At 40.9% G+C, this 144,179-nt stretch overlaps 1 protein-coding gene across 4 annotated transcripts; it reads left to right on the top strand.

Moving 5' to 3' along the window:
* Window positions 1-29,182: 29,182 nt before the first annotated feature.
* Window positions 29,183-98,856, top strand: LOC148843921 (P-loop containing nucleoside triphosphate hydrolases superfamily protein). Of its 4 annotated transcripts, none has more exons than XM_088958963.1 (9): window positions 29,183-29,744; window positions 32,933-33,256; window positions 33,467-33,571; window positions 33,970-34,047; window positions 39,669-39,810; window positions 39,935-40,005; window positions 78,769-78,865; window positions 84,162-84,379; window positions 98,380-98,856. In XM_088958963.1, exons 2-9 carry the CDS (start codon window positions 33,092-33,094, stop codon window positions 98,635-98,637), a joined length of 1,134 nt encoding a protein of 377 aa, XP_088815089.1. In that variant the 5' UTR covers window positions 29,183-29,744; window positions 32,933-33,091; the 3' UTR covers window positions 98,638-98,856. The 4 variants fall into 4 exon arrangements, with proteins under 4 accessions (XP_088815089.1, XP_088815092.1, XP_088815091.1 ...); XM_088958965.1 differs by having other exon boundaries at window positions 29,355-29,696; XM_088958964.1 differs by having other exon boundaries at window positions 29,377-29,744; window positions 32,866-33,256.
* Window positions 98,857-144,179: the final 45,323 nt, after the last annotated feature.

The following is a 144,179-nucleotide window of genomic DNA, read 5'->3' as shown; positions in this document are numbered from 1 at the left end:
TTTATTTTCTTGCTTTCTAATTCAAGTATTCATTGATTCTTGTGCATATTTTTATTGGATGTTAATGTTAATTAGTTTGACAAATTGAATTAATGTTGATGTTCCTACTGCTATCCATTGTTCGATGATCTATAATTGTCACGAATAGTGGTACAAGTAGCAATTAAGTTAATATCTTTTTGGGTCAATTGTTCGTGACAGCCTTTAACCAATGTATTGACATGTTTTAACCTAAAGGGAATCGATGGAACAAGATTCAATAATTGCAGCTATCTCAATTATTGTTATTTTGGTTCAACTGTTTTCACAAAACTTAATGCTATACTTAATTAATATGGAGCGCTATCGTACCCAGTTGATTAAAGATAAGTGTTGATCGAATGTTGGGTTTGGTCAATTGATTTAGGAAAACACAATGTTTATTTTGGCTATCCTAATAAATCTAAGGTTAAATGCTTGAATTGCAAGACTGTTGAATTTTACCTAGGATCAATGGCCAATCGATTCAACCCAAACCCTTGAACCAGAATTCGGTAAGACTGATTTCTTTTTGATTGTTTAGTTTGCTATTGCTTTCTTAATCTTTTAATTTTATTAAAACTTCCCACTCAATTATATTATCCATTTGGATAAGAGATTATTGTTTAGCTCCCAATGGGATTCGACCTAGTACCATTTTTGTTACAAATATTTTATTGTGGGACTAGTATTAATTTTGAGGGCTTTGACAAACCCGTCACTTGGTCACGAGAAATTTCCTCCCTAGCCTTCCTAGTATATCCTATTCTAATACAAAGTCACAAATTTGCATGTCGTTCTACTCTAACTAAAACTACAGAATGGACAACTATATCAAACTTGTTGGGATATGGAGGAGTAGAGTTGTTAGGACATGGGATGTGAGAAAGAATAGACTAGGTAAGATAGGATGGTAGAAAATGATAAAGGCTCAAGTTGTTGGGAAAATGGGAACTTGTATTGGCTTATTCTCAAATGTACAAACTTAGCACTATTTATAGTAGAGCCATGTAGGTGGAGCAAAGCCAACCAACATTCTAGCCATCTCTAGAATTTTACCTTTTCTAGAAATCATCAATTTCTAGACCCAAATACATTCTAGAAGTTAAAACTTCTAGAAAATGTACATTTCCTAGAGGCTTAGAGATTTAATTTCTAGGTGCTAATTAATTCTAGAAGTTTGAACTTCTAGAAAACTTCTAGAAAGTGGATTATTTTTTAGCTCTCCTCCTTAATACACTTTCTTGTAACTCCTAGTTTCTCTCATAACAACTCATACTTTCAATGCGGTAATGCCTTTGTGGAAATGTTTGCTAATTGTTCTTCGGACTTGCAGTGCTTAAGCTCAATTTCTCCTTTGCTAGTTGTCTCTCATAAAAAGTAGTACTTGATTGCAATGTGTTTCATCCTACTATGGTATACTGGATTTCTTCCATTGCTATAGAAAACTTATTGTCGGTTCCTTTTGCCGCTCACCCATGTCTTCAAGTATTCTTCTTAGCCATATAGCTTGCCTAGTTGTTGTTGCCACTGCCATGTACTCAGCTTCTACTGATGATTGTGCAAATTGGGCTTGCTTCTTTGATGCCCAAGAGAATACTCCAGGCATTGCTTGAGGTACTCTTCATGTCACTCACTGATCCTGCCCAATCACTGTTAATATAGTCAATCAATCTTAAGTTAGTTATGGACTTGTACTAAATTTTGTATTCTTTTGTGCCCTACAAGAATCTTAGTATCCTTTTCGTTGCTCCATAGTGAACTTGACTTGGGCTTTACATGAACCTCGAGAGTAAACTTGTTGCATACATAATGTTTGGCTGCATAGATATGAGATAGAGTAAACTCCCAATAAAGCTTTTGTAGATTAAGCCATCAGCCTTCTTTGAACCATCTTGTTTCTTGAACCTCTCGTTTGTAACGAGTGGTGTAGCGACGGTCTTGCATCCTTGCATCTTGAACTTCTTTAGTAGATGATTGATTGGATCAATTCTTTCATTTCATGTGATGTATGGATATTTGATGTGCTGCGACCATGGGCCATAAGCACTTGGCCCATGATGATACAATAGTGGCTCTTGCGCACACCATGGATGAATGCACATCATTGCCATGGTGTCCCTTGCAATCATTGGATGGCCCCTCCCTTCTCGGTGGGCCCCATAACCCTGAAAGGGGTCGCATGCTAAAACCCTACCCAAATTGGGCCACCAAAAATCTGACTTTATGAAAGTCAGTGGGAGCCACTTTGGTTTGACCTAAATCAACTAGGGTGTAATTTTTGTTCCCTCCAACAAATATGAGTGCATGTGATAGGGAGATTTGATGAACTCTCTAAAGGACTTTCGTCATTAGCACGATGATGGGTCCTTCAGTAATGAGGAAACGCACCATAAAATTGGGGTATCCATTTGCTATTGGATTTGTCAGAGTGTTTCATAAGATGATAGGGGCGTTATAGACCAATGTAGGAGGGGCTTCACCAGAAAATGGGAACTCTCTCACGATACCTTGGCGTAACTTGAATATGATGGGTGAGCACTTACTGAACAGAAAGGTTTATCCTAAAATGGCTTTGAACCTTGTCTGACAGAGGCCAAAGGGAAAACTCATACGATGAGTGGATGTGATCCTTCACAGAAAGGTGGTGGGGCTATGCGGCTGAAACAGTTGGATCTATGCACCCTATGTGAGTTCCAACATTTCTAGAGACATTTTTCCATCTCTGTCACTGAGATGGGAGGAAAATCTCAGAGATGAACAAATGGAAATGTTACATAGATTAAAAGCCATATCTATGTAGGTGACATGAATCAAACTAAGATTGTGGACTAACGTTTTGTTGTTTTACCAGACAATGGAAAATGGTCAATTTGCAAAGCTTCTCGACGATAATAAGCTTAAGGGCAAAGAATCCTGCATCGGAACGTCCGAAAGATAGGGCTTCAGAAGCCTGCAAGAGGGACTACCAAGAGTGGGAGGAGAAAAACTCCCTAGCCAGCTGCTATATCATAGCCTCACTAGATAATCCAATACAAAGGCAGTTCGATCAAATCGAACTTGCCAAACACATATTGGATAGTCAAAAGACTATGTACGAAGAGCATAACAGTTCTACTCGCCAAAAGGTCCTGAAGTAGTTCATGACCACATAGATGACCAAGGGGCAGCAAGTTCATGACCATTGTCTTCGAATGATGGGTTACATAAACGAGCTGGAGGCCCGTGGATCCAGGCTAGATCTAGTGACACAGATAGATATCATTCTTAACTTGCCTCCATCCTTCAATCCGTTCATTATGAACTATAATATGAATAAGTTGAATGTCAACGTTCAAGAGCTTAGCAATATGTTCTAACGAGCCGAAGAACTGATTAGGAAGGATGAGCCGATAGCCATGCTTGTTGAAGCTAAAAAATCTGGTAGGAAGAAGAGTTTAAAGAGGAAGCCCCAGAAAAAGGCCACCAAATCTAAGAAACAAAAGAAAGGCAAGGCATTCGATGCCTGTCACTTCTGCAAATAGGCCGGCCACTAGAAGAGGAACTATCCTACCTACTTGAAATCTAAGAAAGGTAATTCGAAACATGTGTCATGGAGACTAATCTGTTAGTTACTTCTGTGTCCTGGTGTGTTAACTCAGGGGCTTCAACTCATGTGTGTAATTCACTGCAGGGCTTCAAAGTAATCAAAAGGCTGAATGAATGAGAAATGACACTTTACTTGGGAAATTCTGCAAGTGTTGCAGCTACGGCGATAGGAACTGTAGAATTAGTCTTTAGAGAAAGAATACTTGTACTTAAGGATTGTCTTTATGTACAAAACTTAAGAAGAAATTTGGTTTCTATTTCTAAACTGTGTGCTGATGGATATACTATCTATTTTAGTAATATGATTACTATTAAAAGGAACAACAAATTCATTGCATGCGGGGAACTGGAGAATGGTCTCTATGTTCAACATCTTTCTCTATAAACTAATTTAACTGAAACTACATCGGTCAAAATCCCCAAGAAAAGGACTCGTGATATAGTTAGTCCCATGTGCCTGTGGCATTACCGACTTGGCCATATCGGTATTGACCGAATCACAAGGCTGGTAAATGATGGTCCTTAGGATTTTTTAACCATAGAAGATCTTCCCACTTGTGAGCCTTGTCTCTGAGGTAAGATGACAAAACGGCCATTTAACGGTAATCCTGAAAGATGTACAGGCATGCTTGACCTTATACATACTGATGTATGTAGTCCCCTAAATGTTAAGACTCGTAACCAACACATGTATTTCATCACCTTCACCGATGATTACTCACGATATGGTTACGTGTACCTAATGAGACAGACATCCAATCCTTTGAAAAGTTCAAAGAGTCCAGACAAGAAGTCAAAAACAGTTAGGGAGAGAAATTAAGGCCCTTCGATCAAATCAAGGTGACGAATATCTCTTTAACAAATTCAGGGAGTACTTGAAGGCCACTGGTGTTTCAGAGAGGAGGACTAGGACATTGTTAAACATGGTCCGGTCACTTCTCATACGCTCGAAATTACCCACATCCTTCTGGGGATATGCATTAGAGACTGCAATCTACGTGTTGAATTGGGTTCCAACTAAATCGGTTCCGAAAACTCCATATGAACTTTGGACCGGAAAAAAACCAAGTGTCAGACACTTGAAGATTTGGGGTTGTCCTGCGCACGTTAAAAGAACAAGTGCAGACAAGTTGGAATCCAAGACCAGTCGTTACCTATTTGTAGGCTACCCAAAGGACTTGGTGGGCTATCTATTCTATGACCCAAGTGAGCAGAAAGTGTTATATAGTCGAAATGCCTAGTTCTTAGAGACCGATTACATCCTAGACACCCATCATTAGGTAATAGTTCTTGATGATGAGAGCTCAGGAGCAGTGGGAGGTGTTCCACAAGTTCCAAGTAGTGACCAATCTAGAAGACCCTCCCGGGTATCCAGGCCACTAGTCCATTATGGTTATGACCAGGATAGTTACCTGGTGGAAAACTTGACTAGTGAGGAGAATCTTGTAACTTACTCGGAAGCTATGTTGGACATAGATTCCCAAAAGTGGGTGGAGGCCATGAGAGCCAAGATGGACTCGATGGAGGCCAATGGAATCTGGACACTAGTAGATCCGCCCTTCGAGTAAAAGCAATCAGTTACAAATGGATCTATAAGAGGAAGAAGGGCCTCGATGGCAAGATTGAGACCTACAAAGCTCGTTTGGTGGCGAAAGGGTATACTCAAAAAGAGGGCATCGACTATGAGGAAACCTTTTTGCCCATGGCCATGCTTAAATCCATTAGGATCCTGCTAGCTGTAACAGGTTATCATGACTATGAGATTTGGCAGATGAATGTCAAAACCACATTTCTGAATGGAGATCTTAGTAAAGATATCTACATGCAGCAGCCGCAAGGCTTCATTGCTGCTAGTCAGGAACACATGGTATGTAAACTTAATAGATCCATATATGGACTTAAGCAAGCTTCAAGGAGTTGGAACATCTGTTTTGACTCTGTCGTCAAATCGTTTGACTATGAGCAGAATCCGGATGAGCCCTGTGTTTACAGGAAGTCCAGTGGGGATAAGGTCATCTTCTTGGTATTGTATGTGGACGATATCCTACTCATTGGGAATGAGGTAGGAATGTTGACTTTGGTCAAAGTGTGGCTTTCGCAGCAAATCTCCATAAAAGATCTTAGAGAAGCCTCCTATATACTGGGTCTTCAACTCTATAGAGATAAATCAAAGCGAATAATTGGATTATCCCAGATTGCTTACATTGACAAAATTGTCAAAAGGTACAGTATGGAAAACTCCAATAAAAGAAACATTCCTTTCAGGCACAGAGTCACTCTCTCCAAGAAGATGTTTTCCAAAACTTCTGAGGAGATGGAGGGCATGAAAGCCATTCCCTATGCCTCAGCTGTAGGGAGCATCATGTATGACATGTTGTTCACTCGCCCTAACATCGCTCAGGCGATAGGCCAACCCAGGACAGAAGCATTGGATTGCTATGAAAAACATACTCAAATACCTTCGTAGGACAAAAGAGTTTTGGCTGGTATTCGATGGTAGTTCGCTACAAATTCTAGGGTATACTGATGTCGATTTCCAGTCGGATCCAAATGATAGAAAGTCTACATCTGGGTATGTTTTCACAACAGGATTGTGTGTTGGTTGCTGGAAAAGCAGTAAACAGGGGTCCATGGTTGATTCTACGACTGAAGCCGAGTATATTGCCGCAAGAGAAGCTGTGAAGGAAGTCGTGTGGATGAAAAAGTTCATTCACGAATTAGGAGTGGTTCCATCCAGCACATCACCCATCCCATTGTTGTGTGACAACAATGGAGAGATAGCACAGGCTAAGGAGCCTTGAGCCCACTCGCAATCAAAGCACATCGAGAAAAAGTACCATGTACTGCAAGAGATTGTTGGTAGAGGGGATGTCTTGATTCAAATGGTAGCATCAGCGGATAATGTGGCAGACCCATTGACTAAGCCACTCACACAGAAAGTGTTTGAGAAACACATGGAAAGCATGGGACTCTGGCTTATACCTGATAGGACCTAAGTGCAAGTGGGAGTTGTTAGACAGTTTTGTATGCCCTTAGCTACAATCAGTTTTGATGTACTTTTGACATTTAGTGTAAATGAATAAAGTGCATGTTTGATTCATGTTGTGTGGTATATTTCTGTGTAAGACCCTTAAACTGGATACTTAATGAGGCTCGTGTTAGTTTAGAATGTTCACAGCAATTGGATAAGTCTGGGAGATTTATCCGGCCAAGGCTAACACGCGTGTGCTGCCAAATGTTAAGGTGGCCTGTCTTAGCTGCCAGGGTGAGACCCAAAGCACATGCAGTGTAGGATTACTTGAATCTTTGCACTAGACCAGATTTCCAATATTGCCCTGGACCTTGGAGATCGATGGGCAAAACTAGAAACTTACACCTGACCCCTACACTCAATTATGATACTGCACTGGGTGTCGGATTGGGCTATCTTTGATATACCAGTCAGTGAGATCCTTAGTAGGGGTCAAAACCTGGGTATGTTGGGACAGTCTGAGAATTCATCTGAGTGGGTGATCAAAGTGACAGGATCAGCCCCTTTGTCGGACAATGGTAATGATCGGGGATGCACTCTCTTTGATGAAAACCAAACTATCGGTAGTTGATTTCAATCGTTGGAATTTTATTTTGCAAAATTTATATATATAAGATATATAGATATGTATGGTTTCAAAATGTTTGCAAATGGTTTTAATTTCCGGGATCCATGTGAGCAGAGAGTGCAACATTATTCCTTGCAGCTAAGGGAGATGTCCTCTCTTATCGCGTAGTGTTTGATCATTATGGGCTGAGAGGTTAAGTGTAAGGCCATTTAGGGTTATACCTGATGGGCTAATCTTGAATCTACCCATAGTCCCTGGGTTTTTATAAGATGACTTGACCCAAGGACCACTTAGCGTAAGTGTTGGGCCATAGAGTCCATGTGATGGGCTCAAGGGGTTCACTGTGCTTTCTAGTGAATTCGGCTAGGCCTTGTAATAGAGGTTGGGCCGAACCCATGTGGCTGATGTGTAGATCAATGCTTAGGTTCCACGCCATACAATGAAGCCCAACTGGGTAGCAGTTTGGAAGCCTGTTGAGCACTTAATACATATTGGGCCTAAATCCCATTTCGAACTGGGTTGATTTGATCAGTCACTTAACGGGCAGATCTGAGATTAGGTCAAGATAAAAAGGACTGGGTCTTAACCCTATCCACTCATGGAGACCAAATTCAAATAGGACTGGAATCTGGTAACCTCCTGATAAGATTAGGAGTGGGTTGATCTAATCTACAAACTGGATTAAGAAGACTCCTTATCCAAATATAGATTTGGAGCATAACTCCTAATGAGATTATGAGGTTTCTTAATCACAAAGAAAGAGAAGAAACCCTAATTCAAATTACAAGAATTCGAACCCTAAGGGAATTCGTAGATTACACTGCAACCAGAGATTGGATCTCAAAGAAACCCTAAAGAAAAGAAAAGCAGTTCGCCATTTTCTTCTCTAGCCTTCTCCTCCAGCAGTTATCGCCATCTACTGCCAGTTCAAGTTCTCTGTGAGAGAAGATCAAGAAAAGTTCTTGATTGTGTGTGGTGCTCACTGCTTCCATCGAGTTCTTCAGAAGAACCTAGTTCGTGGGATGAACACTGCTAGTTCTGCTCCATCATCACTGTGTCGTCTTTAGTGGGATCAGTTCTTGGGATTTTCTTTGGGCGTGAACACCGACATTGGGAGATACTACTTCTCTGGATCAGGTATATCCCTTCCCTTCTCTTTTGGTTCAGAATTGGTTCGGTTTTGGTTCAAGATAAATCCTAAAAAATTCAGGGAATATGATTCCCAATTGGAAGAATGGCAAGAAATTTTTAAAATCCACCCACCCATTCCGCAACCTTTTTGGTGTCCATATGATGGATCTTACCATTCTTTCAAACATCTTAGGCATGCCTTATTCCAATAGCATTGATCTTGCCATCTCCATCATTGTTCTATTCTTCCTTTCTGAAACTCCATTCTGATCTGACGCGTAGCCGAAAGTCAACTAATGCTCCAAGCCTTCATCTTTGCACAACTTGTCGAACTCATTTGAAGTATATTCTTTTCCTCTATCACTTCTGGTCACTTTTATGCTTTGGCTACTTTGTTTTTCAACGAAATTCTTAAATCTTTTAAAATCTTATAGACTCATGACCTCTCACGCATAAAATAAACCCAAGTCATTCTTGTAAAATCATCCATGAAGAGAATGAATTATCTACTTTATTCAAAGGATGTCATTCTCATTGGTCCACAAACATCTGTATGTATGAGCTCTAGGATTGCCTTAGTTCTCCATGCACTGCTTGATGGAAACGGTTTCCAATGTTTCTTACCAAGCAAGCATCCTTTGCATATGTCATTCATCACTTGAATGGATGGTTGATCCTTCATTATGTGTTTTTGATGGAATACTTTTAGCCCGTGCAAATTGAAGTGGCCAAATCTTCGATGCCAAATCCATGATTTATCTTCTTGAGCCTTCATCACTGTCTTGGTGTATTGCCATATGATTGGAAAATTCCTTTGGTATTGCATCTTTGCCTTAGCAATCTCCAAGCTTTTATTTTTATTGTCGTATATCGTGCATGAGTCTCCTTTGAAGAGTAGAGAATACCCTCTTTCCACCATTTGCCCAATACTTAATAGATTTGTCTCTAATCTTGCGACTAACAACACATCTTGTATGAGTTGTGTCTCATTCCTTGTCTTAATAGTGATAGTTCCTTTACTTTTGACCTCCACTAATTCTCTACTACCAAGCCTGACTTGTGACTTGACTAACTTGTCAATATCTTTAAAGACATCATGTGATTACTACAGTCGTTATCCAAATACCAAGTATCGCCCTTTACTTCTGAAGAAACATAGCAGGCATAGAATAGATAATTATTTTTATCCTTCTCTTCAGAGTAATTAGCTTGATGTCTTTCCTTAAGACGACAATCCTTCTCTACATGCCCAAGTTTTTTACAATTTTCACATTGTGGTTTTCCCCAAAACCAACAATCTTTCTCAAGATGACTGGTTTTCTACAACTTTCTTCTTTTCAAGAATCTCTAATAATAATCTAATCTATAATAAATACTAATTAATAAATTATAACGAAAATACATAACTACTGAAAAATAAATTTATAGCAAAATTAAAATAAACCCAATAAGCAATGTTTTAAAAATTGACCCAGAATCTAAACAGCTTTGCCTACCGGTTTTCAAGTCAACAATTCAACCATCTGATTCAAATGGATGACTTGTTACAATTTAAAAAAACAAAAATTAATTAAAATAAAAAATGGACAAAAACCATTGTCCAAGTTGAATGGATCAACGGTTTGATCGCTTAGGTCAATAGGTCGCTAACTAAAAAAATGGTTTTTGGCAAAAGATCAGGTCAAGGGTGAAATGGAACTAGTTGCCAAGATGATTTTTAGGCCGAACGGTCAAACTGTCTAAATCAACGGTAGTTCGAAAACCATGCTAATAAGTACTATAAACTAAATTTTAAAAACTTAAACAAAAATAGTTTAATCTCCAATAATTATTAAAAATTTACTATTAAATGAAAAAACAAAAATAGATTTATACATAATTATGAAAATATATTTATCATAAAAAACAACAAATAATTACTAAAAATGCAATAAATAATAATTCAAGTTTATATAAACATATAATAGATGTAGATAAAGATTTTAAAACTATTATTAGTAAATATTAGTTTTTCTAAAAAAAATTGTTTTCTACAATTATTAATTGATATAAGTGAAATAATGTTATAGTATTAGTACAATAATAATTTTAATTATTATTCCATTTTTTCATATCAATTAAAAATATTTTCTGAAAATTATTACATGTTTTTATTATTTTAAAGCTCCAATAACTTTAAATAATTATTTAACATATTTTCTTTATTGTAATGATATTTATAATTTTTAAAATTATTTATATTTTATATTCATATTATGAAATTTTATTAAATCTATAAATGGTATAGTAAGGCTAAGCGTGGTGGTCTCCTTGAAGGACAAAGAAAGGCTAGCAGCCTCAGAGTAGGCTAGGATCTTCTATTGACATAATTATGTGTTTGCTATGGTCTACACTCCTTTTTATAAGGGGAGATCTCGAAGCCCCAAAGGGAAGGAGCCAAAAGGGATTTTACTCATATTTGGAAAGGGGATCTTCAGTTCGATATCGCCATTAGGAGGGCGTTGTTGGGGGCTCGCCATGTGTCACACATGATCTTTCTAGGACTAAGTTTCCTTTCATCCAAGGATTCTCCTAGTACACGTGTACTACTTCCTTTCGCAGGTCCCCTCTATTAAAATGGCATGGGTGACCTCGGAGCTAGTCTGACGTGTTGGCATTCTTATTCTGTCATCGACTAGTTGTTCTATCGCAAAGAGTTTTGACTTATTGTAGATGCACTTCAATTATTAAATGTATCACAAGTTCACGATTCTTGAGCTCATCATAGGTCCATGATGAGTTATGCACTTGTCACGGATCCACGTCGGCCTGCATGTCGCCATGGGAGTTTTTGTGGTTTCGATTTGGTACCTTTATTGCCATCGTAACCATGGTGAACATGTACTTACCAACATGCTTGTTGGTAAGGGTAGGCTTATCAACAAGCATTTGTGTCATCGGCACGTTTTAAAAGGCAGTAATGTGGTGAGAATTTTGTTTTGAGTTCCGGGGGTTTTAATAAAATGTGATTGTGACTTTGTGGATTTTTAATATGATGTTATTAGTCTATTTTCGCTTTAAAGTCTAACTCAATTCTTGCATTATTAGTCCCCCTGTTTCTAGGCCAGAAGGCTTCTGTCAAAAGTTATAGGTGTCATTATTTCTAGTTGTACAGCCTCCCCAGGACTTTTGATAGAAGGTTTCCTAGAAAGAAACATGTCTTTACTTGGGCAAGTTGTGGAAATGTTCCAGTTTTCGAAAATGGTACGTTGCAGTGATGTTTTCTTTGATTGATGGGGCAACAACCCCCAATATTTTGGCAATGGGATGTCTGTGTCTATGTTATACTTAATGTAGTACCGGGGGTGTGAGCTATCTCCCATGTTTTGTTTACACTATGTATATTTGTAACTATTTTGTCGTGCATGGTGTTGAATTCTATTGTCAGTCTGAGTTCTGATAGTCAAATGCTGATGGTTGGTGGGTATGTCGGATGGTATAGTGTGTAGCCATCATTTAGGCTACAGGAACAAGCGTTCGGAAGTTACATTTGAATCATAGCAATTTTAACTCGATTCCTTTTTATTTGGGATGCTAATGTGATGGTACATCTCCCAATGAAAAGGTGATGGATAATCCGGGCAGCCGTCACTTTTCTGTAGTGTCATTTTGGTTGCTAGATAGTTTCGAATCATCTTTAAAAGCGGATTTGGGGTGGTCTACTCACATTCATTTTCTTCTAAGTTGTTATGCATCCATCGTTGTGACTGCTTTGTGACCCTCATTCCCTTCTGCTCTTTGTGTTTTCTGTTCAGGGTTACTGCATTTCTTGTGTTCGATGGCACCGCGTAAGCAATCTAAGGGTTCTCGCAAATGTGAGAAGTCCCTTGTACAAGAAAGAGTGATGAAGGAGGTGTGTCCATTCCTGGACTTTGTCCAGGAAGTAGATACAGCTGATTTTCTTTCCGAAAACGAGCCTGCAAGGGAAGCTGACTTAGGGAGGGGGTTCTACCCTCAGTACTTGTGGCGATGGATAAGGACAATACCTTTGACATCGTTGAAAGCAAGGAGCTCCTCTATTTGTATGGACGACAGACATGCAAAGTCACCTACCACTGCATAGAGCCTAGAACCATGGGCCCTGATGGCTCCACCAGCTATACTTCATGGGCGTTGTTTATCTTGGAGAGCCCCATGTGTTGCAGACTACTGTGTGATGTAGGTTTGTTGAGGTTCATCAATTGCTTCATGGGTCTTCGAGGGGGTGACGGTGTGGATTTCATTGAGCCATTGGTGACACATTGGTATTGTCGTACCCACACTTTTGTTTTTGTGTTTGGAGAGTTTAGTGTTACCATGGAAGATGTTGTGGCTTTACTAGCACTGCCTCTGGTCAGTACTGTATCAGTGTGTTATCTCCAACACCCGGAAAGTGTTGGAAGATGACGTTGGTGGCCAAGACAGACCATTTTAAGTTGAAAATAGACTCCACCTCTGCATGTTGCTAGATGACATTTGACAGGTGGATGAAGTACTGGTTCGAGTACCATGGTGGTAGTAACTTCATGGTGCGGAAGATGAACAATCAGTGTCACTTGGCTGCTTTCATTCTTTATATGGCTTGCAAATTCCTCTTCCCTAGTGCCCCTGACTATGGACTATGCACCCGACTCATGACATTGACAATTTTGGCTGTTGGTGGACGTCAGCTGTCGTTGCCATCGATGTTTGTCAGTTACTTGAACGAGTAGATGGAGGACAGTCCATCAGATTATGGGTCCTATATGTGCACGCCAATCTTTGTATGTATTTTTCCCATTCATATTCATGTTTCTTTGCAAGCATTTTGGCTTGGATGTTGTGCCTTGCGAGCTTTTCCCTTTCTGTGTGCATGTCATCTCGATAGATGAAGAAGAATCCGGCCAGGTTTCCTTTGACGTCTATCAAGGGAAATGATGGTTGAATGCGAAAAGGGGCAAGACTTTTGGTATCAACAGGATAGAAGCTTGGTTTGCTAGTTTGGACAGCTTCATGGCCCGCCCTTATGTTGATTATGTACCCTATTCAATGCCTTTTTGTGTGGGGATAGATGTTGCTAAGGGGGTGATCAGTAGTGTGTCATTGGTGTTTATAACCTTGTGGTCTGGGCCACTCGTCTGGGTCTATTGCCTAAAGTCCTCTTTTATTCGGATAGGTTAGAGGAGGCCCAATCCAAGGTTTACCATCCAAACTGCCTCTTGCAACAATTCAAATATGACAGCCTAGGCTCGCAGTTCCTCATATATGGGAGTGAGGATGTATTCTAGCAACGGCGCAATGGCCTTGAATTTGCCAGTGTTTCTTGTTTTTCATTGGCGGGGTACAAGCGCACTAGAGTTTGTAGCTCACTCCGCCATCGGTACCTTTATGCGTTGCTCGATGGCTTTCAGTTGTTCATGGTGGTGGATCCTCACCCGAGGTATGTAATGGCTCCCCCACTGGATAATGTTGTAGAGCAAGTGGAGGCAGGTTTTTCTAGTGTGTAGAGTCTGCTACGCACATCTGCTCAAATGGCCCCACTTGACATAGAAGTGTGATTGCACAAAGGGAAGCAAGTCATGGTCAAGGAAGGGGAGACTAGCCAGCCTCGTATCCCCAAGAAGCTTCATTCAGTTAGGTAGGCAGACCTATTCTGCTTTAGTATCAAGAGCGACGAACGTAAGTATTCTAGTGCTGGGCCCTCAACTTAGGGTACAGGACCCTATTCGTGGAGCCAGCACTAAGGGTATTCTGGTCCTGGTTCTGGTTGATCCACCCCGCAAAGATGATGCTCCAACCCAAGTTGAAGTGGGGTTTGGGCAGTCAACAAGGGATTCTTTGCCACCTGTTTCAAGTATATCAGTCCCGGTCATGGGTGGCCATGTGAAGAAGATAGCCCCTCGTCTCCGCAAAAAGGGTTTAAAATCATCTGCATTGGTACGCGTGCTAATAATTGAATTGACTCGATTTATCATTTAAATTTCTTTTTTTTTTTTTTTGTTTAGACTAAATGTATATTCACAGTCGTTTATTTTGAAACAGGTAGGGGTAAGAGAAGGCCATCCCGAGCCTATCGCCACACGATCACCACGTGAGGATGTTGTTAATGAAGAGGTATGCATTTCTGTTTCTAGTGGGCAGTATTCCCATGCTCTTTTATTTGTTGTCGGAGGGAGTGTCTAGTGTCATCCCTATCAGTGTGCCTATGACACCTATTATCAAGATTGATGGAAGATTTAAAATCTCTTCGCCCGGTGGTCCAGGAGGAAGAATCGTCAAGGGAGGACACTGGTGACATGAGTATTCCGATCGTTGGTTCAGATGGTTGTCAGGGGAATGAGGCTCCTGATGGATGGTGTTCTTGCTGACACCGATGTAATTGATGAGACCCCTGTTATAGAGTTGGAGCAGCCCCCATGGGCCTTGTTGCAGAAGAATGCACTCTCGCGCCCATTGTACATGACTTGGGGCATGAGCAGGAGCCTTCTCCCACTAAACATGTGATAACTGCCATTAGCGAGGATGTCTCAGGGGTTCAGCCTTCATCAGCGGATGTTCAAGTCGAGTTCCTAGATCATCCTGAAGTCATAGCCGAGCTAACACAAGTAAAGGTCGATGAGCTAGACTCATAGGCTGGTGACTTGGACATTACTACTAAACTTGAGATAGTGCGCCAAGAGATGACAAATTGTTACGAAAGGGAAGATATGGTGCCTATTGGGCTCATAGTGTTTAATCTTGTCGTGGTTCAAGAAGTTTGCAGACGGGAGCAATTCGTCATGTCCCGTAGCATTGCAAACACGGTGTCATTGGTTATTCAGAAGGGGTGCTTGCCTTCTACTAAATTTTCGCCTATGGTTATGAGTGCCTCCTTTAACACGGTGGCGGGTTTAATGAATGCTATTATGTCACAGTCAATCGAGTCACTATCATGATCTCTGTTCGTCCGGTGGTTGAAGACGTGTGTTTCGCTCACTGCAATGGGCTTTAGGATGGAATATATTGAGGAGTGGATAATTTGCATGGCTCACGTGTTCTGGAAGATCGATTATAAGAAATCCAACCAATTTCTTCCAAGGGCCTGGATGAACTTCACAGGCGATTAAAAGTTGTAGACACTTGTATTTTGAAGACAGAGGAGAAGATAGCGGCCCTTCTTTTGCGGTAAGAGCATTAGGAAATTGTCAGGATTCAAGAACAGAGGGCATGTTTAGAGAAGATCAATGAGATACGCAATGAGTGATTTAATGAATAGACAATTTGCATCTGGTAGTTTGTTGTTGCTATGTAAATGTTCAACTATTGATACCACTTAATGAAAGCAACCCTTTTCTTATGTGTACCATGTTTTGTTCTTGTTATTCTATGTTGTGTATATATTTTGTTACCTTCATTGGTCAGGTTTGTTATTTGCCAAAAACTTGTCATGAGTGAAAGAGTGGTCACAATTTTAGGCTATAACTTAGCCCCCCTGGTCAAGTCATGACTTGTATGCCATCATCGTTTACATTTTGTTATCTGTTTGCAATGAGTAATTCGCATAGGGTGGAACTCTACTTCTTGATATGTTGTGCCTATTTTAGATTTTAATGAATGCATGCCCCAATCACATGGATGTGTTTGGGTCTGGGTTGAGCATGTTTTTTTGAGAGGTATACACATAGAATCCTAGTCGCATGGATGCATGCCTAAAATTTCTTAGACGCCAAAATGACTACACAACGTTGTCAATAAGTATATGGTTTTTGTGCAACTATCTAATTATGACAAACCTTACGATCTGCTATTTCGTGTTTGTTTGACATAGACAAAGATAAGTTAGCTTACAAGTGTTTGGGACTAGTTATGCAAGCTTCATAAGTAGTGTGCCATGCCTGGAACTGCTAGGGTTTTGTAAGATCAATCATAGGGGCACCAAGTTAGACTTCTTGATTCTTAACAGATAGTCCATTATCTATAAGTATTATCATGGGGACCCCAAACCGATGGATTATGTTCTACCTTAAGAAGTTTGTTTTATTCTCTATGCAGATTCTTCTCAATGGTATGGCCTTTGCCCATTTCATGAAATCATTAAATCAGACACAACCATCAGATACAACCATCAGACCCAGAACCTCCAAAAACACCTATCCATGAAATTTGAACTCAAGATTCCTCCGTTCACCCATCTATCAAGCAAAGGTTCCATTTCGACCCCTCTCATTATCCTAAACACTCAGAACCCAAATTACCTTAATCTTGACATATTCAAACCAATCAGACCATGCCATTAAACTTCAGATACATCAAAACACTTATCCATAAAGTTTCAACCCAAATACCCCCATGTGCCCTTCCATAAAACCAAAACTTCATTCTAAAACATCCCGTTGACCCAAATTCCTATGATCGTGACCCTCTAAGACTGATCAGACCTCATCATCAGATCCTGGACACTCCAGATACAAACCCATGAAATCTCAACCCAAATACATCTGTTTACCCTTGAATCGCACCAAAATTCCATTTCAAGGTCCTAGATTGACCAGATTAGAAATTTGCCCAATTCAGGCTCAATTGGTTCAATCTAACCTTACCAATCACCTCAATCTACCCAAAAAACCTACTAATGCGGCACGATCCAGGCACTCCTACCTGGCTGCTGACTGGCTCCTTCCTGGCAACGGACAGCACCTGAGAAGAAGAAATGAAGGATTCCTGGGGATTTTACCCGGTGGAAATACTCCAATGCTTAAGTTAGAACGCAAGAAAGAAGGAAAAGAAGAGTCGGTAGCTAAGAGTGTACGTTGTGCTTTATCACTATACTCGAGAGAATAGAGGTCTCTAGAAGAAGCTTCTCTTCTGCCCTAAGTGCTTTTATAGGGGCGCTCTTGTGATATCGGGCATAACCGCTACTGGGCTCCTGTCGCAGCCATTACCAGCTAGGTCTGCATAGGTAATTGTTATAGTGTACTATCCGCTTGGCTGAGTGACTAGTCCCAAAGGGGTAGGCACGCCTCCATTTGTCGAGGGGCGTGGGTACAGACTATCGAAAGGACAAGGACTGCGCAGCCAGTCAAGAGACGTAGCGCAGTCTGTCCGGTATGGTCTTGTTAGATGGAAGCTTCCTGAGAGCGTCGCATCACTCAGCTGCAAGTTACCTGGTAGCAAGCTATCCTTGTCGTGAGCTACTTTGTAGCAAGCTCTTAGGGGTACTTCGAGGTGACCCTCATCAAGGTTGGTCTTTGAGTCAGTTCTTCGCCGAAGTGCTGGAGCAAGCTGGTTTCCCTGGCTCGCGAGCAGAAATAGTCTTGGAGTATTCCCTTCTTAGTAGCTTGGGGAACCTGGAGCTCGCGTTGTAGTGAGCTTCCCTTATAGCGAGCTATGATGTAGCGAGCTACTCTACAGGCTCGATACTTAGCTGTGGTCTGTCCATGATGCTGAGTTGTTGCTCGTGCTGAGTCAGATCCACGTGTCATCGTCTTAGTAGGTCAGGTCAAATCATCCTCCATCAATTGCCCCCCACTCCTCGGGCTAAGAGTGTTGCCTTAGCATGAGGAGTTCATGAAGTGTGACGGGTTGATTTGACCGAAATTCAAACTTGATTGACTGCTCATATTAAATGTGTGTGCGGGAATCAGGGGATTTCTGACTTTTCGAATATCGAAAATGCCCTAAAGCGGCTCTTAACTCCAGATGTCATGTACCTGCCATTACCTCAATCATGGGAGACGTGCAGCCAATCACATTCCAGTTTCAGAAAGCGTGCAGTCAGCTTGACTGCGAACCGTCAGATCAGCCTCAATCTAGGTTGTTGATTCGAAGGCGTAGTGGCTATAAATAGGAGGGCCCCCTAGGCCTCATTTCCTTTCATGCTATCTTGTTGTCTTCAGATTCTGAGGTCACGCATCCATCTAGTTTACCCGAGCTCTTCCGTTCACTTCGTTTCGTCTTTTCTAGTGAGTCTCAATCACTGTCAATCATGTCTAGGTATCCGTACCATACTTATTACCAGAATAGTAACCAGGACAATGACTCTCCCTCAAGCTCGGGGGGAGCTTGGGAGCAGGTTTCGGAGGCTCGAGAGACCTCCGGTGATGTGGCCTCTACTTCCTATGGGAGGGAGCTTGACACCTTCGGTCCCTCCTCTATGACGGCAGAGAGACTTAGGTCCCTAATCCGCTATTTTCACATTCCTAGGGATCTTGTCTACAGTCTCCCCACTGGTAACTTCCCTTCGGAGCATAGTCCCAATGATATAGTTATTTTCCATGAACAGCATCAGGCTGGCCTGCGTCTTCCCCTGCACCCCCTAATAGTGGAGGTGCTAAACCATTTTAATGTTACCATCGATCAGCTTCATCCCAACGCTATCCAAAACATGGTTGGGACCATTTCTTTGTGTTATGAGTACTACCTCCCCTTGGACCTTGACATTTTTACTTCTATTCTCTATATAAAAAATGTTGCTCCTGGGGTTCCTCCAGAGAGGCACTTTTATTACCTCTCTCCGCGCTGCGGCTATAAGCTCTTGTACGAACTATCGAATAAGAATCCCGCCTAGAAGCGGGATTACTTTGTGGTCCATAACCCCGAGGGGTGGCCCTTCCCCACTGCTTGGAGGGGCACCATCCAAGACCCTAGGGCCGAGCTGGACCCCGAAACTCGAAAAATGATGCTGTCCTGGGCATCGGTAGGCTTCCTTTGCTCAGACTACTTGACCGAGGAGAAGCTCGTGTAGGCAGGCTTGAGCCCGGGTAGGACAACCTTTTAGGTCGTGTAGTGCCTTGTGACAATATTGTGTACACATGTATTTTGCTTCTTGTTGAACTAATACATTGTGGTCTTTTGGCAGCCATCATGTCCAGTGCTGATTCGCGCCGCCTTCCTCGGGCAGCTAGAGATGCCATGCGAAGAGGACGTGCCCCGACCGGACCCCTTCTTCGGGAAGTACTGAGTTCGGATCTGCTACGGCGGTTCTACCCTCTCCTCCGCCCGAGGTTTTGATGCCCCCACCTAAGGGGGCTAGTGGGATTAACCCTGGGGGAAACGTGCTCCCTTAGTCGGGGGAGGCTCCCTATAATCCCCTTCAGCCCCATCCTTACCCCCGGTTCCCAGTGGGAAACTAGGAAGGGGTAAATGATTATCTGGTGGCTCGCCAGAGGAGCCGGAAGGCGATCACTAATGACGAGATCGCTCAGTGGGGAAAACATGGAGCTCAGGGACCTCTCCGCGTTCGCCTCTCCTCATTGCATGGTGGTAAGTGACCTTTTTCCCTTTTTTCTCCCATGTTTTGCCCTTTTCCACTGTCTTCTGATCTTCTTTTTTGTTGGCAGGTGAATTCCGCCATCCATTCCATGGCTCTCCAGATGCGCATCCATCGCGTCGACGCCCTCGACCAGCGGACTGCCAACCAGAAGCTTCAGGGTGAGCTCGACTGGATCCGGGGCGAGCTCTATCACACCCGCAAGGGGAGTGAGTCTTAGGAGCTGCTCGTCTACGACCAGGAGGCTCAAATCGCCCGACTTTCTGAAGAGAGCACACGTTACAGGGAGGAATCATCGAGGATGGCGGTAGAGAGGGAGCTCCTCAGACGGCAGGTGCGGGACTTGGACTCCACTCTTCTAAATCGGACTTGAAACTTTGATAAGATGGTGGAGGCTGAGTGAGAGAAAGTGGTCTGGGATTTTAAAGACTCCCAGGAATTTCAGGACCTCCAGGCGGAGTACAGTTCAGGTTTGTACCACTCGGGGTTTAAGCTTTGCCAGTGGCTGGTTCGGAAGAAGTTCTCTGGACTCAACCTCGATGGCATTACTATGAAGGGTTTGTCTCCTGAGACGGCGGACCAAGCGGAGGAAGAGGAGCCTGACTCTCTAGAGGATGAGGAGGCGGATCTTTGAGGCGCCATTTCTCTGGGCTTCTGGTGGCTTCTGGGTGCCGTAAGCCCAGTCTTTCACAAGTCTTTGGTTGGGCCATTGTGCCACGATCTTTCACAACTTTTCCCGAGTTGTTTGGCTCGGTTACTACACTTGTTATTTTTCTTCTTTCTTTTCTTTGTTCTTTTTTTTTTAAGTGACAATGAGAGTTCTTTCCTTCTCTTGATTATGATGAACTCCCTTTATTTTTGCTAAAGCGATCTCATCATTTGAGCTTTTAGGGCTACATGCCCGAAGTAGGACTTTCCGGTAGTCGCTTTCCCGATCTGTCCTTTAACGTTTAAGGCGTCTCTGTGGTATACCGCGAAGTGATTACCATGTATGCCCGAACTATGCATTTGTTGGTTACTCTTCAGTTCAACCAACGTATTGAGATGAATTGTGCTTCGTAAGGTTTAAACCCAGGCTGCTTACGCCTTTGATATTCCATACTTTGCCTTTGCCACTAAAGTGCCTAAGTCTTTCTTGATGTCGAGGTCTTTGTTAGCTCGGTGTTTTGGCCCTTAGGCTGAGGGGGTGACTTATAGTCTGCCCTTGAAATTAGCCCATGCCATGAAGGCGACTGGGTCTTATAGTGCCGAGGTCATGTTAGCTCGGCATTTTGGCCCTTAGGCTCTAGGAGCGGCCCGTGGCCTACTCGGTTGTTACAGGTAGTATTGTCTAAAGTTGACGATATTCCATGCCCAAGGTACTCGTTTCCCTTCAAGGGTCTTGAGCTCGTACATTCCTTCCCCGAGCACTCGCTTCACTCGGGAGGGGCCTTCCCAATTGGACTCGAGCTTGCCAGCGCCGGGTTCAGGTACCATAACTTTATGAAGGACTAGGTTGCCAACGCAGAGGTTCCACCTCTTGACCCTGGCGTTATAGTACCAAACTACTCTCTGCTGGTAGGCTACAGTTCTGATGTATGCGAGGTCCCTTACTTCATCGAGTAGATCGAGGTTGGTACGTAGCTCATCTTCATTCGTCTTATCACTGTATGCCTCTAATCGCAACGTGGGCACTTCGATCTCTGCAGGGGTTACTACTTCAGTGCCATAGGTGAGATTGAAGGAAGTTTCTCTGGTGGCGGTCTTCTCTGTGGTTCGGTATGCCCACAGAACACTAGGTAGTTCACCTGCCCACAATCCTTTGGCTCGGTCAAATCGTGCCTTTAATCCGCGGAGGATGGCTCTGTTCATTACTTCTGTTTGACCGTTAGCTTGAGGGTGTGCGACTAAAGTAAAGTTCTGTCGGATTCCCATGTCATGTCACCAGTCTTGGAATTTGATGTCTTCGAATTGTTTTCCATTGTCGGAAATCAGTACCCGAGGTAATCCAAAGCGGCATACAATGTTTTTCCAAAAGAAGTTTTGAACATTCCGGGTTGTAATCATTATGAGGGGTTCAGCTTCTACCCACTTGGTAAAATAGTCCACTGCTACCACTAAGAACTTCCCTTCCACCCATTGCTAGTGGAATGGCCCGAGTAAATCAATGCCCCATTGTGCAAAAGGCCAAGGACTGGTGAGATACTTGAGGTCGGCAGCGGGTTGGTGGTGGATACTGGCATGTCTCTGGCATTTGTCATATTTTCTACGAGTTCAATGGCATTTGTCATATTTTCTACGAGTTCAATGGCATCGGCCACCAATGACCTTGAAGGACACTATGGCAATGATGTGCATTCAGCCATGGTGTGCGCAAGAGCCACTAACGAGTCTTCATGGGCCAAGTACTTATGGCCCATGGTCGCAGCACATCAAACATCCAAACATCACATGTAAAGGAGGAATTGATCCAATCAATTAACTGCTGTAAAGCCCATTGAATAGCCCATTTAAAAACTAAGTCATTAACAATTAATGACTACTAGGTGTATGGACTGAATCGCAGATAGCAGTTTGGCCCATACAGCTTATCTCACAGTAATGGGCCTTTTGCAGTTTTAACCCTTTAAAACTGGGCTTTACAGGTGGGCCGAATTAATCATTGTAATTGAACATCAGATTTGGAACAGCAAGTGTGAGAAATACAGACTGAAAAACAGTCCCTATCGAACCCCAGATTCGGTCCAAACAGTTTTGGTCCAATCTAGTCCGAGAGGATCCAAAACTGATTTTCAATTCAAGAATTAATTCATGAAAGATCTAAAATTAATAATTTTGATTTCAAACAATCACAAATCAAACTATGGACTGTTCGCACCACCTGCAAAACAGAGGGTAATCACAAGGGTTGCAGTTTCACAAACTGCAAATCGCAGAAAGCGATTTCTCCAACTGCAAATCTCCAGCGCCGCCTTCTTTTTCCTTCTTCTTTAATCAAGAAAAAATAACATAAATCCTATTTCTATTAATTACATTCTTGATCAAATCCTATACATTCTTGATCAAATCCTATTTCTATTAATTACATTCTGGATCAGCTGATAGGATTTGGCCCAGACCCTATCCACTTAGAGAGTCCAAGATCTAAATAAGATTTAGATCTGGAAACTTCCTAATTAGATTAGGAGATGGCTGATCTAATATGTAGATAAGATAAGGGTCATCCCTTATCACTTAAAGGGACTTCCTATCCAGATATGATTTGGATTAGCAACTCCTAATAGAATTAGGAGCTGATCCCTTTAATTCTATAAAAGGAGGAGGGGGCGACAACCTTTAGATATGCAACACACAACTCCTATCTTCATAGCTAAAATCACAAGAAGAGAGACTTCTGCACCCTGCAAATACTCTCTTGCCGCCTCCTTCTTACAACCGCCGCCTCCAGTAGTTCGATCTCCAGTTCTTGGGAGAAATCAAGATTTGATCTTGATACCAATCTTTTGGAGAAAAGATTGGTTGGAGCTGTATTCACAAACCACCCAGTTGATTCTTGCGAAGGGTCAAGTTCTTTTGGAGGAACATTGCCGAGCTCAACGGCCTGGGAATTTCGGAGCTGAATGTGCATTCGACTATGAAATTTGCTAAGGCTTTGGCCTTAATGGCAGTTCCCGGCTTGTATTGGAGGTCCAATTCGTTGAGCTCAACGGCCCACTTCGTCAACCGACCAGAGACCTCGAGCTTAAGCAATACTTGCCTCAGAGGTTTGTCGGTGAGGACGATAACACTATGAGCTTGGAATTACGGGCAGAGCTTCTGAGCTGCGATTATCAGTGTGTATGCTAGCTTTTCCATCTCCGGGTATCTCGTTTTCGCTCCCTGCAATACTTTACTAACATAATACATGGATCATTGACCCGATCAACTTCATTTATTAGTACCGAACCGACCACTTCGTCGCTCACCGAGAGGTATAGTTCTAAGACATCGCCATCCTCGAGCCGAGTTAAGGTCGGCAAGTTAGACAATTTTGTATGCCCTTAGCTTCAATCCAATTCGATGTACTTTTGACATTTAGTGTAAATAAATAAAGTGCATGTTTGATTCATGTTGTTTGGTATATTTCTGTGTAAGACCCTAAAATTGGACACTTATAGAGACTAGTGTTAGTTTTAAATGTTCACAACCATTGGATAAGTCTGGGAGATTTATCCTACAAAAGTTGATACTGATGTGCCACTAAGTGTTGGGATGGCTTGTCTCAGATACCAGGGTAAGACCCATGGCACATGCAGTATGGGATTGCTTGAATCCTTGAACCAGACCAGATTTCCAGTATTGCCCTAGACATTGGAGATAAATGGGCAAAACTGGAAAGTTACACCTGACCCCTGGACTCGATTATGACACTTCACTAGGTGTCGGATTGGGCTGTCTTTGATATGTCAATCAGTGAGATCCTTAGTGGGGGTCAAAACCTGGACATGTTGGGGCAGTCTTTGATATGTCAACCAAATCGGTTCCGAAAACTCCATATGAATTATGGACTGGAAGGAAGCCAAGTGTGAGATACTTGAAGATTTGGGGTTGTCCTGCACACGTTAAAAGAACAAGTGCGGACAAGTTGGAATCCAAAACTAGTCGTTGCCTATTTATTGGCTACCCAAAAGATTCAGTGGGTTATCTATTCAGCAGGAGCGGATCTTAGTGTCTTCTTTGGGCATGAACACCAATTTTGAGAGATACTGTTTCTCCGGATCTGGTAATCCTCCCTATTTCTTTTGGTTCAGATCTAGTTCGATTATGGTTCAAGTAGAATCCTTGAATATTGTATTCTAAATTTAGGGAATATGATTCCCAGTTGGGAGAAGGTAGGAAAATTTTTGAAATTCGCCCACCCATTCTGCACCCTTCCTGACGTCCATTAGATGGATCCTACCATTCTTTCATGGCACACTAGCAAGGTATTTCTTGAGCTCGTCGAATGCAAGCTTGTAATCTTGGGTCCATTTGAACCCTTTGCTCTTAATTACCTTAAAGAATGGTAGACAACGGTCAGCCGATTTAGACATGAAGCAGCTTAGGGCGGCTATGCAGCCATTCAACCTCTAAACCTCCTTCAACTTCCGGGGCGGTCTCATATCTAAAATGACCTTAATCTTATTCGGGTTGGCCTCGATGCCACGCCGGTTAACGATGTATCCTAGGAACTTGCCCGAGGTCACATCGAACACATACTTGTTTGGGTTCAGTCTAATATTAAACTTACGCAGAATTTCAAAAACAGATTGCAAATCTTGTATTACTTCATGTGAGAATTGAGTTTTGATGATGATGTTGTCTACATAGCATTCTACTTTTCTGCCGATTAACGGGGCAAACAATTTATTTACAAGCCTTTGAAAGGTTTCCCCTGCGTTTTTCAACCCGAAGGGCATAACCTTATAACAGTATAGATCGAACTCCATGATGAAGGTAGTTTTTTCTTCGTCTGCCGGGTCCATCTTGATTTGGTTATAGCCTGAATAGGCGTCCAAGAAACTTAGCAACTCGTGCCCTGAGGTCATGTCCACTAAGCGGTCAATTCTGGGGAGTGGGAAGCAGTCTTTTGGGCAAGCTCGGTTTAGGTCTGTGTAGTCGACGCACATGCGCCACTTGCCGTTGGCCTTCTTTACCAGGACGGGGTTGGCTACCCAACTCGGGTAGTGGACTTCTCTTATGAAGTCAGCTGCGATGAGATTTTCGACCTCCTCATCGACCACTTTCCACCGCTCCGGGGCTAGGTTGCGTTTCTTCTGTCTAACGGACCTAACTACAGGATCAATGTTCAGCTTGTAAGTTATGAGTCCGGGGTCTATACTGGGCATCTCTGCCAAGGACAATGCAAAAATACTAAATTTTGAAGTAAGAAACTTACTAGTTTTGATCGTTGAAATTCCTGGACGGAAGTACCGATCTGAAACGTTCGAGCTGTGTCCATTGCTGAGGTCGGAACTGCGACTGTTTCTTCTATTGGCGCGGCTCGTTCTTCGCCTTGTTCCATAGGCCGCTCCAGCTCGAGATCGTCAGCTACCTTTGTTTTTCCCTTCAGGGTGGCGACGTAGCACTTACGAGACTCGAGCTAGTCGCCCCGCGCTACTCCCACACCAAAGTTAGTTGGGAACTTCATAGCCAAATGGTAAGTGGAGACCACCGCCCGTAGGACATGGATGATCGGTCGACCTACTATGACATTGTAGGGGGAGGGGGTCGCGACCACCAAGAAGTCGTGCTTAAATCTGACCACACAAGGCCACGTGTCGACTTCCACAGGTACTGTTATTTTCCCAAGGGGCCAGACTTTTTCTTCACAGAAGCCTACCAAAGGAGTGTCTGCGGGCTTCAGGTCGCTTTTCTGCAATTGGAGCTGGTCAAATGCAGCTTTGAAAATTGGCTCAAAGTCGTTGACTCTTAGTTTTATTACGAGCGCGTCGTCGTGGGGGTAGTGGATTTCTCGCGCATCATCTTCTGTTGTGAAGAAAATTGGCTCTTCTGTCCTCGGCCATTTTGGGGGGTTCTGCTCCTCCCAAGTGGCTTCACAAATCAAAGTCCGAGCTGCTACTGAAGTGCAACCCACGATGATAGAGCCTCCCACTATCATGTGGATGGTTCCCTGGACTGACCTCTCCTCTGGAGGCTGCCTCTGTGGTTGTTCGACCGGCCTGCTGCTGGACTCGGGAGCATCCTTACCACACTCCCCTTGCCGACCTATTTTATTACTATTATTATTATTCTGTACAAAGTTTCTCAGATACCCGCGATGGATGAGCTCATCTATCTCATCACGGAGGTTTTTACAACTCTCGGTACTGTGATCGTGATCTTTGTGAAAACTGCAATACATATTCTTATTCCTTTCATTGGGATTCCCCCTCAGACGGGGTGGCCACTTCACGTATGGGGCATCCTTGATCACCATTAGGATTTCAGCCCACTTCGCGTTCAGTGGTGTGTAATCGGCTCAATTCGCTATAGGAGGTCGGAATAATTGACCTGGCCTTGACCCCCGAGTTGTGTCCTTTTTCTTTCGGCTGTCTCCTTGACTGGAGAGCTCTCCTTCCCTCTTTCTTTTTTCGGGTATGCCCTCCCCCTTTTGGTTGATCTCCTCTTCGGTGGCTATGAACCTGTCCGCAAGCTTCAAGAACTCGGTTATGGTCGCCGACTGGTTGACGACCATGTGCCATTTAAACTCTTTGTGCGCCATGCCCTTCTTAGCTGTTGCAAGGCGTACGACGGGGTCCAGGTGCGGTATCTGCATACAAGCATCGTTGAACTGCTTGATATATATTCGGATGGATTCTCCCTCTCTCTGTACTATGCTGAGGAGACTTTCTTCAGTTCACGGACACCGCTTGCTAGTAACGAAGTGGGACGTTAATGTTTGTGCGAATTGCGCCCAACTTCTTATCGACCCGGGTGCCAAGTTCCGGTACCATGTATGGGTTGCTCCCCTAAAAGTAGTGGAGAAGGCCACGCACATGCATGACTCACTAGCTCGCGCCAAGTGCATCTATGACTTAAAGGCATCTACGTGATCATTTGGGTCAAACGACCTGTCATATTTGTCAAGAGGGGGGGAGCTTGAAGTCTTTGGGCATCGGGACTGCCAGGAGTTTGGGAGACAAGGGGGATGGAACCGAGAGGAAGGGGGATTTGACTTCGGTCGAGCTTACCTCTTCTTTGCCCATGAGCTTGGGCAAATCGCGGGTGACAGATCGGCAAGCTCGGCGGCGGCGTCTCTGCTTCTTGGTGGGCTCGGCGTTCGTCCGAAATGGTCTGCGCAGGGAGTATCCCGGTCTACTGGTGATGGCTGCGAACAAAGGGGTCCTGCTTGGAGTCTGTTGTCAGGACCTCGAACCGGTTCTCAAGGAGTGGGGCTTCAAACTTCGACTGCCGAGGTGACGTAGACCTGGTGAGATCGGGGTAGCCGATCTCTCTTGTCTATCACGAGGGGAGGCATGGTTTTTTGGGAGGTTTTGGGGGACCTCTCCTTGGCCAGAGGGGCACTCATCCTGGCGGTGATACTTAGCTTGCTGAGAGGCTGGGTGCCGAGGCAAGAACTGTGGTTGCTAAAGTTGAGGTTGAGGCAGCTGGGGGAATTGCTGCTGATACTGATACTGGGAGACCTAGTGCAGTACGTGTTGTTGATAGAGCTGAAGTTGCTGGAACTGTTGCATTTGTGCCTGCATGACTCGCATGCACTGCATCAAGTCCTCTAGTTGGTTTGAGCAGGCCGCTGGGGGCACGACCAAGGGTTCGGTGAACGCTGCTCCGGCTGTAGCGGGGAGTGGGGCGACGACAGGTGCCATTGTGAGAGGCACATTCAAACTGGGGATTCCGTCCGCAGAGAGGGGGACGGTGAATTGTCCGATATAGATAGTAGGAAGCTGGGGTTGTTCTTTGGAAGTTGTCCATTTCCGTGCTTTGTTTGACGTTGCTAGAGGAAGCCATGAGCATTAGATTGTTTCAAGGAAGATAAGAACTGAGAAGGTTTAGAGAGAAAGGCCTTTCGAAGCGTTTCCCACAGACGGCGCCAAATGATGCGGCACATTCCTGGCACTCCTAGTTGGCTGCTGACTGGCTCCTTCCTGGCAACGGACAATACCTAAGAAGATGAAAGGAAGGATTCCCGGGGATTTTACCCGGTGGGAATACTCTAATGCTTAAGTTAGAACGCAAGAAAGAAGGAAAATAAGAGTTGGTAGCTAAGAGTGTACGTCACGCTTTATCACTATACTCGAGAGATTAGAGGTCTCCAGAAGAAGCTTCTCTTCTGCCCTGAGGGCTTTTATAGGGGCGCTCTTGTGAGATCGAGCATAACTGCTACTGGGCTCCTGTCACAGCCGTTACTTGCCAAGTCTGCGCAGGTGATCGTTATAGTGTACTATTCACTTGGCTAAGTGACACATCCCAAAGGGGCAGGCACGCCTCCATCTGTCAAGGGACGTGGGTACAGACTGTTGAAAGGACAAGGACTGCACAGCCAGTCAGGAGACGTAGCGCAGTTTGTACGGTACAGTCTTGTTAGATGGAAGCTTCCTAAGAGCGTCGCATCACTCAGTTGCAAGTTACCTCATAGTGAGCTATCCTTGCCGTGAGCTACCTTTGAGTCAGTAGTTCTTCTGTCCAGGTGCTGGAGCGAGTTGGTTTCCCTGGCTCGCGAGCTGAAATAGTCTTAGAGTATTCCCTTCTCGGTAGCTCGGGGACAACGTGAGCTCCTCTTATAGCAAGCTATGTAGCGAGCTGTTCTACAAGCTCGATACTTAACTGTGGTCAGGCCATGATGCTGAGTTGTTGCTCGTGCTGCGTCAGATCCACATGTCATCATGTCAGTCGGTTGGGTTAAATCATCCTCCATTACCTACCTTTGTGAATTTTCACCCGAAGTAGACGTTGTTTACCCTTCGATCACACAAAAATTCCATTATGAGGTTCTAGATTAACTGAATCGGGCCCTTGCGAGATCGCCCATTTGGGCCGATCCAACCCTACCAATCAAACTTAGATTGTCTCAAAACCCCACTTTCCAAATTTCAATCAAACATACCATCATTTACCCCTTTCATCTAAAAATATTCCGTTCCAACCAACCTCGCTGGCCCACTCTTACAACCCCCTTTTTGTGGTCGGACCAGTTTCAACCCTCTATTCTTTAACCCGGAACCACCATCATCGATCCAAACCCCGGTCTGACTCAATAAGCCCTCTTTGACCCGTGTGAGCAAAGCTGCCTGACTCAATAAGCGCTCTATTTCGGGCAGAGAGCAGAAAGAAAGGGGAGAGGGGAGGAGCGGAGAGAAGAGTTCTGTGAGGGAGCGAAGACGAAGGTCGGAGAAGAGAGCTCTGGGAGAGAGCGAGGAAAAGGGAGACAGAGCGAATCAGAGAGGGGGGAGAAGAAGAAGAATTGGGAGGAGAACTCTGGGAGGGAGAGAAAGCTTTTCATCCCCTGTGCCACAGTGGCGGTGAACGAAGAGTAACTCGCCGCAGTGAATGGTTTTGGTCGCCCATCGGATTCCGGCGACTCACTATCACCTCCGTGTACCACGTTCTAAGGTTTCTCACCAGTCTCTGTCTTCATTCACCATTAGCAGCACCAGGCAAGTTCAGGCCAAGATACCGAACCAGTTGAAGCTCAACTTCATCTGGTAATCTTTTTTTTTTTTTTTTTTCGTTTCTTTGTTGTGTTTTCGACTGATATCTTTCCCTCTCCATAGACCACATTCGATCATCAATCAGGGGAGACAGCAGGGAAAATTGGTTGAGCTGTCTCTATGATTTCTAAGGTTGATGGCAAGTGTTAGGACGGGAGATGTGTTTTTTTTTTTTTTTTTTTGATTTACATGTCATTATTTACGCTGAATGCTTCTCTAGTATTCTGATATATTTCAAGTTACCCTGTTTTTTATTTTTTTATTTTTTTTCTCTTTCCTTCTTTCCCTTCTCTTTCCTTCAATCCTTAATCACCTAGTTTCTCGTTGTTATTTTTACTAGTAGTTTTTTTTTCCTGCCTTATCCTTTCGATATGAATGTTGCTGTCTTTTTTAGTTGATGCTTGGTTTAAACTTAAAATCCTCCACTACTATTCAGATTAATCGTACGGTGTGCTAATGCTTCAAACCGATTAAATGGATTGTTTTAAATAAGCAAGGTGTGCCGGTTTTCTTTCTTTGTTACCCAAGATAATGGCGGATGAACTCAGATGTTCTACCCCCTCTGTAATTAGAAAGGATTATCAGCAGGACTCTTTTGAATTGCCGATACAATGAAGGCTTAGCAACCATAATTAAAGAAGAGTATGATAAAATAAAAAAATAAAAAAAAGAGAGGAGGAAAATAATGGAAGCCGGAAGGAATAAAGATCTGTTGGTGAGATCTCACCAAATCGACTCTTGTAGAGTCCCTGAAACCCTTTGGACCTGCCGTTTTACCGTATTTTTGTCTTGAATCATTATGTTCTCATAATCGAGTAAGCTTGGAGCATTGCTTTCTTTTCTTTTTCGTTCTCTTTTCTTTTCTTTGTCTCGCTCATACGATGGCTCTTTTTTTTTCACTATTAGTTTTAATTGTTAATTTTAGTTTATGTTTTTCATCAGCACTGCATTCCCTTCTTAAAGTTGTTAGCATTTTTCTTTATTTCTTTCCGTCGGATCTGTTTCATTCTTTGTTTGAAAAACGATTTCTAATTGGTGACAGACTGAAAGTTTCTGTATCATATTTAGTAATTTCTTCCCCATATCCCTTGGCCCGTTACAAGAAACATGTGCTTGAACTTTGGTTTTTGTTTTCAAAGGGAAAAATAAGTTGATTTTGTTTCAAAAAACAATACATGTTTTTTTGAACCATCAAAATAATGGTTTTTTAAACAAAAACAAACTTTCTAATATAGAACTTATATGATTTATGGATCATAATATCAAATAACTATATGAAAACATACTTTTGAAACTAGAAATTCAAGAATATGTTTTTGGTTTTAGTCTTGGAAACAAATACATAACAAAGAATATGTTTTTTTTTTTTTTTGTATTTTTGTTTTGAGAAATAATTTGTTTTCAAACCAAAAGGTTTTGATTTCTTTTTGGAATTGACAATAAGAAAAAACAATTCATGTTGTAAAGTGCTCCCTTAATGGTCTAGAATAACTTGCAAAGGTGGAAGAAGATGGAGTCCAATAACCAAGATCAAATATAGTGATAATGGAATCTTTCTAGGGATGAAAAATTGGGAGTTTTGAAATGGTCAACAAAACAATTGGCTATCCTAGTAGAGGCTTCCAGAAGAGAGTAGAAGCTGCTAGAAAGGAATTTTGAGGAGGAAGAAATAAGAAAAGCTGTCTTCTCCATGAACAGATCTAAAGCACTAGGGTCGGACGGTTTCACAATGGCTTTCTTTCAAGATTGTTGGGACATAAACAAGGAAGACTTGATTGAGGTCTTCAAGGAATTCAAGGATAATTCAGTGATTAGTCGTGGAGTTAATGCTACTTTTTTAGCCTTAATTCCCAGGAAGAAAGAGGCCAGGCATCCAAAGGACTTTCGACTTATTAGTTTGGTGACTAGTGTATACAAGATTGTGGCTAAGGTCTTATGTTTGAGGATTGAAAAGGTTCTTCCTTGTCTTATCAGCCAAACCCAAGGAGCTTTTGTTCAGGGGAGACAACATTCATTTAATTAGAATACTCATTTTTAAATTGAGTCTATATTTAATTGTGAGGTTTAAATTGTAAATTGAATTACTACTTTTCACATTATTCAATTCCCTCTATTTAAATCTTACATTTTTTTTTGGTAAATGAACAAAAAAAAAACATTACAAAAAGAAGAGTCTAGCCAAGCTCATAAGATTGTCAATGATACTTAAAACTTCACAACTTTATCCGATTATTACATATTTGGATGAGGTGTTTATCATCATTATCATCATCATCTAGAATTGCCATGTGCAAAGAACATGCACACTTACTAGTCAAGTAAAAGAGCCTAATAATATCTAACACGAGGAATTGGGAAATGACAGACACACATTCCGGGAAGGGAACCGAGTTGTTGATTGGCTTGCTAATTGTGCTCATTCAAATCTTAGTTCAATTTCTTATTTGCCTTACTTTCTTAAGTGTCTTTCTTGTGCTGACATTTGGGGATGGGCTACCCCCCATTGTGTGTAGCTCCTGTTTTGGATCTCTGGTTTACATAAAAAAAAGAGCCCAATGCTACACTCTGTTTAATGGTGGAACTTCCGAAAAAAAACTTTACAAATAATTTTCCAAAATAAACATTTTACTTATATACAATATTTATTTTGCAAACCAATTTTAAAACAACTTAAAATCTACTTCCAGCAGTTTTGCAGTTTTCATCAGAGTATGTTAGGAATATTCTCTTTGTCTCATAAAGCATTAGATCCTATCATAATGATTGCTAGCTTAGATATCATTCTGATAATGCTTTAACACACCCACTTATTGATCTCACAAGGACCTCAATGGTTAGTATATTAAAAGTAGACCAATGTTATAATTGACATATTACCATTATCGTATTACTTGAATTATAAAAAAATAGTACCATTATCATGTATGTAACTACAAACAACAATCCAATTACTCTACTAATATAAAAACAAGGTACAAGAGCAAAGTGGAAATGGTTTGGCTTAATGTTTCATAAACACTCATACCATGGGGATTTAACTCTAGCATTTGAAAGAAATGCTCCACCATTAACGAGTAGTAGTTTTGTTAGTTGAACCATAATTTGCTCCTAACAGCACATCCCCCAGTCTGTTGGGAACATCACCCATGAATAACAACGAGCCTGGATCTGCTCCTAAACAGGCGCTCCTCACACCAACCTCACAAGACGTCTCAGCCGCACTTCAAGCTACTGGGCTACCAAACAACAATACCCTTCCCTACTGCATCTTCCCCGTACAGAGCGAGCGCGGGAGTGAGAATTTGCGAACGGAGCGAGCAAGCTAGTAAGAGAAAGAAGAGATGGGTGCATTGGGGAAAGTAATGAAGAAGGCGTTGGGAGATATGGGGTTCAACAGGGGTGGTGGAATCATCAACTGGTTCCCTGGTCACATGGCTGCAGCTACTCGAGCCATTTGCGACCGTCTCAAGCTCGCAGACCTTGTTATTGAAGTCCGTGATGCTCGTGTTAGTTCTCTTTCTCTCTCTGTTTATCTGGTTTAGTTCTTGCTCAATGATGTTAATCGTGTCTTCTGTAAAAAGAAAATATCTTCTCTCCACCTCAAACTATTTCAGGCGATTTCATCACTGATAGTTTTTTTTTTCTTCTAGTAAAATTACTCTTAATCCAAGTATTTTATTTGTGATTATTTTGTTGTTTTTCCTTGTGGAAAACAGATTCCTTTATCTTCCGTGAATGAAGATCTCCAACCTGTTCTTTCCAGCAAAAGGCGTGTAATTGCTCTCAATAAGAAGGATTTGGCCAATCCCAATATAATGCAAGTAAGCAGATTTTTTCTACTCATGATCGTTTGATAATGACAGAAGTGATCAACCCAACTTTAGCTTCAGCCATTATGGAGCTTTCTAAAAAGAAAAAGTAATAAATCATTCAGTTCAGTCACTTCATTTGTTATCAAACGAGCCTTTAGTAGTTGAGAAGATAAAATCAAGCTTTTTCAGTGAAAATTACCTAGTAGTTTTCCTAATCAGCAAATTTAATTGTTGAGCATATAGAGAACCTTGAATGTGGCAAATGTAAGGAGTTTCTTGAAGTTGCGTTTTGCAACTTACCCCTTAAGGATTTGTGCAGTTAAAGCCATTTTTGTCTCCACTATGACAATATGTTCTCAAATTTGTTGCTTCTTCAGTGAATATTACCTGTGCTGTGCTTTTTGCAGAAATGGATTCAATGTTTTGATTCACACAAGCAAGATTGTCTTTCAATAAATGCACACAGCAAGACTTCTGTCAAGAAGGTTAGTTGATCTTTAATATGGTTCTGTTATACTAATCTTTTGGCTTATTATTTTATTTATTTTTAACATGGCACGAGACACATGCAAGATGTTATTTTTTTTTTTCTTTGCTGCTTTTCTTTTTCTTATTGTGACCCCCAACAAAGAAATGGCTATCCATGGGCAGCTCTCTCCTTTTAGTTCTTAATATGGTAAGTAGGATCGCAAAATGTGTAAAGTATATGCTGTTTGAATTCACAAATCTTCTGCTCCTGTTTCTGTGTCATTTATACATACTGATTTAGTGTTGCATTGTAATTGACAACAAGCACCACTTGCTATCTCAGGCAGTTTGTCTATCAACCTAGAATTTTGAGAATGATTTCACTAAAGTCACCTTGAATGAGGACAAATGCCCTTCGTTCTTTTACTTTACTTTCTAAGAATATCTAAGTTTATTCAGATTTGAGATGATGTTCTTTGAAGTCCCTAGTTTCTGTTAAAAGGTTAAGGATTGGTGGGTAAGTGTAGATGCTTCAGCCACTTTTGTTCCGAAGGTAAAATTTGTCAAGTTAAGAATAAAGGAGTGGAATGATATTGACTTTGGGAGTCTGTAGTCGCACAAGGAAAGGGCCCTAACTATAATCTCAAAGTTGGATGTGAAGGAAGCTTGCAGTAGTCTTTTGCATGTTGTGCCACATGGAAGAAGTGTCTTGGCATTAGATCTAGGGTGTAATGGTTGAAAGAGGGGGATAAAAACACCAAGTTCTTCCACTAGATGGTTCGTGGCAGAGCACTATCACTACAATCAAGGTGAATGAGAGGCTATTGGAATCTCAAGAGGAAGTGAGAAATGGGATTGTAGCTTTTAACAAAATTCCCATGCGGAAGGAGATGTAATTAGGCCACAGTTAGATGGTGTTATTTTTTATTAGCTTGGAGACTTGGACAGGGATTGGATTGAACGGGATTTTTGGGAGGGTATGGACTGCACTTTAGGAGCTCAATGGGGACAAAGCCCTGAGCCCCAATGGCTTTCCAATAGGTTTCTACACTAAGTGTTTGGATTTTTTGAAGGCAGACCTGCTGCTGGCAGCGGAATATTTTTAGAGAAATGATTTATCAAAAAAAATATTTTTAGAGAAATGCTAAGCTGTTTCAAGGTGCAAAATCTAACTTCATCTGCTGACTAGGGGTGATCATGGGCCGGGTCAGGCTGGGCCTGGGCTGGGCTTTGCACCTATGATAAGGGCTATACCCGGGGTCTTTGCACCTATGATAAGGGCTATACCCGGGGTCCAGGTCTGGCTTGACCCAGGTTCCAGACCTGAAACATAAGCCCAAAGGCCTGGGTTGGGCTGGGCCTGATTCTGGGCCTATGTTTTTATGTATAAAATATTACATATGCATAATATTTTACATTATATATATAGTATGCACACAAAATTTATTTTATATATTATATAATGTAAAATATTGTATAAAACATATGTTGTAAATGGTACATTATAATATTTATATATAAATAATACAATGTGGCATCAAATACCTTGTGTGCATATATATATATATATATAAAATATATATAAAATACATATATTTAAATATATGTGGGCTTGAAGTATTAGGCCCAGGCTGCGCTTGGGCCTGAACAAAAACCTAGGCCCAAACTCAGAATTTCTGAGCTGGGCCGGGCTGAAAATGATCACCCCTGCTGCTGATCTCAAAGATTTCTGTCCAGTCATTCTCACTAGAAGTTTCTACAAGATTATCTCTAAGCTGTTGGCAAACCATTTGAGGATAGTTCCTCAGACTTTCCTGTGGCTGATTTATTAAGAAATTGGAAAGAGATAGCTACCTCTGCTTTGTGTAAGAGGACTCCTAGTCCCTCATGGTCCCCTCCTCCCTCTGGATTTATAAAACTGAATTTTGATGGCAGTAGTTTGAGGAATCCAGGGCCTTCTGGGATTGGGGGAGTTTTCAGGAATGAGGAAGGGGATGTTATTTGCATTGTTCTCAGGCCCCATAGGGGAAGGAGAATCTATTAGGGCTGAGATCCTTGCAGCTCTGTAAGGAATTCAAAGAGCAAGGGAACTAAATATCAGATGTTTGGGGTGGTGATTAGCTGGCTGAAGGAAGAGGACAGTGGCTTGTGGAAGCTATAACAATGAAAAGAAAATATTCTGTTGGTTGGGCCGAGACATTGAGATACAATATAGCTGGGCGAAGAGGACTGCTAACTCATTTGCAGATGGGCTGGCCAAGCAGGGGGTGAATTGGGAGGTTATCTTTTGGGCTAATTTTTAATTTTATGTCATTGCTTTCTGTTGATGGGGAGTTAAGACTTTTTACCTCCCCTATTGTATCTAAAGCTTCATAAATATTCACATCATTAATAAAGTTTTTTGTTGCCGATAAAAAAAAAACCATTTGAGCATAGTCTTAGGGAAATTGGTTCTACCCTCTCAAGGAGCTTTTGTGGATGGGAGGCAAATCCTCGGTGGGCTTCTTATTGCAAATGAATGCATTAATTCCCACTTATGGCAAAGTATGCCAGGTCTCCTCTGCAAACTTGACTTAGAAAAAGCCTATGATCATGTTCATTGGCAATTTGTTGACTATATTTTGAGGAGAATGAGCTTTGAGTGCTCTGGAGGTGTTGGATCTTTTGCTGCATTTATGATCCTATGTTTTCAATCATCACCAATGGAGCTTCAGAGGGGTATTTTAAGGGTCAGCAAGGACTTGGGCAATGCGACCCGCTTTTTCCCTACTTTTCTCACTTATAGTGGATCCGTTGGGGAGACTGATTAACAAGGCAGTTGAAGTAAGATAGCTTTAAGGGGTCTCAGTAGGGTTGGGGGAGGGGCGTCAGTGACTTTATTACAATATGCTGATGACACACTTTTGATATGTATTGAGGCTGCTTCAGGCTTGAAAGTGAATTTAAGATAGAGCCATATTATTCCCGCGGGAGAAGAGAAGATTCTTGTCCGCTAACCCAGAGTGTTTTGTCCAGCTTGCCAACCTACTATCTTTCTTTGTTTTCTTTGCTGGCATCAGTGGCCAAAGTGCTGGAGAAGTTGCAGAGGGATTTTTTGTGGGAGGGGGTTAACGAAGAAATGAAAGTTCATTTGATTTCTTGGGATATGGTTTTTGAACCCAAGGAGAAAGGTGGGACTGGTACGAGACTTGAGAGTTGAGACTTATGAATGATTCTCTTCTTTGTAAATGGCTGTAGAGATATGGGCAAGAAAGGTCTCATCTGTGGTGGTAAGTGATTGAAAGCAAGTGTGGAAGAGTACCAATGGATTGGATTTCTCTTGAGCCTCAACAGTCTTATGGCACTAGTGTGTGGAAAGGAATCATGGCTAGCCTGCCCAAGTTTCAAAAGAACATCAAATTCAAGCCTGGAACAGGGGATGCTGTTTCCTTTTGGAGATACTCTCGGTGTTCCGGTCAACCTTTTTGTTATTTATTCCTTCTTTTGTAATCACTTTTACCAAGGAAGGTGTGGTTTGCAATTATGTGGATTTAATCAATGAACAGGTGGTCTGGTCTCCTACTTTCTGAAGGAATTTGAATGATTGTGAGGTCCTCTCTCTTTTGGATTTGATGCCAAGCTGCAAGGTTGAGATTGTTCCAGGATCATGAGATGTTCAGCTTTGTGCTGGAGATGAGAATGGGTTGTTTTCTACTAAATCTTGTTATCATGTTTTGCTGGGTCCTTGGATTTGGGAGTCTGAGGTGCCTACAAATGTTTTTTTTTTTTTTGTGTGTGTGTGTGTTTGTGGCTAGCTGGAAGAGATAGGATTCAAATGGTCGAGGCTTTAGTGAGATGGGGCATGCAGTTGAACGGCATCTGTTGCCTTTGGGGTGTGGGCTCAGAATCTGTTCACCATCTGCTACTCCACTCCTTTACCTATCGACCTTGGTGTCACTTCTTTCAGCTGTTCCGTGTGCAGTGGGTTCTTCCTACTTTGATTGAGTTGTTATCTTCTTGAGGATGTGGACCTTTCTTGGCGAGGGGGATTCTTTGGAATTGCTTGCCATTTGCAATCTGTTGGACCACTTCGAAGGGAATTGCAGAGTTTTTTTAGTCCAAATTGGCTCCAGTTGAAGCTGTCATTAGCAAGGTGGAATGGACCTTGATGAGACGGGCTAGTGTTTCAAGGCTTTTTGAGGGAACTTCAGCCGATTCTTTCACTGACAATTGGATCTCTGTCATTTTTTGATTTATTGTATAAATGTATAGTGATCTGCATTTAAATGCTTCTGTGCATATTATAAGCACTCTTTTTGTATATGCTGAGGGCTTCTTGCTTTCTTATGGTTGTTTTAATACAATCATCTTAATCACTTATAAGAAAAGAATATCTAATGGCTTGATGTGACTATTTGCATAGGTTTTGTTTATGGATACTTATGGTCAGGAGAAGTTCATCCTTTTACGATCTATACTCTGTATTCCTAAATTAGTCTCTAAGAAAGGAACGGGCAGCTTTTCCATCTTCTATCTTGTTGAAATAAAGCCTTGACCTTGGTTTTGGATTTTGAAGGGATAGAAGAATGATATAATTGTATTGATCCAACTGAGTATTGTATTAATATATGTGGAAAAATTACAATGCTCTGCACAATGAGCCAATGTGCCGGACCTACTCCAATCTGAAGGGACATTTTTAAATCTGCCATGACGTGCATACCTAGAATGAATTCTTCCCCATGCATATCTTGTTCTCCAAAATTCTTTATTTTCTTTCAGTCCATAAGGACTAAAATACAGATGAAAAAAGTACACAACCTGAGGATGCAAAATTGCTCTTCTAGTGATGGAAACTAACTACTAGTTTTCTGTTGTCAAGATCGTATTCAAGTGCCCCCAAACAAATGACTATGTTATACTTCGTCAATCTAGCACTCTGAAGTGTGCCAATTACTATTATGTGATTGAGGAACTTCATATAATTGTTGTCACACAGTAAATTGATTAAGACAACCCCTCAAGGATGGACCAGAATGAGGAGTGCCGAGTCCCATCTTGATAGGCCCTCAACTACCCATTCGGGCCCATGCCAGGAGACCCAGGCCCAAGACACTCAGCAACCAGGCCCTGCACGAGAGAAGCACCTGATCACCCATGTGCAGCCTCCACTGAGGTTCGTTTACGTGAGAGGCATGTCCTTCCAGTTAGTTACCAGTCGCAGTCAAATCCATGTGCAGGAGAGGGGAGAGCATAAATAATTGTAAACCTCATTTGTTCGGCAAGAAAGAAAACCTACTATTCTCCTCCCTTCTTCCTCTTCTCCTTCTTCCATCCTCTTCTTCCTCTCTTCTACTCTGTTTCAGGAAGGTGAGCTCCCTCGAACCAGCTCCGAGTTCTAGAATTCTAAACGGATCTATCACATCCCCTAACCCTTTCTGATTTAAAGAATCATCTGAATAATACATAACTAGAATTCAGAAGTGGGAAAATAAAATGAAGCCCCATATGGTCTTATCTACTATCTCCATCTAGTCTCAAACCTGAATCCTCAATAACAAGATTTATGTTTTCTAGTTTCTGGAATTGCTTTTAAACCAATATTATATCGTTCTATGCTAGCTGTATATTCTTCTGAATTGTGGCTTATTTGTGAAAGCTACTTGAACTTGTGGAGCTGAAATTGAAGGAAGTGATTTCAAGGGAACCCACTCTCCTTGTTATGGTGGTCGGTGTGCCTAATGTAGGGAAATCAGCTCTTATTAATTCCATCCACCAAATTGCTTCTGCTTGTTTTCCTGGTAATATTTTGTTGGGCTTCTCAATACTGGTAACCATTATTAGGAGGTTGTATAAGCAATATGTCAGTATTTTCTATTGTGAAACAGCACATCAAGCATGATTGGTTGGAGAATTTTTGTATAGTGCAGGAGAAGATCAAGCGAGCTACCGTGGGACCCTTGCCGGGTGTAACTCAAGATATTGCAGGATATAAGGTAAATTTCATCATGTTTTACTTTTTAATTTGATCCACAGCAACCTACTTCTGGCTTTCCTTCTTTCCTTCTTGTTATTTCTTTTTTTTTTTTTTCAATCTTTTGTTTTATAGTTTACAGTCATTAGCTTTATATCATAATAAATATTGAGTCATGAGCATAGCATCGTAGTTTCTGCAGATACTGTTAATCCTTTGTTTTGAAGATCAATAAAAAAGAAAATTTATTAAGAAAAAGAGGGAAGAATACAAATAGGTGATACGGCATCACCTCCCAAGAGAAACAAAAACAGGCACCCTCTCTCCCACTAATCCCACAAACTACAATTCAAAACCCAAACGAGAGACATCAAAATTACCCACAAAAAACCAAAGGGAAACAAAGCAAAACAAAACTCACCATAACCCCATCTCTCCATTCCAACAACCAAACCTAGAGGCTCCACCCACTAAACTGAAAAGCCCCCCCCCCCCAACAAATATGCAAAAAAACAAATCGTGCTAAATCTTTATAGATTGAAACAGGAATCTCTTTGATTTTCTTTATAATTCTTTTTGTCTTTTTCACCCTCTTGTTCACAAATGATCCCCCCTTCAATCTAGACAAAACTTTTGACACCAGAATAGTCCAATTATTTCTTTGATGCCTGAATCTTCTTACTGCATTTGGATGAACCTCAATATTTTCTATCATCTTAATGTTAGCATTGATCCTATCTAACTCAAATACAGCGTTCTTCTTAAACACTTGCTCTGCTGCCACCTCAGCACCCTTCTTCAAAACAGCCCTTGCAACTTTCATTGAAATACATCTATCTTCCTCCACAATGTTTCTTACAATTGAAACATCCCCTTCGGGTGTCAAATTATTCTTCTTTCTACCTTTTGAAGGCCCACCGGGCATTTATTCCACCTCCTTAAAAGACTTCCTTGTGATTTCCTCTCACCCAAGAAAGAACAAACCTAGGGTTTTGCTTTTTTTCTGATCAATGACTTCAAATTTCATTAACACAGAAAAACATATTACAAAGAGGGAAAAATAAAGGCCCTGTTTGGCGCATCTTTTCGCGTGGGCTGTTGGCTTTTTAGAAGCCCGACAGCCCACACTTTCATCTTTTCCTTTTTGGTTGGGAAAAGATCTAGCCGCCAAAAGCCGCAGCCCCGAAAAGACGTGGGAAACCTGTTTTGGGCTATTTTTGGGAAGCTCCAAATGGAGGTTTTTGTTTTTTTTTTCAACTCTTCTTCACAAATAAAGATGCGCAAAGAGCCATGCCTTAACCAAATGGTCTTCAAGCTGCTAAGATCTTAATGCAAAAGCTCACATCGTCTTTTGACTGTTAGTTCTGCCAGAAGATCTTCTAAAGAAGACTTGCCAAACGGCCCCAAAATCTCTTTACTATCCCCAAATTTTATGAATAAAGTTACAATTGAGCCCAAAACAACTGATTTCTTCCCACCCTTGTTTTGCCAAAGCATCATCAAAACCATTAGCTTTCTTTTAACCCAATTAACTCTCACATCCATGCCTCATGTCAACCATTTAAATTTCTTCCTTTCATTTGCTGTAGTTTCTGTTGAGACACAAATAAAGGGAATATAAGTGTACAAGAAAAGGCCACATCAGCCTTTAAAGAATATAACTAACAGCCAACCACTAGAACAAACTGAATAACAAACTAGACAAGTGGACTGGACAAGTGGAGAGGCTGGTACAACAAAATGAACAGCCAACCACTAGAACAAACTAAATAACAAACTAGACAAGTGGACTGGACAAGTGGAGAGGCTGGTATAACAGAATTGTAACAGCAGTTTAACAACAGTGTATAAATAACAGCAGTGTTATAACAGAATGATTTTATTGAATTGGGAATACAACCTCTCTTCCTTTCTATCTCTCTCTCTCTCTCTCTCTCTCTCTCATTCTGGAGGCAGGCTCCCTCGAAAGAGTCCTTGAGTTAGGCAGTTCCTAACAAGTTGGTATTAGAGCCAATTCCGAGCCAAGATGCCAAGCACAAGATCATCAACAATGGAGAACAGAGTTGATTACATGGAAGGAGAAATGCAAAGAATATCAGCCGATGTCAAAGAAATCAAAGAAAGCTTTGCATCCTTGCTGGAAAGACTGGCATAGGCACCACCTGCGCAAATAACGCAGTGACACCAGTCATCGAAGTGGATCAAGAACTGCAAGAATCGAGTTTCCCATCTTCACAGGAGGAGATCCCACTTCCTGGCTTTTGCGAACAGAAAGATACTTCGATTACCATGACACACAAGGCCCTGATCGTGTTCCCCTAGCCTCTACACACCTGGAAGGAGAGGTGATCGTTTGGTACCAATGGTATCGGCGACGACACCCAAGGGCCACATGGGCCGACTTCACCAACGCCTTAACCATGCGATTTGGGGTCTCAGCCTTTGAGAATTATGACGAAAGCCTCGCTAAGCTACAACAGACTGGCTCCATCCAAGATTATCAGATGGCGTTTGAAAGATTGGCAGTGCGCGTGCAAGGTTGGCCAGAAAACGTGCTTGTTGGCAGTTTTGTTGGAGGACTTAAGAAGGAATTGCGGCTGGAGGTAAAAGCCATGCTGCCCACCTCCGTTCTTGAAGCAGTATCAATAGCCCGATTACATGAAGACAAAATAAACCGGGCAAGAAGGATCAGCCGACCCCTGGGAGATGCGATCAGATTGGGTGTAACCAACCAAGAACCTGGAATCTTGGGTAAACCAGAGCCCATATCAGGAATAGGAATCACAGGCAAGGATGCTAGCTCTGGTTCAGGTCCCGGCTCAGCCAAGAGGTTAACCTGGGCTGAGATGCAAGCCCGACGAGAAAAGGGCCTTTGCTATGCATGTGGAGACAAGTTTGGGCCGGGCCATCGCTGTAAGGTCCCGCAAGTTTTCTTCCTGCAACCTGAAACTGAATATGTCGAGCAATCAGCCGACATTGAGGAGCCAAGGGATGACCAAGAATGGGTACCAAGGACAAAGGAATACCTAGAAGTATCCCTGCAAGCCTTGATCGTCTTGCTTCTTCTCAAACGATGCGAGTAACCATACTGATACAGGGGCGCCATGTATCGGTTCTGATAGACAGTGGCAGCACCCTCAATTTCATCACCCAAACCTTGGTCAGGCAACTAGGGGTTCCAGTCCAACCATGTGCAGCCTTTTGGGTGCACGTAGCTAATGGGAGCAGCCTGGTATGTGACAGTACGTGCACAGAATTAAAGATGATGATACAAAGACATGAGTTCGAGGTGGATCTGCACCCCCTGGAAATCAGTGGAGCAGATGTAGCTCTCGGAGTCCAATGGTTAAGGCAACTAGGGCCGGTGATATGTGATTGGACCCGCCTCACCATGGATTTCCAAATGGGCAGCTCACAGATGCATATTCAAGGGCAGCTGTCCAAGGGTCCAGGACCTATTAGCCTTGCCTCCCTAAGGAAACAAGCAGCAGACCCAGTGCACATCGTTTTCATGCAGATAGACTCCCACAAGAACAGCCCCATTCTAGCCCAAGAAAGCAGATCCGAAGAGGGCCGCACACAACTACAGCAGCTACTTCAGAAGTTCTCAGGGATCTTCCAAGAACCTAAGGAACAGATTTCAGGTGGATACGCAAAGGGAATCACATCGAACCAGAGGCATCGGTGGTATGGTCAGGTCTTCCGATTGAGGATCCAACTTGGGAACCTTACTTGGATTTACAGAATAGATTTCCACATCTAGACCTTGAGGGCAAGGTCACTTTCAAGGGAGGAGGGACTGTTGAGACACAAATAAAGGGAATATAAGTGTACAAGAAAAGGCCACATCAGCCTTTAAAGAATATAACTAACTGCCAATCACTAGAACAAACTGAATAACAAACTAGAGAAGTGGACTGGACAAGTGGAGAGGCTGGTACAACAGAATTAACAGCCAACCACTAGAACAAACTAAATAACAAACTAAACAAGTGGACTGGACAAGTGGAGAGGCTGGTATAACAGAATTGTAACAGCAGTGTATAAATAACAGCAGTGTTATAACAGAATGATTTTATTGAATTGGGAATACAACCTCTCTCTCTCTCTCTCATTCTGGAGGCAGGCTCCCTCGAAAGAGTCCCTGAGTTAGGCAGTTCCTAACAGTTTCACATTGTGGCTCTTTCCTTTTGCAACCAACCCACCAGTAACTTTGAGTCTCCTTCTATAATCAACTTATTGATGTTCATCTCCTTTGCTTTTTGCACTCCTTCCATCAGAGCCAACATCTTATCCCTTAGTGAATCCCTTACACCTATTGGTTCAGAGAATATACCAATAATGCTGCCCTCCTTGTTTCTAAAAACACCACCAGTACCTGAGGGACCTGGATTCCTTGCACTACTCCCATCAAAGTTCAGCTTAGTGAAGCCATCCTTCCATCAAAGCCATCTTAGCACTCAGTGAAACTCCTACACCCATTGGTCTAGAGAATATGCCAATAATGCTGTCCTCATTTCTAAAAACACCACCAATACCTGAGGGACCTGGATTCCCTGCACTACTCCTATCAAAGTTCAACTTAGTGAAGCCATATGTTGGTGGGGACCAACCAAGACTTAATACAAGCTTATGACTATCTGAACTTGCCACCTCCTTCCAATTTCTCATAATATTTTTTTTTGATAAATGAATGGTAATTTTATTAAGAAGAGAAGAAAGTGTACAATCACCCTAAGAGGAGGTACGGTATATTACCTCCCCTTAGAAATGAGAATATGATCACACTCTTACAGAAATACAATTATAAGGTAGCCCAGAACAATTCACCCCTTGGTACCCCCTTGTTTAACCAAACAATCATCCATGGCATTTGCTGATTTGCTAACGCATTGAATCTAATTGTCATGTTCCTTGTAAGCCAATTAACTTTCTTGAGAAGATCCCTGTAGTCCCCCTTTACTATCAAGTGCTCCACTCCAAGTTGGTTTTTAATCTGTATTCCTTGCACTGTAGCCAGTATCTCAGCCCTTGTAGAGTCCACAACTCACACTGGTCCTCAAAATAAGGATAATCCTTATCTCTCAGAATCCCTCCTATACCTGAGAGCCCTGGATTACCTTTACTACCGTCAAAGTTCAACTTCACCACTCCTTTTGAGGAGGTATCCATTCTGCTTTGTAATCTATTAATTTTAGAGGATGTGGATCCCACTTCTGCCCAACTTTTCTGAAAATCATTAGAGGAAAAATTCGCAAAAAGATATGAAGCTTTCAACCAAAGAATTGCCTTTGTCAATAACCAATGTGCACTCCTGTACTTCAGCTAGGCTTCTTTCCTTTTCTTGGAATATTCTGGCATTCCTCTCCTTGCAAATAGTCCACAAAATAGCTGCTCTGACACACTTCCACATTAGTTCTCCATGGAACTATCCTAACAGTGAAGGAGCCACTCGGAGTCATAATATCACTGAAAAATTAGCAAATAACTAAGGATTTTGCCCATTGGACTATCCTAACAGTGATGGTCTCAACAATGGCCTCTTTTCTTCTTTCTTTTTCTGTAAATACCCTTGCATTCCTTTTCTCCGAAATGGTCCAGACTATGGAAGCTCCTACACAACTCCAAAACAATCATCCCTTCTTTGCCAACTAAAGAATGCCATGGCAAACAAACTTTGCACATTTGGTAGAGTGAAGAGGAAGGGTGATAGTGTCCTTTTGTCTAATTCCTCTCAAAGTTGAAAGAAATCCACCACATTTCCATTCACAAATAGAGAACGATGATAAGTCTGAATACATCCCTTTATCCGCTTGCACCATCTCTCCTCAAAACCAAAGCTTCTCATCACTTTTAATAGAAAGGACCAATCCACTATATCATAAGCTTTCTCCTAATCCAATTTAAATAAAAAACCTATTTTTTCCTTTCCTTTTCTACTCCTCCACGCTTTCACTTGCAATTAAAATTTTATTAGTGATTTGTTTATTCTTTATCCCTTTATCCACTTGCACCATTTCTCCTGAAAACCAAAGCTTCTCATCACTTTTAATAGAAAGGACCAATCCACTATATCATAAGCTTTCTCCAAATCCAATTTAAACAAAAAACCTATTTTTTCCTTTCCTTTTCTACTCCTCCACGCTTTCACTTGCAATTAAAATTTTATCAGTGATTTGTTTATTCTTCACGAAGGCCCCTTGATTTAGTGAAATAATACTGGGAAGAGCAGCTCTAGTCCTTAGAGATAGAACCTTAGCCATATATAAGCTATTTACCAAGCTAATGGGCCTAATCTCTAGCATGCAAAGCATCAGACTTTTTAGGCTCCTGAGCAATGAAGGTTGAATTCAATCTTGGATTTATTATTCCTTTCCTAAAGAATTGATTGAAAACTTCTTGCAAGTCCTCTTTCAAGATTTCCCAATATTCTTAGTAGAATGCCATTGTGAACCTATTTGGCCCAAGAGCTTTACAACTTTCCATGGAAAACACTACCTCTTTTATTTCCCCCAGCTAAAACTTCCTCTCCAACTAAGCTTTAACCTCATTTGTTAACCATGACCAATCTAACCCTATCAACCAAATCCTATTGTGCAAAGGTCTTCTGAAAATAGATTTGAAGTGTTCTTTAGAAGCCATATCTATCTCATTTTACTGCTTAACTGTTACACCATCCACTACTAAAGCAGATATATGATTTTTCCTCCTTTTGTCATTAGTTATTACATGAAAGAACTTTGTATTTTTACCGCCCTCTTTTACCCATTTATATTTTAATTTTTGCCTCCAGCTAGTTTTCTCTTTATAAAGTATATCCTCTGATCGTTTCCTCAACTCCCATCTAGCTTCTTTCTCCCTTTCCTCAAAATTCTCCCAAACTTCCTTGTCATCCAACTCCTCTATTTGATTGATCACCGATTGCTTCCTTTCTTCTAATCTCCTAAAGTGTTGAATATTCCACTGATCCACTTTAATTTTAGCCTTTAGATCTTGCAATTTCATTGCATTCCACTTTATCCTTGGATTACTTTCTCCCACTACTCCTTAATCTTTTGCCCAGATTCTGGATGATTGGTACTCTCCTTGTTCTTCCTTAAAGATGAAAATTGGCCAATGACCAGATGTTACCCTTGGCAGAATTCTTGAAACTAAACCTCTCAATGCTCTTCCCAATCCATTGAGAATAAAAATTTATCCAATGCTGAATAAATCGGGTTGGCTTGGAGGGGACCAGGTAAAACTACTATGTGGGAGAGGCAATTCCTTAAGTTAAAATGCTTTTATAAACTGATTAAACCTGCTCATACTAGTAGTGATACCTTGTTTATTGTTATTTGTATGCTCTAAGAATCTAATGACATTGAAATCCCCTCCTATACACCAAAATCCCTCCCACAATCCTCTAGTATCTCCCAACTCTTCCAACAATTCATTTCTCTCCCTATACCCATTAGGTCCATAAATATTTGTTAACATCCATTCAAAACCATCTTCCACTTGTTTGAATTTTATAGAAACTGGAAAATTTCCCACTAACTCTTCTATTCCAACCACCACCTTATCTCCTGATAATGTCACTATGCCTCTTGAGGACCCCCAAGATGGATCCATTGCCCAACTTATGCCCATAGCCCTCCACAAACTTCTGGCCCATCTTCTGTCAAACTCTAGCAACTTGGATTCTTGAAGCACTCCCTATGATTGATCTTTTCTTATTACCTCTTTTATGATTGATCTTTTCCTAGCACTCCCTAATCCTCTAACATTCTAGTTGATTATCTTCATTTCACTACTTTGTTTTACCTATTGTTCCTTTTTTACCTACTTCCCTTTTATCCTATCCCTTCCCCCACTAAATTCCTTGTCCCCTTTACATCCAAACTTAATCTCTCTACTTCACTCAATTTATTCTTCATCTTAATCTCTCTACTTCACTCAATTTTCTCTTCTTAACCTTTCCTTCCTCCTTATTCTTTCTCAAGTAAGTCCTCAAGTCATTCGGGTCCTTCACCTTATACCCAAGTTTCCCAACAAAATTTTTCATTGTTTCCTCATTATTGTTATCTCCATCTTCCTTCTTTGTCACTTTTAATCTGTTTTCCCCCTTATCCTCCTTCTCTCTCATATCGTTTTCTTCCTCCTTTTCTTTTAAACAAGTATCTCCTTCAGTTTCTTTCCTTTTCAACTCCTTAAAAAAACCTTCCATTAACTGCCAAGTTCTTAATCCTTCCTTCTCTTCTACCATTATTTTCTTCCCTTTTCCATCCTCAATTCCTTCCCTCCTATAGGTGATATAGGCAGTGTTTTTAGGGGCTTGCAACCCAACAACTGTTTGGGAACCCGGTGAAGGACTAGTAGACACAAAGCAGGAGTTAGTATCTGAAATCGAAAGGACAATAGTACCTGAGACTGAGTGAAAAGAGGAGGTAGCAGCTAGAACTGAAGGTGCTATTGTTCTTCCCTGCACGCTTGGTTGGACAAAACTGTCCCCACTAGTGAGGTCTTTGTAGTGAGAATGGGCCGAATGGGCCTTAGTGTTTTTTTTTTCAGTAGCATTTAAGGTTATGTTTGTTGGTTATGGGTCTTAGTTATGGGCTTTCTTTTTGTTTTCTTTAATTATTTCTTTAGTGCTGGCCACCCCATTAAGGGCATCCAAGTAATTGTACTAAGGGTCTGTTTGTTTGCTTTGAAGTCAAACATCTGAAAGTGCAATAATTATATTAAGAGGTATATTGGTATTGGTGAATTTTTCTTCCCTCTGAACTCTGAATGCAGAGAATGTTGTTCCGAATTCTGAATTCTAAATTCTGAAAATGATCAAATATCCATTTTGACCCTATATATGAGAGTTTTTGTTTGTCTTTTTGGGGATATCATTGGAAAACAAAAAGTTGTATGGTTGCACTTTAAGAAATAAGAGATAAGAGGAAACAAACACCCAATTTTCTCTTAAAATTAAAAGATTCATCTTAAGAGATAAGAGTTAAGAGGAAACAAAGTCCCTTAGTTTTAGAATTAAATTAATAAAAGAGATCAAGGGGGCTAGAGAGAGAGAGGTTCGAACTCTTCTTTTCTCTCTTTCCTTCTCTTCTTCCACGACCTACTGCTGAAACCACTTTCTTCTCTCTTCCTTTCTTTCTTTTCCTATATTTTTTGAATTACTACAAGTGTATTTCTCAACTTGGTATCAGAGTAGGTTCTCACTTTCAACTTCTTTCTATTTTCTTTGCCCATACACAGTGTGTATGGAGAATTGACTGGTTGATCAATCAGCAACTTATGCAGCCAGTTAGGAGGGCTTTTAGAGAGTTTTTGTCGAGGTTTTCATCCTTAATTGAAGCCCAAAGCAGGCTCTTGGAGATTTTTCTTGAAAACCCTAAATAACTAGAGAAATCTTGTTACAGGCCATAGAGATAGTTTGAACTAGGTGCTTGGGGATTAGAGGTAAGCCTTTTGATTTCTATCGAGGGTGGTTTTGGTTGGATTGAGTCCTAGAACCTTTGGTAGGAGCGGTTGAAGTTTCTTTCTTTCTCGCCATCTTGCTGAGTCTTGTGAAACCCTATTTTTGGGAGGTTGAAGGGTTGTTCTTTGCTTAGAATAGTAAATCTATCCTAGTAAAACCGTAATTTGATTTTCGTTTGCATCCATTCACTCAATGGAGCAAACTAGAGGAGAGACCAAATATTCCACATATTCTGGGTTTGGACATGGGGGGTTAGTAGAGAATCTTTTTGGGGCTTTGACTATTGTGAAGTTAGATGGGATCAATTATTTAGCTTGGTCTCAATCTATTAAGATACATGTGTGTAGTAGAGGAAAATGGAGTTACATTACCCGGAGCAAGAAGAAACCAGAGGAGGATGATCCTACCTATGAAAGGTGGATGCAGTAAAACAGGAAAACTACACAGTAGTGGGTTGGTTAGTGAATTCTATGCAACCACACGTTAGTTAGCATTACTTGTGGATGATGTGAATAATCTAAGATAGGGGGAGAAGCCCTTAGCTGTTTACTTTTCTATGCTGAAATCTCTTTGGCAAGAGATTGATCTGATGGAGACTGTTGTTTGGGGTTGCACAAAGGATGCGGAAACATATAGGAAGTTGGTGGAAAGAAATCGGGTCTTTGAGTTCCTCATCAGACTCAACTGAGAGTATGATATTGTGAGGTAGTATGTTTTAGTAAAGGATGAGGTGACTTTGTCTCAAGCGTATGCTATGGTGAGCGGTGAGGATAGTGGAAGACATGTTTAGTTTGTCGAGCAACAAGTTGATCACTATGCCAATGCCAGGATGAAGCCGAAGGTTAACACTAGGAAGAAATATATTATCTGTGAATACTGCAAGAAACCTAAACACAGTAAAGACACCTGTTGGAAGTTGCATCTAGAGCTCATTCCTGGCAGACTCAAGAAAGAAAATGGTGGAAAAAGGTGGAAATGCAAATGTAGCCACTTCTTCACAAGGTGAACAGGGATAAGGTGGAGAGAAGTCAGTGGGAGAATAGTTTGCAGTCGCCAGTGTTGAATATAAGAAGTATGGCCGAATAACTAGTCATTTGGAGTCCATTGCTACATCTCCTTCAGAGATTGTTCCTTCCTCTGCATATGCTTACTCAGGTATTCGTGCCACTACACATCATGTTTCTATCTCATGTACTCATAAAATCCCTTGGTAAATTGATTATGGTGCTTTTGACCATATGATTAGTGTTTCACAGTTATTCACCTCTTACCAACTCCTTTCTGGCCAAGATAAGATATTCCTTGCTGATGGCTCTTGATGTAGGGCAATCCGGCTGCTCCTTGCAGGAGATGATCTGGCTACCAGCGACGACGGGCTCGATGAACCAAAGAACCCGGGGTTGTTTACCCGGCGGGGTCGCTCCGATGCTTAAGTTAGCACTTGGTTGCGAGCTGAAAATGGTATTAGATTGTGAGAGGTCTAGAGAGCAGAGATTATGCCTCTCTTCATCCCCGGGGGGTGAAGCCTTTATATATTGGAATCCTTGCGGGTTCGGTAGAGTAGTTCCGGAATTCTCGCTGCGACAGGATCCATTTCTGTGTTAGTTGGGGAAAATGCTACCAATTGGTAAGGCTGACCATTTCCGCTTGAATCAGGGAGGGGGGAGATAATATTAGCCGTTACAAGGTATGATCCCGTAAGACATGGAGTACGGTGGCGAGATCCCTGGGGTTTCCATGCGGTGGTCGGTCAGCATTGCTTGAGCTCGTGCTCTTTAGATCCGACCTGATATGAATGCCGAAGTGCCTTGGGACCGAGGTGGTCTGGTTATCCGAGCTCAACCATTGTGGACTTGGCAGGTCAGGCTGAGCTGTTATCCTAGTAGGTCACTAGTTCGGCATAAAGGCTGGTCGCCAGGTCGGTGTCAGTGCCAGGTCGCCAGGTCGGCGCTTGTGCTAGGTCGCCAGTTTGGGACACCATCATCTTGGCTAAGTTGTTGCCTAAGTGGTTCCGGGTGTCACCCAGTTGTTTCAAGGTGCCATGTGTCACAATATCATTGGAGGGCCAAATCCGCCCTCATCATTTTCCCCCCACTCCCGAGCTGAAAGTAACTCGGCGAAGGGAGTAGATTTCTCCTTTTGGCCTGGAATGAATAATTCGAGGAGCTCATAAGCGTCAATTCAATTCCTTAGGCTCTGGGAGCGACTCGCAATCCGCTCCTTGATTTTGCCCATGCCGAAGAGGTGACTGGGTCTTATGTGGTGAGGAGGTCTTCGCTAGTTCGGTATTTTGGCCCTTAGGCTCTGGGAGCGACTTGTAGTCCACTCTCCTTGATCTTGCCCATGCCGAAGAGGCGACTGGGTCTTATGTGGTATTTTAACCCTTAGGCTCTAGGAGCAACTCGTAGTCCACTCTCCTTGATTTTGCCTCGCCCATGCCGAAAAGGTGATTGGGTCTTATGTGGTGAGGAAGTCTTTGCTAGTTCGGTATTTTGGCCCTTAGGCTCTAGGAGTGACTCGCAGTCCGCTCCTTGATTTTGCCTACGTCGAAGAGGCGACTGGGTCTTTTGTGGTGAGGAGGTTTTCGCTAGTTCGGTATTTTGGCCCTTAGGCTCTGGGAGCGACTCGCAGTTTACTCTCCTTGATCTTGCCCATGCCGAAGAGGCGACTGAGTCTTATGTGGTGAGGAGGTTTTCGCTAGAACTACATTTGTTTCAAAGTCCAATAGTCGTATTATGTTATGTTATAGCTGTTTGGGTCATTTGTCTCTTTTTTCATTGAGTCAATTGTTTCTAGAGTTATTTAAAGGAATTAATCTATATCGAGTCTACATTGCGAGTCTTGTGAGTTCTCAAAGCATTGTAAGAACATTTATCCTTCAAGTAATAAAAGATCGACTATTCCTTTTAATATTGTTCACTTTGATGTTTGGGGGCCTTACCATTTATTGTGTATGCATGGCTATAGATATTTCATCCTGTTTATTGATGATTTTTCGCGATATACTTGGATTTACCTTATGCCCTCTAGTGCTGAAGTGCCTAAACTTGTGCAACAGTTCCATGAACACAGTTGGTTTAACGCGTGCAACAAAATATTCCGATTGTACAATGCTAAGGAATATTTTAAGGACCTTACCTCCTATCTTGAGAAGTTTAGGGTTGTTCATTAGAGTTCTTGTGCTCGCACTCCACAATAAAATGTAGTGGAGAGGAAAAACAAACATATTATGGAAGTTGCAGGGAGCATTCTTTTTGCTACCCATGTTCCTATGAAGTTTTAGGGTGATGCAGTTTTATCATCTACCTACCTTATTAACCGCATGACTTCTTGAGTCTTGGGGTTAAAATCTCCTTTTGGAGTCCTCTCTCCTGGTGTTGAGATTTTATCCATTCCTCTACGGGTCTTTGGTTGCAATTGTTATATCCACATTCCCAGTTCTAAGAGACATAAGTTTGACCCCAAGACTTAGAAGTGTATCTTCCTTGGTTATGCCTCCACATAAAAAGGGTACTATTGTTTCGATCTCATTAGCGGCACCCGGTTTGTTTCCATGGATGTCACCTTTTTAGAGCCAGTTCCTTTTTATAATTGTCCTTTTGTGGGAGAGGGATCCTCTCCTTGAGTTGTTTTCTTCATCCCTTCCTTTGCCAACTCTAGTTGAGTTTGTATCGAGCCCTCCATAGTTACTCCCATTCTTGTGGAGGGATCCTCTCCTTTGAGGTCTTCTCCCCCTCCTCCTGCTAGTCCTCCGGTTTTTACCACTCATCCTATTCTCTAGAGGTGGTATTAGCGACAAAGGCCAAGGCAAACACAGGTTGATTCCACAACTCTAGTTGAGTCTCAAGCGCTTCTAATTACTGAAGAGAGGACATGTCCATCACCTCCTCTACTAGCACCATCGTTTTTAGACCTTGACCTTCCCATTGCTTTGAGAAAAGGTAAGAGGAAATGTACAACTCATTGTATTTCCATAGCTTCCATTTCCTCTCAACCCATCCCTAAGTCTTTTTCAAAAGCCTTAGCCACACCAGAATGGAGGGATGCCATGAGGATTGAAATAGAAGCCCTTCATAAAAATAATACCTGGGATATTGTTGACTTGCTAGCTGGGAAGGAACTTGTTGGGTGAAAGTGGGTTTTCACTATCAAGTATCGTGTAGATGGGTCAATTGAGAGGTATAAGGTTTATCTTGTTGCTAAGGGATATACCTAGGTATATGGGATAGATTATGTTGAGACCTTTTCTCCAATTGCTAAAATGACTTAGGTGAGAGTTATTTTATCCTTAGCAGTGAGCTATAATTGGCCTCTGTATCAGTTTGATGTCAAAAATGCATTCCTGAATGGTGTTATCTCATTGAAGAGGTATATATGTCCCTTCCTCCTGGTATATAACTATATATGGCAAGGATATGTAAGGTAAGGTGTGCAGATTGAAGAAATCACTTTATGGCCTAAAACAATATACACATGCTTGGTTTGACAGGTTTAGGGCTGCTCTTGTTCAGTTCGGCTATACTCAGACTCGATCACATCATACCCTCTTTGTTAAGAGAAGAAGCACATTGGTGACATTTCTTATTGTTTATGTAGATGATATTGTGTTTATTGGCACTGATATAGAAGAAGTTAGTGCTCTCAAGAAGTTTCTTAGTTCTGAATTTGAGATCAAAGACTTATGGGAGTTGCGGTATTTTCTTGGCATTGAGGTTTCCCCTACCCAAAGGTCTTTCCAGAAACGAACTTTAGTAATTTGACACACATTGAATTAGGTGGAATTGAGGAAAATAGGATAGATTTCATGAATTGCTTTCCACGGAGAAGCTGAAGTACTACGAGGGGCGACTTTTGCCTCCCAACCATTTCCATCCACCCCATGAATGCTCTCAATCACTTTGTGCTATAGTCTATCATTCTCAAAGGGAAATCTCCAAAGCCACTTACCTAGTAGGGCTGTGTTCCTTATCAAGAAGTTCCCAATTCCTAAACCTCATTGTTCCTTAGGTTTGCTAACCTGCTCCCACTTGATCAAATGGCCATTTCTTTCCTCTCTGGATCCCAAAGGAAATTTCTCATGTATTTCTCTAACCACCTTGCTACCCTAGCAGGGATTCTAAAGGTTGATAGGAAATAGGTGGGGAGGTTTGCTTGTGTGGTTCTAATCAAGGTTATTCTTCCACCCAACGAGAAACAATTCCTCTTCCACAGGGCTAGTTTCCTAGCAAACCTTTCTATGACGAGTTTCCAAAAGCCAACAGACCTAGGGTTTCCTCCTAAAGGTAGTCCTAGGTAACTGATCGATCAGCTTCTAGTCTCACACCCCAATATCTTAGCAAATCTTAATTGTTCTCCTTCCTCCAAATTGACCCCTACAATACCACTTTTAATCCAATTTATCCTCAGCCCGGTCACTTCCACAAAACTATTCAATAGCACCTTCAAGTTTGCCACCACTTCCTCATTATTTCCTTCACAAAAAAAGATGGTGTTGTTTGCGAATTAGAGATGTGTAACAACCACCTTGTTTCTACCTACCCTCCAACCTCTAATAAGGCCTTGAAGATCAGCTTTTGTCACCATTCTGTTTAGTACTTCTACCCTCCAACCTCTTTCTTTTTTCAATGACGCATTCATTGGCCACCATGATTTGATCCACACTTTGCCTTTCTTTCACAAAAGCACCTTGGAAAGAAATGATCAAAGGTAACACCTTTTTTAATCTTTTTGATAAGACCTTTGAAATAATTTTGTAAACACTCCCAATAAGGCTTATCGGCCTAAAATCATTAGGAGTTTTGGTCTCCCTCTTCATTGGGATCAAAGTGATAAATGTTGCATTTACTCCCGGTGAAACCTAGAGGTATAAATTAGGTCGTACTGCCCGTTGACACGATTTTGGACCGGCTCGACACAACCTACAATGACGGCACGTAGGTCGTGCCAGGCTGTTAGACAGTTTTGTATGCCCTTAGATTCAATCAAAATAGTCATCACACTTAAGCAAGTACGAACTTCTCATCTACATAAAAACACCTTGTTCTGTATGATTTACGCTTATTATATAAAATCATGTAATTTTCTTACTAAAAGATCCTTATAGAGGATGATATTGTAGCTCAAAAGTGTACATAATCTTGCAATCAATCTTATTAGTTAAATGTACTTCTTTTTCACTGGATCTTTCCCATTGAAAGTATTAAGAGGCTGATTCTTGATTTTTATGTCAATGTATCAGTGAAAATGAATCTAATATTTTCAAAGAATATGGTCATAGACCACACTAAAAATTTTGAAAGAGGAAATTAAATTTAGAAAAATGTAATAATATAATATTATTTAAAAATGTTTAACTTATTAACATAAAAATAAATTAGTATTATTTTGACTATTGTTTTCAATATAATGAAGTCTATGATTTGATCCCAATTAAAGAATCAGTTCAAGACTGGTTCTACATGGTTCTTTATTATTCATAATAATATAGTTATAGTTATTTTATTTAAAAAAATATAACCTAATTTATTATTGTATCTCCCATGGTTTTTAAACCGATGTTGACCTGGACAGTCGGACCTTTCGACCCAGGAGCTGTTCATGCAATCGGTTCCATTTTACCCCAAACCTGGTTCCTGGCCAAAAACCATTGAATCAGTCAATGACCCGTTGACCCAGGTGGTCGAATCATCGATCTATCGATCTGTTCAACGATTTTTGGTCATTTTTATTTTTAATTATTTTTTTTTGTCAAAATAGGCCATCCATTCAAACCAGAAGGTCGAACCGTGTTGACCTGTTCAACAGTTTTTGGTTGTTTTTTATTGTTAATTTTTTTATCAAAATGGGCCATCCATTCAAACCGGATGATTAAACTATCGACCCAAAAACCGATGGCCAGATTGGTTCCATTTCTGAGTCATTTTTTAAAACCATGGTATCTCTTCAAATAGGTGTAAAAAAATTATATCTCCAAATGTCATTTTTAAATTTTGCCCATGCAAAGTAGGGGCTTCCCTGCTAGTATATTTATAAATTGCATGCAATCAAAGGCAACTTAAAGCAATGCCATCTAGAGGTTGAATTTTACCACCAATGCACTAAATAATAGATACTATGATGAGTTCTATCAGAACCCTTTCTTTTAGGTAGTGTGAGGTTAACAGAAATTAAAAAAGAAAAAGAAAGTTGAGGCAAATTTCTTAAGGCTATGTTTGGTTTGAAGTAAAAAGTAGGGAAAGGTAAGGAAACCTTTAGTCTCCATTTGGTTTGTGGAAAGATTTGGGTGGAATGGGAAAAGATGGGATAGGATGGGAAAGTGTAAGAATTTGCTCTTTCATTGTTTGGTTTTATACATGAGAAAATAATAAGAAAACACTATTTTGAGGGAGAAGAGAGAAGAAGGTGGGAGAGAAGAGAGAAGAGGAAAATGGAGGGAGAGACAAAGAACTCCATTACTGAAGCTCCGATTTGTGTCTGTGATCCCAGATCTAAGTTTTACCATGGCAGAACTTAGATCTGTGTCTACGAACCCAGATCTCTATCTGTTAACCCAGAAGAAGAAAGAGAAGAAGAGAGGAGAGAGGGAGGAAGAGAGTGGCTAAGAGGGGGTGCTACCGCCGCTGTTCTATTTCTGGGATCAAATGGGGAGGGGTGCTGTTGTCACTGGTTTCACCAAAGGAGAGAGGGAACTGTGGTTTCTCACATTTTTCCATCGGGGTCGCACGGTTTTAGTGCGACCCTAAATCCACGATTTTGGGATCTGACATCCCACATTTTTCTCATCCCATTCCTCTATTTCCCTCAAAACAAATGAGAGAAAAAGGAATATTTTTGGAATATTCCTCTTTTTTTATCCCCATCCCACAAACCAATAGGAGCCTTACAAAACTTTTGTAGACTTCTTTACCTTTCCCTTGCTTTCCCTACTTTTTCTTTCAAACCAAACACGGCTTGACGAATCTTTCAAAATTCCTTAAGAACTTATCCTCAACTTTCTATATCTCTCTTATATCAAACCAATCATAGCCTTACAGTCCGTTTGGTTGCTGAGAAGGGATGAGATGAGAAGGGATGGGATGGGAAATGATGGGATGAGAAGGGAAAATTTATTCTCATTTTGGCATTCTGGTGTTGATTGCTAAGAAGGAAAAATTACAGTTCATCATCTTCCTTCGAATTCAAACCAGTGGCATGGACGAGGCTCAGCTATTGTTTGGCAAAGGGTTTCGCGTAAGCATGGACCGTTGTGAGCAGAAAAAGCTTGCTGCGAAGAACGAGAAAGAAATGCAAGAGGAAATGCGAAGAAATGAGGGTCTAGAGGAGAAACCGGAGGAGGCCATGCGCGTGTGGTTTCCTTTCTCACTGGGGTTGCACCATTTCAATACGACCCCGCGTTCCAAGCTTTGAGAAATGGCGTCTCACTATTTCTCGGTCCATCCCACAAAACAAACAAATGAAAATAGGAATCTAAGGAGAATATTTCCATTTTCTCTTCTCGGTCGCACCAATCAAACAGACTGTTAAGGTTTACCTTTTTGGCATTGCCGTGTTTTCTGTTTAGGGTTCGCTAGCTAAGATAACTGCTAAAATTTTTGTCAACGTGTTTTTTCTGAGTGGTACTGCGTTCTTTGTCTTGAATGGGCACTTAAGCGAGCCATGCCAGGCCATTTGAGGAAGCGGCCATCATCTTTATTGGTTTTAGGTTAGTCTTAAAGATAATGATGTATATAATCCAAATATCCCAAAGCAATAAGTAGCATGTGCATTTATGGTTGTTGAACATGGGTTTTGACGTTCTTCATCAGTTTTTGGGCTCGGCATGACTCAAATTACGTTGCTCAATTTGCTTGTTTTAAGCTTGGAACTGGGGTTCATTTCCCTCAGTTTTCGGACCGTTTTTTATGTATATAGTACCAACCATACAAGGGTTTCTAAATTCTAATTGCTTGTCTTCAGAATCAGAAATTAGAAACCCAGTTTCTTTTCTTTGCGTGACACCAAAACTTTAGAAATTTCCTGCAACTTCCCTCCAAAACCTGCTTTTTAAGTTATAATCCTCGCAGAAACTAATCAACATTATTATTGCATAGGAAGAAAGCACGTTTTCTCAAGTTGGGCATTGGGGTCTTTGACTTTGAACAGGTTTATAGAATCCATATTATGTGTCCAGAATCAGATTCCGTCATTCTAGTGAGAGAATAACGTACCTATTTCTCTTTTTCTTTGCTCTTTTCGTTGCTTTGCAACAAAGTGGCAAGTAGGAGTAGCATAGCTTCTTCATTATGTAACGAACAAACGGTAAGAAAGAACTCACCCAGTCTTGACTCTTGACTCTTGGGCAACGCAACGATAGCATTCAACAGCTATTACCAATTACCAACTACCAATCTGGTCCACAAGAAATGGAAAATAAATAAATTATAATTCAAACATTAGAAGGAGAAAAAAATCCCACGTTGTTTGAGTGTCGTTAGACTTGAACATTGAGTTCAATGCTTAGGCCTTCAACAAATTACTCGGGGGCCAGGGCTTCCCAGTTCCCATCACGGACAAGCTGTAGGGCCCTGAGCCACTAACAACAGGAACGCCCAGCCCATCCTCAAGGCCTAAGCCCACCATTGGTGTGGTGTTTTGCTATGGTAAGTTACTGTCTTCGTTGGAAGAATGTGCTGGCTGCACCGATTAGACCCCATCCGGGTTTGAGCAATGTGAAATTAGAGCATACCTACATGGGCTGCATAGCCCAGCCCATTTTGGTTATTAGAGTCACTTTTATAGAGACCTTAACCTTATCATGTGCATGAGTGGCCCATTTTCATTAGTACTCGCTCAACACCTTTTGCAAATTGTAGAGTTTTGGTTTTGGGTTTCAGACTTGTGTAAAGAATGTTGGTGGAAAAATGGAACATTGCTAGCCTGTTTGCCAGGTGTCATACTGTCATGTCATGGAATAGGAATGTGGTGGAGAGGAAACGAACCATGTACAGGAAAGCTTTGGTGACATTTTGCATATATGGAGCTTCTTCTGTCAATTATCTCCGCAAGCGATGGAGGAGAAGGTAACATGCCCTAACCCCACATACAAGACCCCTGTGCCAACTGCCAAGCACATGAATCATGGCCCAATTACTTGTTCATCTTCATCAATCACAATCAAACTAGGGCGTAATTATTTGTTCCCTCCAGCTAATATGAGTGCAAGTGATAGAGAGATTCATATGATGAACTCTTTAAAGGCCTTCCATCATTAGCATGAGGATGGGTCCTTTAGTAATGAGGAAACACATCAAAAAATGGGCTATCCATTTGCTGTTGGGCTTGTCTAAGTGTTTCATAAAATGATAGGGGCGTCATAGACCGATGTGGGAGGGGCTTCACCAGAAAATGCGAACTCTCTCACGGTACCTTGGCGTTTACGAATATGATGGGTAAGCACTCACTGGACAGAAATGTTTACTTTAAAACGGCTTTGAACCTTATCTAACAGAGGCCAAAGGGAAAACTCATATGATGAGTGGATATGATCCTTCACAGAAAGGTGGTAGGGTTATGTAGTTGAAACAGTTGGCTCCATGCATCCTATGTGATTTCCCACATTTGCAGAGACAACCCGTAGTCTCCGTCACTGAGAAAGGAGGGAAATCTCAGAGATGACTGAATGGAAATGGATCGTAGATTAAAATCCATATATATGAAATGTACATGAATCAAATTAGGTTGTGGACTGATGTTTGCTCTTTTATCAGAAAATGGCAAATGGATCTTTTGCAAAGCTTCTTGATGACAACAAGCTTAAGGGCCCAAACTATGCCGACTGGTACAGGAACCTTATACTGGTCCTAGCTTCTGAGAAGCTAGACAAAGTGGCAAAGAATCTTGCCCCGGAGCGTCCGGGTGATAGGGCTTCTGAGGCCCGAAGGAGAGACTATCAGGAATGGGAGGAGAAAAACTCCCTTGCCTAGTGTTAGATCATTGCCTCATTGGACAACCCAATATAGAGGCAGTTTGATCAGATCGAACTTGCTAAGGACATATTGAATAGTCTCAGGACGATGTATGAAGAGCATAATCGTTCTACTCGACAAAAGGTCTTGAAATAGTTTATGACCACACAAATGTCCAAGGGCCAACAAGTTCACGACCATTGTCTTCGGATGATGGGTTACATCAACGAACTGGAGGCTCTTGGATCCGGGCTGGACCTTGCTACCCAGATAGATGCTATCCTTAATTCTTTGCCTCTTTCCTTTAATCCGTTCATTATGAACTATAACATGAACAAGCTGAATGTCAGTTTGCAAGAGCTCAGCAATATGTTGCAAAGAGCCGAAGAACTGATTAGAAAGGATGAGCTTGTAGCTATGCTTGTTGAAACTAGCAAGACGAGCAAGAGAAAGAGGAAGGCAAAGAAGCGTCAGAAGAAAGACAAAGCATCGGATGCCTGTCACTTCTGCAAGAAGACCAGCCACTAGCTATGCTTGTTGAAACTAGCAAAACGGGCAAGAGAAAGAGGAATGCAGAAAAGCCTAAGAAAGCCACTAAGGGTAAGAAGTAGAAAAAAGACAAAGCATCGGATGCCTATCACTTCTGCAAGAAGACCAGCCACTGGAAAAGGAATTGTCTTGCCTACCTGGAATCCAAGAATGGTAATTTTGAAACTTGTGTTATAGAAACCAATTTATTGGTAGCTTTTGCGTCCTGGTGTATTGACTCCGGGGCTTCAACTCATGCGTGTAACTCACTGCAGGGGTTCAAGTAAGCAGGAGGCTGAGTGAAGGAGAAGTCACTCTCTATTTGGGGACTACTGCAACTGTTGCAGCCGTGGCAATAGGAACCGTGGAGTTATTTTTTAGAGAAGGAAAAATTGTACTGAAAGATTGTCTTTATGTACAAAATTTAAGAAGAAATTTGATTTCTGTTTCAAAACTGTGCAGATGGTTATTCTGTTTTCTTTAGTAATAGGATTACTATTAAAAGAAATAACAGATTCATTGCATACGGGGAACTGGAGAACGGTTTCTATGTTCTACATCCTTCTCTAGAAACCAACATAATCGAAACTACGTCGGCTGAAATCCTCAAGAAGAGAGCTCGTGATACATTTAATCCCATGTGTCTGTGGCATCACCGACTTGGCCACATCGGTGTTGATCGAATCACAAGGTTGGTAAAGGATGGTCCTTTGAATTTTCTAACTGTAGAAGATCTTCCCACCTGTGAGCTTTGCCTACAAGGCAAGATGACGAAACGACCATTTGACGGTAAGCCTGAAAGATGTATAGGCACACTTGACCTAATACATACGGATGTATGTGGTCTCCTGAGTGTTAGGACACGGAATCAACACGTGTATTTCATCACATTCACAGATGATTTTCACGATATGGTTACGTGTACCTAATGAGACACAAGTATGAATCATTTGAAAAGTTCAAAAAGTTTAGACAAGAGGTCGAGAAACAGTTAGGGAGAGAAATTAAAGCCATTCGATCTGATCGAAGTGGTGAGTATATTTCTGAAGAATTCAAGGACTATTTAAAGGACAATGGGATAGTATCACAATTAGTTCCTCCTGCTACACCACAAATCAATGGTGTTTCAGAGAGGAATATGATCTTATTGGATATGGTCCGGTCATTTTTCATACACTTAGAGTTGCCCACATCCTTTTGGAGTTGCGCATTAGGGACTGCGATTTACGTGCTGAATCGGGTTCCAACCAAATCGGTTCCGAACACTCCATATGAACTTTGGACCGGAAAGAAACCAAGTGTCAGATATTTGAAGGTTTGGGGTTGTCTAGCACACATTAAAAGAACGATCGCAGACAAGTTGGAATCCAAGACCAGCCGTTGCCTATTTGTAGGCTATTTGAAAGGGTCTATAGGTTACTTATTCTATGACCCGAGTGAGCAGAAAGTGTTCTGCAGTCGAAATGCCCAATTCTTGGAGACCGATTACATCCTGCACACCCATCATCAGGAAATTGTTTTTGATGAGGAGAGCTCAGGAGCAGTGGGCAATGTCCCACAAGTTCTAGGTAGTGACCAACCTAGAAGATCCGCTCGGGTATCCAGGCCACCAGTCCGTTATGGTTATTAGCAAGATAGTTACCTGGTGGAAACCTTGACTAGTGAGGAGGATCCCGTGACTTACGCGGAAGCTTTGTTGGACATAGATTCCCAGAAGTGGGTGGAGGCCATGAGAGCAGAGATGGAATCAATGGAGACCAATGGAGTATGGACTCTAGTAGATCCGCCCTCCGGGGTAAAAGCAATTGGTTGCAAATGGATTTACAAGAGGAAGAAGGGCCCCAATGGTAGGGTTGAGACCTTCAAAGCTCGTCTGGTGGAGAAAGGGTACACTCAGAAAGAGGGCATCGATTATGAGGAAACCTTTTCTCCTGTGGCCATGCTTAAATCCATTAGGATCCATTAGCTGTAGCAGCATACCATGATTATTAGATTTGGCAAATAGATGTCAAAAATGCATTCCTGAATGGAGATCTTACTAAAGATATCTATATGCAGCAGCCGCAAGTCTTTATAGTTGCGGGTCAGGAAAACATGGTATGTAAACTCAATAGATCCATTTATGGACTTAAGCAAGTTTCTAGAAGTTGGAACATCCGTTTTGACTCTGCTGTCAAATCGTTTGACTTAGAGCAGAATCCGGATGAACCCTGTGTTTACAGGAAGTACAGTGGAGATAAGGTTACCTTGGTTCTGTATGTAGACGTCATTCTACTCATTGGGAATGATGTAGGAATGTTGACTACGGTGAAAGTATGGCTTTCACAGCAAATCTCCATGAAAGATTTTGGAGAAGCCTCTTATATACTAGGTCTTCGACTTTATAGAGATAGATCTGTTAGACAGTTTTGTATGCCCTTAGCTTCAATCTGATTTGATGTACTTTTGTTATTTAGTGGAAATAAATAAAGTGCATGTTTGATTCATGTTGTTTGGTTTAATTCTGTGTAAAACCCTAAAACTAGACATTTATAGAGACTCATGTTAGTTTTAAATGTTCACAGCCGTTGGATAAGTCTGGGGAGATTTATCCTGCCAAGGCTGATACTGGTGTGCCACCAAGTGTTGGGATGGCCTGTCTCAGCCATCAGGGTAAGTCCCGAGGCACATGCAGTATGGGATTACTTGAATCCTTGAACCGGACCAGATTTCCAGTATTGCCCTGGACCTTGGAGATAGATGGGCAAAACTGGAAAGTTACACCTGACCCCTAGACTCGATTATGACATTTCACTAGGTGTTGGATCAGGCTGCCTTTGATATGCCATTCAGTGAGATCCTTAGCGGGGATCAAAACCTGGGTATGTTGGGGCAGTTTGAGAATTCATCTGAGTGGGTGATCATAGTGACAGAATCAGCCACTTTGTCGGACAAAGGGTAATGATCGGGAATGCACTCTCTCTGATGGAAACCAAACTGCCGGCAGTTGATTTCAATCGTTGGAATTTTGTTTTGCAAAATTAATATATTTATATATGTATGGTTTCGAATTGTTTGCAAATGGTTTTAATTCCCGGGATCCATGTGAGAGGAGAGTGCGGCACTGTTCCTTGCAGCCGAGGGAGAGGTCCTCTCTTGTCGGGCAGTGCTTGAATATTAAGGGCTGAGAGGTTAAGTGTAAGACCATTGAGGATAATACCTGATGGGCTAATCTTGCACCTGCCCACAGTCCCTGGGTTTTTATAAGATGGCTTGGCCCAGGGACCACATAATGTAAGTGTTGGGCCCATAGGGTCCATATGATGGATTCAAGGGGTTCATTGAGTTTTTCAGTGAATTCGGCTGGGCCTTGTATTAAAGGCTGGGCCGAACCCATGTGGCTGGTGTGTAGATCAATGCTTGGGTCCCACGCCATACAAAGAAACCCAACTGGGCAGCAGATTGGAAAGTAATTAGACACTGAACACTTAATGGGCCAAAAGCCCATTTTGAGGTGGGCTGATATGATCACCCATCCATGGGGCGAATTTGAGATTAAAGTTAGTAAAAGGATTGGGCCTCTTAGCTTTATCCACTCTAAGAGACCAAATTCAAATTAGATTTGAATCTGGTAACCTCCTGATAAGATCAGGAGTAAGCTAACTCTATCTGCAGAAAGGATTAAGATTATCCCCTATCCAAATACTGATTTGGATTGGGATAACTCCTAAAAAGGAGGTTTCTTAATCAAGAAGAAAGGAGGAGATTTCGAACCACCTTGAAGAGGTATAGGATACCTCCTGCGAATTCAGATATGATCTGATTCATACTCTCCAGAAAAACAGAAAAACAGTTCAGCCTTTTTGTTTTGGAAATCTCCTCCTGCCGCCGCCATCTGCCTTTGGAAGATTAGATCTTTGCAGAGAAGAAAGTCAAGAAATCTGTTCTTGACATCAGTCTTGCAAGAAAGACTGAAAAGGATTCAGTGTTTAGTACTTCCAGAGGATTCTTGTGAAGGATCCAGTGTGTAGGACGCACCCTGCTAGTTTTTTTCCATTCACAGCTGTGTCATCTTCAGCAGGAACGGATCTTGGAGCATTCTTTGGGCGTGAACACCAACTTTGGGAGATACTGCTTCTCCGGATCAGGTATATTCCTCCCATTTATCTTTTGGTACAGATCTGGTTTGATTATGGTTCAAGTAGGATCCTTGAATATTGTATTCTAAATTTAGGGAATATGATTCCCAATTGGGAGAAGGTAGGAAATTTTTGAAATTCGCCCACCCATTCCGCAACCTTTATGGCGTCCATTTGATGGATCCTACCATTCTTTCAAGATCGAAGCGGATAATAGGATTATCCCAATCTGCCTGCATTGACAAAATAGTTAAAAGATACAGCATGGAAAATTCCAAGAACGGAAATGTTCTTTTCAGGTACGGAGTTACTCTCTCCAAGAAGATGTCTCCCAAGACTTCTGAGGAGATTGATGGCATGAAAGACGTTCCCTATGCCTCTGCCGTACGGAGCATCATGTATGCCATGCTGTGCACTCGTCCTGACATTGCTCAGGCAGTGAGTGTAGCAAGTAGATTTCAAGCTAACCCAGGGTAGGAGCACTGGACTGTTGTGAAAAACATACTTAAGTACTTTCGAAGGACAAAAGAGTTTTGTCTAATATTTGATGGTAATTCACCACAGATCCAAGGGTATACGGATGCCGATTTCCAGTCGGATCCAGATGATAATGAGTCTACATCTGGATATGTTTTCACGATAGGATCGTGTGCTGTTTCCTGAGTGTTAGCGAACAGGGGTCCTGAGTAGCAAATTAATAGTCCACAACCCAGGCCGAACGCATTCAACTGTTGTATGACAACATTGGACCTACGGGAGGATGATAGTAAGAGGTAGCATCAGCGGAGAATCTGGTAGACCCATTGACTAAGCCACTGTCACAGAAAGTGTATGAGAAACACGTGGAAAGCATGAGACTCCGGTTAGTACCTGATTGGACCTAAGTGCAAGTGGGAGCTGTTAGACAGTTCTGTATGCCCTTAGATTCAATCAAAATGATGTACTTTATGAGTTTATTGTAAATGAATAAAAGTGCATATTTGATTCATGTTTCCTTGGTATGTTTCTGTGTAATACCCTTAAACTGGACACTTAATGAGACTCGTGTTAGTTTAGAATGTTCACAGCCAGTGGGTCGGTCTGGGGAGACCTATGCTGACAAGGCTGACACTGTGGTGCCACCAAGTCGGTTGAGGTGGCTTGTCTCAGCTACCGGGGTGAGACCCTAGGCACATACAGTGTAGGATTAATTGAATCTTTGAACTGGACCAGATTTTCAGGATTAATTGAATCTTTGAATCTCAGCTACCGGGTTACACCCGACCCCTAGACTCGATTATGATACTGCACTAGGCGTCGGATTAGGCTGTCTTTGATGTACCAATCAGTGAGATCTTTAGCGGGGGTCAAAACCTGGGTATGTTGGGGCAGTCTGAGAATTCATCTGAGTGGGTGATTATAGTGACAGGATCAGCCCCTTTGTCGGACAAAGGTAATGATTGGGGATGCACTTTCACTGATGGAAACCAAGACTGCCGGCAGCAGATTTCAATCGTTGAGATTTGTTTTGCAAAATATATTTTATATGAGATATAAAAGTATATACATTATGGTTTCGAAATGATTTGCAAAAGGTTTTAATTCCCGTGATCCATATGTAGAGAGAGTGCAACACTGTTACTTGCAGCTGAGGGAGAGGTCCTCTTTTGTCGAGCAGTGTATGATCATTATGGGTTGAGAGGTTAAGTGTAAGACCATTGAGGATAATACCTGATGGACTAATCTTGCATCTGCCCACAGTCCCTGGGTGTTACAAGGTGGTTTGGCCCAGGGACCACTTAGGGTAAGTGTTGAGCCCATAGAGCCCATCTGATGGGTTTCAGGGGGTGCACTGTCCATAACAGTGTATTCGGCCAGGCTTTGTAACAAAGGTTGGCTGAACGCATGTGGCTGATGTGTAGATCAATGTTTGGGTCCCACGCCATACAAGGAAGCCCAACTGGGCAGTAGTTTGGAAGGCTAAAGGAATACATAACCTTAAATGAGCCTTAAGCCCATTTCGAACTGGGCTAATTTGATTAGTCACTTATGAGGCGAATTCTGAGATGGATCAGCTGATAGGATTGGGCCCACACCCTATCCATTTAGAGAGTCCAAAATCTAAATAAGATTTAGATCTAGAAATTTTCTAATTAGATTAGGAGATGGTTGATCTAATCTGTAGATAAGATAAGGGTTATCCCTTATCTTAAAGGGACTTTAATTCAGATATGATTTGGGTTATAAAAGGAAGAGGGGGCGACAGCCTTTAGACACATCACAAGCAAGCAACAGATAGTCTTGTCTTCAGAGCTGAAATCATAGAAGAAAGAACTCTGCACCTTGCAAATACTCTCTTGCCTCCTCCTTCCTGCAGCCGCCGCCTACGGCAGTTCGATCTCCAGTTTTTGGGACAAATCAAGATTGAATCTTGATTCCAATCTTTTGGAGAAAAGATTGGTGGGAGTTGTATTCACTAGCCGTCTAGGTGATTTTTGAGAAGGATCAAGTTCTTTTGGAAGAACATTGTTGATTCCACTCTGCACTGCGCATTTTCAGTGGGAGCAGATTTTGGATTCTACCTTGGGCGTGAACACCTCCATTGAGAGATATTATTTCTCTGTATCAGGTATTATCTCTCCCTACTCCTTTTGGTTCAGATTTGGTTCAGTTTATGGATCAAGAATGATCCTTGAAAATATGATTTTCTAAATAGGGAATTCAATTCCCAGTTGAATGGAGAGAAAAATTTTTGAAATTTGCCTCCTTATTCCGTGATCTTTGGGCGTCCATGTGATTGATTTCCTATCCCTTCACAGGCATGACATGATTGTGGGGCTTTGCTGGGCTGGGGGTTTCAAGTCCATGGGCTGGCGCGACACGACATGGCTGTGCGTGCCGTGTCGCCTGCAGCCACTTGCTGGCCTGATCCAACACGTGGCACGACACACGGCACAACACGACCCGTGGGCCTACAACGGGTTGAGGCAGCCCGTTAAACAAAACTACTCATTGGGGCCCTTGGTTGGGGGACCCCCCAAATGGCTAGTTTCAGCTTTTTTAGGGCTTTTTTATAGAAATACCCCATCAATCAATAGCTATAAGCTAATAAGTCTATAAATAGCTATATAGGGGGGTATTTATGTATTTTGGCTTTTCAGTGACCAAAAGACCGCTCCCAACAACTACAACATGGCTAATTTTTAGGGTATTTTAGGCAATTGAATTATTTTCAATTCCTATAAATAACCCTATCCTCGACACCAGCCCACCATTCTCATCACACTAATTCAACAATTCTCTTCTGAATTCTTGTACTCTCTTAGTCTCTCTTCTCATTTCTCATACAATCTCATATTGTCATACTGTTATACACTTGGGCAGTTAGGCACTTAGCAATTTAGCTAGGAGGTTTTGAGAGGCTTCAATCGTTGAAATCAAGTTGAGATTCTGAATCGGTAATCTTGACCATTTGGTTAAGTGCAATTAAATTAATTTTTATTTTTAGAATTAAAAAAATGGCTGGCTCCTCCCAAAACCAATTTTGCAACGTTAAGTTAATTAACTCGATCTAGAAAATATTTAAAATAGAGGAGGTTGAGGGGAAGGGAAAAAGAGCCATTTGCCAAAAAATTAGGATTGACTTTAGCTTTATTAGCAAGGGTGGTATTGGCCACTTGGCCAGACATTTGCTCTTCCATGAGAAATAGGAAAAAGACATCTACTTTAAAGATTTGTTAGATGCTGAGGATACATTACAAGACAAAGAAGGGCATAACACTACTAAACCTGATGAAGTGGATGATTAATGTCAAGGAGATGGAGTAATTTTTTCAATTTTACTTAAATTATTTGTTAGTTTTTTCAACAACATAAGTATGTAACTTTTTATTTTCAGTTTGTAATTTTTTATATTTTAAATGAAATAAAATTACAATTTTTTTTCCAATTTGTTGTCCATTTTGTATGTTGGTAAGTATTTTTTTTTTCATTTCTTTGTTAGATTTTTTATTTTTTAAATTTGTTCCCAAAGTGGGTAAAGGCCAATGAGAAGTTAGCAAAAAAAAAAAAAAGGTCAGTCTAGGCCTTTCTGGTCTGGTTCGGCCTAGGATCGGCAGGGCCCAGGCTCACAGCACGGCACGACAAGCTCGGGCCGTGAGCCTTGCTAGGCCGACCCCCCAATCTATACCAGGGGAGGGAAGCATGGCCCGACCCAGAACAGCCCGCGTGTCGACACAACACGACCCACTCTTTGCACAGGCTGTAGGCTGGTTGGGTTGTGTCGGCCCAGCATGGCTCGGTTTACACCTCTAGTGAAACCTTCCCTTTGGAAAAAAATTCGTTAGATTTCCAAGATGTTTGATTTCAGCATATCCCAACACTCTTGGTAGAAGGCCATTGAGAATCTATCCGGCCCAAGGGCTTTAGACCTATCCATTGAAAAAATTGCTTAATTTCATCCATGGAGAACCTCCTTTCTAGAGAGAGAGATTGCTCCTCTGAAAGCACATCCCTTTCAGCTCTGGCAAGTTTGACACCACTTCATTTGGGCTTGAGAAGATTACCTTAAAGTGATACAAAAATCCTTGAAATCTCCTGATTCTCTCTTACCATTTGACCCTCCTCCAACTGAGGATTAAATTCTTCTTTCTCCTTCCTTTTGCAAGAGAGTGAAAAAACTGCTTCCAACAAATTTCCTCCTTTCGTAAAATCTCTTCCAATTTTTGCTTTTGATTCCATCTTTCCTCTCTTTCTTTTGAAATAGTTATAAGGGCCTCTTTCCTATCAAGATACCTTGATTTCTGCATCCGCAAACTGCCACTTGTTCTATATTTTCAAATAATTTTGAATCAACTTCTTTATTAGGAAATACCATTCCTTCAATGCAAGACTTTTCAATTTCCTTAGAGGCTTGGCCAACAAGCTTCTTCCCTTTATCTAGATAATCTCTCACCTCCACGTGTCACCTTATCTTTGAATATTCCATCGTCTTCAACCTTTGAAGACTTCCTTCCATAGAGACGCTTCAGCTTCCAGCAGAATCCTGACCTTGAACCAGACACCATCTGCAAGCAAGTTTAAGGGTCTCAGCACATATTCTGGCTTAATCCCCCCAGTTGAGTCTCGCAGCATAGAGATCATGAATGTTATAATCTACCAGAACTCCACCTAGAAATTGGATTAATCTATTGAGAATCTTCTTGTTCCAGAGATTGAACGGAAGTCCCACTAATTGTAGCACAAGGCTTCCCTCAAAAATAAACCTCTGGTTACACAACATATGCTATCTGCCATTACCCTAGCTTCTGCAGTCTCCACCATTTCAATGGTAGAGATATCAATATTTCCATCTTCGATATACACGCTTGCCTTCGTATCATTGAAAGGCTTAATGCTAACACGAGCCTTTAACTTGAAATTGTCCACAATCACCTCCAAGATCTCCCAGTCTATAATTTTTTTTTCTTGCTGTTAATACCAATTTCTTCGTCCAAACTCCTTTCTCCATGTCTAGAAGCATCTTCTGGCTCCTGGTAAAGCTAATCACAGTTATTTGCAGATTTAAATCTTCTGGTTTTTGTTCCTTCAAATCCCTGTTCTGATTTGCGCTTATCTCTGGATCAATGTTCTGTCTTTGTATTGGTCTTTCTTCCATCTTCATCAACAACTCCTGTAACCCAGCCACAAACATTATCCACCCTCTTCTTTTCCTACCCTCTGACACCGATATCATCTGTCTCCTGTTATTACCAAAGGTTTCCATTATCACTACATACCATCCTTTCACATTTATCCTCATTTCAACTTCATACTTCTTACCTTCAAATCCCACTGAACTCTTCTATCCCTGTTTTCTAATGGAGTAAATTGTCCCATCCATGAACCCCTTAAGCCATCCAATCATTTCCACAACTACAAAAGTGGTGGTTCTTTTCTCTTCTCTGATTATAACTGCCCATTTTCCATTGTTTTTTTCTTCTTCAAATCTAATTTTCTTAGCTTCTACTTCCATTTCTCTCCATCTTGCCACCGGTGAGAAACCTTCACTCTTTTCCATCTACTCTAACTACTTCTAAAGTTCTGCTATATTCTATCCTTACTGCAAAGGATATCCACCACACACCACTGCTTGTCTGTCAACTCTTTCACAAACTAATGAATCAGCAAGTGTTCAGCAGAGCAAGGTATCCGTGAGAAAGATTTAACCATGTGGACAATTTTCCATTTACCTAAAATACCAATCAGTGCTAAGGCATCATCTATTTTTATATAGCAGGCATTGGTAGAGAGAACACGGAGTTTTGCTCACCTCCACCTCATTGTTAATCACTGTTTCCATACCGATAGAACCTTCAAAGTTTCATCTATCATAATTTCATCTTCAATTGAATCCAAATCTTTCTCCTCTTCATTTTCTTCTCCGAGTGGTTTTGTTCTATAAATTCATCTATCATAATTTCCTTCCTCTCTTAAATCAGTACTGTCTTTTTCCTTCTCCAGGAACACCTTTCTTACTCTCTCTCTCCTCCTTCCACTTCAACTTATTCTTCTTCAGCTCCGTCCTTGCAGACCCTTTCATCTTCTTTTTGCACTCTATCATCTTTCTAAGGTTGATCTCTCTTCTCAACAATCTGCTCCACATCTTCAACCATCTCCACTGCTGTCACACCACCATCACTGCTCAGATGGACCTCTCCTTCTTTCCCCTTTTCCACCTTCAAACCCACTCATCAAAAGACTGTTCTTCTGGTAATCTCCCATTTAGGCGCAGCTGGATCCCTTTATTCTTCTCATTAAGGGTTGCCTTTTTCTCTCTGTAAAAGTATTTTGTTGTTCACTACACAAAACTGTCTTTATTCTGCACTGAGGACTGAAAAACTTGTGACATAAGACTGTTTCCTTCTTTCCGGTTTTCAATTTGCTTGGTAACCTTGAATGAAGATGATGATAGACCCAGTTTAAGGTCTATCACACTCCCTGTTGGACTCAAAAGTTAATTGTTGGTGTTACAAGCCTTGGATTTCATCCCTTGCTTCTGATACTTCGACGTGATTATTTAAAAAGTCAAATGACATGTCTTGAACTGCTGGTTCAATTGGTTCACTTCAGATAAGCCAAATCTCTTCCCAGACCCTTCGTGCTCCCCCATTGATCCCCATTCTTCTTATATTTTATTAACCTTCTCAACATGTTGTCTCCACCTAGGATCTGATGTGTCCCCTCTTAAAACTTCTGCAAATGTTTTAAAGCTTGCCCCTTTATTGCTGAGTTTAAAAACTTTTCAATTAATTTCCGTATTCGATGGGTCCATCGGTGAGGTCTTGATTTGAGGCTTTTCAGTTTCCTTTCCAATTTTCCAACTCGTCTTTTTTCCTCCCCCAACCCCCTTCTTTCACGTGTCAACTAGTCCTCCAAGATTCTGTCGTCTTCAAACTTGGAGCAGCTACTCCATAGAGATGCCTCACCTTCCATCAGCACCCAAACCTTACACCACAGGCCATCTGAGAGAAGATTAATGGCTCAAGTGACGTTGTTTGCCTTCATCCCCACAACCTGAAGCCTTGCATTGTGTAGATCTAGGATATTGTATGCTATGAGAACTCCCAAAGTTCTAACAATCCTGTCCAATAAGTCTTCATTCCATAAAATAAGAGGAAGATCCACCAGTTTTAGTAACAAACTTCCTTTTGAAATAGTCTTTTGGTTACAGGACATGCCAGCTCTCCATGTTGACCACACCATCCATTGTCTCCACCATCTCAGTTGTCAAAGGAATTACTTCATCTTCTCCAATCTCTAGCACTATCTTTCTATTGTCAAAGTCCTAAGGATCGGAAAGGCCTGCAACTTAAGTTTTTCAACTAATTGTGCCTGATAATATCCTCCAGTCCTTTATGTTTCATCGTGTTGCTATTAATACATATCTTTGTCCCCTAACTCCTTTCTTCACATCCAATTACAGCTTCTGGCTTTTGGTCAAGGTTTAAAATGTCGATGTCAATGGAAATGTTGTTTACCAAAATATAGGACATATGTCGGAAATGTCAGAAATGTGGAGAAGTGTTGTAAAAATTAGAGACATTGTGGAAATATTATTAAATATGTGGAAATATGCAATGATATTTTGTAAAATGACAAAAGAAGCATTAATACATATTTCTAGACTATTATCTTATTCCCAACATTTTATAAAGCTAGGAAACTAAAATCAATAACAAATTAGTAAATGACGATTTACTGATTTATTATGCATTTTGATGTTTTTACAAGGTTATCTGATATTTTATTTTCTTATTTTTAATTCTGATTTATTATAAATTCTAATATATTAATTTCACGCTAGTAAATAGAAATACATTTATTCTGATTTTTTAAATATTAAAGTTATAATAAATTATGTTTTATTATAAATTTAATAAACTGATTCTCCTTTTTGTAGTATTAAGTTTATGATAGATTCTGATTTCGTATAAAACTTGATGATATTATTATGATTTTTAATACTAAACTTATAATAAATTATGATTTAGTATAAAATTTAATAAATTTATTCTGATTTTTTATATTAAATGTAGAATATGATTTATTATAAAATTTAACAAATATTTTCTGATTTTAATAAATATTTTAAATAATACTAACTAGTTAATATTTTATTACTTGAAAAATATTTTATGTTTTATATTATAAAGTAATTAATTTATTCTTTTGTTTTTATATTTTGTTAATTATTTTTTATAAATATTTTATTTGAAATATTAAATAGAAATTATTAATGGAATAGTTTATATTAATATACTGTATTATAATAATGTAATATACTAATATAATATATTTTTAAAGTACATTAGTCGACATCCTGTCGACATTATCGACATCCTATTGACATAATAGGAAAAACTATCTTTTGTTTTGGTTATTTGGACCGATTTGGTCGACATTTATGAAATATAGGAAATGTTGATCGAAATAATGTAATTTTTATATTACCATCCATTTTCATGTCGGTGAGCCACGACATCGACATATGTCGGGTGACAATAGCGACATTTCGCGACATTTGAAACCATGCTTTTGGTTAAACTTGCTGCCATTACTTGTGGAGCTATGCTTTCACTGTCTCCTTTCTTCATATCGCTCTTGTTTGAACTCATGATGGTCAAGCTTTTCTCATTGCTAGTGCCTTACTCTGCTACTAATCTGCTCTATTTTTTTACCGTGATCCTCTTCCATCTTAACTAAGATCTCCTATAACTTATTTGAGAGTAGCTTCCATCCTTTTCTCTCCCTACCCTTTGGCACACAAAGCATCTGTTTCCTGTTATCGAAGGTTTAAAATTTTGACACTATACACCAAATACAGGGCATATCATATCATATCTTTGGAAATTCAATATGGGATATGGTGGAAAATAGGTGGTTGTCTTTTTTTCCACCGTATCGGACCCATATTGAACCATAGCGGACATGATTCAGTAGCGTATTAGGTGTCGGTATGCTATGAAGAAGATATAGACAAAAAATGAAAAAAAAAATAAAGGGGGAAAGAAGGTTTCTTTCCCTTGAAATAAGCCTTCTTTCACCCCCAAACGACTTTAAAACTCCAAACTTCGTTCCTAGAGTGCTAGATTTGCAAAAAAAGAAACACAAGGAGCAAGTGTGAATCATCAAAGATTTTGAAGATTTTCAAGTTTTGAAAAATGTTGCAAAAATAGGTAAGGTTTTGTTTATAATTTTTTTCATAATATCTTGTGATTTTATTTTTAAATCTATGTTTAAAGGAAGGTAAAATCCATCATATGGATGGCCGAACCATGCTAGATGGTCAGGCAAAATTTCAAAAATTTCTTGCAACCTTCTGGGAATCATATTCCTAGTTTTAGAAAAATTGCATTTTTCAAGGATCGTTCTTGCACCGAAATCAGACCAGATCTGAAACCAAAAGGGAGAAGAATACCTGATACAGATTCCACAAATGTAGGTCCCAAAGTGGTAGTTCATGCCCAAACTGAATCCCAAAACCAACTTCCACTGAAGATGGCGCAACTTGAATTGAAGCCGGTTCAGCAAAACTACAATCCAACTCCTTGGATCGAACAAGGGAGGTGGGCATGAATTCTCTGTATTTTTCTTGCAAAAATCAGGCTATGAATTGATCAATATCAGTCCAAGAAGTGTAGGTTGAATTAGGGTTTCTGGGGCAGCAAGAACAAAGAGAGAACTGAGAGCAAATGTGTAATTGGAGAAGTTCGATCTTTTTTTATAAGCCTTAAGTAGCACCTCTGCTAATCGAATTAGGAGCTTCCTAATCCACATCTTTATTTGGATTTGGATTCTCTAAGTGGACAACACTTATCCTCTTATCTTAATGGGTGCTCCATACCCTTATCCATACCCAAATTCGCCCAAGGCACATTACTGCTTAAGCTGTCATGTGACACCCTGATTAATCCAATTAATCATGGGCTTTAGGCTCATTAAGCAAGTAGCTCACGTTCTTATGTAGTTGTTGGCCCATTTAGGTTCATTTTGTATGGCGTGAGACCCCAACAATGATCTTACATAAGCCCATATGGGTTCGACCCAGCCTTGGTGAAAAGGCTTGGCCAAATTCACTATCAAGCACAGTGAACCCCTGAATCAATCAGTATGGGCTCTTAATGGGCTCAACATTAACATTAAATGATCATTGAGTCTAGCCATCATATGAAGCCCAAGGATAATGAACTTAAGATATAGCCCATCAGGTAAAACAACCCTCAATGGTCTCTTACACTTAACCTCTCAGCCCTTAATGATCAAACACTGCCTGACAGGGAAGGACCTCTCCTCTGGTTGCAAGGTGTAGTGTTGCATTCTCTGCTCGGATGGATCCTGGGAATTAAAACCTTTTGCAAACTCTTTTTCATAAAACATAGTATATATATTATGATATAAATATATTTTGCAAAACAAATCTCAAACACAGTTGAAATCGGCTGTCGACAATTTTGGTTTCCATCAAAGAGAGTGCAGTCCCAATCGTTCACTTTGTCCGACAAAAGGGCTGATCCTGCCGCTATGATCACCCACTCGAGTGAATTATCAGATTGCCCCAACATACCTAGGTTTTGACCCCCGAAGGATCTCATTGATTGGCATATCAAAGACAACCCAATTCGACACCCAGTGCAGTACCATAATTGAGTCTAGGGGTTATGTGTAACTTTCCAGTTTTGCCCACCAGTCTCCAAGGTTCAGGGCATAACTAGAAAATGGTCCGGGTTCATTGTTTCAAACAAACACACACTTCATGTGCTTCGGGCCTTACCCTAGCAACTGAGAACATTTTAAACTAACACAAGTCTCATAAGTGTCCAGTTTAAGGGGTAATTACACAAAAAAACACCAATTATAATATAAAACAATTATGTACTTTTATTCATTTACAATAAATGGATATGTACATCAATCTAATTGGAGCTAAGGGTTTTTATTAAATTATAGTTAAACAATAGGGTTTTTAATAAAAATTATAATTGATTACAATGTCTTTCTTCATAAACCCATTAAAATATATTAATTTAATGTATACATTACCTCATTAAGGCCTTATATTTAGTGTTGTTGTTGTATTTTTATGAGTTATTGAAGTATTTATAGTGTTTCCATGCGTATCCATGTGTATGTTAATTTTTCTATTATACACATGCATATCCATGGCATATCACAATACGTCTCTTAATATATATACTCTATTATATGTATTATAACATATAATATATTATATACTATAAAATATATACTATGAAATCAAATTTCAGTATATTATATATTAATATATAAATATGTGAGATATTATATATAATATGTTACATATTATAAATTACATATAATAATAAAAAGCTTGGTTAATTCAGTTAACCGAAATTCTAATTCTAAAAACTGAAACCGAAAACCGAATTAACTGAACCGATTTAACAAAAAAACTGAAAAAACCGAACCTAACAAACCGAAACCGAAATTTTTGGTTTGGTTTTACGGTTTTAACTGAATCGTCAGCACTACAAGCAATCCTTTTCCATCCTCTTAATCTTTGCTTATTTACTGAGCATCCCCAATGAGCTTCTCTAGCTCTGTTTATTGATAGAATAAACCACCCCATCAATGAAACCTTTCATCCATGTGATGGCTTCTCCAACTATAAATACCATAGCTTTTTTCTCTTCTCTGATCTTCACTGAATAGCTTCCCCTGTTTCTCCATTTTTTGAACACAGATTTCTTTTCCTCAATTGTCATTCTTCTTTTTAAGTTTAGTGATAAGTTTGGTTCTGCTGAGGTCCAATCCTATTAGCCCCTTGTATTGCAAATGACTGAACTATTTTCCAATCTCAATTAGACACCAAACAATTGATAATTTGGAATGGGGCGAGGGGATTGGTTATCTTTGAATTGATGAAGCACTTCTTGGTTGTTTATTATTTTATTTTAATTTGAATATCTTGTTTGTTTACCACTAAGGTGTTGGCTGACTTCCAAATCCATCTGAATGAGCCTTTTGTTCCAGTTGCTAGTGACCTTGCCCCTTCTGTAATATCTTGGACCCTATTGGTCAATCTAACTAAGGTCTCATGCATTCAAATCACTACCATCAAGTGGAGATTTTGCCTTTACTACAAGGTTTGAAAGTAGGGTAGTTGTTGCTCTTGGGATTCTAGAAGTGGAAGGATTGTGATGTCATGCAATCTGGAAGCTCCCTCATGTCTAATGACTCGGACTTTGATTCAGATATTCCCTAGTCAGGGCCGAGCTGAAAGATGGTCGAGCTGAACTGTGCTGCTAGAGAAGGAGAATTAGAGTGCCCATGTGTCTTTTACCTGGGGAGGGCACTCCGATGCTTAAGTCAAGAGTTGTTTGAGGATTCTTTGAGAGATTGAGAGAGCTAGATAGTATTTAGTCGTGCGTACCTTTTCAGGTAGAAGTGAGTGCCTTATATATAGGTACCAATGGTCAGAGCCCTCTTGTGACGGGCTTGAGTTTCTTGCAGAACTGTTTCCGCTTGGTTAAACGCGTTAATGTGCCGGTTGCGAGATCTGCACGGGGGTTATGATCTACCCGAGTAACTCCGAGGCGTGCGATGCGGTAGGCCGGTCTAACTGTTGAGATATCAATGCTTCGGGGATCTCGGCTTGGTAGCGTATTGCAAGGAGTGGCTAGCGAGCTCTTCCTTGTAGGTCGCCTTGGACTCCTACAGCTCAACAGGCTCCTAGGACAGGTCGCCATAATCTTACGGGGCCTACTAGTTTGGCCTTGCCGAGGTGGAAGTCGGCTTGGATGAGGTGCTTTGAGCTAACTTGCCGAGCTGATTCACTTACTCAGCACCGAGGTGTCATCCGAAGGCCACATGTCGCTATATGATTGGGAGGACCAAATTACCCCTCATCAGGTTGCGTCAAAGAGCTGCAAACATGGTAGTTTCAAAATCATCTCCTTTTTTTGTTGCATTAGGTATGCCAACATGCCAGTGGTAGATTGGACCAGTTATAGTGCTTTCTGATTCTATGGTATATTGTCCTTTGCCCCAACTGAGTACATACCAGTGGCACTTGGCAAAATAACAATGTGGAGCAACTGGAACTTATATCTGTTGAACTTAGTTTCTTCCTTTGTGGTTCATTGTCAATTTGTTAGCTTCTTTTTCTTTTGAGGCTACGTTTAGTATATTATGCTTCTTTCCTTCATGTGTAACTTTGAACAATTAATTTTCAGATTGCACACCAACCGAGCATATATGTTCTGGATACACCTGGTATATTAGTCCCAAGTATCCCAGATATAGAGACAGGCTTAAAGCTAGCTTTGACAGGTATAGTAATCCTCTTTCAATGTAATTTATTCCTTCATCTACTTGCTAGCATATTTCTATAGTCTGTATTAACATGTGTTTCTTCTGAAATGAGTTTCACTTGTATGACTCTTTGAGGAAATGCATTTTGTTTCCACAAGAAGATTGCCTCTCAAGTTAAAGATACTCGTTGTTTTTCTTTCTGACCATGTTTAACTTATAGTTGTGTTTACTGCATTCGTTGCTGTCCTTGTTTGGGCTATAGTTTGGAGCATGCACAGCAGGTGGATTGGGTTGGGTCCTATCAGAATATATCTGAAAATTGAAATTCTTTTAATTACTCATTAGATAGTAACTAGAACATCTTCTGGTGAATCAGACCTCATGGGTTATGCCAAATAAATAAACTTTCTTCATCTTCTGGTGAATCAGACCTCATGCATGCTCTTTGTGTTTTGATTAGCCTTGATAAGTTTGGATAACTGGCTCCTAGGGGTGGGGTGGGGGACAGTACTTCATTACTAATATGTTGCAATATGAAATGACTGAACAAATAAAAAAACCATTATCTAGTCTTAATATGGAATGATGTCTGCACTTTGGAGAAGAGTTGGAATTTCAGATGCCATTGCACTCCCTGCTTTAGAAAGGTTATTATTGAGTGTCCTTGGAGTGAATGGTAGAAGTTATATTATTAACTTGGGCTGCTAAACCTCATAAGCATAAGAATGCAGGTCCTAGTCTGAGAGAGGCCACTTTGTGCATAAGAAAAAAAAAAAAAAAGAAAAGAAAAACAAGTCAAAGGTTAAAACCATATCCAGTCCACCCTCCTATGACTCCCCAGTAGCTGGGACCAACATTAGGTAATGGCTTCTTTATATATATCTACATCTATATCTATCTATCTTTATTTATGTATATATGTATGTATATATGTAACGCATTCTGCTGGATTTTCCTCAGCAATCCTGGAGCTGTTGGATTCAGTAGAAACTTTATTGGGTTCAATTTCAAGGTATTCTCCAGTTTGTTTTGACATCAAATGCCAGCAAACCTGAAGCACTTGCTTCTCTGGCCACCTCACAGGCTGAAGAGTTTTCTGAATTGTTTCTTGGTAGTCCTGTCATTGTTGAAGATCTTATACTGTTATTTTCTTCTGTCTACAATTGCATCTATTCATGGCTCCTTGCCAGTTGACCATGTTTGGGATGTAGAAGACATTTTATAGAATCTATAGTACCATACTTAAAAATACCTTGACTTTTTTATAGGTAACAAAGAGAATATATTAAAAAAGAGTATGCAACAATCCATAAAAAAAAGTACATAACAGAATATATGCGGTGGTTCTCCCAGCTGAAGATATCAGATGCTGCAATGGATCTTGTGACAGAAGTTTTTCATTTTAATATGATTTTCTCCTAACTATTAATAATATTCTATATGCTTTGTCAATAGATATAAATGACATATTTATATAAAAAAATAGATATAAATGACAGATTTCAATAAGTTTCACTGTAAGAAATTTCATAAAATGTTATAATATCATTGAATGTATCAGTCATAGTTTCAAGGTGCCAAGGCAAAGCTAGGTGATAGGGGAGCGCCTTGTTGCCTAGTTGCCTAGGCAATGAGTTTTTTGAAATTAAAAAATATAAATCATAGGGTAGTTCCCTAGGTTTCATACTTTCATAGTAATAAGTAGTGATCTTTAACTAATATTTACCATGATGCTCATGTTATAAACCCCATATCAAAAGATAGAGAACCAACATATTTATGCGAAGAAAAATAAGAAATGAAAGAAAACATAGAAAACATAAGGGTTGATCCCTTGTTTTGGTCCTAGGAAGAAGAAGAATAAGAATAAGAAGAAGAATAAGAAGTCCTTTTAATTGTTCTTTTGTGTCAATTGGATGGGGGGCTGATTCTCTCGAGTAGCCATGTTGGCCATAGTGTGTTTCTTTGTACCTTGCTGTCCTGACCTTTTATTCACATCTGAACTTTGTTTCTTATTCAGATCTTGAGCTCATTTCGGCTTTCCATGAAGATCCCAGCATGTATTTCGGGTGTGTCGGGGCTTCTGGCAATGAGTACACCACAATTTATCTTTGTCATCCATTTTTTTCTGAAGATCTCCTTTCTTGGAAGAATTTCCTCCACTAGTAGTAACACTCCCTTTCGCGGCCAACACAATTGCATCTCCACCAGAACTGTTCATCAAATTCCTTCTGCTTTCTTCAGATTGTACAAGAGCATAAACTTCTTGAATTGATGGAAGATCCTTAGAACCGAGGATCTGGACCCTGATAGACTCATATGTAGGGTTCAAACCATGTAAGAAAGCAAACACTCTCTGTTGCGAGACAAGTTTTTTGTACAGTTTTGCATCTTCATCACACTTCCATTCCACACTCTGATAATGATCCAACTCCTTCCAGACAGAAGTCAAGTCAGAGTAATATACAGATAGACACCTCTCTCCCTGTTTACAAGTAGATGATTCTGCCTGTAGTTGGTAGATTTTTGCATAGTATCGCAGTTCGGAATATGTTGATTTTGCTTGTTCCCATATCTCATTTTCCGTTTCAGCCCACATGAAATTCCTCTTTATTTGAGGTTGCATAGAGACTAAAAGCCAAGACATAACCATGTTGTTTTCCTGATTCCATCTATCATATTCAACACTCCTAGAATGTGGTTCTTTTATTCTCCCATTAATATAACCTATCTTCCCCCTTGCAGTGATATACAACTTGATCCCTCTTAACCACTCTAAATAATTCAAACCATCAAGAGGGACAACAACCATGGGAAAGGATAGGTCCACACCCTCACTCATTCCATTCAGCGTTGAGGAAACTCCGGATGTAGCAGAATCTTCACCACTCATGATTTCAGATTCAAAAAACAACACCCAAAAGAGGAACACTGCCTTAAAAAAGTTGTTACAGAAGGTACCAGCCACTTCCAGACCTTTAGTCCACCAAAAAATCTGTTGTAGCACATAAACAAGGTCCTTACGACCTACAGTTTCACAGGAATCAAACGACCCCACAAAAAAGGAAAAGAAAGAGGTGCAGCTCACCTCACATCCAATCGGCAGACCTAGTGCAGGTCCAGCGCAGGCACACGACCAGAAAAGAGAAGAGAGTAAAAAAAAAATACGTCAGTCGAACATCAGGACAGCTGAACAGCAGATGAACAACAGATGATAACTTCTGAAAGTCTGTCACCCTCGAACAAAGTCTTCTGCATGCTGGAAGAGGAAAAGACAGACTGTACGACTTCACCCTTCAGACCTGGATGTCCTGCTTTGATACCATGTTGTACAGGAAGAAGAGAGAAAGGGAGAGAGGAGAGGAGAGACGAGAGGACTGAGAGCCCAAAAAGATACTGCAGGCGGCACAGTATGTTATATTTATACTAGGGCGACAACAACTAAACATAAAGAAAAGGAAAAGTACAATAGTACCCCTGCGGTACTATACATATATAAAATAACATCTGTTAACAATTTTCAAGTTAGTTTTTACTTACAATTCGGGTTTTAAAGTCCTAAAGGGTTCAAGACTATGTCACTAACTTGTGTGTAGATTGAACCCAAACAAATAAGAAAATAATAAAAAGAAACTAGAATAAGAATACTAATATTAATACTATAAACCCACAATATAAATAACTTAGTCTTTTAATATCTATTGTACTACTAATAATAAAATAAAATAAAAAAAAATAAAATATGAAAATATTGTGTGGTGTATTACATATAAATATGTAGGCGTTTAGGCAAGGCAACCCTCCAAGAATGCCTTATTGTAGGCATCTGAGAAATGAGGTTGCATAACTCATTTCCAATATCGATGTCTATCAGTGCTTTGAAAATCATAACTGTATTGTAGATCATAGAGAGTGCTGAGTCAAATCAAATTGGGAATCTTATTGTTAATAATAAGATTATTTTTGTTTTTTATAAATTTGTCAAAAAAAATAAAAAACAGACATACTAAAATCTTAAATATATAGAAAAGTCATTTTAACATAATACAATTGAGTTTACCACTTGCAAACTAAAAGTGCAAGATGATATGATTGATTTTAGCTTGAAAGTCAACTAATGAGCATGCTGTGGCTCTTTAATGGTTTAACCCACATATGATGGAAAATAAACTCAACAAGGCTTTTCAAATAGGTCTTAAATAATCTAAATAAATGAGATTCTAGTAAGGTTTTTAAAACAAGAGCCCTTTAAAATTTTAGAAGAAAGAAATGAATGACAAAATATAAAACTAGGTCTCAAACAAATTGATCTAAATCATAAGTTTCAAAAAAATTATGGGATTAAAAACGTAATATTTTTTTGGTTAGGTAATGTAAAGTATATTGTATTAATATAAAAAAAGTCATATTAGAGTTGACTCAAATATAAAAAGTATCAGAAATCATAAAATTTTGGTAACTGTAATGTCCATGTGCTTACCTGTAAGTGGGCACTTGGTATAAAACTACATATGAGAATATGAAAACCCCAGCAGATGAGGCAGCTTATTTTTTATTTGGCAGCTTTATTTTGGGGCCGTTTGGCAAGTCTTTTTGAGAAGATCTTCTTGTAGCTCTGACAGTTAAAAGATGCATTGAGCTTTTGACATAAGATTTGTGCAGCCTGAAGACCGTTTGACAGATGCGTGTCTTTCTGTGTGTCGTTTCAGGTCTTTCTGCATGAGATTAAAACGCGAAAGACGCGGGAAGCTTCCTTTGGAGCTTCCTGAAATCAGCCCAAAATGGGCTTTGCACGTCTTTTCGGCGTCCTGTCTTTTGGCGGCTAGATCATCCACATGCCAAATGGAAATAGACCGATTTTCGGTGTTCCCGGCTTGTAAACAGCTGAAAGGTCGTGCTGAAAGACGTGCCAAACGGGCCCTTTCTCTTCTTTTTCTGTTACCTAAGCTCTCTCTTTTTCTCTCTCTCTCACACAGTAATGTCCATAACTAGGCATCTTAAAGTTATTCCAGATAAAATGAAAAGTATTAAATTCTATATTAAAAATGTAGCAGAAAATAAAATAATATCTGAGAGGACAAACCAATGACTGTTCTATACACATCTCAACTATGCATTGAAAGCAAGTTCTTTGAGTATATGGAGTTTCTTAATTGCAGGTTGTGGAGTTCAATAATTCTCTTTATTTGTTAGAAGTTTCATTTTGGTCAATTAAATACCAGCAGCATTTTGTTAAAACTTGTTTATGTAACTTGTGGTGTTACAGTTCAGGGAATCATATTCAATGGAACATAATGCTAAACATTACTTGCAGGGGCTGTGAAAGATTCAGTTGTAGGTGAGGAACGTCTTGCTCAGTACTTGCTAGCTGTTCTAAACAGTCGAGGTACACCTCTACATTGGAGGAACTTGAATAATAGAAGACTGGAAGGGCTTCGTGCTGAATTCAAGGAAGCAAAGGAGAAAACTCTTAGAGACCTGCTCCCGAAAAGGAGGAAACTACCAACTGAATCAGATATTTGGTATATTGCGGTAAGAGCTATCTGTTTAGGGATGCAAGTGGATCGGATTGGATTCGAATTGGGGTATATCCAAATCTGATCTGATCCAGTTATCCAATCGGTCTTACAACGATTAATCTGAATTTGAATTTGTCAAGGGTGGTGGATATCTGAATCTGATCCTATCAAATTTTTAAATGGATCTTTTTTTTTTTTCAATCCAATCCAATTCAAATTGGATTCGATTTTGAATCAGATCATGATCCGGTCCGTTTGCTCTCCTTTATCTATTATTTCATCAAGGGGAGTGGGGATAACCTTTGACAATTGATTTGATAATTGCAATGCGTAAAACACCTCCCTTTTTGGGTTTGATCTCTGTGTAATAATAGATTTAATGCTTGTTCTTGTTACTTAAGATTCTACCGTGCTAATCCATCATTAATAATGATCTTCATGTTTGTAGAAAAATTGTACCGGAAAGTATGAGGCCAAAATGAAGGGATATCTCATCTTTTAACATATCTTTTTAGCAATATATGGATGGAATTATATTATATTTAGTAGACTATGCATACATTTACATGTCGTGTGGTTAACTGAGAAAAGAAGTTTAGTGCTGATTTTTGGTGTTCTCCAAATTCATAAAAGGAGTTCTGATGTCTATGTATTTGTTTCTATGAAGTTTAGCTTGTTTTTTGTGGTTTTTGTTTTGCTTCATTTGTAGTTTGGTGGGGGTGACCTTGTCACCTAGATATGCTGTACTTATTTTTTTAGCAATAGAATTTTCTTCCTTGTATATCTTAAAAATAAAAAAGTTAAGTGAGCAGAGAACAAACTACTGAGGTGGTGTCTAGTTTTCCTCAACTCCATCTAGTGGTGACAAGAGAAAATGATATTAAGCCAGGAGCAGTGTTTTAAAAGGCATGGGAGGCGTGCCTCCAGGCGAGGTGCCCCCAAAATGCCCTGAGGCGTATGCCAGAGGCGCTAACACCTCTGAGGTGTACACCTTAGGTGCAAGAGGCGTATGCCTCATGCACACCTCATGTAAAAAGATAGGAAAAAAAGAAAAAAATGGAAAGGAAAGGAAAGGAAAATAAAGGGAAGGGAAAGATAAAGAAAGAAAGAGAAGGAAAAAAATTAGAAAAAGAAAGGCAAGGGAAGAAAAGATAAGGGGAAAGATATTTATTAAAAGTATAAAAGATTTTATATAAAATTTTTATGTTTATTAAAAATAAAGAAAAATGAGACTCTTCCTCCTTTTTCCTTCTCAATCCCCCCTCCTCTTAAGGAGGATTATGCCTCTTACGTTTTGAACTACACCTCATGCTTCTAGGTAGTGGAATGCCTCGCGTCACGCCATCGTGTTTTAAAACATTGGCCAGGAGGTAGGCCCCAGTTCCCTTGACCAGTATTTGCAGGACTGCAACTGGGATAGTTGGCCAGTTATGGTATCAGAAGAAAAGGATGGTGTGATCTATGATGCCTCTAATTCCAAAAGATAAGCATAAAGACAAACAAGCATTAGTGGTGGTGGATTCAGAGAAGGCGGAAGAAGTGATGTCGGTTTTGCAGCTTTCACCTGTAGATGTAGTGGTGGGAGTTGATGGTGAAAATGTCCAGATTGACTACAAAAGTTGGCAAATTAGGAGCTCTTGTTCAAGAACTTCTCTGATTGTATTGGGCAGATGAGATTGGGGAACATGAGAAAATGAATCAGTGGAAGGTAGGGGGTTATTTCAGACTGGGTGAGATCCAACATTTATAAGCAAATTTTTAGGAGTGCCCTCTGATGGCCACGAGGAAGATGTGATTGCTTTATTTGATGCAATAAGTAGTCGTACAAGACTACATATATATCTTTAGAGTTTGAACAGAAAATAAAAGAAAGGAAGTGAAGAGGAGAAGAGAGATAGAGAGGGAGAACTCGTGGAAGGACTTTTGAGAGAAGAGAGTGGTTGGTGTGTTCGCAGGCTTAACTCCCAACTTTCTTGTTTGTTTTAGTACATCAAGGACATATTTTCGTTGAAAGACAAAAATCCCATGCTTGGACCTAACTACCTCAATGCCCAAGAAGTATCGTAGTTCCCCCATATCTTTCACCTCAAACACTTGATGAAGAAGTTGCTTAAGAGACTCAATTTCACTAGTATCACTCCCTGCTACTACAATATCGTCCACATACACAACAAGCAAAGTTATGGAAGAATCTACTCTCTTAATAAACAAGGTGTGGTCTGACTGGGCCTACACATATCCGAACCTATCAAGGGCTCGTCTGAATCTGTCAAACCAAGCTTTGGGGGACTGTTTTAGTCCATATAAAGATTTGTTCAACCGGGAAGCCTTTTTTCTTCTCTCCGTACCATAAAATCCAGGAGGCAATTGCATGTAAGCTTCTTCCTACAAGTCTCCATTGAGAAATAGGACTCTAATAGTGGTTATCTTGCTATTGGTGTAAAAGTTTCTAAGTAGTCAATACCATATGTCTGAATAAATCCTTTTGCAACTAACCGGGCCTTATACCTTTCAATAGAACCATCAACATTATGTTTCACAGTGAATACCCATCTACATCCAACCAGTTTCTTTCCTTTAGGCTGGTCAACTATCTCCCAGGTATTGTTTCTGATGAGGGCATCCATTTCTACTTTTATTTCATCTTTCCATTCTAGTACATCCAATGCTTCTTGTATTGTTCTGGGAATGAGAATATCGACAACGGATGCGAGAAAAGACTTATAGGAGGGAGACAAATGATCATAGGACAAGAATTGAGAAATGTTGTGAGTTGTGGATGTGGTGCAACGACGCTTGCCCTTACAAACTGCTATGAGAACGTCAAGATCTAGTGAAGGTGAATGCTCCATGGTGGGATGTCTCTCATTTGTAGTATTTGTGGTACCTGGATCTGGATCTGTAGAAGGAATTGGGGCTACTATGGTATCGAGATCTGGATATGCAGAGGGGGATGGGATTGGTCTGCACTACTGATGTCCGAAATCAACCTGTCTCCATCGTCTGTGATACTCTCACATCCTTGCACCTTTGTCAACCTTCCCCATTACACCCTTCTTCACTTAATGGGATTAGTAAAGGAACTTCTAATGAGTTGCTCCCAGCCTTACTATTCTCCCCCTGAGAAGAAACCTTTGGATAATAGGGTTTATCCTCAAAGGTGACATCCATTGAGACAATTTTTTTTTTCCAGAAATGGGTTCATAACAACAAATTTTTGGGTATGGGCATAACAACAATATCCCTTTTGAGTTTGGAACGATGAGGGCCAAGGATTTGAACGAAGCAAGTACACCCAAAGGTTTTGAGTGGAATGGTAAACAATTCTTTTTTAGGGTATAAAAGGGTAAATGGAGGTTTCATGTCAATAACTCATAAGGGAATCTGATTGATGAGATAAACTGTTGTAAGAACAACATCCCCCCACAAACGTATAGGCACATTTGAGGTAAACATAATGCCTCTGGCTACCTCCAATATGTGTCTATTATTTCTTTCAACAACCCCATTCTGCTGTGGTGTATGTGGGCAGGTACTTTGATGGATAATCCTATGGTCAAGCATTTAGGAGGCTAATGGGTTTGCAAAATATTCTTTTGCATTATTGGATCTAAAAATTTTAATTTTAACCCCAAATTGGGTTAAAATTATTTGATGAAAGATCCAGGTTAATGCAGGGACCTCATCTCGAGAATGCACAAGGTAAACCCAAGAAAACCGAGTATAATCAGCAACAAACAACAGGAAATATCTGTAGCCCCCATGGTTGTGGTATGATAGGGTCCTCAAACATCAGTATGCACAATTTCAAAAGGAATATTGCTTCTGTTATTACTTAATGTTATCCTGCAATGTTTTGCAAACTCACAACTTTCACACTTCAAATTAGACATCTGAACAAATTCAAATAAACTAGGAAACAGACTCTTCAAAGCCTGAAAGGATAAATGACCCATCCTATTATGCCAAAGCATCACCTGATCAACAGACTAAGAAACAAAGGATTTTTTAGTTTCACTATCTTCCTGATGAGCACTTCCTCCAAGTAGGTAGATTCCATTTGTCTCACGGCCAGTCCCAATCACCTTCCTTGTCTCCAGATCTTGAAAAGCACATTGATCCGGAAAAAAGGTTACTGAACAATTCTTTTTTTTTGTAATGCTACTAACTGAGAGCAAGTTAGTATTAAGCTTAGGAACATGCAGGACGGAGGATAGGGAAATGGCATCAGACAACTTGATGTCTCCTTTGCCAGAAATAGGAACAAGGGATCCATCAGCAATGGACACTTTGTCTTTACCAGAAGATAAATGATAGGTAGGGAAAAGTGATGGCAAGCCAGTCATATGGTCAGATGCTCCTGAATCTATTATCCAAGAATGTTCTGTATTACTTAGAGCTGAAGCATGATAAGCTGAGGCCCGATTACCTGATTGAGCAAAGGAGGAGGTTGAAGGAGCTGATGGTGGTTGAGGAGATGAGACTGAGTTACTAACTTCACTTTCCAATTGTGTCAGAGTAGCTCGGACAACAGTTAGGGTGTCTAGAGGAGTGCCTCTTGAGGCTGTTGAGGCTGCACTATCAGTGTTGACATCCATATTGGTATTCCCCTTTTTGTTTCTGAGCTTTGTTGGAACTAGATGTTGATGCAACTTCCAACAAGTGTCTTTAGTGTGTTTAGATTTCCTGTAATGTTCACAAACTAGGTCCTTTTTAGACTCTTTCTTCATATCCCTTTCCTTATCACCAGACTTGGGTTTAACTGCTACCAGGGCAGATTCGAAAGGCTGCTGCTGTAACATAACCTTTCTCCTAGTCTGTTCACTGTGCACTAGGGAATATGCTTGAGACAAAGTCACACTTTCTCTTGTCAATAGCTGCTGTCTTACAATATCATAGTCAGAATTTAGACCAGCCAGGAACTCAAATACTTTGTTAGTTTCAACTTGCCTTCTGTAAGTTTGTGCATCTTTTTGACTTTCCCATTCAATTGTCTCAAGGTGGTCAATCTCATGCCACAGAGATTTTAGGGTTGAAAAATAAACAGACCTGTTTCTCTCCTTGTCTGAGATTTTTAACCTCACATTTCAGCTCATAAGCCCTAGTAACATTAAGGGGCTGAGAGTAGGTTTCTTTCACAACTTCCCATATTTCTTTAGCCGTTTTTGCCCATAAATAATTTTGGCTGATGTGTGGCTGCATAGAGTTGCATAGCCATGTCATCACCAAATAATTTTCCTGAATCCATTTAGCATAAGTGGGATCTTCCTTGGTTGGTTCCTTTACATCTCCAACAAATAGTTCAGCTTTCCTCTTCCCCCAATGGCCATCATGGCTGATTGGGCCCACTCTAAGTAGTTTGAACCATCAAACTTTACGGTTGTAATCTGGAAGGTGTTTTCAGCCATGCTACCTGAACCAGCCCTAAAAACACCCTCCCCTTGGCTTTTAAACTCCATTATTAATCAGAATACTTCCTAATTGCTGTACCAATTGGCCTACTGGGTTTGTAACAGATAATAGTGGGTCTAGATGGAGGGTTCTGATTCAGAAACCCTAGTCGGCCTATTGAGACTGATAGCAGTAAACAACTGTAACAGTCCTAGCTCTTCTGGATCTTCCAAAGAGCAAAGAAATCGGGGGAGACAAATCTGATTACCTCCCTGAAGTAATACCAGGCCTGAAACTTGGGGGTTTTCTCTTAAACCCTAAAAGGAATACAAAAAGGAAGGAATTTTTCTTAACCGTACCTCTTATATCAAGGTATTCTTTCTGCCGATTTCAAGAAAAGCTTGAAAGCTTACCAGAAAAATTGTGAGAAACTCTGATCTTGATAATCAGCTTCAGTCTTGAAGAGAAAGTCTGATCTTGAACCTCTGAAATTCTGATCGCCACTTCTAGTACTGATCAAGGACTGATCTTGATCCTTTTCTCTTCCTCTGATTCTTCCTGGTTATCAAAGATTCGATCCAATCTTTGGACTGCTGCTGTAGATAACCTCTAAGAATCAGCCGAAGAGAGATTTTTCTCTATTCTTCCAGCCCTAGGCAATTCTCATGTGGTCAGCTGGATCAAAATTCACATGAGAAGCCCTAATCTTGGCTTTGATACCAAGTAGTCATACAAGACTACAGATATTCTTTAGATTTTGAACAGAAAATATAAGAAAGGAAGAAAAGAGGAGAAGAGAGATAGAGAGGGAGAACTCGTGGAAGGACTTTTGAGAGAAGAGAGTGGTTGGTGTGAGGACTTTTGAGAGAAGAGAGTGGTTGGTGTGATAAAACATTCGCCCCACCCTTTGAATTTATATACATAGTTTCCTAATTGTAAAAGAACTAAATGCTTACATGGCAAGATAAGATAATTAAAAACTAATCCTAGATAAGATAGAATAAGATTAAAACTAATCCTAATAGGAAAGCTAATCCTAATCAATGACTTAATTAAATCTAAGTACACCTCAGGCTGTCACACGAGTACACTAATGTGGGGTCCACAGTTTCCTACACAATAGAAAAGAGAAATTCCAGGCAATGGGAGGAAGCCTTGAATGAGTTGATCAAGAAGGAGCCACATTTTCAGAGGGAAAAGAAGAGATTTAGCTGGACCTTGAATGAAGGGGTAACCTTGACAATTAAGCCAAATGTGCCTTCGTCGAGTACCCAAGGTCAATTTGGTAATAGGGGCAAGAGGAGCTTGCATGGAGGAAGGACTTTCAGTTTTGATCATGAATTTTTTAATTCTCTTATTGAATGTCTGGGGCCTGAGGGACCCAGGGAAGAGAGGATCAAAAAAGTTGATTGAGAATTGCAGGCTGAGTATCATTTTATTGCAGGAATCTAAAAAGGAAGCATAGGATAGAAGGTTAATGTATGAAGTTTGGTCTCTTAGAGGGTGTGAGTGGATATTACTTCCTTGAAAGGAGCTTCTAGCGGAATTCTAATGGCATGGGACAGAGAAATATTTGGTAGTTTGGACCATTGGATCTGTGAGTTTTTGATCTCTGTATTACTTCAGAATAAGAGTGATACCAAGTCTTGGGTTCTAACAGAAGTGTATGGACCAATCTCTGTGGACCTCAATGAAATTTTCTTAAATAAGCTCGACTTGCTGTCCTTCAGTGGGGGCTCCTTGATGCTTATCTGGAGATTTTGACATAATTCACTTCTTCTATGAAGTAATCAAAAGCTGAATTTATTGGACCTACCTTTACAAGGTGCAAAGTACACTTGGATTAATTTAAGATCTAATCCTGCAATGTCTAAGCTTGATTGATTTCTTATTGACAGCAGGTGGGAAGATAAATTTGGAGAAATCAGCCAGCAGGCTCTTCCTAGGCCATCCTCTGGTCATAGACCCACTATCCTGATTCCTGAAGATGGGTTTCACTCAAAAAAAGGGATCCCCTTTTCATTTATATCTTATGTCATTCGAGCTTCTAGGCTTTGAGGATAAGTTGGAGTGGTGGAGCGAAGTTGAAGCTGCAGCTGAAGACACCCCTTGTTTTGATTTCTGGTTTGAGTAAAAACCCTAAAGCAAAAGATCAAGTTTGGTGCATACAGGAGCTGGGCTGTATCCAGAATAGAAAACAACGGTGGTTAGAAAATCTAAAAGCCTTTGATGCTAAGGAAGAAGAAACCTTTATATTAGATGAAAAAAGAAGACTTAAGGACCTAGCCAGAGAAGAGTTCTGTTGTCTTTTTAGTATGGAAGAGATCGCATGGAGGCAAAGGTCACAGGTGCAATGGTTAGAGGGGGATAACAACACATCAATCTTTCTTAAGATAGCAAATGTGAGAAGAAGAAGAAGTAACACAATGAGCCAGATTGAATTTGCAGGTTCACACTTCGAAGGAGATAAGGAACTAGTAGAGGCTATAGTTAAATTCTGCACAGTTATTCCAGTAAAGGAGGTGTCCAGATGACAGTTGGAGGGCCTCAATTTCTCTCAAATTTCACACCTAAGAGAATGATGTTTTGGAAAAAGCCTTTTCAAGAGGATGAAATCTTGCAAGCTAGAAATGATTTAGTGGGTGATAAGGGCCCAGACCAGATGGTTTTCCTATTGCTTTCTAGAAGAAGTGCTGGTCTTTTATTAAGCAAGATTTGTTGGCTGTCTTTGCTGATTTTTATGCCAATTCTGAATTGGTGGACACTGTAAAAGCTACTTTCATTTCCTTGATTTCGAAGAAGTGAGGTGGATTACAGACCCATCGACTGTATTGGCAGAGGTGTATGTTGGGTCCCATCATCTCCCCATCTCAATGTGCCTTTATTGATGGAAGACAAATTTAGATGGAGCTCTAGTAGCGAATGAATGCATAGACTTAAGGCTCAAAGCTGAAGATGCGGGAAGCAACATGCAAATTAGATATGCAAAATGGCACCTGACAATGTGCAGTGGGGCTTCGTTGATTACCTTCTTTTTCTTGATAAATGAGTGGTAATTTTATTTAGAAGAGAAGAAAGTGTACAATCACCCTAAGAGGAGGCACAAGATGTTACCTCCCCTTAGGAATGAGGAAATGATCACACTCCTAACAGAAGAACAATTATAAAGTAGCCCAGAACAATTCGCCACTTGAACCCCTTATTTAGCCAAAGAGTCGGCCATAGCATTTGCTGATGTGCTAACCCACTGAAATCATACCGACATGTTTTGTGTAAGCCACTTAACTTTCTTGAGAAGATCCCTGTAGCCCCAGAAAACTGTTTCTGGATCCGGCAGCGAGCCCCAGAAAATCATTGTTTACCTTCTTAAGGGATGGGTTTCAAGCTGCAATGGAGAAAATGGATGGGTGGTTGTCTTGCTGCAGCTAAAATTTCAATTATGGTTAATGGCAGGCCAAGAGGTTTCTTTGCAGTAAAGATGGGTCTTCGCCAAGGTGATCCCTTATCCCCATTCCTATTTATTATTGATGTGAAGGTGTAATCACCATGGACTCCCAGCGGTTGGTCAATTCTCCGAAGGTCCAGAGAGACGACGGGAAAGAGAGAGAATGTGGGGAGGAGAAGGGAGAGTCCTCCTCTGAGAAGCCCTAGGTCAAGGTTATATGATATCTAAAAGGAGACATTTCCTATTAGGAAAGGGGATCTTTATATTTATGTTGGCTATTAAGGGAGTACCATTAGGGTTCTGCCACATGTCCATCGAGATCCTTCAAAGACAAAGTTTACTTTCTCTTAAGGATTCTCACGTGGCACGTGTAGGCTATGCCCCCTTATGGGTTTCCCAGTAGCAACATGTTAAAGGACAACATTTGACTTGCGATAACATTGCAAGTTGACGCCTATTGTTCATTGTGGGACCCAAGAGGTGTTTTATACTCATCACAAGTTTTGGATGGCCTTTCGTGCTTATATCTTGGGTAGCTTTTAAGCTCATCGCAAGCTAGTGTAGGCTTTGAGCTCATCGCAAACCTGCACTGAGTCATGAACTCGCCGCGGGTGTCTCTGTAGTATTGGTTTAGCACCTTCTGTGCTATTGCAATTGTGGTGATCAACATGTACCTACAGAAGGCATTAAGTAGAATGATTGATAGAGCTGTCTCAGGTGGCTACTTAGAATTTAAAGTTTCATCTGACAGTGGCCCAATCACCTTGCTTCAGTTTGTGGATGAATTCATTGATTTTCTCTAGACCTTGTAGCCAAGACTTTGTTTTTCTCCAGTGCCTTCTTTTCTGTTTTGAGGAGGCCTCAGGTTTAAAGATAAATTTGCAGAAAGGTGCACTCATTCCAGTTGATGAGGTCCGAATATTGTTGACCTGGCTGATGTCTTGGGCTGCAGGGTAGGATCCCGAACAATTTGTGGCATTGCCGCTGAGAGCTCATTGTAAGTCAGAGTGTTATCTCAAACAGTTCTACCTATTTTATGTTCCTTTTTAGAGCCCCAACTTCGGTTTTGAGTACCATTAAAAAGCTGAGAAGGGACTTCTTGTAGGATGGTATAGAGGAAGAAAAGAAATGCACTTAGTGGCCTGATATGTAAGCCAAAACATCAACGAGGATTTGGTATCCAATCATTAAAAGAGATTAATAAGACTCTCCTTTCCAAACGGCTTTGAAAGTTTGGACAGAGAAAATGAACTTTTGAGGAAAGTAGTAAAATAGAAATATAGGGAGGCTGAGCTGGGAGTCATGCCCTGTTAATGAATCCCATGGTTTTTTTTTTTTTTGAGAAAATGGTGCCATGTCAGAGCCACATCAGATTTTGAGAAAATGGCAAAAAAATGCATCAGCATATTCTGTTTGGTTAGCCGTTTCTCAATAAACAGAAACACATTTTGCCGTTTTTTCAAATAAAAAAAAAACTGCCCATCTTAGAAAACACCATTTTTGGTGTTTTTTTCTTTCCACAGTGTTTTCTGGTATGATGGCTGATGTGGTGTGTACGTAAAGCAGGAAAACGCGAGAACAGTTTCTTCTGGAAAGAATTACCTATGTAACACCGTTTTCTCAGAAAACAGCAACGGAACCAAACAGCACCATGGTTTGTGGAAGGAAATCATGAATAACAGAACCATCAGCTGATATTAAAATGGTGAGAACATTTTGTTCTGGAAAGATTGGTGGTGTGGAAATGATCCTCTTAGTTGTACTTTCTCCAACATCTTTGCCTTGGCACATGAAGCAGCTCCTATCAGCTATTATGAGGAGACTGCATATCAGATTGTTTGGTGCCCCAGTTTGAGAAGAAATGTTAATGATTGGGATATGGAGGCCCTTCTATCCTTGATGCAGATCATTGAACAGGTGAAACCACAGCCTATGCACAAAGATTGTTTTTGGTGGCCATCTGAAGAATCGGACCGGGCATCGACCCGGAAAAGGAAGAGGTTCACTGTATGTATGTATGTATCTTTGCGTGTGTAATAATTATAATTTATCTCTATATATAATATATTATAAATTATTTATTATATTATAATATATTAACAATATATAATTATATTCTTCTATAACATATATTTTTTATTTCAGTTTCATTTTTTTTTATATTAAAAATTAATATTTGAGGCCAAAAAAGGCGTTTTTTGGCAAAACTAGTGGGGCAAGACATTTTTGGTGACTTGGGAACACGTAGATCTCAAAAAGTTACCCAAAATAAAAAATAAAAGATCACCTCAATCAGACATCTGAGCACAAAGTTATGGCCATTGGAAGTTTGCATTATGTACTAAAAAATTGCACAAAAAAATGGCTGGTTTGACCATTTGGGTCGATGGTTTTGGCTGGTTTTTTCTCTAATATGGTTTTGGGGGTATGATCGAGCTGGCCAGGGGCTGGGTCATGGTTTAACTGGTTCAACCGGCTGGTCTGGTTTTCTAAACACTGGGAAAGCCCTCTTGGGTGTGGATCTGGAAGCAGAAGGTACCCTCAAAGATGACTTTGTTTGGGCTGTGGGCTTCCATCAAGGGTAAAATACCAACTATAGATGTGCTGAGAAGAAAAGGAATGCACATCATCAATTGGTGTTGCCTATGTGGTCAGGCTGAAGAAAATATACGTTTATTAGTAACCTGTATCTCCTCCTACTCTATTTGGGCTAATGCTTTGCAGCTTCTGGAGTATATTGGGCTCTTCCCCCTGATATTGAATCACCTGTCTCTTCTTGGAGATCCCAAGAGTTCGGCAAGAGGGGTAAAGTACTGTGGAATGTGATTCTTCTTGTGATCTGCTGATGTATTTGGAAGGAGAGGCACAACAGAACTTTTGAAGATCAGTCTCTCCCCATCGAGAAATTCTGTGCCGAGGTAGAAAGAATTCTTCTGAAATGGGTATCTCTTTATTTCTTGTTCAGGGGCTTGAATTCCAACCAGTTTAAGCAGTCCTGGGGAAGAATTTTGTGGGATGACAACTTTTCTGTGTAACGGCCTTATTAAAGTTTTAAAAATGTTATAGTTGTACTAGGCTATGGAGGAAAGCTCTCCCTCTTCAGCCTTTTATCTCTTCTGTTTTATTAATGGAAATTTCATTCACACCATGTTTCAAAAAAATGTCAAATTTTTCATTTCATATTTTTAGAAAGTATATCGAACACGCTTCTTCATTTTTACCAAATTCTTTTACCACGGCATGTATGCTTAACCAACTTTTTGACCATTCTTTTATTCTTGGAACCAAACTATATGCAAAATTTTTCCATGCTGTATTTATTCTTTGTACATATTTCCTTTGCTTTAGCCTAACCCAATTTCTTGATTATTTGATTCAATAATCTGTGCTTGATTTCTTAGTTAAATGGTGGTATGAAGATTGATTTTGCAGACAATCCTCTTGCATATAGTTCCTAGTTCATTACATTGCCTAGAGATTTTTGTTAGTCATGGATCTTCACCAATAACATCTTAGCATAAGTTTATTTGTCTTTTCCTTCTGTTTATTCTGTACTCTTTTCTTTTAGCTGAATAAAGTGATGGATATTTTGGGCTTTAAGAACATGTGCATGCAATGTTTTTCTAATTTTTACAGTTGGGCTCTAACTCATGTACCATTTCATGAAATGCATTGTTAATGTGACGGATGATTGTGGATTGAGGCATAGTATTGAAGGGATGAGAGATTTATCATATGGATGGCCGAACCCTATAGAAAGGTTGGGCGAATTTTCAAAATTTCTCTCCCATATGGGAATCACATTCCCTATTTTAGAAAATTGCATTTTCAAGGATCAATCTTGAACCAAACCGGATCAAATCTGAAACCAAAAGGGAGGAGAGGGATATACCTGATACGGAGTAGCAGTAACTCCCAATGAAGGTGTTTATGCCCAAGGAGAAAACCAAAACCTGCTTCCACTGAAGATGACACAGTGTGAGGATCAGTAGGATCAGTAGGACGACTCTTCAACAAGAACCAAATTCTTCAACAAGAATGGAGTAGAGGGCTGGTGAGCACAACTTCAGATTGCTTCGTCTACCAAGAAGCAATATCAAGAACAATTATTTATCACTCCCACAAGTGGATATCGAACAGGGTAGGGGCGGCAAGAACAGGGAAGAACTCTGCAGTTTGTTGTGTGTGGTCTGGTATTATTTGCATGTCCGCCCTACTCTCTTATTTATAGCCTTAAAGAGACAACCTCCTAATCTGATAAGGAGTTTCCTGATTCAAACCTTTATTTGGATTTGGACTCTTTAAGTGATAAGGATAATCCCGTATCTCCAGTTTAAGATTAGTTTAATCCTAATCAAACTTGGAGTTTCCTGATCCAATCTTTATTTGGATTTGGGCTCTTTAAGTGGATAAGACTTATCCTTTTATCCTTATCTGCTGATCCAATCCCAGATTTGCCCCTATTTAATTAATCTAATTAACCCAGTTAGAATTGAGCTTTAGGCTCATTAAGTTTATGTGTTCATTTAACCTCTTAACTTGTTGCCCAATCGTATTTCTTTGTATGGCGTGGGACCCAAACATTGATCTATACATCAGCCACATGGGTTCAGCCCAACCTTTCTTACAAGGCTTGACCGAATTCACTGTATGAGATAATGAACCCCTGAGTCCATCACTATGGACTCTTAATGGGCCCAACATTTACACTAAATGGTCATTGAGCAGAAGTGTTAATAGTTGAATATGAGTTTTTAGTAACAGATTTGACCATTTTGTGTGGTGTTGCTCCCCTAAAAGAAACTCTCCATTTTAATGTTGGTTTGTTATATCTTAGTCTTCCCATGAGAAACAACTGTCATATGGATGATCCAGCACTTGCTCAAGGAATGGTGCTTCCGCGCGCAACCATGAGGCTTCATGTTTGATGCCAACTTGTACTAAAAACCTGATATGTATACAAGGAGAAATATCAGGGCTATCTTGAGAAGTGATCCATGATGTGCTGTGCAACACTTAGTACTAGCTAGCTTCTAGCTTCTGTATCATCCCATTTCATTGAAGTTGTTATAGCATGTGTTTTTATGAATAGCAGAATTGAAAAATCTGTACTGTACAGTGTACACTTAGTAGACTGTAGACCAACCTTAAACTAATTTTGAATTTGTTTCATGCAGGATCTAGTGACACAAGTCCAGTGTGCACTCTATATCACATTCGCAGAATTTGAAGGTAATTTGGAGGATGAAAGTGACTTGGAGAGTCTCATAGAGGAACAGTTTGTGGCACTGCAGAAGGCAATGAAGATACCCCATAAAGCCTCTGACGAGGCTCGTATGATGGTGGCCAAGAAATTTCTTACTTTGTTCAGGATGGGCAAACTTGGCCCTTTCACACTAGATGATGTTCCGGATTCTCACAATCCTGTAGCTTAAATGTGCCTTTTTAATTTTAATTTATTGCTTACATGTAAATATAATTTTCGATTTTGATTTTCTTTCGCGTTGAGTCTTCTTGTTGTGCTGGCCAAGAAATTTCTTACTTTGTTCAGGATGGGCAAACTTGGCCCTTTCACACTAGATGATGTTCCGGATTCTCACAATCCTGTAGCTTAAATGTGCCTTTTTAATTTTAATTTATTGCTTACATGTAAATATAACTTTCGATTTTGATTTTCTTCTGCGTTGAGTCTTCTTGTTGGGGGGGGGAGCTCAGAGGTAGCATAAAATTCCATGGAGCAAGAGTATGTGCAAATCCGTCCATTGAAACTTTATTTGGATGGAATTCTGACTTGATGTTCAGTTAACCATAAATTTTGTGGGAAGCTTTGGATAGCCTTCTCAGTTACAGAACCATAAAAGCAGGACTTTTGTTCCAACCTCCAAGTATGGCCATCAACAAAATTGCTGTAATTTCTAGAATTTGTGAATGTGCGTGTCATTAGACTTGGTTCGCACAATTGCTGACAGATGATCATTAGCTTTTACTGTTGCATAATAATTGACCATAGAGTTTTGGTGAAATTGTACTTCACACCAAGGTTCAAAATATCGATGTGCCTGATATGTCGGTAGGAGTGTTTCGGGCGATATCGATAGTGTATTTTTTTTTTTTCAAAATCAGTTTAAGGGGGCTGGTTCAGGGGTGTATCGGAAAGCCACTGGCATGATATGTATCGGCGGATACGGGCTGATAAGTATGGACAATTTGAACCTTGGTTCACACTTCACACCTAGGAGGGGATGCTTTGGAAGATATAATAATCAAAATAGCGTTCTTAAGAAAAAAATAATAATAAGAATAACAATGCAAAAGTTTTTATTCTTTTCTTTTATAGTTCAATGCTAGAGGTTATGGGCCCAACATTTCAGGCCCAACCTTTAATATAATATAATATATATTTTTAAATATATAATTTATGATATATATTTATATTTATATAAATGTTTATTACTTATAAAGGGACCATGGCCAATCAATCTATATGCATATACATGTCTGATCATCGGTCTGGCCGGGCCTTGGGTTGGGTTTTGCATCTATGATAAATGCTATAGCTTAGGATGGCCCAACCTAGGTTCCATGCATGAAGCATAAGTTCTGGGCCTACATCTTTTGTTTTCAAACTCACCATTCATACCATAATTTGTTGTTTGTTACAATTTCAAAGTGTTATGAACAAAACTTTGATTGACCGACCAATTTTTTATGGGGCATTTGGCAATAAGGAATGTAGATATAATGACCAATTCTCCAAGAGATTCTCCCTGTATCCAGTAACCCTGCTTGGTCCATACTGCATCTGAATCCAATTACTTTGTCTTTATCCATCTCCTTAGGCTAGTTTTTACACCTCAACACCACCTTGCTCAAAAAAGAAAAGAAAGGCCAATTTGGGAGGGCTGGAGCATTGTACTCTGAAGAAGCCACTAAGGCTATAGTTGGTTTGAAGGAAAAAGTAGGGAAAGGAAGGGAATAATGGTTTTCCTACATTTTCCTACTTTTTCCTTCAAACCAAACACAGCCTAAAAGAAGTTCTAGTGGAAACTGGAAAGCCATGTTTTTTGGCTTTTTAGACATTTTTGCTATCCATTTCACCAAACATGGCTTATAGGATGTGTTAGACAGTTTTGTATGCCCTTAGCTTCAATCAAAATTGATGTACTTTATGAGTTTATTATAAATGAATAAAAGTACATACTTGATTCATGTTCCCTTGGTATGTTTCTGTGTAATATCCTTAAACTGGACACTTATTGAGACTCGTGTTAGTTTAGAATGTTCACAACCAGTGGGTCGATCTGGGGAGACCTATCCTGACAAGGCTGACACTATGGTGCCACCAAATCGGTTGGGGTGGCTTGTCTCAGCTACCGAGGTGAGACCCTAGGCGCATACATTGTGGGATTAATTGAATCTTTGAACTGGACCAGATTTCCAGTATTGCCCTGGACCTTGGAGATTGATGGGCAAAACTGGAAAGTTACACCCGACCCCTAGACTTGATTATGATACTGCACTAGGTGTCGGATCGGTCTGTCTTTGATGTACCAATCAGTGAGATCCTTAGCGGGGGTCAAAACCTGAGTATGTTGGGACAATCCGAGAATTCATCTGAGTGGGTGATCATAGTGACAGGATCAGCCCCTTTGTCGGACAAAGGTAATGATCGGGGATGCGCTCTCACTGTTGGAAACCAAGACTACCGGCAGTCGATTTCAACTAATGAAATTTATTTTGCAAAGTATATTTTATATGAGATATAAAAGTATATATATATTATGGTTTCTAAAATGTTTGCAAAAAGGTTTTAATTCTCGGGATCCATATAAGTGGAGAGTGCAACACTGTTCCTTGCAGCCGAGGGAGAGGTCCTCTCTTGTCGGGCAGTGTAAAATCATTATGAGCTGAGAGGTTAAGTGTAAGACCATTGAGGATAATACCTGATGGGATAATCTTGCATCTGCCCACAGTCCCTGTGTGTTACAAGGTGGCTTAGCCCAGGGACCACTTAGGGTAAGTGTTGGGCCCATAGAGCCCATTTGATGGATTTCAGGGGGTGCACTGTCTTAACAGTGTATTCGACCAGGTCTTGTAACAAAGGCTGGGCCGAACCCATGTGGCTGATGTGTAGATCAATGCTTGGGTCCCACGCCATATAGGGAAGCCCAACTGGGCAGCAGTTAGGAAGGTTAAGTGAGCATAAGCTTAATGGGCCTAAAGCCCATTTCGAACTGGGCTATTTATTTAGTTAATTAAAGGGGCGAATTCTGAGATAATGGGATTAGGATAAAGCTAATCTAATCTGCAGATAAGATAAGGGTTTATCCTTATCACTAGAAGAGAAGGCTGATCCAAATATGATTTGGATAAGCACCTCCTAATGGGATTAGGAGCTGATCTTTTCAAGTTAACAAAAAGAAGGAGGGGGCGACAGCCTTGAGAGAGAGAACAAGAAACACATCAGATCCTCTTTAGTGCTGAAATCAAGAAGAGAGAATTCTGCACCCTGCGAATACTCTCTTGCCGCCTCCCTGCTCTAGCCGCCCTATTTGCCAGTTCGATCTCCAGCTGCGGGAGAAGTCAAGATTGGATCTTGACATCAGTTCTTTGAGAAATGATTGAAAAGGAAGCTGTGCTCACGTTCTATCCTACTGTTTTCTTGTGAAGGACAGAGTTCTTGGGAAGAACACTACTGATTCTGCTCCATCCTGCACTGCGCCATCTTCAGTGGGAGCAGTCTTTGGATACTTCCTTGGGCGTGAACACCTTCGTTGGGAGATATTACTTCTCCGTATCAGGTATTATTCTCTCCCATTCCTTTTGGTTCAGATCTGGTTCAGTTTAAGGTTCAAGATTGATCATTGAAAATATAATTTTCTAAATAGGGAATGTGATTCCCAGCTGAAGGGAGAGAAAAATTTTTAAAATTCGCCCCTTATTCCGCAATCTTTGGGTGTCCATGGGATGGATCTCTCATTCCCTTCAGTGGTATCAGAGCCATGGTTCAAATCTTGAACCATTCTGTTTCAGATCTGAACCTGCGCAATTAGGGAGAAGGCGTTCTACCCAATTTGCGCAGATTTGGTTTTTGGGAAATTTGTTCCCAAAACAGATGGGCAAATAATCTGAAATTAATTTTAAATAAATCTGATTTTATTTAGAATTATTCTTTATAATTTTCTTGATTTATGGGTTGTTCGTACAAGAGGAGATCGAAATCTTGGTTTGCGCAGGGAACCTGCGATTTTATAGTTCTTGATTTATTTTGGGTCTGTAAATAATTTTTTTTATTTTCTATACTCAATGTATAGGTATTCGATCTGATGTAATCATTAATAGAAATAGGATTTCTATTTATTTATTTATTTATTTTGGATCGAAGTTGGCGGCGCAGAAAAGGAGATTTCGCAGAGAAGGAGATTTCGCAGATGAGAGAAATGCTATCTGCGATTTGCAGTTTGTGAAACTGCATTCTGTGATCTAACCTCTGTTTTGCAGGAAGGATTGTGCGAACAACCCTGTTTGACTGATTCTTGTATTTCCTTTTATCAGTATTTAATTTCAGATTATTTTCTTGAATTAAGGATTTAATTAAAAATCAAACCCTAGACCCATTCGAACCAAGATTGGTTCAAAACTGTTTGGACCAATTCTAGGGTTTAATCAAGGCTGAAAGTCAGCTAATTTCCCACTAATGGGCCTAAGGATTGATATTTAATTAAATAGTTAATTCGGCCCAGCCTGTAAAGGCCCAGTTTTAAATAGTTAAAACTGCAAAAGCCCATTTAAAGGATAAACCTATATGGGCCGAACTGGGTAACCCTAATTCATCCCATATACCTAGATAATATTAATGGTTAATATTATGGAATTTTAACGGGCTTCCAACGGGCCTTATAGATAATTAATTGATTGGACCAATTTATCCCTGCATGTGATGTATGGATGTGTGATGTGCTGCGTACATGTGCCATAAGTACTTGGCCCCTGCTCATTCGACGGTGGCTCTTGCGCACACCATGGCTGAATGCACATCATTGCCATGGTCTCCCTATTGGTCATTGGATGACTTCCCTCAGTGGTGGGCCCCACACCTCATCAAGAGGTTACGTGCGGAACCCTAGCCGATTCAAGGCCCACCGAAATCTGGCTTTATAAAAGTCAGTGGGAGCCACTATGGTTTGACCTAAATCAAACTAGGGCGTAATTTTGTTCCCTCCAGCTAATATGAGTGCATGTGATAGGGAGATTCATATGATGAACTCTCTAAAGGCCTTCCATCATTAGCATGAGGAAGGGTCCTTCAGTAATGAGGAAACGCACCAGAAAATGGGCTATCCATTTGCTGTTGGGCTTGTCTAAGTGTTTCATAAGATGATAGGGGCGTCATAGACCGATGTGGGAGGGGTTTCACCAAAAAATAGGAACTCTCTCACGGTACTTTGGCGTTCACGAATATGATGGGTGAGCACTCACTGGACAGAAAGGTTTACCTGAAAATGGCTCTGAACCTTGTCTGACAGAGGCCAAAGGGAAAACTCATATGATGAGTGGATGTGATCCTTCACAGAAAGGTGATGGGGTTATGCAGCTGAAATAGTTGGCTCCATGCACCCTATGTGATTTCCTACATTTGCAGAGACAACCCGTAGTCTCCGTCACTGAGAGAGGAGGGAAATCTCAGAGACGAATAAATGGAAATGGATCGTAGATTAAAATCCATATCTATGAAATGAACATGAATCAAATTACGTTGTGGACTGATGTTTGCTCTTTTATCAGAAAATGGCAAACGTATCTTTTGCAAAACTGCTTGATGACAACAAGTTGAAGGGCCCAAATTATGTTGACTGGTACAGGAACCTTATGCTGGTCCTAGCTTCTGAAAAGCTGGACAAAGTGGTTAAGAATCCTGCCCCGGAGCATCCGGGTGATAGGGCTTCTAAGGCCCGAAAGAGAGACTATCAAGAATGGGAGGAGAAAAACTCCCTTGCCCGGTATTAAATCATTGCCTCCTTAGACAACCCGATACAGAGGCAGTTCAATCAGATCGAACTTGCCAAAGGCATATTGGACAGTCTCCGGACAATGTATGAAGAGCAGAATCGTTCTACTCGACAAAAGGTCTTGAAATAGTTCATGACCGCACAAATGTCTAAGGGTCAAGAAGTTCACGACCATTGTCTTTGGATGATGGAATACATCAACGAACTGGAGGCTCTTGGATCCGGGCTGGACCTTGCTACCCAGATAGATGCTATCCTTAACTCTTTGCCTCCTTCCTTTGATCCGTTCATCATGAACCATAACATGAACAAGCTGAATGTCAGCTTACAAGAGCTCAGCAATATGTTGCAAAGAGATGAAGAACTGATTAGAAAGGATGAGCCTGTAGCCATGCTTGTTGAAGCTAGCAAGACAGGCAAGAGAAAGAGGAAGGCAAAGAAGCCTCATAAGAAAGCCGCTAAGAGCAAGAAGCAGAAGAAAGACAAAGCATCGGATGCCTGTCACTTCTGCAAGAAGACCGGCCACTGGAAAAGGAACTGTCCTGCCTACCTGGAATCCAAGAAAGGGGTTCGTGGTAAGCAGAACGCTGAGTGAAGGAGAAGTCACACTCTTCTTGGGGACTACTGCAACTGTTGCAGCCGCGGCCATAGGAACCGTGGAATTAATTTTTAGAGAAGGAATAATTGTACTGAAAGACTGTCTTTATGTATAAAATTTAAGGATAAATTTGATTTCTGTCTCAAAACTGTGTGCAGATGGTTATTCTGTCTTCTTTAGTAATACGATTACTGTTAAAAGAAACAACAGATTCATCGCATACGGGGAACTGGAGAACGGTCTCTATGTTCTACATCATTCTCTAGAAACTAACATAACCGAAACTACGTCGGCTGAAATCCCTAAGAAGAGAGCTCGTGATATAGTTAATCCCACGTGTCTGTGGCATTATCGACTTGGCCACATCGGTGTTGACCAAATCACAAGGTTGGTAAAGGATGGTCCTTTGGATTTTCTAACTGTTGAAGATCTTCCCACTTGTGAGCCTTGCCTACAAGGCAAGATGATGAAACGGCCGTTTAACGGTAAGCCTAAAAGATGTATGGGCACACTTGACCTAATACATACTGATGTATGTGGTCCCCTAAGTGTTAGGACACGAAATCGACAAGTGTATTTCATCACCTTCACAGATGATTTTTCACGATACGGTTACGTGTACCTAATGAGACACAAGTCTGAATCCTTTGAAAAGTTCAAAGATTTTAGACAAGAGGTCGAGAAACAGTTAGGGAGAGAAATTAAGGCCCTTCGATCAGATCGAGGTGGCGAGTATCTCTCTGACGAATTCAAGGACTACTTAAAGGACAATGAGATAGTATCACAATTAGCTCCTCCTGCTACACCACAACTTAATGGTGTTTCAGAGAGGAGGAATAGGACCTTATTGGATATGGTCCGGTCGCTTCTCATAGAGTTACCCACATCCTTTTGGGGTTACGCATTAGAGACTACAATTTATGTGCTGAATCGGGTTCCAACCAAATCGGTTCCGAATACTCCATATGAACTTTGGACCGGAAAGAAACCAAGTGTCAGACACTTGAAGATTTGGGGTTGTCCAGCACACGTTAAAAGAACGAGTGCAGACAAGTTGGAATCCAAGACCACCAATTCCTATTTGTAGGCTACCCAAGAGGCTCTGTAGGTTACCTATTCTATGACCCAAGTGAGCAGAAAGTGTTCTGCAGTCGTAATGCGCAATTCTTGAAAACCGACTATATCCTGGACAGCCATCGTCAGGAAGTTGTTCTTGATGAGGAGAGCTCAGGAGCAGTGGGAGATGTCCCACAAGTTCCAGGTAGTGACCAACCTAGAAGATCCACTCGGGTATCCAGGTCACCAGTCCGTTATGGTTATGACCAGGATAGTTACCTGGTGGAAACCTTGACTAGTGAGGAGGATCCCGTGATTTACGCGGAAGCTATGTTGGACACAGATTCCCAGAAGTGGGTGGAGGCCATGAGAGCAGAGATGGACTCAATGGAGACAAATGGATTTACAAGAGGAAGAAGGGCCCCGATGGTAAGGTTGAGACCTTCAAGGCTCGTCTGGTGGCGAAAGGGTACACTCAGAAAGAGGGCATCGATTATGAGGAAATCTTTTCGCCTGTGGCCATGCTTAAATCCATTAGGATCCTGATAGCTGTAGCAGCATACCATGATTATGAGATTTGGCAAATGGATGTCAAAACTGCATTCCTGAATGGAGATCTTACTGAAGATATCTGTATTCAGCAGCCGCAAGGCTTCATTGCTGCAGGTCAGGAAAACATGGTATGTAAACTTAATAGATCAATTTATGGACTTAACCAAGCTTCCGGATGAACCCTGTGTTTACAGGAAGTACAGTGGAGATAAGGTTATTTTCTTGGTTCTATATGTAGATGCTATTCTACTCATTGGGAATGATGTAGGTATGTTAACTACGGTGAAAGTATGGCCATCACAGCAATTCTCCATGAAAGATTTTGGAGAATAGGGTCTTAACCCTATCCACTCAGAGAGTCCAGATCTGAATGTGATTCAGATCTAGAAACCTCATAATGGGATTAGGATAAAGCTAATCTAATCTACAGATAGGATAAGGGTTTATCCTTATCACTAGAAGAGAAGGCTGATCCAAATATGATTTGGATAAGCACCTCCTAATGGGATTAGGAGCTGATCTTTTCAAGTTAACAAAAAGAAGGAGGGAGCGGAAGCCTTGAGAGAGAGAACAAGAAACACATCAGATCCTCTTTAGTGCTGAAATCAAGAAGAGAGAATTCTGCAGCCCTGTTTTCCAGTTCGATCTCCAGCTGTGGGAGAAGTCAAGATTGGATCTTGACATCAGTTCTTTGAGAAAGGATTGAAATGGAAGCTGTGCTCACGTTCCATCCTGCTGTTTTTTTGCGAAGGACAGAGTTCTTGGGAAGAACACTGTTGATTCTGCTCCATCCTACACTGCGCCATCTTCAGTGGGAGCAGTCTTTGGATCCTTCCTTGGGCGTGAACACCTTCGTTGGGAGATATTACTTCTCCGTATCAAGTATTATTCTCTCCCATTCCTTTTGGTTCAGATCTGGTTCAGTTTATGGTTCAAGATTGATCATTGAAAATATGATTTTCTAAATAGGTAATGTGATTCCCAGTTGAAGGGAGAGAAAAATTTTTAAAATTCGCCCCTTATTCCGCAATCTTTGGGCGTCCATGGGATGGATCTCTCATTCCCTTCAGGCTGTCCATGTGGGGTTCACCTTTTAAAGTCAAGTTGTTGCACCAAAGCGCTCTTGATGTAGTGCGATATGGTTGCTCCCTGCTAGAAGGCAGTTTGAACGTTGGTTTATTACATGGTCGGTTCGAACTGCAAGACAAATAGAATAAAGGTCCCAGGGTATTTTACCTAGAGTGGGCTATCCGATGCTTAAGTTAGTGTAGGAGGTTTTTGAGAGAGTTGTGACGTTAGAATGATAGTAAGAGAGCTCAATCGCTTGTACCTTGTGAGGCTGGAGGTGATGCCTTTATATAGGCGATCTGCCATGGGCCTCATGAAATGTGTTTGAGATCACCAACCCACGTACTTTGGAGTCCATTTCACACACAAAGATGGGCTCCATGTAAGTTGATAAGGCTTATCCAAGTCCGTTTGATTCGGGTGGCATAGCGATAAGATTCATTGGTGCGTGACGTGATCCTAAAGAGATCGGAGGTAGCTAGCTCACTTCAAGAAGAAGGCTACGTGGCACCATAGAAGGTCAGTGTGTGTGACGAGTGGCTCGGGCCTTGGTCTTAGCTAAGTGACCCAAGGTGCTTGAGGTGACTTGGGCTACTGAGGTGTCCAAGGATGGTGAGATGTCACGAGGTCAACGGGTCACTCCATGTGTCATCATGTTGTTAGACAGTTTTGTATGCCCTTAGCTTCAATCAAAATGATGTACTTTATGAGTTTGTTGTAAATGAATAAAAGTGCATATTTGAATCATGTTTCCGTGGTATGTTTCTGTGTAATACCCTTAAACTGGACATTTAATGAGACCCGTGTTAGTTTAGAATGTTCATAGCCAGTGGGTCGGTCTGGGGAGACCTATCCTGACAAGGCTGACAGTGTGGTGCTACCAATCCGGTTGGGGTGGCCTATCTCATCTAATAGTGTGAAACCCTAGGCACATACAATGTAGGATTAATTGAATCTTTGAACTGGACCAGATTTCCAGTATTGCCCTGGACCTTGGAGATTGATGGGCAATACTGAAAAGTTACACTCGACCCCTAGACTCGATTGTGATAGTGCACTAGGTGTCAGGTTGGGCTGTCTTTGATGTACCAATCAGTGAGATCCTTAGCGGGGGTCAAAACCTGGGTATGTTGGGACAGTTTGAGAATTCATCTGAGTGGGTGATCATAGTGATAGGATTAGCCCCTTTATCGGACAAAGGTAATGATCGGGAATGCACTCTCACTGATGGAAACCAAGACTACCGGTAGCCGATTTCAATCATTGAGATTTTTTTTGCAAAATATATTTTATATGAGATATAAAAGTATATATATTATGGTTTCTAAAATGTTTGCAAAAGGTTTTAATTCTCGGGATCCTTATAAGCCGAGAGTGCAACACTGTTCCTTGCAGCCAAGGGAGAGGTCCTCTCTTGTCGGGTAGTGTATGATCATTATGGGCTGATCTTGCATCTGCCCACAGTCCCTAGGTGTTACAAGGTGGCTTGGCCCAAGGACCACTTAGGGTAAAGGTTGGGCCCATAGAGACCATGAGATGGTTTGGTGCACTATCCTTAATAGTGTATTCAGCCAGACCTTGTGACAAAGGCTGGGGTGAACCCATGTGGCTGATGTGTAGATCAATGTTTGGGTCCCACGCCATACAAAGAAGCCCAACTGACAGCAGTTTGGAAGGCTAAATGAATACATAACCTTAAATGGGCCTTAAGCCCATTTCGAACTGGGCTAATTTGATTAGTCACTTAAGGGGCGACTTCTGAGATGAATCAACTGATAGGATTGTCCCAGACCCTATCCACTTAGAGAGTCTAAGATCTAAATAAGATTTAGATCTGGAAACCTCCTAATTAGATTAGGAGATGGCTGATCTGATCTGCAGATAAGATAAGAGTTATCCCTTATCACTTAAAAAGACTTCTTATCCAAATATGATTTGGATTAGTAGCTCTTAATGGGATTAGAAGTTGGTTCCAATAAGTCTATAAAAGGAGGAGGGGGCGGCAGCCTTTAGACATGCAATACACAACTCCTGTCTTCAGAGTTGAAATCACAAGAAGAGAGAATTCTGCACCCTGCAAACACTCTATTGCCGCCTCCTTCTTGCTGACGCCGTCTCTAGCAGTTCGATCTCCAGTTCTTGGGAGAAATCAAGATTTGATCTTGATACCAATCTTTTGGAGAAAAGATGTTAGACAGTTTTGTATGCCCTTAGCTTCAATCAAAATTGATATACTTTATGAGTTTATTGTAAATGAATAAAAGTGCATATTTGATTGATGTTCCCTTGGTATGTTTCTGTGTAATACCCTTAAACTGGACACTTAATGAGACTCGTGTTAGTTTAGAATGTTCACAGCTAGTGGGTCGGTCTAGGGAGACCTATCCTAACAAGGCTGACACTGTGGTGCCACCAAGTCCGTTGGGGTGGCTTGTCTCAGCTACCAGGGTGAGACCCTAGGCACATACAGTGTGGGATTAATTGAATCTTTGAACTGGACCAAATTTCCAGTATTGCCCTGGACCTTGGAGATTGATGGGCAAAACTGGAAAGTTACACCCGACCCCTAGACTCGATTATGATAGTGCACTAGGTGTCGGATTGGACTATCTTTGATATACCAATCAGTGAGATCTTTAGCGGGGATCAAAACCTGGGTAAGTGGGGATAGTCTGAGAATTCATCTGAGTGGGTGATCATAGTGATAGGATCAACCCCTTTGTCGGACAAAGGTAATGATCGGGTATGCACTCTCACTGATGGAAACCAAGACTGCCGGCAGCCGATTTCAATCGTTGAGATTTGTTTTGGAAAATATATCTTATATGAGATATAAAAGTATATATATATTATTGTTTTGAAATGTTTGCAAAAGGTTTTAATTCCCGGGATCCTTACTTGAGAGAGTGCAACACTGTTCCTTGTAGCTGAGGGAGAGGTCCTCTCTTGTCGAGCAGTGTATGATCATTATGGGCTGAGAGGTTAAGTGTAAGGCCATTGAGGATAATACCTGATGGGCTAATCATGCATCTGCCCACAGTCCCTGTGTGTTACAAGGTGGCTTGGCCCAAGGACCACTTAGGGTAAGTGTTGGGCCCATAGAGCCCATCTGATGGGTTTCAGGGGGTGCACTGTCCATAACAGTGTATTCGGCCAGGCCTTGTAACAAAATCTGGGCTGAACCCATGTGGCTGATGTGTAGATCAATGTTTGGGTCCCACGCCATACAAGAAAGCCCAACTAGGCAGCAGTTTGGAAGGTTTAATGAATACATAACACTTAATGGTCCTTAAGCCCATTTCGAACTCGACTAATTTGATTAGTCTGTAACGGGCGAATTCTGAGATAAGATCAACTGATCGGATTGGGCCCACACCCTATCCACTCAGAGAGTCCAAGATCTAAATGAGATTTAGATTTGGAAACTTTCTAATTAGATTAGGAGCTGGCTGATCTAATCTGCAGATAAGATATGAATTATCCCTTATCTTAAAGGGACTTCTAATCCATATATGATTTGGGTTAGCAACACCTAATGGAATTATGAGCTGATCCCTTTAAGTCTATAAAGGGAAGAGGGGGCGACAGCCTTTAAAGACACAATCACCAGCAACAGTTTTGTCTTCAGAGCTGAGATCACTGAGGAGAGAATTCTGCACCCTACAAATTCTCTCTAGCTGCCTCCTTCCTGCAGCCGCCGCCTATAGCAGTTCGATCTCCATTGCTTGGGAGAAATCAAGATCAGATCTTGATTCCAATCTTTTGGAGAAAAGATTGATAGGAGTTGTTTTCACAAGCCGTCCAGGTGATTCTTGGGAAGAATCAAGTTCTTAGGAAGGACACTGTTGATTCTACTCCACCTTGCACTGCGCCATTTTCAGTGGGAGTAGATTTTGGTTTCTACCTTGGGCGTGAACACCTCCATTGAGAGATATTATTTTTTTGTATCAGGTATTATCTCTCTCTCCTCCTTTTTGGTTCAGATCTGGTTCAGTTTATGGTTCAAGAATGATAATTGAAAATATGATTTTCTAAATAGGGAATTCGATTCCCAATTGAAGGGAAAGAAAAATTTTTTGAAATCCGCCCCCCTTTATTCCGCAATCTTGGGCATCCATTTGATGGATTTTCTATCCCTTCAAAAGTTTGGTTGGAGTTGTATTCATAGGCCATCCAGTTGATTTTTGCGAAGGGTCAAGTTCTTTTGGAAGAACACTGTTGATTCTGCTCCCCCCTGCATTGCGCCATCTTCAGTGGGAGCAGATTTTGGATCCTTCCTTGGGTGTGAACACCTCTATTGGGAGATACTCTTCTCCGTATCAAGTATTATCCCTCCCTACTTCTTTTAGTTCAGATCTGGTTCAGTTTATGGTTCAAGAATGATCATTGAAATATGATTTTCTAAATAGGGAATCCGATTCTCAGTTGAAGGGAGAGAAAAATTTTTGAAATTCGCCCCCTTATTCCACAATCTTTGGGCGTCCATGTGATGGATATCCTATCCCTTCAGTGGTATCAGAGCCTTGGTTCAAATCTTGAACCATTCTGTTTCAGATCTGAATCTGCGCAAATGGGCTGAAGGCGTTCTACCCATTTGCGCAGATATGGGTTTTGGAAAATTTTGTTCCCAAAATTAATGGGCAAATAATCTAAAATTAATTTTATATAAAAATGATTATTGTTTAGAATAGTTCTTTATGATTTTCTTGATTTATGGGTTGTTCGTACAAGAGGAGATCAAATTCTTGGTTTGCGTAGGGGGAACTACAAGATTTGCAGTTTCTTGATTTATTTATTACATTTGGTCTGTAAATAATTTTTTTTTAGACTTAATGTATAGGCATTCGATCTGATGTAATTATTAGTAGGAATAGGATTTCTATTTATTTTTATTTTGGATCGAAGATGGTGGCGCAGAAAGGGAGATTTCATAGAGAAGGAGATTTCGCAGATGGGACATTCGCTATCTGTGATTTGTAGTTTATGAAACTGCAAATTGTGATCTAACCTCTGTTTTGTAAGATGAATTGTGCGAACAGCCCTGTTTAACTGATTCTTGATTTTCTTTTATCAGTTATTTAAATTCAGATTATTTTCTTGAATTATTGATTTAATTAAAGATCAAACCCTAGACCCATTCGAACCAAGATTGGTTCAAACAGTTTGGACCAAATCTAGGGTTTAGTCAAGGCTAAAAGTCAGCCCTATTTTTCCCACTAATTGGCCTGAGGATTGATATTTAATTAAACGGTTATTTCGGCCCAACCTGTAAAGGCCCACTTTTAAATAGTGTGAACTGCTAAAAGCCCACTTCAAAGTATAAAGCTATATGGGCCGAACTGGGCAACCCCACTTCAACCCATACACCTAGACAATATTAATGGTTAATATTATGGATTTATAACGGTAAGTCATATTCCTTGCTTGTTTCATTTCTCTTTGCTTTTCTTTCCAATATGTCGGGTAGCGAGTCTAGTGGGGAAAGGGTTCAGTCCATTTTGGCCGAGGAGGGCACCTCGGTCTAGGACTGACGTGGCTCCCATAAAAGGACCTTGTCATTCCGTCGGGCTCCTAGGCCTAGATTGTTGGACCAGTTCGGTCCCACCCAGCTGATTGCCGACGATGTCTACGGTCTGACATCTTTGGTTTAGAATTCTAGACCCTTTTAGTTATTCCGTTCCATTTGTGGCGTTTCCTTGGGAGAATGAAGAGGGAAAGGTTGCAGTTTTTGAAGAGGTCCTAGAGGTTGGTCTCCACTTCCCGCTCCACTCCTTCATTCCTGAGGTCCTGAACATTTATAATATCACCCTTAGTTAACTGCATCCAAACTTTATTTGTATCCTAGTCAGATTGATTTCACTTTTCTTCCACCTCGACCTTCCCCTTGACATGAAAACCTTCACTGTCCTTTGTCAATCAAACAAAACCCTACCAGCACCTTAGACAAGTTTAGTTATTACATGTCTTATCATCCCGGATACAAACTTCTTCATGGGCTTCCCTCTAAAGTCACGACCTGGAAAAGCAAATATTTCTTTGCCACCCTAACTACTGGGTGGCCTTTCTCGACACACTAGAGAAAAGAAATCAAAGATGTTGGGGAAGAGTTGAGTAGGCAAATGCAGACTAGGGTGCGAGACCTGGTAGAACACGATCTATAGTTGGACGATTGTTTGGCCAAAGAGAAGATAATTCAAGTCGGGATGAGTTCTTCGAGTAGTTTGTCATCTTGGGTTCAAGTATTCAATTTCTTTTCTTCATGTTGACTTGTCTAACTCTTGGGCTACAAGTGAAGGCATCCATTTTTGAGCTCGTTGCACCATCCGCAGTCGAGGAGGTCCCGGTTGTCGACCTGGTTGAGGAGGTCTAGGAAGAGAGGTCTTTGCTCTAATTCGAGGTGGCCTAGTCTCCTGAGGTTCGTCCTCTGCAATCTGGGGCCAGCTCTGCTAGGGAGGCTCTCGAGGAGAGGCAAACTATCATGAACTTTTGGACCGCCCTCATCAAGAGCAAGGAGACCATCTTTCCCAAGGAGGTAGGAACCATGTTTGAGATGTGGTCTAGCGAGCTCAGTGCCAAAGCCATGCATTGCCTTATGCTTTCAATCTTCTAAATTCTTTAATGTGTTGCTCCTGAATTGCTTCTTTACACTTATCTTGTTTCTTCTTTTTTGCAGGCGAACTCCGAAGTTCATTCTCTTGTCAAGCAGTTCGAGTGACATCTGATTATAGCTGAGAATGCCAAGGCAGCATCACAAGAATATCAATCCCAAGTGGAGCCGAGTTGGCTACAGGAGAAACATGACTTTGGCACCATTGCCTTCTGCTAGGGCTTTAAACTTTTTCGGATGCTAGTGATGTCACTGTACCCCAAGCTCAACCCTGCACCTATCAAGTCTTCAGCTTGCACTAAGGAAATGTCTAACTAGGTCGATTTGGAGCCAGGTTCCGAGTAGGAGGAGGAGGACAAGTCCGATGAGGATACTGAGGAGGAAGCTGATGTAGCAGACCATTTAGGAGGAAGCCATTGGGGAGGACATTACCGCTGCTATCGGAGATGGGGACGAGGAGCCTCGAGATGTCTGAAACTTTGCCTCTTTTCTTGGACCCCCCGTATATACGTGTACTATGTCGAGCCTCCAATCTCAGTCTAAAGAACTTTTTCGTCTTTTTCTCTTTATGGTTTGATGATAACAACGTAACTTTTGCCAAGCTTCAATGAATGGAAGTTTATTTTCTACACATCTCGTATTCATCACTTCTTAATACTTTGCTAAAACTTTAAACATTAAAATAATCTAAGTGTAGGTTTTTCCCGAAGTGCCTAACTCCCGAAGTGACTAGGCATAGTATGGAATGAACCCAAGGTACTTGTGTGTAGAGGCAACTAGGCATAGTATGGGATATAACTTGAACTGTCTATGTGCCTACTGGGCATAATATGAGATATTCCCGAACTGCCTATATGCCAAAGTGGCTAGGCTTTATTGAAATGTCGAGGTCGTTACCAGATCGACACAAGGGAGCCTTTAGGCTTAAAGTGACTTGGCATCCCATTTGAAATGTAATTTGGCCAATGTGCGCTCTACGCAGGGTGGGTCAATCAGGTCGCTGAAGCGGGTGGTCTTCCATACTTAGTGAGAATTTTGATCATCTTGTTGAAGTTGCGAACACTTCATTCACAGGCTCATAAGTAATACTTCCTTAAGTTGTCCATATTCCAGGCATGGGGTACTTACCTCCTTTCCAGCGCTTCGACCTCGTACATCCATTCATCAATCACCCATCGTATACTGTAGGGACCTTCCCAGTTCGGGCCCAGCTTAAATACACCGGGCTCTGGTACCATAACCTTCCCATGTACAAGGTCGCCAACTCAGAAGTGGCATCTCTTGACTCGGGCATTATAGTCAAGGATTGGTAGGATCCATCTAATGGACGCCATAAGGATGCGGAATGGGTGGGCGAATTTCAAAAAATTTTCCTACATTCTCCCAACTGGGAATCATATTCCCTAAATTTAGAATACAATATTCAAGGATTCTACTTGAACCATAATCAAACCAGATCTGAACCAAAAGGAAACAGGAAGGATTATACCTGATCCGGAGAAATAATATCTCCCAAAGTTGGTGTTTACACCCAAAGAAGACACCAAGATCCGCTCCTGCTGAAGATACCACAGCTGTGGATGGAATGGGACCAGCAGGGTGCATCCTACACACTGGATCCGTCGCAAGAACCCACTGGAAACTCTAAACATTGAATCCTTTTCAGTCTTTTCTGCAAGACTGATGTCAAGAACTGATTTCTTGACTTCTTTCTCCTACAAAGATCGAATCTTGCAAGAGGGGTTGGCAGCGACTAGAGGAGAACTCCTGGGATGAAGATGGTTGAATAGCTTTTCTTCTCTCTGGAGTTCTTGAGATCTAATCTCTGTATGCAGAAGACTTTCTTCTCTCTTGGGAAAAACAAATCTGGTATATTCGAATTAGCTTTCTCCTCCTTTCTTCTTGATTAAGAAATCCTCCTAATTTGGAGTTATCCCAATCCAAATCAATATTTGGATAGGGGATAATCTTAATCCTATCGACAGATTAAGTTATTTTATTCCTGATCATATCAGGAGGTTACTAGATTCAAATCTAATTTGAATTTGGTCTTCTAGAGTGGATAAGGTCAAAAGCCCAATCCTTTTACTAACATCAATCTCAGATTCGCCCCTTGGATGGGTGATCATATCAGCCCAGCTCGTAATGGGCATTTGGCCCATTAACTGTTCAGTGTTTAACTAGTTTCCAATCTGCTGCCCAGTTGGGCTTCTTTGTATGGCGTGAGACCCAAGCATTGATCTACACTCCAGCCACATGGGTTCGGCCCAGCCTTTATTACAAGGCCCAGCTGAATTCACTGAAAAACTCAACGACCCCTTGAGCCCATCACATGGACCATATGGGCCCAACACTTACATTAAGTGGTCCCTGGGCCAAGCCATCTTATAAAAACCCAGGGACTATGGGCAGGTGCAAGATTAGCCCATCAGGTATTATCCTAAATGGTCTTACACTTAACCTCTCAGCCCTTAATGATCAAGCACTACCCAACATGAGAAGACCTCTCCCTCGGCTGTAAGGAACAGTGCCGCACTCTCTACTCACATGAATCCCGGGAATTAAAACCTTTTGCAAATATTTTGAAACCGTACATATACATATATATATATATATATATATATATATTAATTTTGCAAAACAAAATGCCAATGATTGAAATCAACTGCCGGTAGTTTGGTTTCCATCAGAGAGAGTACATTCCCGATCATTACCATTGTCCGACAAAGGGGCTGATCCTGTCACTATGATCACTCACTCAGATGAATTCTTAGACTACCCCAACATGTCCAGGTTTTGACCCCCACAAAGGATCTCACTGATTGACATATCAAAGACAGCCCAATCTGACACCTAGTGAAGTGTCATAATCGAGTCCGAGGGTCAGGTGTAACTTTCTAGTTTTGCCCATCTATCTCTAAGGTCTAGGGCAATACTGGAAATCTCGTCCTATTCAAGGATTCAAGCAATCTCATTAAGTGCCAACACTTAATGGCACATGAGTATCAACCTTGGCAGGATAAATCTCCCCAGACTTATCCAATGGCTGTGAACATTTAAAACTAACACTAGTCTCTATAAGTGTCCAGTTTTAGGGTTTTAAACAGAAATATACCAAACAACATGAATCAAACATGTACTTTATCTATTTACTCTAAATGTCAAAAGTACATCAAGTTGGATTGAAGCTAAGGGCATACAAAACTGTCTAACATATAGTACTGAGCAACTCGTTGTTGGTAGGCCATTGTACGGATATATGCCAAGTCGTGCACTTCTTCCACCAGGTCGAGGTTAGTTCATAACTCATCGTCGTACGCTTCCAACTACATGGTTGGTACTTTGATCTCAACAGGGATGATGGCCTCTGTACTGTATATCAGGTTGAATGGGGTCTCTCCGGTCGTCTTTTTTGATTGTTGATCGATAGGCCCAAGGGACGCTAGGTAGCTCATCTACCTACAAACCTTTAGCTTGGGAGGTTCGAGCTTTGAGTCTGGGGAGGATCACCTTGTTCATCACCTTGGCTTGTCTATTTGCATATGGATGAGCTACCAAAGTGAAGTTTTTTTCGGATCCCCATCTCGTTACACCAGTTTTGGAACTTAATATCCTCGAACTACTTCCTATTGTCGGTTATTAGCACATTCGGTAGTCCAAATCCTACACACTATATTCCTCCAAAAGAAGTTCTGTACATTTCGGGTTATGATTGCCACTAGTGACTCGGCTTCCACCCACTTTATGAAGTAGTCAATTGCCACGACCAAGAACCTTCTTTGCTCGGTTGCTGATGGGAAATGATCGAGGATGTCTATCCCCCATTGGGCGAAAGGCCACAGGCTGGTCAGGTATGTGAGGTCGGCGGCGGGCTGGTGGTTGTTATAATTCTAGATGAGTTCGAGTGTGTCCGCCTTCATTGTAAGCCAATAGTAACCTTGCCTTAGTGCCCTGCCCCTAGATGTCCTCCACAGAGACCTTCATGGATCTCATGTAGCACCTGGCTTGCCTCTAAATGTCACAAGCAGTGCTGGTAGGGGAGCATGAAGGATTTCTTGTACAACTGCTCTTGCAATCTGCTGGTAGGGTCTTATGGAGTAAATAATTGATGAACGGATCCATCCAACTCGGTTCTGCTACCAACACAGGAGCAACCACTTTTGACTTCCTTGTGACGTCAGTTGTAGTTGCCAACTTTGAAAGCACATCGTCCTATGTGTTTTCTATCCTCGGTATTTTTTGGATATACCAGGAGTGGAAGTCGGGTAGGAACTCTCTCACCTTGGCCAAATTGGTTGACATTGTGGGCTCCTGCTGCCCATTCACCTAGTTTACGACTAGTTGAGAGTCACTGCACACCATGACATGCTTCACACCGACCTCCTTCACCAGAGTCATCCCAATTATCAATGCCTCATACTCTGCTTCATTATTCAATGCCTCAAATCTAAACTAGAGAGCATACTCCAACTTTACCTCGCTAGGCCCGTAAAGTATCAGCCTAGCATCGCTTCCATGCTAGTTAGACAAGCAATCGACGTGGAGGATCCGAGGCTCCTCATCCCATGCCGGGACTTCCCTTGCCTGGATGGGCCGCACTAGTTGACACCTCCGACGTACCAATTAGCTTAGCCACTCCAGGGGTCGGCGTGTTGAACGTACACATGGCCACAAAATCTGCCAGAACCTGCGCCTTGATTATTGGGTTTGACTTGAATCATATGTCGTACACGCTCAGCTCGATTGTCCACTTTGTCAACCTTCCCAAGACCTTGGGCTTTTGAAGAATGTGCCTTAGAGGTTGATCAGTTAGGACTATAATGGTATGGGCTTGGAAGTATGGATGTAGTTTTTGAGCTACCAAGACTAAGGCAAATGCCAACTTCTCTATGTTGAGGTACCTAGTCTCAATTACATGCAAAACCTTACTTTAATTTATTTACACTAAATAAAAAAAGTACATCAAATCTGATTGAAGCTAAGGGCATACAAGACTATCTAAAATCATTTGTGTTCTCGAGGGGTGGCTCTAGCTTGACGTCATTCGCCAGCTTACCTTTGCCCTTTAGTGCCGCGATGTAGCACTTTTGTGACTCCAATCGGTCACCCCATACAACCCCCACTCCATACCTCGTTAGGAACTTCATCGGGAGGTAGTAGGCCGACACGCATGGAGTGCATGCAAGGCGGGTCGACCTAAAGTTGCATTGTAGGGGGATGGGATGACAACCACCAGGAAGGTGTGCTCAAACGGGACTATGTTGGGCTTTGATCCCGTAGCAACTGGTACCTTGATCCGGCCTAGGGGCTTTACCACATCTCCATTGAAACCGACAAGTAAAATATTCGCTGGCTGCAAATCTTTCTGCTTCAGCTACATCTTCACAAAGGCCTCTAAGAAAAGGATGTCAATCGAGCTCCCAAAGTTGACCAGAATCTGCTTTACCTCGAAGTCATTGATCCCCATCTTGACGAGGAGGGTGTCATTGTAAAGATACTAAGTTCCATGAGTGTCATCCTTGGTGAAGTAGATGACCTCCATACGAAGGCGATTCAGCGGGTTCTAGCTCTCGAACTGAGTTCTTCCCCGTTGTCATGCTGTAATTTGCCACTAATGATCCACCGGTGATCATGTCAATCACCCTGCAAATTGGCCTCTTGGTGGTGGATCCAAAGGTGGCTGATCACGATCTTGACGTTTGCTCGCCTCTGGTGCTTCCCTAGGATGGTTGGTAGGTCGGATTCTTTTGCCATGCTTGATGAACTTCTTCAGGAAGCCCCGATGGATCAGCTCATTGATCTTATCCTTCAATTTTCTGCAGCTCTCAGGGTCGTGGCCAATGTTACGGTGAAAGTGACAATATTTGTTAAGGTTGCAGTTGGCAGGTCGCTTCTCATCCTTGGTGACCATCTCACGTACTTGGTTGTCTTAATTTGCATCAGGATCTCGTCCCTTTTTGCACCGGTGTAGTTACAACTTTGGACTAATGGAGTTCTAGATCATTAGCTTGACCTGGAACTCCGATGTGGGGACCTGCTCTTTCGTGGCAATCTACTTTGCCTACTATAGGGGGACCGATTTATCTTTGGCGACTTGCTCTTTTTCTGTTGCTTCTAGATCCCCACCTCTTCTTCTGCTCACTTTCACTTCCCAAACAGCTCTAACAGGAATCCCAGTGCCTCCTCCGCCTTAGTAACCTTGTCGGCTTGGGTGAGGAATTCCTCCATAGAGGTTGGAGGATTCAATGTTGTGACCTCTGAGGGTCCCTATGCAAATTCTAGGTAAAAATTGGGAAGTTTACAGAGTTTTTTGCAGATTTTGGGAAGCTAGTGAGAATTCCAACTGAGAGAGGGGTGTTTCTATGAAAAACTTAGCACAAGAGGGCACCTCCTATCTGTTAAACCTAGAAAGGTGACCCTCCTATTGAATTAGCATACTACCCTCTCCTTAGCAAACCCTAGGGCATTGCCCCATTCATTCTTTTCACCTCTAACACACCCTAGCCACCCCTAACTGCTAAATCTTCACCTTCTACTCCTCCCTAACATCTAATCTCAACCATCCAAGCCTTAACAACCTTTCGTACCCTTAAATCTTTACCTTGCAATCTCCACCCTCCATTCTAGGGCACCATCACTTTAGCATTCTAACCCTAGGGTGCCACCCACTCCTTTTAATCTCCACCTTTCAGCCCTAGGTGCCCAAATCTTGACCATTCAGTCCTAGGAGCTTAAATTCTAACCCTCCATACTTATAGGTCCCCTCTCCTTTTCACTCTATCCGTAGGATCCCTCTAGTTTAATCCTAACCCTGCATTACTAAACCCTAGGGGTGTCCATTTTCTTCATAAACCCACTAGCCGCCTTCTCTCTTTAATTCCAATTTTGTCCACCCTCCTCTATAAAAAGGATCCCAGGGGCCCACGAGAAGGGGTTGGTTAGCTTAGTTCAAAAGGCCAAGGCTTCTTGAGGGGTTCAAGGGTTACAAGAAGGAGGACGCCCAATTTTTTTCAAGAGGGGTTCTTGCAAGCAATTTGTCCAACCTGTAACTACCGCCATTGGAGCTGATCCACCATTTTTATTTTGTTTTATTTTCTTTCTTTTTGTTATTTAGTTTTTCTAGCAATTTAATTTCTACAATTTTTATTTTGGTTTGATTTAATTTTGTTTTTCTTTGTCTTTTGCAGATCTGAATTCGCTCAGTTCAAGGCTAAGGTGTCTCGAGGGGTTCGAGGGCTGAACGGAGGAGGAACAGCATGCAGTTTGTCTTCCCGGAAAGCTACCATCACTGGATCCGAATTTCAGCATATTTTGTATTTATTTTCATGTCAATTTCAGTTTTATTTAATTTCTGAATTTTATTCCTGGTCTTTTTCAATTCTAAATATTTAATTTCACTTTAATAAAATTTATTTTCTTATTTTCTACAAATCCCAAATCTGTTTTCTTTTTCCTATTTGTCTAGAACAAAATAGTAATTTTTAACCTTGCTTCCCTAAGGATTCGACCCCTTCCTCACCACTAAACTACATTCTTTATTTAGTTTTGACGATTGGAAAAGTATAAATTATTAAATTGGTGTCCCGGGTGTTTGACGATGCATCCTAGGCACACCAAGTTTTTGGTGCCGTTGACGGGGAAGCAACATATTGAAAATTTTTATTTATTTGTTTCGGATCCATTTACATTATTTTTTTATTTCGTTAGTTTTATGATCTTTAGAAATAAAACTCTCATAATTCTTCTTTGTTTTTGCAAGATGTAGCAGCCGAAGGCAGGGTGCCGGAACACTGCTGAACTACGCACAAAGAAAAAAAGAAAAATATTGGGTAGCGATTCAGGTGTGGTCGTCTCAACTTATTGCTAGACAGTTTTGTATGCCCTTAGCTCCAATCAGTTTTGATGTACTTTTGATATTTAGTGTAAATAAATAAAGTACATGTTTGATTCATGTTGTGTGGTATGCTTCCGTGTAAGACCCTAAAACTGGACACTTAATGAGACTTGTGTTAGTTTTAAATGTTCATAGTCGTTGGATAAGTTTGGGGAGATTTATCCTACCAAGGCTGACACTGATGTGCAGCCAAATGTTGGGGTGGATTGTCTCAGCCACAAGGGTGAGACCCAAGATACATGCAACGTAAGATTACTTGAACCCTTGAACCAGACCAGATTTCCAGTATTGTCCTGGACCTTGGAGATGGAGGGAAAAACTGGAATGTTACACCTGACCCCTAGACCCGATTATGGTACTGCACTGGGTTTTGGATTAGGTTGTCTTTGATATGCCAATCATTGAGATCCTTAGCGGGGGTCAAAACTTGGGTATGTTGGGACAGTTTGAGAATTCATCTGAGTGGGTGATCATAGTGATGGGATCAGCCCCTTTGTCGGACAAAGGTAATGATTGGGGATGCACTCTCTCTGATGGAAACCAAACTGCCAGTGGTTGATTTCAATCGTTGGAATTTTGTTTTGCAAAATTTATATAGATGATATATACTTATATATGGCTTCAAAATGTTTGCAAATGGTCTTAATTCTTGGGATCCATGTGAATAGAGAGTGCAACACTATTCCTTGTAGCCGAGGGAGAGGTCCTCTCTTGTCGGGCAGTGCTTGATCATTATGGGCTGAGAGGTTAAGTGTAAGGCCATTTGGGATAATACCTAATGGGCTAATCTTGCATTTGCTCACAGTCCCTGGGTTTTTATAAGATGACTTGACCTTGGGACCACTTAGTGTAAGTGTTGTCCCATAGGGTCCATGTGATGGGCTCAGGGGGTTCACTGGGCTTTCTAGTGAATTCGGCTAGGCCTTGTAATAGAGGCTGGGTTGAACCCTAGTGGCTGATGTGTAGATCAATGCTTGGGTCCCATGCCATACAAAGAAGCCCAACTGGGCAGTAGTTTGGAAGACTATTGAGCAGATAATACATATTGGGCCTAAAGCCCATTTTGATTTAGGCTGATTTGATCAGTCACTTAAAGGGGTGGATTTGAGATTGGGTTAAGCCCAAAAGCTGATCTAATATGCAGATAGGATTAAGAGGAGTCGTAATCCAAATATAGATTTGGATAAGGGCAACTCCTAATATGATTAGGAGATTTCTTAATCACAAAGAAAGAGGAGGAAACCCTAATTTGATTTACTTGAATTCGAACCCTAGGTGTTTTAGCAGAACACTCTTTGCATTCTTGAGATAGGATCTTAGATAACCCTAGAGAAGAAAATAGCAGTTCGCCACCTTCTTCTCTAGCATTCTCCTCCAGCAGCCGCCACCACCTTTTTTGGAAGTCTGGGTTCTCAGTTAGAGAAAATCAGGAAAGGTTCTTGATTGTTCGTGTGGTGCTCACATTTTTCATTGAGTTAATCAGAAGAACCTGGTTTGTGGGATGAACACTGCTGGTTCGGCTCCATCATCACTGTGTCATCTTCAGTGGGAGCTGATCTTGGGATCTTCTTTGGGCGTGAACACCAACGTTCAGAGATATTGCTTCTCTGTATCATGTATAATCCCCCCCTTCTCTTTTGGTTCAAATCTGGTTTGGTTTGGTTCAAGTAGGATCCTTGAATTTTGATTCTAAAATTAGGGAATATGATTCCCAGTTGGAAGAAAGGTAGAAAATTTTTGAAATTCACCCACCCATTCTGCAACCCTTTTAGCGTCCATACAATGTATCCTTCCATTCTTTAAGTGGTATCAGAGCCACAAGTTCGAATTTGAACCAAAAGATCAGATCTGAACCTGCGCAATTCAGTAGATGTTGTTCTATTCGGGTATTGCGCAGATTGCAGTTTTGTTTCAAGAAAATGTTTCTTGTATGGGCGATTGATCTTAAATTAATTTTTGTTAAATCTGAAATTTATTTAGAACTGTTCTTATTTTATTTCTTGATTTAATGGACTGTTCGTACCTGGAGATTGAAGTGCAGAATTGGTGCAGATTGTCTGCGCAATTTTTATTTGCAGTTTCTATTCTATTCGATCTGTAAAATAATTTTTTTTATTTTTCTGGACTGAGTGTATAGGATTCAATCAAGAATGTAATTATTTAATAGAAATATGATTTTTGTTTCTTACTTTCTTGATTGGAGATTTGCAGATCGTGATATTGTCTTCTGCGTTTTGCAGAAGATGACTTTGCACTGTGTTTTGCAATTTGTGAAACTGCAACCTTGGTTACTCACATCTGTTTTGTAGGAGGTGCGAACCGTCCATAACTGATTTGTGTTTGTCTAAAATCAGAATATTAATTTCAGATCTTTCTTGAATTGTTTCTTGAATTAAAGATTGGTTTTTGGACCATTTCGGACTAGATTGGACCAAAGCTGTTTGGACTGAATCTAGGGTTCAAAAGGGGCTGTTCTCAGCCCTGTTTTTCCCACTTTCAAGCCTGAAATCAAATTTTAATTGGAATAACCAATTCGGCCCAACCTGTAAAGAACAATTTTAAGGGGTTAAACTGCAAAAGCCCAGTTTACATGAAAGCTATATGGGTCAAACTGCTAACTGCGATTCCGCCCATATACCTAGATGATGTTACTTGTTAATGTTGTGCTTTTAAACAAACTATTTAATGGGCTTTACAATGAGTAATTGATTGGATCATATCTTCCATATCATGTGATGTGTGGATGTTTGATGTGTTGCAACCATGGGCCATAAACAGTTGGCCCATGATGATTCGTTAGTGGCTCTTGCGCACACCATGGCTGAATGCACATCATTGCCATGGTGTCCCTTACGGTAATTGGATGACCCCTACCTGTCATGGTGGGCCTCATAACCCTGAAAAGGGACGCGTGCGAAAACCCTAGCTGAATTGGGCCACCATAAATCTGACTTTATGAAAGTCAGTGGGAGCCACTCTAGTTTGACCTAAATTAACTAGGGTGTAATTTTGTTCCCTCCAGCAAATATGAGTGCACGCGATAGGGAGATCCATATGATGGACTCTCTAAAGGCCTTCTGTCATTAGCACGATGATGGGTCCTTCAGTAATGAGAAAACGCACCATAAAATTGGGCTATCCATTTGTTGTTGGATCTGTTAGAGTGTTTCATAAGATGATAGGGGCGTCATAGACCGATGTGGGAGGAGTTTCACCAGAAAATGGGAACTCTCTCACGGTACCTTGGCGTAACTTGAATATGATGGGTGAACACTCACTGGACAAAAAGGTTTACCTGAAAATGACTCTAAACCTTGTCTGACAGAGGCCAAAGGGAAACTTATAAGATGAGTGAATATGATCCATCACAGAAAGGTGGTGGGGTTATGCAGCTGAAACAGTTGGCTCCACGCACCCTATGTGATTCCCACATTTCCAGAGACATTTCGCTATCTCCGTCACTAATATAGGAGGGAAATCTCAAAGATGAACAAATGGAAATGGGACATAGATTAAAAGCCATATCTATGTAGGTAACATGAATCAAACTATGGTTGTGGACTAACGTTTTGTGGTTTTATAAGAAAATGGCAAACAGACAATTTGCTAAGTTGCTTGACGACAACAAACTTAAGGGCCCAAACTATGCTGACTGGTATGGAAACCTTATGTTGGTCCTGACTTCAGAGAAACTAGAAAAAGTGGCAAAGAATCCTACACCAGATCATCTGGGAGACAAAGCTTTAGAAGCTCGCCGGAGGGAATACCAAGAATGGGAGGAGAAAAACTCCTTAGCCCGCTGCTATATCATAGCCTCTTTGGATAATCCAGTTGTTAGACTGTTTGGTATGCCCTTAGCTTTAATCCGAATTGATGTACTTTTGTTATTTAGTGTAAATAAATAAAGTGCATGTTTGATTTATGTTGTTTGGTATAATTCTGTGTAAGACCCTAAAACTGGACACATATAGAGACTTGTGTTAGTTTTAAATGTTCACAGCCATTGTATAAGTTTGGGGAGATTTATCCTACCAAGGCTGATTCTGGTGTGCCACCAAGCGTTGGGATGGCCTGTCTCGGCCACCAGGGTAAGACCCAAGGCACATGCAATATGTGAGTGGAGAGTGCAGCACTGTTCCTTGCAGCCGAGGGAGAGGTCTTCTCTTTTCCGGCAGTGCTTGATCATTAAGGGCCGAGAGATTAAGTGTAAGACCATTTCGGATAGTACCTGCTGGGCTAATCTTGCACCTGCCCACAGTCCCTGTGTTTTTGTAAGATGGCTTGGCCTAAGGACCACTTAATGTAAGTGTTGGGCCCATAGGGTCCATGTGATGGGCTCAGGGGTTCATTGAGCTTTTTAGTGAATTTGGCTGGGCCTTGTAACAAAGGTTGGGTCAAACCCATGTGGCTGGTGTGTAGATCAATGCTTGGGTCCCACACCATACAAAGAAGCCCAACTGGGCAGCAGATTGGAATCTAGTTAAGCACTGAACACTTAATGGGCCAAAAGCCCATTTCGAGCTGGGCTGATATGATCACCCATCTATGGGGTGGATCTGAGATTAATGTTAGCAAAAGGATTGGGCCTTTAACCTTATCCACTCTTGGAGACCAAATTCAAATCAGATTTGAATCTGGTAACCTCCTGATAAGATTAGGAGTAAGCTAACTTAATCTGGAGATAGGATTAAGGTAATCCCCTATCCAAATACTGGTTTGGATTGTGATAACTCCTAATTTAGGAGGATTCTTAATCAAGAAGAAAGGAGGAGAAACCCTAAGAGAAAAAGTAGATTTTTGAACTAAGGGTTCAAGCAAGAAAGTATCTTGCGAATTGAGATAGGATCTCATACACACTCTTGAGAGAAGAGAAGCAATTCAACCATTTTCGTGCCAGGAGTTCTCCTCTTGCCACCGCCATTCCTTCTGGCAAGATTTGATCTTTGCAGAAGAAAGAAATCAAGAAATCAGTTCTTGACATTAGTCTTGCAGAAAAGAATGAAAAAGATTTGGTGCTCAGAGTTTCTAGAGGATTCTTGAGAAGGATCTAGTGTGTAGGATGCATTCTGCTGGTTCCATTCCACATAGAGTTGTGTCATCTTCAGCAGGAGCAGATCTTGGTGTCCTCTTTGGGCATGAACACCAACTTTGGAAAATACTGCTTCTCTGGATCAGGTATAATCCTCCCATTTTCTTTTTGGTTCAGATATGGTTCGATTATGGTTCAAGTAGGGTCTAGGAATATTGTATTCTAATTTAGGGAATACGATTCCCAGTTGGAAGAAGGTAGGAAAATTTTTGAAATTCACCCACCCATTCTGCAATATTTTTTGCGTCCATTAGATGGATCCTACCATTCTTTTAGTGGTATCTGAGCCATAGGGTCAAATCTTGAACCAAAAGAAAATCAGATCTGAACCTGCGCAGATGGAGAGAAGATGTTCTACCAAGATTTGCGCAGATTGTTTTCTTTATTTCAAGAAACTGTTTCTTGTTAAGGGCGATTGATCTGAGTGCCAAGAAACTATTCGAACCTGGAGATCGCAGTGCAGATTTGGCGCAGATGGTCTGCGCTCCCTTTTTCTTTATTTTATTTAATTCGGTCTACAAATATTTTTTTTCTAGACTGAATGTATAGGATTTTATCAAGAATGTAATTAATTAATAGAAATAGGATTTCTATTTTTTTTTATTTTCTTGATTAAAGTAGAAGGAAGAAGAAGGCGGCGCTGGAGATTTGCAGATGGAGAAATCACTTTTTGCGATGTTCAATTTGTGAAACTACAACCCTAGTGATTAACCTCTGTTTTGCAGGTGGTGCAAATAGTCCATATTTGATTTGTGTTTGTTGAAAATCAAAATTATTAATTTCAGATCTTTCATGAATTAATTCTTGAATTGAAAATCAATTTCTTACCATTTCGGACTAGATTGTACCAAAACTGTTTGGACCAAATCTGATGTTCAATATCAGGGATTAATTCGTCCCAGCTGTAAAGCCTAGTTTTAAATGGTTAAAACTGCAAAAGCCCACTATTGCGAGAAAAGTTGTTTGGGCCAAACTGCTAACTGCGATTCAGCCCTTATACCTAGTTGACATTAATTGTTAAAGTTATGGATTTTAAATGGGCTGTTCAATGGGCTTTACAGTAGTTAATTAATTGGATCAATTTTTCCTTTACATGTGATGTTTAGATGTTTGATGTGCTGTGTCCATGGGCCATAAGCACTTGGCCCATGAAAACTCGTTAGTGGCTCTTGCGCACACCATGACTGAATGCACATCATTGCCATGGTGTTCCTTAAGGTCATTGGATGACCCCTCCTTGCTTGGTGGGCCCCACAACCCTAAAAAGGGATGCATACAGAACCCCTAGCCGATAAGGCCCACCAGAAATCTAACTTCATGAAAGTCAGTGGGAGCCACTTTGGTTTGACCTAAAATAAGAACTAGGGCGCAATTTTGTACCCTCTAGAAAATATGAGTGCATGTGATAGGGAGATCCATGTGATGGACTCTCTAAAGGCCTTCTGTCATTAGCAAAATGATGGGTCCTTCAGTAATGAGGAAACACACCATAAAATTTGGCTATACATTTGCTATTGGATCTGTTAGAGTGTTTCATAAGATGATAGGGGCATCATAGACCGATGTGGGAGGGCTTCACCAGAAAATGGGAACTCTCTCATGGTACCTTGGTGTAACCTGAATATGATGGGTGAGCACTCATTGGATAGAAATGTTTACCTAAAAACAACTCTGAACCTTGTCTGACAGAGGCCAAAAGGGAAACTCATTCGATGAGTGGATATGATCTATCACAGAATGGTGGTGGGGTTATGCAGCTGAAACAGTTGGCTTCATGCACCCCATGTGATTTCCCACATTTCTAGAGACATTTCGTCATCTCCGTCACTGAGAAAGGAGGGAAATCTCAGAGATGAACAAATGGGAATAGAACATAGATTAAAAACCATATCTATGTAGGTAACATGAATCAAACTAAGGTTGTAGACTAACGTCTTTGTTGTTTTATCAAAAAATGGCAAACGGTCAATTCGCAAAGCTTCTAGATGATAACAAGCTTAAAGGCTCAAACTATGCCGACTAGTATAGAAATCTTATGCTGGTCCTAACTTCCAAAAAGTTAGATAAGGTGGTGAAAAATCCTGCCCTGGAGCGTCCGGGTGATAGGTCTTCTGAGGCCCGTAGGAGGGACTACCAAGATTAGGAGGATAAGAACTCCCTAGTCCACTTCTTTGTCTTTGCCTCACTAGACAACTCAATACAGATGCAGTTCGATCAAATCAAACTAGCCAATGACATATTGGACAGTCTAAAGACAATGTATGAAGAGCAGAACCGTTCTACTCGACAGAAGGTCTTGAAACTATTCATGACCGCGCCGATGTCCAAATGGCCGAAAATTCACGACCATTGCTTTCGGATGATGGGCTACGTTAACGAACTCGAAGCCCTTGGATCTGGGCTAGATCTTGGCATGCAAGTGGATGCTATCCTGAATTCTTTGCCATCTTCCTTCAATGCATTCACAATGAACTACAACATGAATAAGCTGAATGTCAGCATCCAGGAACTCAGCAATATGTTGTAGAGGGCCGAGGATTTATTCAAGAATGATGAGTCTGTGGTTATGCTTGCTGAAGCTAACAAATCGGGCAAGAGAAAGAGAATGGCAAAGAAGCCCCAGAAGAAAGTTGCCAAGCCTAAGAAGCAGAAGAAGAACAAGGCATCTGATGTCTGTCACTTTTGCAAGCAGACCGACCACTGGAAGAGGAATTGTTCTACCTACCTGGAATCTAAGAAAGGTAACGTCGAAACTTGTGTCATAGAAACTAAAATGTTAGTTACTTCTGTGTCCTGGTGTGTTGACTTTGGGGCTTCAACTCATACGTGTAACTCACTGCAGGGGTTCAAATTTAGCAGAAGATTGAGTGAAGGCGAAGTGACACTATTCTTGGGAATGATTACAAGTGTTGTAGCTGCGGTAATAGGAACCGTAGAATTAGTCTTTAGAGAATGAGTGCTTGTACTTAAAGATTGTCTTTATGTACAAAACTTGAGAAGAAATTTAATTTCTATTTCTAAACTGTGAGCAGATGGATATACTATTTATTTTAGTAATATGATTACTATTAAATGGAATAACAAATTCATCGCATGCGGGGAACTGGAGAACGGTCTCTATGTTCCACATCCTTCTCTGGAAACTAACTTAACTAAAACTACATCGGTCAAAAATCCCAAGAAAAGGAATTGTGATATAGTAAATCCTATGTGCCTCTGGCATTACCAAATTGGCCATATTGGTGTTGACCGAATCACAAGGCTGGTAAAAAATAGTCCTTTGGATTTTCTAACCATAGAAAATCTTCCCACTTGTGAGCCTTGCCTTCAAGGTAAGATGACTAAGCGGCCATTTGACGGTAAGCCTGAAAGATCTGCAGGCACACTTGACCTAATACATACTGATGTATGTGGTCCTCTAAGTGTTATGACACAAAATCAACACATGTATTTCATCACCTTTACAGACGATTTTTCACGTTATGGTTACGTGTACCTAATGAGACACAAGTTTGAATCCTTTGAAAGTGGCGAGTATCTCTCTGACGCATTCAGGGACTACTTGAAGGTCAACGGGATTGTGTCACAATTAGCTCCTCCTGCCACACCTTAACTCAACGGTGTTTCAGAGAGGAGGAATAGGACATTGTTGGACATTGTCCGGTCACTTCTCGTATGCTCAGAATTACCCACATCGGTTCCGAAGACTCCATATGAACTATGGACCAGAAGGAAGCCAAGTGTAAGACACTTGAAGATTTTGGGTTTTCCTGCACACGTTAAAAGAACAAGTGCGGACAAGTTGGAATCCAAAACCAGTCGTTGCCTATTTATAGGGTACCCAAAAGATTCAGTGGGATATCTATTCTATGACCCAAGTGAATAGAAAGTGTTCTGCAGTCGAGACGCCAAATTCTTAGAAATTGAATACATCTTGGACACCCATCGTCAGAAAATAGTTCTTGATGAGGAGAGCTCAGGAGTAGTGGGAGATGTCCCACTAGTTTCAAGTAGTGACCAACCTAGAAGATCCACTTGGGTGTGCAAGCCACCAGTCCGATATGGTTATGACCAGGATAGTTACCTGGTGGAAGCCCTGATTAGTGAGGAGGATCCCGTGACTTACGCTAAAGCTATGTTGGACATAGAATCCTAGAAGTGGGTGGAGGCCATGAGAGCTGAGGTGGACTCGATGGAGGCCAATGAAGTCTGGACTCTAGTAGATCCGCCCTCTGGGGTAAAAGCAATTGGTTGCAAATGGATGTATAAGAGGAAGAAGGGCCCAGATGGCAAGATTGAGACCTACAAAGCTTGTTTGGGGGTGAAAGGGTATGCTCAGAAAGAAGGCATCGACCATGAGGAAACCTTTTTGCTTATAGCCATGCTTAAATTCATTAGGATCCTGCTAGCTGTAGCAGCATACCATGACTACGAGATTTGGCAAATGGATGTCAAAACCGCGTTCCTGAATAGAGATCTTAGTGAAGATATCTACATGCAGCAGCCGCAAGGCTTCATTGCTACTGGTCAGGAACACATGGTGTGTAAACTTAATAAATCCATATATGGACTTAAGTAGGATTCTAGGAGTTGGAACATCTATTTTGACTCTACTGTCAAATCATTTGACTTTGAGCAGAATCCGAATGAGCCCTGTGTTTACAGGAAGTCCAGTGGGGATAAGGTCACCTTTTTGGTGTTGTATGTGGACAATATCCTACTCATTGGGAATGATGTAAGAATGTTGACTTCGGTCAAGGTATGGTTTTCGCGGCAATTCTCCATGAAAGATCTTGTAGAAGCCTCCAATATACTGGGTCTTCGACTCTATAGAGATTGATCGAAGCGGATAATTGGATTATTCCAGGCTGCTTATATTGACAAAATAGTCAAAAGGTACAGCATGGAGAACTCCAAGAAAGGAAACGTTACTTTCAGGCACGAAGTCACTCTCTCCAAGAAGATGTCTCACAAGACTTCTGAGGAGATTGAGGGCATGAAATCTATTCCCTATGCCTCAGTCGTGGGGAGCATCATGTATGCCATGCTGTGCACTCTCCCTGACATTGCTCAGGCGGTGAGTGTGGTAAGTAGATTCCAGGCCAACCCAGGGCAGGAGCATTGGATTGCTGTGAAGAACATAATCAAAGACCTTCGAATGACAAAAGAGTTTTGTCTGGTATCTGATGGTAGTTCACTACAAATTCTGGGGTATACTAATGCCGATTTCCAGTTGGATCCAGATGATAGAAAGTCTACATCTGGGTATGTTTTCATGATGATATTGTGTGGGGTTTGCTGGAAAAGCAGCAAATAGGGGTCCACGGCAGACTCCATAACTGAAGCCGAGTACATTGTCGCAAGTGAAGCTGCCAAGGAAGCCGTGTGGATGAAAAAATTTGTTCATGAATTTGGAGAGGTTCCGTCTAGCACATCACCCATCCCATTATTGTGTGACAACAATGGAACAATCGCCCAGGCTAAAGAGCCTCGGGCCCACTCGAAGTCAAAGCACATCGAGAGGAAGTACCATGTACTGCGGGAGATCATTGTTAGAGGGGACGTCCTGATTGAGAGGGTAGCATCAACGGATAATGTGGCTGACCCATTAACTAAGCCACTCACACAAAAGGTGTTTGTGAAACATGTGGAAAGCATGGGACTCCGGCTTGTACCAGATTGGACCTAAGTGCAAGTGGGAGTTGTTAGACAGTTTTGTTGCCCTTAGCTCCAATCAGTTTTGATATACTTTTGATATTTAGTGTAAATAAATAAAGTACATGTTTGGTTCATGTTTTGTGGTATGCTTCTGTGTAAGACCCTAAAACTAGACATTTAATGAGACTTGTGTTGGTTTTAAATGTTCACTGCCATTGGATAAGTCTGGGGAGATTTAACCTACCAAGGCTGACACTGATGTGCTGCAAAATGTTGGGGGGGTTTGTCTCAGCCACCAGGGTGAGACCCAAGGCACACGCAGTGTAGGATTACTAGAACCCTTGAACTGGACCAGATTTCCAATATTGCCCTGGACCTTGGAGATTGATGGGCAAAGCTGGAATATTACACCTGACCCCTAGACCCGATTATGGTACTGCATTGGGTGTCGGATTGGGATGTCTTCGATATGCCAATCAGTGAGATCCTTAGCAAGGGTCAAAACCTAGGTATGTTGGGACAGTCTGAGAATTCATCTGAGTGGGTGATCATAGTGATGGGATCAGCCCTTTTGTCAGACAAAGGTAATGATCGGGGATGCACTCTCTCTGATGGAAACCAAACTGCCGGCAGTTGATTTCAATCGTTGGAATTTTGTTTTGAAAAATTTATATATATTATATATACTTATATATGGTTTCAAAATGTTTGCAAATGGTTTTAATTCATGGGATCCATGTGAGTAGAGAGTGCAACATTGTTTCTTGCAGCCGAGTGAGAGGTCCTCTCTTGTCAAGCAGTGCTTGATCATTATGGGCTGAGAGGTTAAGTGTAAGGCCATTTGGGATAATACCTGATGGCCTAATCTTGCATATGCCCCTGGGTTTTTATACGATGACTTGGCCCAAGGACCACTTAGTGTAAGTGTTGGGCCCATAGGGTCCATGTGATGGGCTCAGGGGGTTCACTGGGCTTTATAGTGAATTCGGCTAGGCCTTGTAGTAGAGGCTAGGCCAAACCCATGTGGCTGATGTGTAGATCAATGCTTGGGTCCCACGCCATACAAAGAAGCCCAACTGGGCAGCAGTTTGGGAAACTATTGAGCACTTAATACATATTGGGCGTAAAGCCCATTTCAATCTAGGCTGATTTGATCAGTCACTTAAAGGGGTGGATCTATGATTAGGTTAAACCCAAAAGCTTATCTAATCTATAGATAGGATTAAGAGGAGTCCTAATCCAAATACAGATTTGGATAAGGGCAACTCCTAATATGATTAGGAGGTTTCTTAATCTCAAAGAAAAAGGAGGAAACCCTAATTCGAATTACTTGAATTTGAACCCTAGGTGTTTTAGCAGAACACTCTCTGCATTCTTGAGATAGGATCGCAGATAACCCTAGAGAAGAAAATAGCAATTTGCCACCTTCTTCTCTAGCATTCTCCTCCAGCAGCCGCCACCACCTTTTCAGGCAGTTCGAGTTCTCAGTTAGTGAAGATCAAGAAAGGTTTTTGATTGTTCGTGTGGTGCTCATAGTTTTCCATTGAGTTCTTCAGAAGAACCTGGTTCGTGGGACGAACATTGCTGGTTTGGCTCCATCATCACTATGTCATCTTTAGTGGGAGCTGATCTTGGGGTCTTCTTTGGGCATGAGCACCAACGTTGGGAGACATTGCTTCTCTGGATCAAGTATAATCCCTCCCTTCTCTTTTGGTTCAAATCTGGTTTTGTTTGGTTCAAGTAGGATCATTGAATTTTGATTCTAAAATCAAGGAATATGATTCCCAGTAGGAAGAAATGTAGGAAACTTTTGAAATCCGCCCACCCATTCCGCAACCCTTTTGGCGTCCATACGATGGATCCTACCATTCTTTCACTTATTTATGATTATTTCTTTTTATTTTTGACTTTATCTTGGTAGATTAGTGTTTTCGAATCATTGGTTATTTATTTCTTAATAGATTCGACTAATATTTTTTTTAGGATTATTTTTTTATTTTGTTTCATCTTTAGATCTAATTTGTTATTTTATTGAGTAATTAATTATTAATTAGGAAATTATTCTAAATTTTGAGTTTGTGTTTAAATTTCAACATTTGAATTTGAATTTAAATTTCAAGTCTCGAATTTCAAAAAAAATAATATTTTAAAATTTTTTGCATTTTCATTCCAACATTTAGGGTTTGATATGTTCAAGAGCATGCATCATATAGGATTATTTAATTTCTGAAATCATCTTGTTAGTTGTTAATGTGTTAGGGTTTTTCATTTTCTTTAATTGCTCTCTTTGCTGAATTACTTTGTTTTATTATTTTATTGCTAAATTGCATATTAGAGATAACTGTTCATGCATTGTAATTAGTTGCATTTATTTTGTTTATTGTGTGTTTCCGTTAATCCATTTAAGGGCAATCCAATTTAAATAAGATAAGGTGGGGATTTCGTCACCATTCCTTGGCCCAAAAAGCACCACCCTTTCATGTACTGTTCACCCTAAACCTTAATTTAAAATTTGAATAGCAAGATCCTTTAGGAGGCTCCACACATTTGGTTCAAAAGTGTACTAAGGTTAGGGAAGCTTGTAATTACTTTCCATAACCGGCGGTTGGTGTCTAGGGAAAGAGGTTAACCGACTAAGCCTAAGCGGGTTTTTGTGGTTACTTAATTAGGTCATTGCGAGAGTAAGGGGAGCCTCCCACATCCCCACCACTTACCTGGTTAACCAAAGGAAGTGGTGTAATTCCAAGTGAACCTAAGAGGATTCACATTGGTTGAACCACTAGTTTAGGAAACCTTAAGTCAACCCCAAGGCCGTGTGTGAAATGCTTGCATTTTTTTTTTAATTTAAAAATTCAAATTTTAATTTAAATTTCAAAATCTAAATGTGAATCTAAATTTGAATTTAAATTTCAAAATTTAAATAAAAAAAGAGAAAATCAATAATTTAAAATTTCAAATTTGTGTTTAAATTTCAGAATTTAAATTTCAAAATCTAAAATTGAAATTAAAATTCAAAATTCAAAAAAAAAAAAAGAAGAAAAAGGGACTTCTGAGTTTTATGTTGGGAAGGAGATCTCTGAGGAGAGAAATAGTAGAACCATACTTGAGATAAAGAGATACCTTCATCGATAGCAATGCAACCAAATGTTCAGGATTGATGATGAACAGCCCAGAAAGCTAAAAGAGTATTTTGCTCCGACCTAGTATAACCCTTCATCTTGCATACAGTTGCTGGATACCCAAGCCTCGTAGTATGAGATTAAATCAAGCACAATCTAGATGCTCCCCTCTTTCTATGGGAACCGGTATGACGACCCATACAAACACATAGATGAGTTTCTAGAAATCTTTTCCATTGTAAGGATCCAAAACTTTAATGACAATTCCCTTAGATTAACTCTTTTCCCCTTCTCATTAAAAAGCAAGGCCAAGCACTGCTTGGGAACTATAGGGAGACCTATTAGAACTTGGGCAGAAATGCAACAAGAATTTCTTAGAAAGTTCTACCCTATAAGATGAACCAACACCATGAGAAGAGCCATCACTGGATTCACCCAAACACCGGGTGAACAAATTCACGAGTCTTGGGTGCGAATGAAAGAGTTGTTGAGAAGGTGCCCACACCATGGCTTGTCCAAGTGGCAAATTGTCCAAGCCTTCTACGAAGGTTTGACTGATCAATACAGGCAAATGGTAGATGTATCCTTTGGGGAGGCATTTATGAGTAAAAGTGAGGATGAACCGTATGCTCTTTTCAAAACATTAAGTGAAAATTTCATCAACAATGCATCATTATATTCCTATGAGAGGTTGGTGGGACCCTCAAAGAGGGCAGGGCTCTACGAAGTTAAGAACAATATAGAGCCCAAGGCAAGAATGGACCTAAATGCAATCTCTAGAAAATTGGACAAGGTAGATCTTCTAGCCCAAAAGCTTGATCAATTCTTCACCTATAACTAGCAACCGGGCCCATCTACGCCTTATCCTAAAGTTTTTTTTCCATTTGTGCCAGCCTGGCCCACCAAGTTGATGATTGTTCAATGGCGGCCCAATTTCCACCATTTATCCAAGAACAAGTTCAAACAACCCAAAGTTTCTCAAGGCCTAATAATGACCCATTTTCAAATACTTACAACCCTGGGTGGAGAAATCACCTTAACTTTTCTTGGAGGACACATCAACCTAACACATAGTCTCAGCAGTACCATCCATCTAACTCCATGGCCCAACAATTTCAGAGGCCACAAGTGCAAACCCAATTCCAACAGACTTACCCTAGAAGCCAGTTGATCCAACCTTATCAGGTTTACCCACAACCTCCTTAGACCAATACAGTTGATGACAAATTCATGCAGCTCCAGCAACTGATTCTAACTCAGTAGCAGTCCATCGTTAGATTGGAGAGCTGAATAGGACAGCTGGTCGAAGCCAATGCGAGGGGAGAAGTAGGACAACTACTAAGTCAACCAATTGTGAATCTTAGAAATAAGTCACCAGGTTTTCCTCCATAGCAGATTCAACCACCTCCTAAGAACCCTTAGTTTGAAATTACCAAGGCTATTACGAACTTAAGGAGTGGGAGGAATTTAGAGGACTTGTATGAAAAAAGGAAATTTGAAAACATTAGTGAAGAAGAAAAGGAGCAAGAAGACCATAAGTTGGGGGGGGGGAGAAAAAGGAAAGGAAAATTTAGACGACAAACCTATAGTTAACCGACCTGTAGTTACCTTTCCAACCGCACTCACAGATCAGCCGTTGCGAAAGACGAAAGAGACTCGCAACGAGGAGATCAAAGAGTTATTCAAGCAAGTTTATATTAATATCCCTCTGCTCGATGCGATCCAACATGTCCCACCCTATGCCAAGTTCTTGAATGAGTTGTGTACTCAAAAGAGGGAGCCACGATCGGCTCCACAAAAAGTGATGTCTCGGCAGATGTTAGTGCGGTTTTCCAAACCAACTCCCCCAGAAAATGAAAGACCCTGATGCTCATCTAATAAGTTGTGTCATCTCTGAAATCACTTTCGATCAGGCCCTATTAGATCTTGGGGCCAGTGTAAATCTGCTCCCTTCTATTATCTATGAAAGGTTCAGGATCAATGAGTTAAAACCTACCCCAGTAATTCTACAACTCGTTGATTGGTCAATCAAGACTCCTTGAGGTGTTATTGAGGATGCCATTGTCAGAGCAGAAGATTGTTACTTCCTAGTGGATTTTGTCATCCTAAACATGACCCCAACCAAAGAACTGAACTATAACCCAATAATCTTAGGATGTCCATTTCTAGCAATTGCCAATGCAAACATCAATTGTAAATCGGGAAAAATGGACATTTCATTTGGGGAGCAGAAAGTCTGATTAAATGTATTTAGTGCCACTAAGTTTCCAAACCTAGGGGAAGATGAGTTCAAGGTAGATGTAGTGGATGACCTTGTAGATGCCCTGTCTATCCTTTGTTTAACCCAATCTAAGCCCTTTCTATGTAAAGAAGAAAGCGAGTTTGGAAGTGTAGATGTGAGAAGTGAGTGAGTGTGTTTGGTTGAAGACGTTAAACCTAGCACTGATTGGAGGCAACCCAATGAAGTTTTAACATAGTTGTCTTGTTAGAGTTTATCTTTTCTTTTGAATAAGTTTCAGAATTCAGTTGGCAAATCCTGAACTTCTGTTGAATCCTTACCTCTTTATTGTTCCCTTTGGCCCAAGTCTCTTTTACATCATTCTAGTCATGCCATTGGAGACAATGGCATTTATGTTCGGGAGTAAGGAAAGAGAGAAAATTTTGAAAATTTGAGAGAAATTTAAAAAATATGAGAAGCTAAGCCTTTAAATATGTAGAATTAAAATTTCACTAAAAAAATTAAAACTTTTTCCAATAAGAGATTCTCAAATAGAAAAAGTTGAGGAAACTAATAAAAGAATATTGAATTTTGTAGAGATTGGTAGCAAGTGACAATAGTTAAATTGGTCTTGTTTGAATATTGTCGAAGCCATTTAGAAATTGAAAATACTCCCAAGTTTGCCATTGTAAAGATAAGAAAAAGTTGAGGAAACTAATAAAAGAATATTGAATTTTGTAGAGATTGGTAGCAAGTGACAATAGTTAAATTGGTCTTCTTTGAATGTTGTCAAAGCCATTTAGAAATTGAAAGTATTCTCAAGTTTGCCCTTGTAAATATAAGAAGAGAAAGATTGATAAATCAGACAAAAATTCTTTATGTCATTAGTGACAGTGGAACTACCTTGAACAATTTGAAAAAAAAAACAGGGAGAATAAAAGGTCAAATGAAGCCCTAGGCTTAGTAATCGGGTCTCTTCACCTAAGTCAAGGGTCGATATTCGCGTTAAACGGTGGAAGGTAGCAATAAAAATGTGTGTGAATATCAAGTTTAGGGGTAGAAATCCACTGTCAGAAATGATAAGAAGAATACCCGCCTGATTTTTAAAAATCAATCTCAGCTTATCGAGACAGTTTACAAATGGAAGGGTATATAAGATTTTAAACAAAGCATGATGGTTTTACCCCTTAAAGCCAATATTGTGATCTATACAAAGTTTGAGAATTCTTTAATCAGGATATTTGGCTAATTTTTTAATGGATGATCTTGCAATAGGAATGATCTCTTTACTCTGTTTAATTTTAAGGTTGCATTGCTAAGGGACTAGCAATGGTTAAGTTGGGGGTGTATAAATCTATATTTTGATGCCTTAAGGGCATCATTTTAGGGGTATGTTAGACCTTAGATTGACTAATCTATACTTTTTTTCCGGTTAAGTTCGATGTTGTGACTTATGAGGGTCTCTGTGCAAATTCTAGGTAAAAATTGGGAATTTTACAGAGTTTTCTGCAAATTTTGGGAAGCTAGTGAGAATTCCAGCTGAGAGAGGGGTGTTTCTATGAAAATTGAGCACAAAAGGGCGCCTTCTATCTGCTAAACCCAAAAAGGCGCCCCTCCTACTGTATTAGCATACTCCCCTCTCCTTAGCAAACCCTAGGGCACCTCCCTACTAATTCTTTTCACCTCTAACAAACCTTAGCCGCCCCTAACTACTAAATCTTCACCTTCCACTCCTTTCTAACATCTAATCTCAACCATCCAAGCCTTAGCAACCTCTCATACCCTTAAATCTTCACTTTGCAATCTCCACCCTCCATTTTAGGGCACCATCTATTTAAAATTCTAACCCTAAGGCGCCAACCACTCCTTTTAATCTCCACCTTTCAGCCATAGGCACCCAAATCTCCACCATTCAATCCTAGGAGCTTAAATCCCAGCCATCCATACTTATAGGTGCCCTCTCCTTTTCACTCTAGTTGTAGGATCCCTCTAGTTTAATCCTAACCCTCCATTCCTAAACCCTATGGGTGCCCATTTTCTACATAAATCCACTAGCCGCCCCTCTCTTTCTCTCTAATCCCAATTTTGTCCACCCTTCTCTATAAAAAGGACCCTTGAGAAGGGGTTGGTTAGCCCAGTTCACAAGGCCAAGGATTCTTGAGGGGTTCAAGGGTTACAGGAAGGTGGACGCCTAGTTCTTGTCAAGAGGGATTGCTACAAGCAGTTTGTCCAACCTACAAGTGCCGCCCCTAGAGCTGATCCACCATTTTTATTTTGTTTTATTTTCTTTCTTTTTGTTATTAAGTTTTTCTAGCAATTTAATTTTGCAATTTTCAATTTTGGTTTGATTTAATTTCTGTTTTTCTTTGTCTTTTGCAGATTTGAATTTTCCCAACTCAAGGCTAAGGTGTCTCGAGGGGTTTGAGGGCTGAACAAGAAGGAATGACTTACAGTTTGTCTTCCCGGAAAGCTATCGCCACTGGATCCGAATTTCAGCATATTTTTATTTGTTTTCTTGTTAATTTCAGTTTTACCTAATTTCTGACTTTTATTTTTTGTCTTTTTCAATTCTAAATATTAAATTTCAGCTTTAATAAATTTTATTTTCTTATTTTCTACAAATCCCAAATTTGTTTTCTTTTTCTTATTTGTCTAGAACAAAATAATAATTTTTAACCTTGCTTCCCTAAGGATTCGACCCCTTCCTCACCACTAAACTACGTTCTTTATTTAGTTTTGAGGATTGAAAAAAATATAAATTATTAAACTGGTGTCCCGGGTGTTTGACGATGCATCCCGGGTGCACCAAACGACATTCAACAAGCAGGTCGCGGACTTAGGACACCTCTTGCTGGTGGCGAAGTGTGTAGTGAATAGGTCTGTGAACTAGTTCTAGCTCTTGATCGAGCCCACAGCCAATCCCGAGTACCACATCCGAGTTGTTCCTCGAAACGTCATCGGGTAGGCCATGCAAAGGCTCACGTCATTCGCCCCATGAAGCTGCATCAAGGATTGGAATCTATCAATGTGGTTTATAGGGTCTATCGTACCATCATATGACTCCTAGCTTGGGGCTTTGAAGTCCTTAGGCCATGGGTCTGTCAAGATCTTTGGTGCCAGTGATGAAGTCCAGGTCATGCATGGTGATGCTGGCTACGTGACTACCTGGCTAACTTCTTCTTTCATCTTTGCCTCCTCGTTGTTGGTGGGAGCAAGGTGGCTTCTCCTAGTGTTACGACATAAGCATCGGCGGCATCTCCTCCTCGACACCATGGTGGTACTATTTCCTTCTATCCCAATCGGTGTCGTGCCTCTACAATGCTCCTCCACTAGGACTTGGTTTCGGTCCTTAGTGCGACGAGGTGGATCCGAGGCTTAGTCCTAATTCATAACGTTGGGTTGCTGGTCGCCTGAATGTTGATGTTACTGGTAAAAGTTGTTTTGGTTTGCGTTCTGTTGTTGTTGGTTGTTTAGATTTGCGTTCTATTACTGATGTGGTGGTTGCAATAGCTGTGGTTGCTAATGCATCAGGGCGACAAACCATTCCTCCCAAGTCCACATCTGAAGGATCATACCACGGACGTACTACACCAGTTCATGGAATTTCCACACACCGATCCCTATGGGAACCAATAAGGGGTCAACCAAAGGGAGGGGCATTCACTTGGTGCAGAGGGAAGGTCGGGTTCAGCACTGTTGGTACTCCTAGCTAGGTCAGGGGCACTATGAACTTCCCTATGGTCACAGACTAGAATTTAGGGTTTACTACGGACTATTCTTGCCCCCCTGTGACCTGGTTGTTAACGTTGGCAAACTAGTTGTTGCTTGAGGAAGCCATTGATCAGTAAAAGTGAGAAAACTAGGTAATGAGAACGAACTATGTTGCATTACCATAGATGGTGCCAACTGATGTAGCGCAATCTGGTTGCTCCCTACTAGAAGGCAGCTCGAACGTCAGTCTGTTGCGTAATCTATTCGAACTACAAGACAAGTAGAATAGAGGTCCTAGGGTACTTTACCCGGTGTGGTCACTTCGATGCTTAAGTTAGCATAGGAGGCTTTTGAGAGAGTTGAGAGCTTTGAATGCTAGTAAGAGAGCTAAACCGTGCATACCTTGTGAGGTCGAAGGTAATGCCCTTATATAGGCGAGCTGCCATGGGCCTCACAAAACGTGTTCGAGATCACTGGCCTGCGTACTCCGGAGTCCGTTTTGCACCTGAAGATGGGACCCATGTAAGCTAATAAGGCTGATCGAAGTCCATCCGATTTGGACAGGATAGCGATAAGATCCGTTGGCGTGCGACGTGATCCTGAAGAGATCGGAGACAACTAGCTCGCTTCTAGAAGAAGGCTACGTGGAACCTCAGCAGGTCATTGTGTGTGATGAGTTGCTCGGGCCTCGATCTTAGCTAAGTGACTCAAGGTATCCGAGGTGACTTGGGCTGTTGAGCTGTCTGAGGATGCTGTGATGTCACGAGGTCAAAGGGTCACTCCACGTGTTATCATATCATAGGCCGGGCCAAATTATCCCTCACTCCCAACCAGAAATTGTAATCTATATAAGGCTTTAGCTAAGGCGTATGGTTTGGACCATAAAATTGGAGGAGTTGTTTGCTCCTTCAATGGACAAATTAATGTTCTCTTTCATGCAGGGTTCGAAGTATCAATACCTTTCAGCCTGTATCGGCTGATAGCTTCCCGATACACCCCTATAGGCTTGTATCAAGTTAGACCATGGTTCAAAGGGTAGTCGGGGCTTAAACCGGCCCCTTTGAACTGGTTTTGAAAAAATAAATAAAATATAAAAAAAGTACCGATATGGGTCGATACACCCTACTGGCATATCGACCTGTGTCAATACTTTGAACCTTGTTTTCATGCACCCTTATTGGTCTAACTATCCAAGTCAATGGATGTGCCACACTAGTAAAAGAGGATTACATCACTTTGGTCCTGTCCACAATAGAACGGTGTGTTTGGTTTTGGGTGGACCGCCCCCATCTACAAAATAGTGTGGACAGGGACGGGCCACACCCCAATTTATTGATAATAATATTTTAAATTTGGATAAATTACAAAATCCCCTTGTATTATGGGGTTAGTGACAAAGACCCCTTGTATTTTAATTTGCGACAAAGGCCCCCTCCATTAGAGTTCCCAGATAACTTAGAGAATAAAAGATTCTCATTTCCACCATTTTTTTATTTAAGACTTTCTTAACACCCATTTCTGCTCATGACGAACCTTGTATCCTCAAGCAAAAGACAATCCACCCATGGATCATACCAGACGTCCTTAGAACTTAAGTCTCCCTTTGAGATGTTGACATGGTATCTCTCACTTCTTTCTATTATCTTGTGTATTCTTCGAGGCGATTATTTGAGTTGTTAAACTGGTATCTCCTACAACCAATTTTATGTAGTAAAACAAAGCAGTCATTGTTGTAAGATTGTTGTTCTTTTCCAAGGACAAACTTGTTGAGGATATCTTTGATATCATAATCCACATCATGCATTTGTCCTACCCAAACCTTCATTGCTTGGTCACTCTTTTGCCTTGAATCAACATATCTAAGAAAGGCATTTATGATTTCTAATTCAACCCTGCCTCAATTCTCCTCTCATTCCTTTCAATAGTTTCACTTCCACTGTAAGATAACTGTCCAACTTGTTGAGAAGAAAGCTGACCACAACCTCTGACATTATCTCTCTTCCTTTAGGAAAACTTTTAACTTCTAGTTGATGGAACAATCCTGTTATACATTTATAACCATGAGCTTAGACACTGTTGAGAAGGAAAAGAAGGCATAAGATGACGTTGCTTAATAAACATAGATTCCATCAGAATTATATTTTGGCCATTCACCTTATTAACCCAAGGAAGCTCATATTGATGGTAGTACTACTCGTATCTTCTGTCAACCAAGGAACGGATTGACAATTCCTCAAATGCTAATCAATCTCCAGTGATCGGGACATCTAACAACCCTACTGATCTCATCCAACAAAGCATTGAGTTTGGCAATTTTAGTTTGAAGATCATGCATCTAGATACATGAATACTCATTACTACAGGCTCTGCTTGCAATTTTGGGAAACTCTAAGTGGCC

This window comes from Nelumbo lutea, chromosome 8 (genome assembly GCF_056320005.1).
Source record: "Nelumbo lutea isolate HS-2025 chromosome 8, American lotus-T2T, whole genome shotgun sequence".
NCBI lineage: Eukaryota > Viridiplantae > Streptophyta > Magnoliopsida > Proteales > Nelumbonaceae > Nelumbo > Nelumbo lutea.
Note: the sequence above shows the minus strand (reverse complement) of the source record. Positions and strands in the feature narration are given on the sequence as shown.

Excerpts from the sequence above, each read along its gene's own strand:
- LOC148843921 (XM_088958963.1), top strand. The coding sequence starts at position 33,092 with ATGGGTGCATTGGGGAAAGTAATGAAGAAGGCGTTGGGAGATATGGGG. Across the intron at positions 40,006-78,768 it reads AAGATATTGCAGGATATAAG|ATTGCACACCAACCGAGCAT; the intron begins GTAAATTTCATC and ends ATTAATTTTCAG. Across the intron at positions 84,380-98,379 it reads CAGATATTTGGTATATTGCG|GATCTAGTGACACAAGTCCA; the intron begins GTAAGAGCTATC and ends TGTTTCATGCAG.